The 108,671-nt window shown below is 41.6% G+C and overlaps 2 protein-coding genes across 4 annotated transcripts; one reads left to right on the forward strand and one right to left on the reverse strand.

Annotated features, from left to right (window-relative positions):
- Window positions 1-23,428: 23,428 nt before the first annotated feature.
- Window positions 23,429-81,270, reverse strand: LOC122727469 (sodium/glucose cotransporter 1). Of its 3 annotated transcripts, none has more exons than XM_043965028.1 (15): window positions 81,136-81,270; window positions 76,344-76,415; window positions 63,073-63,177; window positions 62,120-62,179; window positions 61,561-61,665; window positions 46,438-46,543; window positions 43,536-43,616; window positions 42,311-42,531; window positions 40,552-40,687; window positions 38,873-38,980; window positions 36,467-36,617; window positions 34,054-34,222; window positions 32,726-32,941; window positions 27,689-27,794; window positions 23,429-23,655 (listed from the first exon to the last, which is right to left on the reverse strand). In XM_043965028.1, the coding sequence occupies exons 1-15, from the start codon at window positions 81,268-81,270 to the stop codon at window positions 23,429-23,431; spliced, it is 1,998 nt and encodes a 665-aa protein (XP_043820963.1). The 3 variants fall into 3 exon arrangements, with proteins under 3 accessions (XP_043820963.1, XP_043820956.1, XP_043820972.1); XM_043965021.1 differs by having other exon boundaries at window positions 23,429-23,646; window positions 27,686-27,794; XM_043965037.1 differs by having other exon boundaries at window positions 23,429-23,632; window positions 27,669-27,794.
- Window positions 81,271-107,735: 26,465 nt separating this feature from the next.
- Window positions 107,736-108,125, forward strand: LOC122744265 (mitochondrial pyruvate carrier 1-like). Its single transcript, XM_043989709.1, has one exon. It carries the CDS (start codon window positions 107,736-107,738, stop codon window positions 108,123-108,125), a length of 390 nt encoding a protein of 129 aa, XP_043845644.1.
- The last annotated feature ends 546 nt before the right edge of the window (window positions 108,126-108,671 follow it).

Raw genomic sequence — 108,671 nt, forward strand, 5'->3', positions numbered from 1 at the left:
TGTTTTTTTTTCTCTTTCTGTTATAATATACACCATCTGTAACATGTATTCTCTGCAGAGGCCCTCCCTTTGCAAGACTAATGTCAAAGCGTCGGTTCATGAGGACAAAAAAAAAAAAAATCGCCCCTCTGAACAAAACTTTCCTCTCTTCCTTTTCTATATTGTTGTTCACATATTATTAGTTAGCAATAGTTATTATATTCTTTTTACTGTTCCGTCAAGGAAACATTTTGTTTCTTGAGGAACAACAGGGGGGACTGTAACGATTGGAATAATGCCACCTGCTGGATACTTACTGTAGAAGAGTTCTGCCCATGAAGGGAAGGTCTTTGAGGGCAAGACCAGGAGTCTTTTCTTCAGGAGTCAGGAAGTGACGCGGACTAGTGGGAGGAGGAAGGAAGAGACTGGCGCTCAGTCTCGCGCTCTTTCCTTTGGACTCTGGTGGAGAGCGGAGCTAGAAATGTGCTCTCCCTTTAATAGATAGGAATCTAGGCCTTTCTCTCTCTCTTTACCAAATTCTTATTCTCCTTAATAAATGCTTAAAAGTCTAACTCTTGCTAAAGCTTGTAATTGATTGGCGACCACTCATTAGATATTTTAGACAGTTTAGCTAGAATTTTAACCCTTAACACAAAAATGCCTGAAAATCAGCCTGGCCTCAAACACTTCTTAGTCCAGCAAACATCCTGTCCTTTGTACATTCTGTAAAAACCATCTCTGCCCTTCAAGGCTCAATTTGAACCTCACTTCTTCCATGAAAGTTCCTGGATTCTGCAGATAGTAATCACCTTGGGGAGATAAGATAGATTGCTCCGCTTGAGCTTTGGACTCCTTTGATATTCCAATACGTTGTGTGCCTATTTGTGTACATATCTTATAACTTTTATTGCATTCAAAAGTCCAGGAGGCCAGAGATACATATCTAATTCACTTCTGTATCCACTGAATCTGAATCCATCAGTTAGCAAGCCCTCATGAATAACAGCTAGATCATGCACAGAGTATTAGATATGAATCAAGAAGACCAAAGTTCAATTCAGCCTCCTACACATGCTAAATGTGGATCAGGGTTATTAACTGTTCGGTGTGAGCATTTATATCTGAGAAATTGGCAAATGTTACAAGTCAGAGCTAGATTTAATGTTTTGTGGATTGTCTCAACCTAAGAAAATGATGGGGGCAGTTAGGTGGCGCAGTGGATAGAGCACCGGCCCTGGAGTCAGGAGGACCTGAGTTCAAATCCGGTCTCAGATATTTGACACTTATTAGCTGTGTGACCCTAGGCAAGTCACTTAACCCCAACTGCCTCACACACAAAAAAAGAGAAAATGATGTAGAAAATGTTAAGAATAAAGATTAAATTGTAAAATGTCATAATAAATTTTTTCAGAGAGCCAATTGTTAAACATTTGCCTACCTTTGTGTTTTCCTGTGACCTTAAGCAACTTAACTAACCTCAACCTGCCTCAGCTTCTTCATCTTTAAGAGGAAGATGATAAGGGGATTTCCCCTCATGTTTGTCGTGAGGATAGAAGAAAATGAGATTTGTGAAGTACTTTGCAAACTTCAGAGTTCTGTATAAATGCTAGCTACTGCAACTCCAACTTCAACTCCTCCTCCTACTTCTCCTACTCCTACACCAACTTCTACTCTGCTCTTCCTCCATCTCTTCCTCCTCTATCTCTTCCTCTTCCATCTCTTCCTCCTCTATCTCTTCCTCCTACCCCGTCTCCTCCTCTTCAACTACTACTACTATTGGAAAAATTATGTCAGAATTTGGTTGCCTATCATTATGGTGTGTCAATTTTATGATAGTCTGCTTGCCTGGATTCTGGCTAATGGACAATGCTCTCCCACTTACCCAGTCACCATTGGAGTAAAGCAAGATTGTGTGCTTGTTCCCATGCTTTTTAGCATGATTTTTTCAACAATGCTGTCAGAAGCCTTCAACAAAGATGAAAATCTCTAGGTCAGCGACCAAAGTGATGTTAAATTGTTTAACTTGAAAAAGCTACAAGCCAAAACTAATGTGCAGAATTGGTGTGTGACTTTTTGTTTACCGATGACTGGGCACTCAATGTAGCCTCTAAAGCTGAGATGCAACAAAGTATGGATGGATTCTCGGCTGTTTATGCTCATTTTGGCCTAACAATCAACACCAAGAAAACACATGTTGGGGCGGAGCCAAGATGGCGGAGGAAAGACATTAAGCTCATGGGGCTCCTGATACAATCACCCCAAAAATAGCAATAAAAGAACCCTTGGGGAAGAAAAACACACAAAAATACAGGCCGAGAGTTTTCTCCAGCTATAGATAGATTTCAGGGGGCCGTGCTGGGCCACAAATAAAGCCTATCCCCCCAATCAGGCCGACACACCAGACACCCGCCAGAGGAATTTGCCCCAGTGCCTCTGAATCGGCTGCAGCACCGGCATCTTCTGGAACCGAGGGCGCAGTCGGACTGAACAGCTGGCCTGGGGGGGAGGGGGGTAAGTTCAGGGGTACCAGTTGATTGGAGGCAAGGATTCAACTGTCCCACCCCAGGGGGCAACCAGGAAGAAATCCTGAGTGTTGGGAGACCCAGGTAGGGGAGGAGAGCAGGGGAGCAGTCTCATCGGAAGTTGAGAACCATACCACAGAAAGCTTTGCTGGTTGGTTTCTTAGTAAATAGGCCTGAGGTTATCTCCGGACCTGAGAACAGGTCAGATGAGATTAAAGTCTGCCCCACCCCCAACCCAAAACACCTGGGACCCTCTGAAGCTGAGAACAGGAGTAGAGAAAAGAAGCAGCCCCCCCCCACCCCCCACCCCCACACACACACCCCGCAGTGGAGAGTTTAAAATCAAATGAAAGCGAGGCCAGGCAGGCTGAGAAGAAGCCCAACCATCCCCCTAGGCCACGCTGTAGCTTGAACAGTGTGTCCTGGAAGCAGCGCCACACTTAAAGAAGGAGCTAAAAGACAAGAAATAGTAAGCCAGGATGAGCAGGCAGAGAAAGCAGAAGACCATCGAAAACTTCTTTGGGGGTAAGGTAGACCACAATACAACCTCAGAAGAAGAAGATAATAACAGGGTCAAAGCTCCAACATCCAAAGCTTCCAAGAAAATATGAACTGGTCTCAGGCCATGGAAGCTCTCAAAAGGGACTTTGAAGAGAAAGTAGGAGAAATAGAAAGAAGATGTAGAGAAAAGGAGGAAAGAATGGAAATGGAAATGAGAGCAATGCAGGAGAGTCATGAGAAAAAAAGTCAACAGTTTGAAAAGCCAAATGGGAAAGGAGATTAAAAAACTGTCTGATGAAAATAACTGCCTAAGAATTAAGATTGAACAAATGGAAGCTAGTGACTTTATGAGAAACCAAGACACAGTAAAGCAAATCCAATTGAATGAAAAAATAGAGGGCAATGTGAAATATCTCCTTGGAAAAACAGCTGACCTAGAAAATAAATCTAGGAGAGATAATTTGAAAATCACCAGACTACCTGAAAACCATGACCAAAACAAAAGCTTAGACACCATCCTCCAAGAGAGTGTGAGGGAAAATTGCCCTGATATTCTAGAAGTAGAAGCTAAAATAGAAATTGAAAGAATCCACCGATCACCTCCTGAAAGAGATCCCAAAAGGAAAACCTCCAGGAATATTATAGCCAAATTCCAGAACTCCCAGGTCAAGGAGAAAATACTGCAAGCAGCTAAAAAAAAGGAATTCAAATACTGTGGAGCTCCAATAAGGATAAAGCAAGATCTAGCAGCTTCTACATTAAAGGACTGAAGGGCATGGAATATGATATTCCAGAGGGCAAAGGAACTGGGACTTCAGCCAAAAATCACATACCCAGCAAAACTAAGTATAATTTTTCAGAGGCAAAAATGGGATTTCAATGAGAAAGAGGTTTTTCAAGTATTTGTGATGAAAAGACCTGAACTGAATAGAAAATTTGACTTTCAAATACAAGATCCTGGAGAAGCATAAAAAGGTAAACAGGAAAAAGAATTCATGAGGGATATTAAAAGATCAAACTCTTTACATTCCTACATGGGAAAATAATACTTTGAAATCATAAGAACTATCTCAGTAAGAAATTCAGGGGCAGCTGGGTGGTGCAGTGGATGGAGCGCCGGCCTTGGACTCAAGAGAACCTGGGTTCAGGTGTGACCTTGGACACTTGACAGTCGATGGCTGTGTGACCCTGGGCAAGTCACTTGGCCCTGGTTGCCTCACCAAAAAACAAAACAAAACAAAACAAAAATTCTTCACAAGAAATTCACAGAAGATAGGGCTGAACTGAATATGAAGGGATAATATTTGTAAAGCATTTATGTTTTGTTCTATGTAGGGCAGACAGGGAGGGGTATCTTATGCCTGGGGCTGGATTTGGGCTTGGGGGGCCTCCTGGGTCCAGGACTGGTGCTTTGTCCACTGTGCCACCTAGCTAATCCATGACGACATCATTAAAATAGGGTTGAGGTGTAGGGGGAATAAACTGGGAGAGGGAGAAGGGGAGAGATGGTCTGGGGAGAGGTATTTCACATGAAGGAAATAAGAAGAAAGCTTATGGAGAAGAGTAGAAGGGGGGAAGGAGTTGGGGAGTGAGTGAACCTTAGTATCATCAGAATTGGCTCAAAGAAGGACTAACATACATACTCAAGTAGGTATAATAATATATTTTTGCCCTGAGGGAGGGGAGGGAGAAAAGGGGAGGGGGGAACAAGGGAAGGAGGAAAGGGAAGATTGGGGAGAGAGAGCAGTAAAAAGCAAAACACTTTCAAGGAAGATGAAGATGTTCTGCATTACTGCACCAGTATGACATACTGAATTGCTTGATCCCATAGGGAGGGTTGAGGAGGGAGGGAGGAAGAAAAATTTAGAACACAGAATTAGCTCAGGGACCCTGATCTCATTGGAGTGGGCTCATGGAGAGAATAGCTTTCGTACCCAATTGGGAGGAGCAATCTATTTAACCCTGCAGGAAAATAGGAGGGGAAGAGGAGAAGGAAGGAAGGGTGAAAAAAAGGGAGTGCAGAGCGAGGGAGAGGATAATCAGAAGTAAGGCACCTCTGAGGAGGAATGGGTAAAAAGAAGATAGAGTAAATGTCATGGGAAGGGAGTGGGATGGAGGGAAATAGTTATGATGATTGATTATAATGGCAAAATGTATGGTACCTACTTTGCTGGGCTTTTGTGAAGAAGATTCTCTGTCAAGCTTAAGGTACTATATAGAGGTTGTGATGAACAGGATCCTATCGGGAAAACCTGGAGAGACCTACATGAGCTGAAGCAGAGTGAAATGTACTGTATACAAAATAGCAGCAATAGTAGGGGATGATCTGCTGGGAAGCATGTGGTTGCTTTCAGCAAGGCAATGATCCAATGTAATCCTGAGGGACTCATGAAGATTGCAGCCCATCTGCAGAGAAAGAACTGATAGTATCTAAAAACAGATGGAAACACATTTTTAAAATTTTTTTTTCATTTCCTCTTTGACAATTCTTTAATCTGAAGTTTTGGGGTTTTTGACTGTTTTCTCTCACAACTAGCTAATATGGGAATTTTTCCATGACTACTCATGTATAACTTATTTTGAATTGATTGAGCTCTTGTGGGTGGGGGGTAGAAATGGAGGGGGGAAAAGAAGTTGGAAAACAAAGTTTTTTTAAAAATTGATGTTAAAATTTTGTTTTTACATATATTGTGGAAAATAAAATTCTATTCAGAATAAAAAAAAACACATGTTCTTCACCAGCCAGTACCATACCATCCATACATGAAACCAACAGTTACAGCAAATGGAGAAATATTGAATGTTGTGGATAAGTTCACTTCCCTTAGCAGTATACATTCCAGGGATGTACACATTGAAAATGAGGTTGATACATGAATTGCCAGAGCCTGCTGAGCATTTGGGAGACTCAGAAGGAAAGTGTAGGAAACAAGAGGTATTAAATGGCTTACCAAACTGAAGGTCTGCAGAGCTGTTGTGTTGACCTCATTGTTGTATGCCTGTGAAAGCTAGATATTTGCTAGTGCCATGCCAGGAAACTGAATCACTTCTATTTGAATTGTCGTAGGAAGATTTTGAATACCACATGACAAAATAGGGTACCAGACACTGAGATCCTCTGTCAAGCTAAACTGCCAAGCATTCAAGCTCTACTGCAAAGAGTGCAACTCTGGTTGGCTGGCCATTCAAATGCCAAATGTACTTTTTTTTTCACTGCTCTTTTTTTTCTGATAAAAGTATTTTATTTTTTTCCAGTTACATGTAAAGATAGTTCTCAACATTTGTTTCTACAAGTTTTCCAATTTCAGATTTTTCTCCCTCCCTCCCCCCTCCCCTAGACAGCAGGTAATCTGATATAGGTTTTATATACATATACATATACATATACAATATAATAACATTAAACATATTTCTGCATTAGTCCCAAATGTACTTTTGCCCAAAAGACTATTTTACAGAGAACTCACACAAGGCAGGTACTCAGAAGAAGTGATACAAGAACACTCTCAAGGTCACTCTAAAGAATTTTGGAATCAATTGTGAGAAATGAGAAAAATTAGCAAAGGGCTGCCAATCAAAGAAAGCACTATGCTCTCTGAGTAAAGCAGAATTGCAGTAGCTCAAAAGAAACATGAGATGCACAAACTTAAGGACATCTCCAATCCAAATGTTCATGTGAATTATTTGTACCTGACCTGTGGTAGAGCCTTGTGAGTTCATATTGGTCTGATAAACCACAATTTGGTATGTTATATTTTGACCCCAAAACAGTGATTTCATTTGGTCCTCTTTAAGAACATAGGACAACGGGGCAGCTAGATGGCTCAGTGGATAAAGCACCAGCCCTGGATTCAGGAGGACCTGAGTTCAAATCTGGCCTCAAACACTTGACACTTACTAGCTATATTACTCTGGGCAAGTCAGTTAACCCTTATTGCCCCCCACACACACACACACACATACACAAAAAGAACAAAGGACAACAACCTGCTGCTACTGCTGCTGCTTCTGCTACTACTACTACTACTACTATCACCACCACCACCACCATTACTACTACTACTACTACCACTAATACTACTATATAACTGGTGCTATACTAAGAATTGGAGATACAAAAGACATTAGAATCCCATTGCTATTATGATGGGTAAAAACAAATACATGTGGTTATGCTCTGCTGTTGAGAATGATGCCATGAAAACCAAAAAATAACATTTCTAGCAAAGATGGAGCTGTGAAAGTTTACAGTCATGCAGAGTTCCCCCAAGACTTTCCCCATAAAACCCAACAAAGGGCTCCAACTGAAACAATGAGAACTCCTCGGATCCAACCTATGCCTCAACAAGTACTCCTAGAACAAGCCCAACAAATGATAATCTAATCTGTTTCCCTGTGGGCTATATTGGGCATATGGTGGCACAATGGATAGAGCACTGGTCCTTCGAGAAGACCTGAAATCAAATCTGGCCTCAAACACTTCCCAGCTTTGTGACCCTGAGTAAGTCATTTACCTTGTCCAAGCCGCAGTTTTTTCATCTATAAAATACATGTGATAAGAGCATTTCCCTCTCAGGGCTGTTGTGTGGAATGCCTAAGCACAATGCTGGCACACAGTAGATGACCTATGAAATCTCATCTTATTCAGATTGACCCATTGTCTGAGCCTGACAAGATCCTTGATTTCTGGATCCTGACTCTAACATCAAGAAGCATTTATTACGCACCCATTGCCAGACTTTAAGCCACCTCTCCAGTGTACTAGCTCTCTCTCCTAGCCTTACACTATCTATAACTTGGATAAATAGTTCTACCCTTCTCTCTTTAGCTTCTCTGTAACCTAAATCCCTACAGATATGCTGTTCTAGGCCCAGAGTGAGTTATATCTTAAACCTTCGAGACCTTTTAGGTGCCTGCAGGAGTGGGCTCAGGGGACAAAGTGAGTCCAAGACACAGGTAATGGCTCAGTCACTCCTAGATCTTTCCATTTCATTTAAACTCCATTTTAAATGTTTCTGCTCTAGAACCAGAAGGACATTGTACACAGTATCATCAACATTAAGTGTTGACCTACTGTGATGGACTATATTCTTCTCACCAATGCAATGGTACAGAAGAGTTCCAGGGAACTCATGATAGAAGAGGATCTCCAAATCCAAGAAAAAAAAAAGAACTGTGGAGTATAGATGCTGATTGAACCATACTATTTCTTATGTTTTGGGTGCTGTTTTGTTGGGTTTTTTTTTTTGAGGTTTTGTATCACTGCTCTGATTTTTTCTCTTGTAACAGGATTAATGCAAAAATAGGATTAATGTTATTATGTGTATATATATATGTGTGTGTGTATATATGTATATAGATATAGATATATAGATATAACCTATATCAGATTGCCTGCTGTCTAGGGGAGGGGGGAGGGAGGGGAGGGAGGGAGAAAAATCTGAAATTGTAAAGCTTGTATAAACGAAAGTTGAGAACTATCTTTACATGTAACGGAAAAATAAAATACTTTATATGAAAAGAAAAAAAATGTTTCTGCTCTGTCTCTGTCTGCCTCTCTATCTCTCTCCATCTCTCTTCTCCTCCCTCCTTTGTTTCTTCCCACTCCCCCATCCTCCATCCTGCAGTAGCTCCTTCCTGAGCATCCTGCACAGCATCCTGTGCAGTCCAGGTACCTCTCCAAGGAGTCTATCTGATGCCAGGGAAATCTGCATGATCCATTTGAGGTCTGTTATGGGAAAAGCCATGTTCTAATTGGTATCTATGCATAGAGAAGGAGATGGTGATGGAACTGAGACCAGCACCCATGACGGGCCACCAGGAGTTGGAGGCAGAAGCCAGGAATTGAGATAGAGGGTGGGTCAGAGGGCTGTCCCAACTTCACAGCCAGTGTCCTCTCCTAGGCTAAGGCTATGAAAGAGTGCAGAGGAGAAGTCTGGTAACCAGTCATACCATTCAGAACTGTGGCAGGGCAGACTGGACAGAACATGACCAGAGTTTAGCTGCTGCATCCAAGATTGTGAGAGGGGACAGAGCCTACCCCTGGCACAAAGTTCAAATTCAGGAACTGAGATTGAAGACATATGTAAATAGGAAATAAAACTCCCCATGCAATGAAAAAATACTATGAGTCTAGAGAAATACAAGAAGAAAACTCAGATGGAAAAAAATGACTAGAATTTCAAAAAATTAAGAAATGGTTTAGGTGCAAGAATTCCAAGAGTGATGGTTTAGAAAATGTAGCAAGAAATAAAAAGGATATCGTATTTATCAAGGAAAAATGGAAAGAAAATAAGTGGCCTAAAACCAAAAGTAGAGGATAAGATCCAAGTATTTGAATCCCTGAAAATCAAAATGGAGCAAACAGAATTCATTCAAGAAGACAAACAAGAAAAGTCAAAAGACTGAAACAATTTAAGTCAAAAGACTGAATGAAGTCAAAAGACTAAAAAAAACATATGAAGTATCTACTATCAATATCAACTGACCTAGAAAACAAGAGAGATCATTTTAAACCATTAGATAATCTAAAAACCATGATGAAGTGAAAAACATAAATAGTATGTTTCAAGAAAATCTAAAATAAAACTCCCCAGAACTGTTAGAACTAGAGGACTCAGGAAACAATAGAAAAGATTTACTCATCACCTTTTGAATAAAATTGCAAATTTTAAAATACCCCTAAGTGTGATAATCAAAATCCAGAACTTCAACGTAAAAAACCAAACTACAAGCAGCCCAGAAGGAAGAATTCAAGTCCTAGGGATCCACAGTTAGGATGAGCAAAAATGTTGGAATATGATATTCCAAAATGATAAAGATGAAAGTTTATAGCTGAATAGCAAGAATTCATTAGCACTTCTTCTGTTCCAGGCACTCTTCTAAATACTGAGGATACAAGCAGAAGCAAAAAGAAAGACATCTCTGTCCTCAAGGAGCTTACATTTCAATAGGCAACACATGAAAGGGAGATTAAGGGGTTAGGAAGGAAAATTAAGAAGGGTTATGGTGCTGAAGTTTTGGAGAGTCATAGCTAGAGGAGGAATGAAGCATGGGTGACCTGAGCTTGTCCTCCAAGTAGAAACCTCAGCAGTAACTAAGAAAGGTAAACTCCAGGGTGAGAAGGTCCCAGAAGTTGAGAGAAGGTCAGAAGGCAGTCATTCCAAATCATGACAGCAAAATCCAAGAGAGTCAATATAATCAATAATACTTGACCTGAAAAACTAAGATTAAGCTATAGGAATAAAAATGAACCTTTGGGGCGGCTAGGTGGCGCAGTGGATAAAGCACCGGCCCTGGATTCAGGAGTACCTGAGTTCAAATCCGGCCTCAGACACTTGACACTTACTAGCTGTGTGACCCTGGGCAAGTCACTTAACCCCAATTGCCTCACAAAAAAAAATGAACCTTTAATAAAGTAAAGAACTTTCAAACATACCTAATGAAAACATCATAGCTAAGTATAAATGTTAAAATTCAAACACAGGAGTCCAGAAAAACCTGGAAAGGTAAACACATTTAAGCAATTGGAAGACAGTGATGACTAAATGATGACATTCTATTTGGGAAGAGGATACAAATGTTCCCTCAGAACCTTACTATCTCCAGTGATCATAGAATAAGTAAAGAAAAATAAAGACAGGGCATAGATGTTGTTTTGTGCTATTTTGTTGATTTGGATAAGAAAGGAAAGGGAGGGAAAGAAAGGAACAGAGGAGGAAGAAGAGAGAGGAACTTACTATTTCTCATAATTGGAGTGTGGCAGATGAAGAGAATACAAACATGAACCTCATTCTAACATTAACCAGTAAAATAAATGTTGAACATATATACATACACTAACTCACTCAAAGAGCTCTGAGTAGAAATACATTAAATTAAACAGGAAACTGGGAATGGGGAGAGAGGAGAGAGAAGTTTAAGAGGAAGAGTAGAATTAGGAAGGGAATAAGCAAAATAAACTCTAGCTATGGCCCAGAAATAAGAAGGGAGATATATTAAAAGGAGATTAAAAAACAGGTCAGAAAGTCATCCAGGCCTAGGTTAAGTGAAGAAAGAAGGCACAGGAGGTATAAGATTAGACCACTACGGTTACACAATAGTAATGTTGATTTCATTTCCTTTCATGCATTATGTTCTTTTCTTTTGTAAAGACAGTGCAAAGGGCAAAGAAAGGAACAATTATAAGAGGATGTGATAGGGGCAGCTAGATGGCGCAGTGGTTAAGGTACCGGCCCTGGATTCAGGAGTACTTGAGTTCAAATCCAGCCTCAGACACTTGACACTTGCTAGCTGTGTGACCCTGGGCAAGTCACTTAACCCCCATTGCCTGCAAAAAAAAAAACCCAAAAAAAAAATAATAAGAGGATGTGATGGAATGAAAAACACAAGTAATAATTATAACCATGGATGTGAATGGTATGAACTCCCCCACAAAATGGAGGGTAGCAAAAATTATTTGAAAGCAGATTCCAACAATTTTTTTTTACAAGAAATTCTCATCTCAGATAAGGCAACAGTAAAAATGAATATGGTTAAAATGCATTAGAAGGGAAGCTACATCATGCTAAAACATACTGTAGAAGAAAAAATAATTTCACTTATTTATTTGCTGAATGGTGTAACATCTGAGTTTCGTGGGTTGCAATTTTTAAAAAAGTCATCTCCAAGTGTCTGCTCACTAGGGATGGTCCTTTCTATAAGTATCCAGATTGATCCTTGGAAAACGGATCCAATCCTTTTCCAGGGCCATACTCGAAGTTTTTCCAGTCTAGCAACACCTTTCAGACCTTATATTCACTAGTACAGAACCTAAAATCACCTCTACACCATGATGATTCATTAGTATAGGACTAAATATTTAAAGCAAAAGCTAATCAAACTACAGAAAGAAATGAACCACAAAATTATAATAGTTATGAACCTCAATGTTTCTAGACAAATCTAACAAAAGATATGGATGAAAGAAGAATCTGGATAAAATTTTAGGCATATTGGATATGACTGAACTTTGGTTATATATAACTGAATGGGAATAAAAATAATATACAATTTCTGAGATTTACATAGAATCTTTTTTTTTTGGTGGGGCAATGAGGGTTAAGTGACTTGCCCAGGTTCACACAGCTAGTAAGTGTCAAGGGTCTGAGGCCGGATTTGAACTCAGGTCCTCCTGAATCCAGGGCCGGTGCTTTATCCACTGTGCCATCTAGCTGCCCCCCATAGAATCTTTTTTAAAAACATACCAGATGCTAGGGCATAAAAATTCACAAATATTGGGGCAGCTAGGTGGCACAGTGGATAAAGTACCAGCCCTGAATTCAGTAGGACCTGAGTTCAAATCTGGCCTCAAACACTTGACACTTACTAGCTGTGTGACCCTGGCCAAGTCACATAACCCTCATTGCCCTGCAAAACAAACAAACAAAAAATTCACAAATATTATTAAATATAAAATGTATAAATATTAGTAAACAGCTTTCATTTATCACAAGCCAACAAAAATTATAATCCATAAGGGGAATTTGAACAAAGGATTCCAACTTAAATGGAGACTAAAAAATATAATATTTTTTTAAAAAACATAAAAGTATTTATTATTTTCCAGTTACATGGATAGTTGTCAACATTTGTTTTCATAAGACTTTTAGTTCCAAATTTTTCTCTCTCCCTCTCCTGACTCCCTCCTCCCCAAAACAGCAAGCAATCTGATATAGGTTATATATGTACAATCACATTAAACATATTTCTGCATTAGTCATGTTGTGGAAGAAGAATCAGAAAAAAAAAGGGAAAAACCTCAAAAAACAAAAACAAAAAAAGTAGAAATAGTAAGGATCAATCTGCATTCAGAATCCATAGTTCCTTTTTCTGGATGTGGAGAACATTTTCAATCATGAGTTCTTTGGAATTGTCTTGGATCATTGTATTTCTGAGAACAACTAAGTCTATCACAGTTGATCATCATAAAATGTTTCTGTTACTGTATACAATATTCTCCTGGTTCTGCTCACTTCAATTAGCATCAGTCCACTTAAGTCTTTCCAGGTTTTTCTGAAATCTGCCTACTCATCATTTCTTACAGCACAATAGTATTCCATTACATTCATATACCACAACTTGTTCAGCCATTCCCCAATTGATGGGCATTCCCTTGATTTCAAATTTATGAGAAAATAATAAGTTTTGGAATGCCCAAAGGCCCCAGATGGAGGGAATTGATTGGATTAAGATTGATTGGATTGGGGGCAGCTAGGTGGTAGAGTGGATAAAGCACCGGCCCTGGATTCAGGAGTACGTGAGCTCAAATCCAGCCTCAGACACTTGACACTTACTAGCCGTGTGACCCTGGGCAAGTCACTTAACCCTCACTGCCCCGCAAAAAAAAAAAAAAAAAAAAAAAAAAGATTGATTGGATTGACTTTGCTGATTGCCTCACTTGAAGTTGACTTGATTGAAACCACACCCACCTGAGATGCTGGCTCTCAGGTTGTGGGTTCTCTGACTTTGGCACATTCTGCTCAACGATCACCCTCAAGTCTAGTGAGCCAATGGATTTGGGTGATGCTAGCCAATTAGCTTGAAGCAGTGTGTAAGTACCACCTCTCATCTAGATGCAGAGAGAGCTTCCACTCTCAGTTTGTCTCTCGGACATGCTCATGGTGGAGGACTTGGAGGAAGAATCAGGCCAGGCTGGAGCTCTAGGATAGATAGGCCTTTTCTTAACTTCCTGACCCAGGTGCTCTCCTTTTACTGATATTTTATATTTTTTAATAAATGCTTAATGCCCCCAAACTGGTGCTAAAGCTTCTAAATTATAAGTAACAAATATATCAGAAACCCCAGCTAATTTTCCCCAAACTTGGGACAGAAATAAGGTGACCACACATATAGTTTTACATGTCACAAATTCCTTGCCATAACAAAGAGAGAAGCTATAAATATTTTTGTGCATATGAGTCCTTTCCCCTTTTTATGATCTCTTTGGTATAAAAACATAATAGTGATATTGCTGGGTCAAAGGGTATACACAGTTTTATAGCCCTTTGGGCATAATTCCAAATTGCTCTCCATAATGTTTGGATCAGTTCACAGCTTCTCCAACATGTATTATTTTCCTTTTTTGTCATATTAGCCAATCTGATAAATGTGGGGTGGTGCTTCACAGTTGTTTTAATTTGCATTTCTCTAATCAATAGTGACAAAGCATTTTTTCATATGGCAATAGATAGCTTTGATTTCTTCATCTGAAAACTACCTGTTCATAGCCTTTGACCATTTCTCAATCTGGGAATGACTTGCATTCTTATAAATTTGATTTAGTTCCCTATATATTTGAGAAATTAGGCCTTTATCAAAAATACTGGCTGTAAAAATTATTTCCCAGCTTTCTGCTTCCTTCTAATTTTGGCTGCATTGCTTCTGTTTGTATAAAACCTTTTAATTTAATGTAATCAAAATCATCCATTTTGCATTTCATAATATTCTTTATCTCATTTGGTCATAAATTTTCCTCTCCATAGATTGAAGAAGGAAACTATTCCTCCCTCTCCTAATTTACCTATGGTATATCACCCTTTCAGTCTAAATCAAGTACCCAATTTGACCTTATTTTAGTATATTGTGTAAGATGTTGGTCTATGCCTAGTTTCTGCCATACTATCTTCCAGTTTTCCCAGCAGTTTTCCTCAAATACTGAGTTCCTATTCCAGAAGCTGGAGTCTTTGGGTTTATCAAACAATAATTTACTATAACCAGTTATAACCGTGTCTCCTGTGCCTAACCTATTCCATTGATCCACCACTCTATTTCTTAGCCAGTACCAAATAGTTTTGATGACTGCTGCTTTATAGTATAGCTTCAGATTTGGTATGGCTAGCCCACCTTCCTGTGCAATTTTTTTTTCATTAGATCCCTTGATATTCTTGACTTTTTGTTCTTCCAGATGAATTTTGTTATTGTTTTTTCTAGCTCTATAAAGTAATTTTTAGGTAGTCTGATTGGTATGGCACTGAATAAGTAAATTAATTTAGATAGAATTGTAATTTTTATTATATTAGTTTGGCCTATCCATGAGTAATTTATATTTTTCCAGTTACTTAGATCTGATTTTATTTCTGTGAAAAGTGTTTTGTAGTTGTCCTTATAGAGTTCCTGAGTTTGTCTTGGCAGGTAGACTCCCAAGTATTTTATATTATCTACAGTTACTTTAAATGGAATTTCTCTTTCTATATCTTGCTGCTGAGCTTTGTTGGTCATGTAAGGATATGTGGATTCTTTTTTTTTTTTTTTTTGTGGAGCAATGAGGGTTAAGTGCCTTGCCCAGAGTCACACAGCTAGTGAGTGTCAAGTGTCTAAGGTCAGATTTGAACTCAGGTCTTCCTGAATCCAGAGCCAGTGCTTTATCCACTACACCACCTAGCTGCCCTCAATTTTTAAATAATATAATCTTAAGGAATTATTAATATCACAATTGTTTTCTTAATTTATTCCCCACATGAGGATTTACAGTAATATTAACTTTTTAAAAAAAGAATTCAATTTTTGTTTTTGTTATATCTCTAAAAGATTCTGAATTTCCTTAGACATGTTTTTGAGAACTCTCATTGTTTTATTTGGTTATTGACAAAGTTATTTAAAGTTGTGTTAAGATCAATTTTGTAGGAAACTCTCCAGCTGAGACTTTCTAGTTGATCATCAGTATCTAAAGCACCTGAGAGACTTTTTTTTTACAACCACACCTGAGACCATGCCCAGGATCCAGAGCCAGAATCCAGAGCTACACCCAGAGGACATCCCTAGAATCATCTGAGAAAAGACTTCCAAAGACTTAAATGGACATTTTCCTGTTTTCCTTTTCCCATTGTATGCACTATTTGTAATGTCCACCTACTAAAAGGGAGTGATCCCTTTGGTTTTTGTCAATGCGTCACTCAATTTCTTTCTTCTTTTTTTATTCCCTTTACATTGTTAGTTATAAGTATATGTAATGCTATTGCTTCATTTAAGGAAACTCTGTTTCTTAATGAAGCATGGTGGGAGTGTGAGAATATTATTAATATTACAGGGGCCCCCTGATGTGTGAGCATGTGACCACCCTCAACCAGCTTGAAGCAATGTGTAGGTCAGTTGGTTTTGGGAGTTGGTGGTTGGAACCTTGTGTGGTTGGCAGCTGGAACCAGGAGCGATTGAGGTGGTTAGAGTTTTGCTATTCTTCTGTTCTTTCAGAGACACATGTTCTCTCTTTGTTAACCTCTAATATATTTTAATAAATGTTTAATACCCAAACTGTTAAATTGTTGTCCTAGTTAGCTTTCCCCACAAGGGGACAGATAGGGTAACCACACATATTTAGTTTTATCTGTCACATAACCAAAGACCGAATCATAGAAACAACAAATAATGTTAGAAAAGAAAATTACAACAATGAGACAACCAATAAAAAACTTTTTGGATTATGCTAAAGCAATCCTTAGGGGGACTTTTATTTCTATGAAAACTTTCATCAACAAAAAGAGAAGGAACAATTTAGTGATATGAGATATCCAGAGAGGTGGTAGATTCCTCCTCCTTGAAGGGCTTCAAGCAGAAGTTGGACAACCACTTGTCAAATATGATGTAGTGGTGATTCTATTCATGTATGGGTTGGAAAAAACAGCCCTTGCAAGTCTCAAAATCTGTTATTCTGTGAACTAAAAAACTAATAAAGGCAACAAATTAAAACATCTCAACTACATGTGAAAATGGAAATCCCTTCCTCTTTTCCTCCCTCCATCTCCACCACAAAAGAAACAGGCAAAGTAGAATTTCTTCACAAGAGCTGGGCCCTTTCTCCACAGCTGGCTTTCTTCTTATTCTCTCTAAGCATTTCTGTACCACAATTCTCTATCTGTCTCTCTCTAGTCATACCAGGTAAATGGCTTCCAAATCAATGTACCCAGCCTACATCTCTCCCACATCATTAACTCCCTGCTGAGCATCTCAACTTGGCCATCCCAACAATACCTCAAACTCAACATGTCCAAAATAGAATTCATTATCTTTTCCCCAAAACCTACACCTCTTCCTAATTTCCCTGTTTCTGTTCAGAGTATCACCAACCTCCCAGTCACCTAGGTTCCCAAGCTAAGAGTCATCCTCAACTCTTCCTTCTCCCCTCCCATATTTAATCAATAAAGTTCTACTTCATGATGAAGGAAGCTGACAAGGCAATAAAATTCACGTGGAGATTACCCTGTGCCCTTTACTTTTTATATCACAATGCTTAAGATGTTATCATTTCCTTAAATGGTCTTTGAACATGTCAGGAATAACAGTAAACTGAGAAGAATAGCCAGGGAAGTGGAATATCAGTGCTTAGAAGGACTTAGAGCAGACATTGACTTTGTGTTAATTGGAAACAGTGAGTTGTCTAGAAGTTTGAGATTTCAGAACTGACTAGGAGCAGTGGACTATCAACTACTTAGGATTTGTAATTTACATTTTTATCTTACACTTTTTTTCTTTCATTAAGTCAAACTTACTCCAATATACTATAAGGGTGAGATAAATTGTGTATATCAATCCAGCTACTCCAGCCCAGTTAAAATAAGTGATTTATGTCCTGATACCTCACCAGGTAAGAATAAATCTCAATCAAACACATTACATTAATTTTGAAAAGTCATAGAAATCAGAATGACTTTTCAGTTTAGTTCCAGAAGACACTGGCACTGCAGTTGATTCAGAGACTCTGGGGAGTCTCTTTCTCTGGCAAGGCCTTCCTGGGACTGGATCTGTGTCAGCATGACTGTTGGGTTGGGCTCCACTCCTGTCTCAGCACAGCAGCTCCCTCCTTCCAACCTTCCAAGCTGTCCTTTGTTGGAAAATCCAGAATGACATTTCACAGGAACCATGTCACACTCTCGGGGTCTACTGTAAAAAAAATCATGTCAATTAAAATCCAGCATTATTCTAGAGATTATAACAATTATGGCATTCCAGTAAAACCCCAGGGAGGAATCATTCAGGGGGTGTGAAGAAAGGAAAAGCCTTGGCTTTGGCTCTAGCTTAGGTCTCCTTCTCCATTCTCTTTGGCTAGAGAAAGATTGTCTGAACTTCAAGGGATCCAGAAAATTTGAGATGTCCTACCAGCTTCATGTTATCATCCCCTTAGAACAACAGCACTTTGATGTGATTCAGACAGACATGTCCACAGCTCCACACAGAGTGCAGGAAAGGAGTTATACCAGGACTGAGGGAACTTTCTTGAACACCCCTATAAAAAAGAGAAAAATGCTCTTAGCGACCAGGAACTATGAGTTATGTTTCTTCCACATGTGTTCTCTAAGCTTGAGCCCACTTCCTCTTGGACTCTGTATGTACAGATGGGAGAGTTCATCACAGAATTAGCAAAAGGAAGCATCTTGTGATAATTCCTAGTAGTGTACCAACAATATTCCTCTCTAAATGCTACTTTAAACTAGCATGGATGTTACATAATCACTCAAGACTGATGATAAAGAACAAGGGAAGAATTAGTAGAAAACTTAAATCATTTGCAACTAATAATTTTGAAAAGAAGTATACCAATGGGGAGTTGTGAGCCATAGTGATGCAGGAATTGATCATGAGGTGTCCCCAAAGAATTACATGACTTAGTGACTCTGTTTTAAGTTTTTTAAAAAAAAAAAAAGACTGCATGGCCACAGGAAGAACATCAAGGTGAATGGTGTCTTGATTAGAGAGATAGAAATGTTTATATTTATGCTGAAAAATATGGGTTATTTCCTCATTATCTTGGTCTCCTCTTTGTGGGAGATTCATATCCTATTTTGGAATTCTTACTGATAACTACAAAATTAACTGAGAACTGATTCCCCACCCACTCCCCCTTCCCAGGCAAATGAATTGCCTGGAGCTGACGAGTCTTTGTCAGTTCCAGACTCTTGATTGACTTATGGATCTCCCCCAAGAAAAGTATCCCCTCCCAATGATTCCCCATCTGGACTTTGTTATTATGTAAAAGGATCCACCTACATTTAGTAGTTTCTATGTAGACTTAGTAGTGTCTATACTTAACTCAGGAGCAGTTCTATTGTTTCTTTTGTTAAAGGTTCATTTACATCAAGTAGTTATACCTGACTCTGGAGCAATCTTTTGGTTCCCTTTGTTCTGTTACCCTATAAAAACCCTGTCCTCAGTTCCCATCTTTGGGTATTCCTAGCTTTGGCTTTGTGATACCTTGAGCTATAGTTCCTCTGCCCCAGTTAAAGACCTTATTTCTCCTATATTGATTGTTTCCTTAATTTCCAGGTTAACATGGAGGTGCTAAGACATCCCTCAAGGTGGGTGCCTTTTACACTAGGGGTATGTTTTAGGAGTCTAAACATTATAAGGTGAACTTGACACATTTTGTCCTTCTGTACATGTTCCTAAAACATGTTTAAACTTGTTGGACCCCAAGGGTCTCTCTTTTGAGGTTATCTCTTTGTCTTAAGGTCTGGTTTCTATGTATAGTTTCTGTTTCCTATCATCCAGGAATATTAATGGATATTAATGGTTAATGGTTCCTGGTTACCCTTTCTTTAGACTTCTGTTGATATTGTTTATTGATAAGAATTAGAACCCTCCAGTTATCATTGATAAGAACTCAGGTCTTTGTAACTGTTAACCTTTCTGGCCACCTCCATGAATAGTACTAGAAAGAAACCCTCCCTAACCTTCTAGGTCTACCCCTTGTGAGAAATAATTATTAATAATCCATATCTTGGGTGGACCCAGTGATCTCCCCTTCTTTCTTAGTCTTTTCTCTCCCTCCTCTCCACACCAAGATCTAATTAGTTCTCCATGAAAGCAGGATTCCTCTGGGTCAAACCCAGCCCAAGCCTACAAAGATTCTTGGGTGGAGACAGATCCTTTTGTCTAGATAGCTGGTGAGACTGCATGAACCATACCTAGGTTGAAACTATTTTGCCTTGATCAGCTTGAGTTGGGAAGGGGGGCACTACATTTTTTTCTCTGATGTCATATTACCAAGAGTTCAGTGACCTGAGTCATGAATCCCCAGATTTCATTTTAATATAATAAATCTCCAAATCATGTCAACCAATTAGACTTGATTCCTATGTGATGGACCTCCTACAGTTGGAAGGCTGTATGAACCGAAACCCCACCAACCATTAGGGGTCTTTGGTCTGAGGAAGGAAGCAATTAGACCTCCTTTTATTAATAACCTGCCAGCCTATTAATAAAATGATTGGATTTTAGAGACGTAGAGAAACTATATTTCTCATATTTGTAATTGTCATACCCTAGAACCCTGAGAAAACATAGTAGACATACTCTAGAAACTTACCTCAGTAAGACAAGTAGGAATTGTGATCAGTGCTTCATAGTATAGATTCTTTCATAGACTATTTACAAAGTTTTCTGATCCGCCAGAAATTGGGAGAGAAATAAGACTATAAAATAAGATGGGGGTGAGCCGCGGTGATGGATTACGAATGGCTATTGGGAATCTTCATATCCTTAAACTAGAGAAGTTAAAATCTGGGCTGAAGCACTGAGGACTGCAGAACCCAGGCAAGTCCTATCTGTATGAACAAAACTAAAAGGGGAACTCAGGATTGAGAATATTCTATCTCCTTTGCAGATGTAAAAACTGAACTGAAAGGAACTGAAGTAACCGAAGCTGTAAGCACCATCTGGTGGCATACCCAGATGTTGCAACCTGAGTTTCTTTTCCAGCCCTGCCCCCTTAGGAAAGAGGGGGAAGAAGCCATGGCTTGCAACCACACCTCCACTACCACCACCGCCTTACCTGTGAGCTCACTCCTCTTGTTAATGTAAAGCAAGTTCTGTGAAAAGGAACACCCCTGTCATACACATACAAGTCAAAACTGAATGCTATATATGGAAGAAAATTCACAAAATGAACCTAAGGAATTGGTTGGAAAATACTAATTACACTATCCTGTGAGAATTAGGAAGTGATTCAATAAATATTTTCCTGGTCCCAAACACAAATATACCTCATTATATGGAAATTCAAATTTTAAAACTTGCAGGCAAATATACCAAAATATTTAGAATTTTGATAAATGTTCATGAATGACTTGAATGTGATTCTACCCTTTGTCTAATGGATTCGCCAGTCACTGTGAAGAATGTGTTCCTTTCTCATTTTTCCTAATGTAGCCACCATTACTCCATTGTGCAAACTCCCCATTTCATCATTCTTCAAGCTAAGCCAGCCCAGGTCTATAGGAAGATCTGAGTTCAAAGCCATCACTGAATATGCCTCATTTAAGGAACTGATGGCCTATTGAAAGATTATCCTGGGAAAATACCTAAGGATCCCTGGAATTCTGTTCTTCTCTTGCTACCCCTCCTAAAGCCTTCAATGAGCTGTGACTTGGAATGAATACTAACTAAGGTGACCCAAAAAGCCTTTGTTTCTTCATGTTGTGGGGAAAAGGATGATTTCAAAGGGAATCACTGCTCCAGGTTAATGAAATGAGGATACTACCCTGGACTACGTGTCAGGGAGATCCTATAGCTGAAGTTGGCCTTCACTAATAGAAGGTGGGCCAAAATCATGAATATTTAATAACTCCTTTATTTTTTGTTTTTAATGTACAGGACCATAGCATCATATACAACATATACAGGAAATGAATTTACACTGTGTGTGAAAAATCAAGTTTCATAAATGGTGAAAAAGAAAGAAAAAATAACTTCAAAACAAAAAGTTATTAAAACATCAGACCCCTTTGTGACTTTTGGCCTACCCTGTACATACTATAATTGACCTGCCCTCCATCCTACATATAAGCATGAGGGGTATTATTATCCCCACTTTAGAGAGGAGAAAACTGACATTCATTAAGGTTGAGTGATTTGCTTATGGTTATACAGTTACTAAGTGTCAGAGGCAGAATTAAAACATGAGTCTGCCTGACAAACTAAGTGTTGCAACACTTAACCCCTCTTCTTCTCTCAGAAGGGATTCCCGTGAGTAAAGGCTCAAGTTCCCTTACATATTTTGCTGATGCACTCAGTAACCAGGCTCAAAAGTGGTCAAAAAACCTTTTATTTGATGAGCAACAGATATACAATCTTTCCAGTCACTGAACACAAGGCAAGGATAAAAGGGGGGTTCATGACAAATAAAAACAAACAGCAAGAAAGGAGGGTCATATAGCCAGGCAGTGGGAGAGGTGAGATACAAGTCCAGGTCACTCCTGCTCTTTCCTTTGTACCAGACTGTCTCTTGTATTCAAAATGTAAGGAACCTTGAGGTCAGCTAGGTGGTGCAGTGGATAAAGCACCAGCCCTGGATTCAGGAGATCCTGAGTTCAAATCCAGCCTCAGATACTTGACACTTACTAGCTGTGTGACCCTGGGCAAGTCACTTAACCATCATTGCTCCACCCCCCAAATAATGGAAGGAACCTTCAGAGACCATCCAGTCAAAGAATCAGAGAATTTGAAAGGCAGATGATGCCTCATTGGCCACCCAGTCCAACCTACATGGGAAAGGGATCTTCATAATATGACTAATGATAATAATAATAATATGACTAATGAGAGGTTGTCACCACCTTGCTAGAATATCTCCAAGGAGAAGGAACTGACTACTTCTCAAGGTAGCCCATTCCTCTTAGGGACAGTTCTAATTGTTAGCGCTGTCCTTGGAAAGACACTAGTCCAATGCCCTAATTTTACATATGGGAAAATTAAGGCCCAGAGAGAAGGAACTTGCTTGGAATAACCCAGAAAGTTGCTGGCAGAACCTGGACTCCAACCTATGCATCTAGATTCTGAGTCTCAGAATCACCAATTATCCCAACTCTTCTGATAGTTATCACAGTTGCTTTCTCTGATTGCTCGTGCCTAAATTAAAGAATAGGATAACATGAGTACACCTCCAGGGGAAAGAAATCACCAGCTAGGATGACCATCACAATGCCACTGACTTCATTCTTCCAAATCTGGGTTTCCACAATGGAACTACATGAAGCCAACATGAAAGCAATCCTATGGGAACAATAGTCTCTAGGTCTGCATGTCCTCAGGGACTGTTTTGTCTTGATCTTCACCTTCCCAGCACCTAGCAGAATTGATAAATGTTGGTTCCAATAAAATGAATTGGATTGAATCCCCAGGAAAACTAAAGTGGCTTTTCCCTCTTGCTTTAGGGGGCTTTAGTATATACACCTTTCTTCATTTTGTTTCAAACATAATTTAACAATGGGAAAATTCTTTTCATTTGTTTAGGTTCTAATTACAAATATGTACACTCATATTCTTAGTTATCATTTACAACTGTATTCCTCTCCTACACCTCTCCCATGACAATGGGAGCAGCATGGAATCCAGTGGTTGGAGAATGGATGAGAGGCTGGTCTTCAGGAACCTGATCTGCAACAGAAGGCCAACTGAATCTATGCAAAGTAAGCATGGCAGAAGACAGCCACAGTAAGGAGAATGATCCCATTGATGTTGACAATATTCCTCCACAAGGGTTTCTCTGATGTGTCTGTGAGCTTCATCTTGAGGGCAGCCTCCTCCTCCTTGGTCAGCTTGGGCCCCTTCTGCTGGTCCAGTCCACAGAATAAGTCATAGGCCTTCCTGAAGCAACTCTTATCCTCTTGAGGGGTTTCTGTGTCAAAGAATCACAAGAGAATTATAGGACATGGGGGTGGGGAAAGCTGAAAATAGCAAAGAGATAGTAAATCTCCTATTAAGAAGGCCACTTCCTCTTTGGTCACCAGCTATCCCAAGATTGGCTTTCTCCACGCTTGTTTACAGAAATGGAAATGATATAAAATGTTTTCAGGAATGTGTCCAACTTGTCACAGTGAGGTCACCAAAGAGGAATGGAAAGAGCATGAGTCTTTGGGCCAGGATCCTTGGGCTCCAGTATGGGTAATGATACTTACACTTGTCATGAGAAAATGGAATAATAATAATGAGAGCCAACACTTCTTTAGAGATTTAGGGCTTTTGAACTGCTTTTTATGTCTTTCACTCTGTGCTAACAGTAACCCTATAAAGTGGCTACTATTATCCCCATTTTGCAAATGAGGAAACTGAGGCTCAACATACCCATAATGACACAGCAAATAAAATTGAGAGGCAGTATTTGAACCAGGTCTCTTGACTCTAATTCAAGCACTCATGTGATAAGGTATTTTGCAGCCACAAAGAATTTTGTAAATGTTATGGGCTTTTTCTGTTTGTTTCCAGAAGTGTGATTTCATTTATGTAGTGAACCCCAAGTGAGGAAATGCCGTCTACCAATGAAGACTAGCAACTTGTCCTGCAACTTGTGGTCTTAGGGAATTGCCCAGGGCACTGAGATGTTAAGTGACTCATCAAGGGTCATATCGCCAGCATGAGACAGAGTCAATGCTTGAACCTAGATTGTCCTGGTGCCAAGAAGAAGGAACTTACTACTTCCCAAGGTAGCCCATTCCCCTTGGGGACAGCTCTAATTGTTAGGGTGGCCCTTTATGCCCTACGCTATTACCAATTTTCCTATAGTAGTGCTAAAGACTTCTTTATTCCTCCAATAATGTCTTAATCCTGTAGCACATTGGGACTTGGAGGTGACCCTGGGCTCTCAAAGGCTATTATAATGGAGTATAAGCTCTGAAAGTTCCTTCCAAGCTGGAGAGGATGAGGGTGGCAAGCTTTGGAGAGATTCCCCAAAACCAGAGGGTCCCAAAGGAGCCTTTCAACACTAAAACCCGAGAGCCTCAGATGCCTTCAGTTATTTTGTGAAATGTTGGTAAAATTGGCTATAACTGCTGGAGAGTGCTTGAAAGAGAGTGCTGTCCGTGGTTCTGAAACCATACCACTGGTCTCCCAGAGAAGGCCAGGTGTACAAGGGCCTCAGGGTGATGGATTTATAACAAGTGAAAAGTTTGGGGCGGGGGGGGGGGGGCCCTTTTACACTTTTCTAAAATACATGTATATGCTCACTTGTGATATTAATCACTCTTCTCTGGCTCCTTCATTTAGACTGTGTTTATATTATTAGCTGTGTAACCCTGGGCAAGTCACTTAATGTCTCTCAGCCTCAGCTTCCTTGTGTATTAAAATAAGGATAATCACAGTACCTATCTCACAGTTCTTTTGTGAGCAGTAAATTAGATAGTACGTATAAATATTAGCTATTTTTGTTATTATTCCCCCATGCACAGAAGCTCCTTCAGGACAGGAACTGTTTTCTTTGTCCCTTTGTAAAACTTCTGGTGCCTGACACAGGGTAGGCACTTAATAAATTCCTGTTGAAGGGATGGATGCATGCACACGTGGATGGATTGTCTGCAAATGCCAAAACTGACAGCCTCTCCAAGTCACCTGATCATAATTCAGACAGATGTTTCTGATAAATGTACTGGGATACAAAGTATTCATCTATAGGCACAGCTACAGGAATGTCTGCTATTCAACTTTGGGCCTGATCTTCCAGTGATAGCTCATTGAGACAGTGGGGTGTTTCAAGGTCTGGCCTTGTCCCAAATCAATAGACTTGATCTTGCCACCTCAGGAACTAGATTCTCTCCTCTAGGCCTCCTTATCCACCCTCTGCTTTTTCAGAGAGGATGTGGGGAGAGCCAAGCCCACAAAACTGAGTCAGTCCTGCAGTAAGAATCAGGAGACTAGGGTTCTACTCTCTAATCTCTCACTAATAAACTGGACAAACTTGGGCAAACTTCTCCCCCTCTCTGGGCCTTCTTTTTCTCATTTGGAAAATAAGCAGTATACCCATTTTCCCACCTACCTCACAGGACAATTGTAAAGATCACATAAATGAATGTGTATGGAAGTACTTTCATAAAGTATAAAAAATGTGATGAATTTAAGGGCTTAATATCAGAAATATCTAGTACTATCATATCATTCTGAATTATAATGTTAAAGAGTCATGTCCCTCCTTCCACCAGAGGCTCTGATAGTATGGTAGAATCAGAGCTGGATTTTGATTCAGAGAGCCTGAGTACAAATCCCGACTCTACTATTTACTTACTTTCTGTGTGACACTAGCCAAGTCCTTTTTCCAATCTATTTCCCAACTCTAAAATATATGATTGTTCTGAGATTCATGAGAGTGTTAAACTAAAAGATGTTAAAGATCCCTTCTGGGATCAAAAACCCTATTAAAATTCAATAATTATCCAAAAGAGATAAAAATAAAAGTACCTATATGTGCAAAAATATTTATAGCAGCTCTTTTTGTGGTGGCAAAGAATTGGAAACTGAGGGGATGCCCATAAATTGGGGAAAGGCTGAACAAGTTGTGGTATATGAACATCATAAAATACTATTGTGTTATAAGAAATGATGAGCCAGATGCTCTCAGAAAAACCTGGAAAGACTTAAATGAACTGATGCAAAGTGAAGTGAACAGAACCCAGAAGAATATCATACACGGTAACCGCAATAATGTACAATGATCAACAGTGAATGACTTAGCTAGTCTCAACAATACAATGATCCAGAACAATTCCTAAGGACTTATAATGAAAAAGCTATCTACACCCAGAGAAAGAATGGATGGAGTCTGATTACAGATCAAAGCATCCTTTTTTATACTTTTTTCTTGAAGTTTTCTTGGTCTTTTTTTCACAATATTACTAATATGGAAGTGCGCTTTGCATGACTACACATGTATAACCTATTTCAAATTGCTTGCTTTCTCAATGAGGGAGAAAAGGAGGGAGGGAGGCAGAGAAAGAATTTGGAACTCAAAAGTTTACATGTAATTGGGAGGAAATAAAATATTAAATATCAAAAAAAATCACAATGGATTAAAATGTACTAATTATAAATGGTAATAACTCATTGTTTATTCATTTGTTTTATATATGGCACAGGAATGGGTAGCTAATATCTCTAAGAAGGTGTAGGGACAGGAGCCTTACATAATTCCATGCTTTAATATAACTGGGTCTAATCACACCAGTGATTTTCATTCCTCCCCTCCATTCTGAGTATATTTGCCAATAGCCATGTTAGCAAGCAGAGTAGCTGATGGGCCCCTTTATTACTAAGACAGAATTGCTGAAGGCTTCTATATACATTAGCAGGCTCTAGAGAACCAGAAGTCTGGTTCCAGGACTGTGGACAGGTCCTGAATACATTCTAGAGCACCTCAGCATTCGTAGCCTTTTTAAAAGTTTTACAAGGGAAAGGCTATAGGCTCATAGGTTTCACTATCTATTCCGCCCCCCCAAAAAAAAATTTTTTTTTACAGAGGAAGAAGTTGAGGCCCAGAGAGATGAAGTCACAAAAGAAATAAGTTCAAATCCAGTCCTCCAACTCCAAGTCCAGGTTCTTTCTACTAGGCTAAAAGACTATATTGTGCAAACTCATTTTACAGAGGAAAATACTGAGACCCAGGGAGAAGAAACAACTTTACCAGGATTATACAATAAGTCAATGGCAGAGCTGGAGCTAGACTCCGGATCCCTCTTCTTAACTAACAAAATATGTAAGGGGAGTGGGAAGGGTTATGACTGCATAGCTAAGCAGCATGTTTCTGATTCTACCTCTGCTCTGATTCTGGCCCTACACGCCAATCCAGGCTGAACCACACAGGAAAAATGGATTTGATTCAAGTGGCCTTACTCTCACTGTAGGAGGAAATAATTGGGGGAGTGTAAAAAGAAAGGCCTGGGGTCCTAACTCACCTATTTCCAAGTTGTCTTCAGGATCTTCTGGGTCTTCCTTCTCATCAAGTGTATCCAGGTCAATCCGCTCTTCCTTGCTGTTCCTCAAAGTCCAACACAGGCGATAAAGCTGAGGGGATGTGGAAAAAAGAAGCAGATTAGCAAAGAAAAACAAACAGTACCGCTTACCACACAGTTTAGGACATGGCTGTTGGATCATCTACCATTCGCAGAAGGGATATATCATATCCCAGTGAAGGAGAGATCTTTCTGGGGGCAGGATTTAGTGCTAACGAGACTGTGGGAAATCAGGCATATTGATTCACTGCTGACTGGGAATTGATCCAGCTATTTTTAGATGGCAATGTGTAAAAGCAACATAACATAATGGGAAGAGAGAAGACCTCAGGAAGACTCAGTTTCAAATCCTGTCTCTGACTCACACTAGCAATGTGACCATGGGAAGTTGTTTAACTGCTCAGGAGCTATAAGTTACTCTCTAAGACTACAATTTACAGGACAGGTGTTACTCTGCATTGGTCAGTGGAGTTTCCTCACAGAATGTTCCCTACACCAAGGAACAAGTACAATTAAAAGGGGGAAATGGCATTATAAAAAAAAGTTACAAAATTGTGCTTACACTTTGATGCAGGAATCCCATTGCTAGTTTTATACTTCTGAGGAAATTAGTGACAGGAAGGAAATACTAATCTGTACAAAAATATTCAGAATAGGTAAGTAGTGCAGTGTGTAGAGTGCTGGGCCTGAAGTCAGGAAGACTCATGTTCCTGAATTCAAATCTGACCCAGTCACTTACTAGCTGTGTGACTCTGGGCAAGTCACCTCACCTTGTTTGCCTCAGTTCTTCACTTTAGAATGAGCTGGAGAAGGAAATGGCAAAACACTCCACTATCTTTGCCAAAAAAAAAACCCAAATGGGGTCATGAAGAATCAGACACAATTGAAAACAACTGAACAACAGCACTATAGAAATATTGCAGCATTAACTTTAATGGCAAAAAGTTAGGAACAAACAATATTCCCAACAACTGAGGAATGTCTGAGTCAACTTTGTTGTGTGAATAAAATGGATCATTATTGCATCATAATGAAGAGCACATATTAAGAATTCAGGAAAATATCACGTGTTGTAGGAAGTGATATAGAGTGAAAAAATTAGATATACTGTCTACAGTAAACAAATTTACCATTACCATGTAAACAAAGACAATTTTAAACAGCAAGAAAACTCAGCCTCAGTTTCCTCAGCTGTAAAATGTAGATAATATGATCATCTATCTCACAAGGCCATTGTGAACTTCAAATGAGATCATTTATGCATGTGCATGTATATACATACATATATGTGTGGATACCTTTGTCTGTATATTGCTTTGCAAATCTTAAAGTGCTATACTAATATTAGCTATTGGTACTATCAGACTACACTTAAAAATGTGTGACTAGGGGGCAGCTAGGTGGTGCAGTGGATAAAGCACTGGCCCTGGATTCAGGAGGACCTGAGTTCAAATTCGGCCTCAGACACTTGACACTTACTAGCTATGTGACCCTGGGCAAGTCACATAACCCTCATTGCCCTGAAAAACAAAACAAAACAAAACAAAACAAAACAAAAAGGGTATGACTTTCCTTCTAAAAGAATGTAGTTAAATGAAGCATCATCCCCAATCACTGTTCAGGGTTGTTGTTGTTGTTTTCAGGGAATATATATATATATATATATATATATATATATATATATATATATATATATATATATATATATACATATACACACACCTACGCATACACCTACATATACATATACATATATATATGCATATACATATACATATACATATAGTGATTTGATTGTGTTTTTGCTTTCTTATCTTCTTGGTTTTTTAAATTGTCATTTAAAAGAAGAGGGAGAATTTTCCATTCATATCATGCAAGTGTCTATTGGTCACAAACTGTGAGACCAAGTAATATCACAGAAAAAAAAAAAACACCCTGAGTTTGGAGTCAAAAAGACCTGGGTTCAAGTCCCACCTCTAACATTAACTAACCACCTAGTTGTGTCACTAAAGATTGATCAATTCATCACTCTGAGCCTCAGTTTGCTCATCTGTAAAATGAGAAGAAGAATGCCTGGGGCATCTAACTCACAGTGTGGATATGAGGCTTAAATGAAATATTTTTCAAAGTGTAAAGCACCATAAAATGTTCCTTACTATATGAGTACTAACCACAGCTGTCCCCTTTTGGAAAGCTCTCATAAGTAGTTATGTCATAACAGGGATCTTTTGTGTGGAGAAGCTTTGATGGACATAGTATAAGTGATCTCTCAGAAACCTTGGAGGAGCTGAGGACTTGTAGATTCCTGGAGGTATCTCAGAGAACAGCTGCACAAACCCACTGAAGCTTGGAACAGTGTGCCCTCAACCCTGGAAGCAGTGCCTCACTTTAACAAAGAGTTAAGAGTCAAGAAATAGGATGGGAAAGTGAGCAAACAGGAAAAAAAAAATGCTGACTCTAGAAAGTTTCCATGGTGACAAGGAGGATCAAAATACACCCTCAAAAGAAGGTAACAAAGTCAAAACTCCTACATCCAAAGCTTCCAGGAAAAATATGAATTGATCTCAGGCCATAGAAGTGTTCAAAAAGGACTTAGGAAATAAAGTAAGAGGTAGAGGGGGAAATGGAAAGAGAAATGAGAATGATGTAAGAAAATCATGAAAAAAGTCAACAGCTTGAAAAGTCAAATTGGCTACCTATATCCATATGAAAAAAAAATGTTCTAACTCACTATTTTTCATTTACTTTTTTTGCAGGACAATGAGGGCTAAGTGACTTGCCCAGGGTCACACAGCTAGTAAATGTCAAGTGTCTGAGTCCAGATTTGAATTTAGGTCCTCCTAAATCCAGGGTTGGTGCTTTATCCACTGCACCACCTAGCTGCCCCCTCTAAATCACTATTGATTGGAAAGATGCAGGTCAAAACAATTCTGGAGTACTACCTCATACCTATTGGATTGGATAATAGGACAGCAGAGGAAAATGACAAATGTAGGGCATATGGGGGAAATAAGACATTGATGCACTCTTGGTGAAGTTGTAAATTGATTCAAACATTCTGTAGAGCAATTTGGAACTATAGCCAAAGGGCTATAAAACTATGCATGTTCTTTGACCTAGTAATACCACTACTGGATTGGTATTAAAAAAAAGTTGAATTCTAAATTGAGGAGATGCCCATAAATTGGAGAATGGCTAAACAAATTGTGGGATGAGATTATGATTTGCTATAAGAAATGATGAGCAGGATGCTATCAGAAAAACTTGGAAAGTCTTACATGAGCTGATGCAAAGTGAAATGTATTGTACACAAAGTAACAGCAATATTTTCAACAATACAATGATCTAAGACAACTCTGAAGGACTTATGAAAAATGCAATCCATCTCCAGGGAAAGAACTGATGGTGTCTGAATACAGATTGAAGCATGATTTTTAGTTCCTTTTTCTTAAGTTTTTTTGTCTGTTTTCTTTCACAACCTGACTAATGTGGAAATGTTTTGCATGACTACACATGTAAACCTTATATTGAATTGCTTACGATCTTAAGGAGGGTGGGGAGGGAGGGAGGAAGAGAACTTGGAACACAAAGTTATAAAAATCGATGTTAAAATTGTTTTTATATGTTATTTGGGAAATTTGGAGAAGAAAAAATAGAATGTTGTCCTTGGTACACAAGGGGTCAGCACCATGGCTAGGGAAGACAGCTGCTGGCTTAGGTACTACAAAGACTGGGAATACTTCAAGGATTACAAAGTGCTTGATTATCTCACTTGATCCTCACAAGGATCCTGGGAGGTAGGTGCCATTATTATCCCCATTTTACAGATGAGAAAACTGAGGCTAAAAGAGGTTAAATTATTTTTCCAGGGTCATATAGTTAGGAAAGGTCTGACTCCAAATCAATAACTCTATCTACTACAATTCCTCAATGACCCACTAGAATGCCCCTGGGTGGCCTAGGGTCAGAGTTGATTTTTTGTGAAGGGATGAATCTGTGATGAGATTTTTCAGAGACATGTCCAACTGCATTGCTTGAGGCGAGACTCTCTCCAATTAATCTAACAGTGGTCAGGGGAGTCTAGATGTTTTGTTAATGCTTCCCTCTCCTCCAATTACCTTTACTTTACTGAGCTGTATACATATGTTATCTCCCCTGCAGAATGTGAAGCCTTTGAGAACAAAGACTGTTTAGTTTTTGTCTCTACATCCCCAGTGCCTAGGGCAGCACCTTGCACCAAAGATAGATTTCATCATTAGTTGGTGAATTGAATGGAATTAAACCAGAGTGAAGACTCGGACTAAGTGTGTTCCCAGCCCTGCTCCAAGTCTCCAATAGTTATGGGATCTCACCATGTAGGTACTCCTTCCAATGATGAAGGCCCTAAGTCACCCATGCCTGCTCATTTCTTTAAAATCTGAGTAGATCAAAAATTAATGTTGTCAAATTAAAAAGAACAAGAGAGATGAGAAAACATTCCCTACTCCTTTGCAGAAATGTGGGGTACATGAGAGCACAACACTGCATATGTTATCAGATTTCCCAAAGTATTCATTGGTTTGGTTGTTTTTTCTCTTCTTCCTCTTTCTTTTTTTTAATTCTTGGATATATTGAATGGCTCTCTGTGAGGGGAGGAGGAGTGGTGATGGGGTGGAAATTTAGGTGATGTAAAAAGGAAAAGATAGAAATAAAATATATTTTTCAAAATCAAGCAGAACTGAGCTGGCCCAGGATCATGACTGATGAGATCAGCCACTGGCACTATAAGTGTAGTTCAAGTTTTCCAGTCAGGAAGTTGATGCTATGATTATTCATCAATAACTTTAAGGAATTAACAGTAAGGTTAGGAATTCCTTGGGCATCTGACAGGAAGATTGTGGGTTTCTTATGGATTCCATAGATCTTTATTGAGTAGAAAAAAAAACAAGAAAAAAAAGAGAGAAAGTAACAATGAAAGACTTTGGCAAAAAAGCTAATACTTACATGCACATCTGAGATGGGCTTGGTAAAGAAGGAGATGATTAAAATGGTGATGACAGATATGACAAACAGGATAATGGCAAAGTAGAGGTAATGAATACCACAAATGATCGTTGGACAGTTACTGGGCTCCACACAGCTGCCTGTTCCATAGGCAAACTCTGCAATCATTCGAGACAGTCCAATCAGGAGTCCAAGAACCATCCCCCAAAAGGCACCCTGCAAAAGAAGGACAGAGAAGCCATGTTTACTGTGAAGGTAGACACTTTTTCTGGGCAGCCATGTTTCAAAGATTGAGGAGGTGGCTTAATGTCATGGGTAGAGCACTAGATTTGAAGTCAAAGGATTGAGATTTGAATTCTGGCTTCAGGTGAGTCATGGAACCACTCTGGACCTCAGTTTCCTCGTCTGTAAAATAGAAGTAGTGACAATCAAATATCTACTTCACTTTAGTAGAATGTATGTTAAAGTCTTGTCTACTTAAAGAACTGGAAAACTCCTAGGGAGAAAGGTGTGGTGGTGATCTTGGATGAAGAAGACGTAGTCTCAAGTACTTACTCTGAAACTAACTAGCCAGGTGATCCTGGACACATGACTCAACCTCCCTAAGTTTCTAGTTTTCTCATTTGTATGTGATTTGTCATCACAAAATCTCAAAGCTGGAGGAATCTAGCTGAGCATGAGTCCCTCCTGACACATCCCTGTCTACCCTTTGCTTGAAACACTCTCCCAGTGCCTAACATGGGGTGGAGGCATAACAGATGCTCACTCAACACTTCTTTGCTCCAAGTCCCAGGTGAGGTCATTCTGGTGCCCCCTTTATTGGACTTTCATAGATATTAGAAACTGGCTCTTACAAGATCACTAAGGGATCTGAGGCCATGAAAAGTCGTTTCAGGGTATTTGCGGAGTGCAGGGCACTCAGTATTGGGTGGGAAAACAGAAAGGACTCATAGGATCCTACAATTTTAGAAGTGAAGGAGACCTCAAGGACTATCTAGTTCAACCACCTGATTTTTCAGATGAGGAAACTGAGGCCAAGAGAGAAGTGACTTTGGCCAAGATCACAGAGCTATTAAATAATAGAGCCCAAACAGAATCAGGTCTGTGAGTCTTTCTTTACACAATGTCCTGTCCCTGATTGTAGTTGGCTTCACTTACAGTCTCTAAGAGTGCTTCTTCTTAATCCTTCACTACAGCCTATAACTAAGAATTCTGGGGATGGTCACAACTTTGACAAATGCCCCACTAGCACAGGGAGAGATTCAGGTTCAGGGGAAAAGGTCCAAAATTTCTGAGTAAAATGACATTTCTCCAAGGTTTGTACACACCGGCTCATTGACTCTCTTGCAGAAAATGGCAAGCAGGAAAACGGCACCGATGGGTGGCCCCAGGTAACTGGTGATCGACTGGATATAGTCAAAGAGCTGCCCACTCTGAGCTGACTGCACGATAGGCACCCAGGCAATGCTGATAGCAATTAGTACCAGCATGAACAACCTGCAAATGAAACCAGTACTCGAAAGTCAGAAGATGTAATCCACTTGGAGCAATCAAAACATGCTCAAGTATGCAAGGATACAGAGGTACTTAATATGGGGAATAGATAAAAATAATGAGCAAGTCTATTAGTGAGCAGCCTGCTTTCCTGACTTCTCAAGACTAATCGTTTGTTTTCTTTTTTGGTTTTGGGTTTGGTTTTTTTTTGGTTGGTTGGTTTGGGTTTTTTGGGTTTTTTGTGGGGCACTGGGGGTTAAGTGACTTGCCCAGGGTCACACAGCTAGTAAATGTCAAGTGTCTGAGGCCGGATTTGAACTCAGGTCCTCCTGAATTCAGGGCCGGTGCTTTATCCACTGCGCCACCTAGCTGCCCCCTAATCACCTGTTTTTAATGGAATGTTCGACCTCTTTAGAAGTTATCTGTGCTTTTAGTAAATGAACCTGTGTTTGACTTTCCCCAATAACCATATTTTCTTGCAGGAATCCAGACTCAGTGATTGCTGGCTGGTGCAGCCAAGGCACAGAATATTAAGCTAACTAACTACTAACCTTCACAGAGGGAGTTCTTTGCCTCATGCCTTTCTACCTCTACTGATATCATCTGGTACAACTCTCTCATTTTACAGATGGAGAAACTGAGACACAGAAAGTGGAAGTGGCAGGGATCCCACAATCAAACAGAAAGATAGGTCCCATGCATGTGGATATATCCATAGCAGCACTTTCTGTGACAATAAAGAACTGGGGGGGGGGGAAGGATATGCCCATTCATTTGGGAAAGACCAAACAAATTTGAATGCATGAATATATTCCACCATAAGAAATGCTGGATATTAAAAATACACAGAAGCATAAGAAGACTTATAAGACTCTTAGTAGAATGAGGACAGTAATCTATACAATGAGTAGAAAATGGGGAAAGTAGGAAATGGGACTTTGGGGGAAGAATCTGGAACTGAAAGATATGTGATTATAATGACCATGTTTGGTCCTGTAAAAGAAATGAGAAAATGTATCTCCTCTCTACTTTGCAGGTGGGACATTATGAGTGTTGAACATTGCATATACCATCAGTGCTGGTTAATGTTTGGATTTGGCTTTGCTGAAATGGAATTTTTCTCTCTAGTCTTATTTTTAGGGACAGCTCTTTGGGGAAGGGAAGGACAGAGGACATAATCAGAAATGAAGAAAGCAATACAACTTTTTTTAAGTCATAAAAGGAATGGACTGCCTCAGGAGGTAAGCTAGAAGGGTTCTGAAAACAAACCAAAAAAATGCCAAAACATGGAGGACTTTCATGCCTAAAAATGTAGAGTGAGCTGGAAGAAACCTTATTCAAAAACTGAAGTTATTATCTTTTCCCCCAAACCCTTTCCATTTCCAAACTTCCCTATTACTACCAAGGGCTCCCAACCTAGGAGTCATCATCTCAGGCTCCTCACTTTCCCTCACGCCCCACCCCCCACATAGCCATGCTGCTTCCCAGGCCCATCCATTTCATTTTTGTGACATCTCTCAGATAAGCTCCCATCTCTGTTCTGACACTGCCCCCACCCTGGTGCAGACCCTCATCACCTCACCCCTGGGCTATTTCAATAGCATGAAAGTCCTCCATGTTTTGGCATTTTTTTGGTTTGTTTTCAGAACCCTTCTAGCTCACACCTTCAATGTTCTAAGGTCCTTCCCTGTTCCAACATTCTACAGTCCATCCAGGTCCTGACCTAGTCTTTTGTTTTTTGTTTTTTTAATTTTTGCAGGGCAGTTAGGGTTAAGTGACTTGGCCAGGGTCACACAGCTAGTTAAGTGTCAAGTGTCTGATGCTGGATTTGAACTCGGGTACTCCTGAATCCAAGGCCAGTGCTTTATCCACTGCACCACCTAGCTGCCCCCCGACCTAGTCTTGTTCTAAGATCCTTCCCAGCTTTGACAATTCATATTCTAAGCCCTCTCCCAACTCTAACATTCTATGTTCTAAGGTTCCTCTCAGTTCTGATCATTGTGACATTTTATGTCCTAAACCATTCCCCATCACCTCTCCCCTCAACCACCACCCCCCCCAGCTCTGACATTCCCTGTTCCAAAGCTCCTCCAACTTCTGACATTCCATTTTCTAAGGCTCCCAGCTCAGACATTCTGTTCTAAGGTCCTTCCCATCTCAGTCCATTTGGGTTCCAAGGGTCCCCCTGGCTCTGACACTATGACCTGTTAGATTTATGACTCAGGCAAGAAGAGCAGACAGTCTCACCTTCCAGCTATCATAAGCTCCTTCTCAGATGCCTTCTTCCGGATTTTGGTGTAGATGTCCATGGTGAACAGAGTGCTGGAACTATTGAAGATGGAGGTGAGGGAGCCCATGAGAGAGGCCAGCATGACAGACAGCATCAGGCCACGAAGACCTAGAACACAAAGTAGGCTCCTGAGGTTGGGTCTGGGAGAAGCTGCTGTCAGAGGCTGGTCACACAGCTGGGAAGGGTCCAGCTCATCCCTTCCCCCCCCATCACCCTACCCCCTTCTTTTCCTCATTCCCCCACCCCACCATGCTGACTGATGTTCCTGTAGTGGCCCAATGGTACCACCTTGAGATCTCTGTGCCCTCAGCTGGAGGAGGCCCCGGGCTTTGAGATACCAGAAGCCCACCTGCATTGTTCTCTAACCACATCACCACTGCAAGTACCCAAGATATGGGCTTCCAGTCCTGCCTTGGCTACTACTTCACTGAATAATAAGTAAGTAAATTGTTATTGACTGACTGGTTTTAAGAAAAACACTTCCCCTGTCTGGGCCTCAGTTTCTTCATGTGTATAATCATACCATCTGATCCCTAAAGTCCCTTCTATATACCTTCTGTGTTCTGTGGTCCAATATCTATCCCAGCATTGGCATTCTATTATCTAATTTCCCTCTAAGGTCCCTCCCAGATCTCACAATCCATGTTCATCCTCTCCCATCCTTGAGGCTCATCCCAGCTCTGTCATCCCCTGTTCTAAAGCCTTTCCTGGCTCAAAGATTCTCTGTTCTGAGGGCAATATCACCTTTGGCATTCTGTGTTCTAAGGACCCTCCCAACTCTGTTAATACAGCATGGTCCCTCCCGCAGTGAGCTTACAGTCTAATGGGGATAAATTTACCTATGTAAACCTTGTCCCCCCAGCTAGGCTGTAAGCACCCTGAAGGCAAAGCCTCTGTATCCCATACAGCATTCCCCAGCACAGTAGCTACTCAACAGGCTTTCTGATGAGCAGTATCCCACCCAGGAGGGGGTCCTTAAGGGTGACCTCATCCAAGGAATCACAGCCAGGTTGGGCAGAAATATGCCCAGACTGGGGGACCAGGAGACCCAGAGGAAAGCTAGGACTCTGCCCCTGTGTAAGTGGTCTGGAGAGGGCAATGACTTCTCTAAGGTCACACGGGGAGTACAGCTCTAACCACTATACTACACAACCAGTCCTCCTTACTCCCAGATCTATGGCTTTCCCACTGCCCCACGGCATATGCTGACCAATGGCTAGTTTTACTTGAAGTCTTAGTTCCTAAGGTGGCTTCCCAAAGAAGCTCCTTTCACTTTGTGCCTCACTTTCCTCATCTGTAAAATGGAGATGGTAAACCTTGCCCTGTGCAACTTAGGAAAATATGATGAGGTTAAAAATCAGGTCATGACATTTCCAAAGGACTCGTGATGTAAAATGCTCTCTACATCCAGAAAAAAAGAACTGTGGAGTCTGGATGCAAATTGAACCACACTATTTCTCCTTTGGGGGCCAGATCTCAGGGATCACAAGTTTTTCCTGACATCACTGGATGCAAATTGAACCACACTATTTCTCCTTTGGGGGCCAGATCTCAGGGATCACAAGTTTTTCCTGACATCAAGCCATCAAGGCAATTGCCTTCTGGGCCATTTCCTGACTCTGCCCTCTGTGGCCAAAAACAACATATGAAATCCCTGCTCCACATGAAGCCCTTCAGTGCTTGTACCAAGCTTCCATATCTCCCCTGAGTCTTTTCTTCTCCAACCTAAACACTCCCACTTCTTTCAGATCCTTCTAGAATATGGTCTCAAGGCCCTTCCCCAGCCTGACTTATGCACATCTTTTAACTGTGTCACTCAGAGCTGAAGCAAAGACTTCAGACAAGCTCTGAACAGAGCAGAGGACATTGGGGCTGTCACCTCTCTATTCCTAGAAACTTGGCTTCTCTGAATAAAAACCAGCATCCCATTATTTTTTTCTCTTCTGGTCTCTGCATCACTCTACTGATTCATATTGAACTTGCAGTCTCCTAAGACCCTGAGATCATCTTCAGACATACTGCTATTTAATCATGCCTCTCCCATTTTGTGCTTGTTTGTACTGAAGCAAGGATCAGGACAGGGGAAAGAATTTGCTCAAGGTAATATTGGGAATTATTGGCTTTACACACTGGCCTGACACACTCTGCCTGGGATAAGGAGGGAAGAATGTGGAGTTTTCCCCATAGATGTCCCTTTGATGTCCAGACTCTATAGCTTTTTGGCCCTGTTGACCCCAACCAAATGCAAACACCCCCATGGAAAATCCCTGGGTACACAATCCCTCCAACAGCCCTTCTTTCCCAAGATTCCACTGCCACCTGCTCTCCCAGAACTAGCCCTCCCAGCCAAACCAAGTCCTTACCATCTGGCATGAGTTCCATCACCAGGGTTGGGTAGGCAATGTTGGTACAGCCTACTTTGGTCCCACAATAGGCTTCGCATTCTGAGGGGACGACACAGGCCACCTTATCTGAAAAGAGAAGCAGCATGGCAGGGATGGGTACTTGTACCGGGGACTCCTGCCCCACTGGGACCTCTTCAGATCACTCATTCCCCTACTCAGAAACCTGCCTTGGGTCCCCACCCCAAGGTCCAACCAACCCCTGTGTCTGGAATCATTGGGCCCCCACAATCTCCCTACATCTTCCTCAAAGATCCAGTCACCCCTATGCCCATCCCAAACCCTGGATGAGAGCAAATTTAGCTCCTGGGCAGGGGCAGAGGGACAGAAAGGATTGAAGGTGGAATTGGGGAGGTGTCCTACACCTCTTTGCTGTGGGGACAATTGTCTCATTTCTCCTGAGAATTGCAATCCAGAAAATTAATTCAACAAACATTGCTACATACAAAGGACAAGAGATGCAAAGATGAGCAATGACAAAGGCCCTGGCCTCAAGGACATTCTATCCCCTGAAGTGCCCATCCCACCCCTGTCACTTCCACCTGTTGAAGTCCCCTCTCTTCTTCAAAATCCTCCACAATCTAGCTCCCACCTGTCTTCCTAATCTTATCTCCTTTTATTCCTCTTCATTCGTTCTCTCTGTCCCTGTCCACTTGGCTGGCTGCCTATTTCCTATACAGAACGTGTTCATCTTCTGCCTCTGTGACTTTGCACAGTATTTTCTCCACTCCTAGAGTGCCATCACTTCCACTTCACAAAATCCTTGGCTTCCACACAAATGTCACCTCCTACACTACAGGAACCTTCCCTCCTCTGTCTGAGTGCTAACAGGTGTTAGCACTCTCTCCTCCTTAAAACTTTTTTGTATTGATCTTGTGTATATGCATCTGACTACATTCTGTAGCCCCCAGTAGAATACGTGTCTTGAAAGCCAGGATTGACTCATCCATGTCCTTGTATCCCCAGTGCCAACAACAATCCCTGGCACAAAGCAGGTGATTAATGTCAATTAATTGGTGGGTCTAATCTAGTCTTCCCTTGAGGACAGAGACTGATTCATCTTTTGTCTTTGTATCTCAAGACCTTGCATACATAAGAATAAACATGTCCTCTTAAAGGATGGTGAAGGAATCTAATGGAAAATTCAATTTGTGGCACATTTAATTTGCTATGAAAACAAAGGAGAACAAAAGGTATTTTCAAAACCACGTGTTTGTTGACTACAGGTACATTGCATTGGCTTACAGACCCCCACATATGGGGGTCCCTCTGAGCAGACAGACTTCTTCTTTGACCCCTTCCCTTCCACTTCCAAGTGATCACTCCCTCCTGGAACATCTCAGAGAACTTTGACTTTCTTCCTTCTCCCTGGCCTCCCATCAAATCTCCTTCTGCATCAGACTTATCTCAGGCATGGATCACCTCTCCCTATAAGAAGGTCAAGTTTTATGGGGACCAAATGATGAGTAGGAGAGAGGAGACAGGAACAGTTCTGGGCTCCTGCCAAGCAGAGTGTCCAAGTGTGGAGCTAGCCAGACTCACTTTGGAGCCAAGTCAAGAAAGAAGGAGGTCAAGGAAAAGCAGAGTAGAAGGGGCCAAGATTCCTTGCAGGTGGACCTGTTGCTAGAGGGGCTAGGTACCTGTGTAGAGTATCCGACTGACCATGCCAGTCATCACGATAAGGAACATGGGCAGGAGCTTCAGATAGCCACACATTATGCATCCGGCCTTCGCATGGGACATGTTCTTGGCTGAGAGGCACCGCTGCACAATGACCTGCCAGGAAAGACCAGAGAATGAGGAGCACACACCAGGGACCACACACCCCTAACCACCACTCCTGCCACCTTCACAGCTGGAGCCCTTGGGGACCTCCATGGAGAGGAAGGTCACCCAATGGCTTCTCAGCAGCAGAGGGAAAATGACTGCACTCAACCCAAAGAATAATTAGTTTGTGTAGGACCACCAGATGCTGCTTCCATCTTCCCACAGCTGCTCATCACCCCTACAGTTCAGGCCACTAGACCCACAAGCAAACACTGTTAATCATCCTGGAACCATCTTGTGAATCCCTACATCTGTACTTGTCTCTCCCATTCAGAATGTAAGCTTCATTGTTGGTGGAGTTGTGAACTGATCCAACCATTCTAGACAGCAATTTGGAATTGTGCCCCAAGGGCTATGGGACTGTGCATATTCTTTGACCCAGTAATACCACTACTCGGTCTCTATCTCAAAGAGATCATAAAAAAGGAAAAGGACCCACACGTACAAAAATATAATACCTTTTTTGTGGCAGCAAATAATTGAAAATTGAGGGGATTCCCATCAATTTGGGAATGACTGAACAAGTTGTGGTATATGAATGTAATGGAATACTATTTTGCTATAAGAAATGATGAGCAGGCAGATTTCAGAAAAACCTGGAAAGACTTAAGTGAACTGATGCTGAGTGAAGTGAGCAGAACCTGGAGAACATTGTACACAGAAACAGCAACATTGCACAATGATCTACTGTGATGGACTTAGCTTTTCTCAGCAATAAAATGATCCAAGACAATTCCAAAGGACTCATGATGGAAAATGCTCCCCACATCCAGAAAACAGAATTGTAGAATATTAATGCAGATTGAACCATACTATTTCTACTTTTCCTTCTGTTTTTTTTCTTACTTGAGGTTTTTCCCTTTTGTTCTGATTCTTTTTTCACAACATGACTAATTCAGAAATATGATTAATGTGATTGTACATATATAACCTTTATCAGATTGCTTTCTGTTTTGGGGAGGGTGGAGGGAAGGGAGGGAAGGAGAAAATTTTGGACCTCAAAATCTTATAAAAACGAATGTTGAAAAATATGTTGAGGGCAGCTAGGTGGTGCAGTGGATAAAGCACTAGCCCTGGATTCAGGTGCATTTTAGTAGAAGGAGAACAATGGTGAGAGGCAACATAACATGAGGGAGATCCAGCCTGTCAGGAAGACCTGGGTTCAAATCCCACCTCAGACATTTGCTATGTGACCCTGAGCAAATCAGAAAACCCCACTCAGCCTCAGTTTCCTCATTTGTAAAATGAGGGGGTTCGACTCAATGACCTTGATATCCCTTTCTAGACTTAAACCCTGTGGTCCTACTATTGTCCACCATGGAAAGAAATGAGGATGGAGACACTGAATTTCCTTCATACTGATCTGGGCCATTGCAGGAGTCTTGGGAGAGGACCCAGAATGCAGCCTGCTAAGAGATCCCCAACCAAGCCATTGGCTGGGCAGCATTGAAACACACACACACACACACACACACACACACACACACGCATGCATGCATATTCACACACAGACATGCACAAGTACACACTCAATCACACTTTCACACACACTCACTCACTGGAGCCTCTTACCTGATCAGTGCACCAATACCACAGGGCTAGGATGCTCAAACCGAAGATAAGACCTGGCCAGGGGATGTCCCCAGTTATGGGATCACGAAAGATGTGAAAGGAGTCTGCCCTTGGGGTGTAGCACTTGGAGCTGATGGTGATGTTGTCTCCAGAAATTTTGCTTGGAATAGCCTTCATATACTTCTCCACAAAGGCATTATAGCCCCCAACTTCATTAAAGGCTTTAAAAAATCACAAAATGATGGTGAGCAGTCAAAACACACACACACACACACACACACACACACCCCAATCCATTAACATCCAAGGAATCCTGAAGGGGAAAGGGAACCTGAGCAGAAGACAGATAACAGGGAAAATGATAGGAAACCTCAGCTCCAGTACTGAATGGGCAAGTCCTCTGCCCTCACTTAGGCCTCAGTTTCCCTATCTGTAAAATGAAGATTCTCTTTTAGGCCCCCTTTCAGCACTGGCATTCAAAGTTCTGTAGGTCCTGATGACCCAAACTTCAACCATGAGAAAAGGTGTCTCTGTTTCTATAAGACTAATTATTCATTCAGGTTTGTATATAAAAGATGAGGTCATCTTCCTTCTTGGCATTAAAAGGGATGTGTACTTCTGAAGTTTCTTTGTGTTGTTTTTTCTGAGAAGGGAACACTGAACCATCCCATTCCCTCATCTCACTCTTTGTGTCCCTGGGAGACAAGTAGCCTGCCCAGGGATCTGGTAAGGGCTAAAATTCTAGCTAGTCTGTCTAAAATCTAATGAGTGGTCGCCAATAAATTATAAGCTTTAGCAAGAGTTAGACTTTTAAGCGTTTATTAAGGAGAATAAGAATTTGGTAAAGAGAGAAGAAAGGCCTAGATTCCTCTATCTATTAAAGGGAGAGCGCATTTCTAGCTGCCTTCTCCACCAGCATCCCCAGGAAAGAGTCCCCGTCTCTTCCTTCTTCCTCCCACACGCAGATGTCATTTCCTGACACCAAAGAAAAGACTCCTGGTCTTGCCCTCAAAGACCTTCGCTTCATGGGCTGAACTCTTCTACAGTAAGTCTCCAGCAGGTGGTGTCATTCCAATAGTTACAGTTCATACCCACAAGATCATGAGTCCCACAGCCCATCTTGCCCTACTATATCTTGTCTGTCCCCACATACAAATCCCAATTCAGAGGTGGCCAGTGTGTTCAGGATTTCCCTCCCCCTGAAACCTTCTCCAACCTCACTTACCAAAGGCTGTCAGGATTATGGACCCCACCAGCATGATCCCAGTCTGTAAGGTGTCTGTATAGATCACAGCAGCCAGGCCCCCTGGTGAGCAGAAGGAAACAAAATTAGACCCCATCAGAGGACTTTTTTCTAGGGCCCTGGGCTTGGAGTCAGGACAACCTCCACAAATCATATCAAAGCCAGCTGTGTAACCCTGGTTTTCACCTCAGTCTCTTCATCTCTAAAATGGAGAGAATAATAGCACCTACTTCACAGGGTTGTTCTGAGGATCAAATCAGTGTCCCCTTGGCTATTAGGGACAAGTTTGGAGACAATGGAAATGAACAAATAAGTAGAGTCAGGGAAGAAGTAGGAGGAGAAGGAGAAGAGGAGGAGGAGGAAGAAGGAGAAGAAGGAGAAGAAGAAGAAGAAGAAGAAGAAGAAGAAGAAGAAGAAGAAGAAGAAGGAGAGGAGGAAGAAGAAGATGAAGAAGAAGGAGAAGAAGAAGAAGAAGAGGAAGAAGGAGGAGGAGGAGTTACTGTGTGCCAGGCACTTAACAAATATTATCTCATTTGATCTTCACAACAACACTGGGAGGTTGGTGTTATTGATATATCTATTTTACAAATGAGATAAAGTAGAGAAAACACTTAGCAAACCTTAAAGGGCCACATAAATTAAAGTCATAATTATGGTAGCATAACAGCCAGAGAGGCAGCTGCAGAATCTGTCTGGCACATGCTAGGTAGCTAGGTGGCGCAGTGGATAGAGCATTCAGTATGGAGTCAGGAAGACCTAAGTTCAAATCCAGCCTCAGACACTAGCTGTGTGATCCTGGACAAGTTACTTAACTGCTATTGGCCTCAGTTTCCTCAAATGTAAAATATGGAAAATAATAGCACCTCCCTTCCAGGGTTGTGGTGAATTCAAATGAGATAATAATTGTAAAGCAGTTAGCACAGAGTTAGGCACCTAGCAAGTGCAATGTTAGCTGTCATTATTGTTATTAGCTGTGTGACTGTAGGCAACTCACTTAATCTGTCAGTGCCCAAGGCAACTCTTTAATGGTGCAAGGTACAAACCAGTCTGACCTGTAGCTGCTTTGGTGATGGAAGTTTCCATCCATATTGGGAATCGCCCACATCAATTAAATCATAGATCAGGACTCTCCCCCCACCCAAATATGTGTGTGTGTGTGTGTGTGTGTGTGTGTGTGTGTGTGTGTATACACCTGACTAAACACTGATGGAGAAACCTGGAAGCAATGAGGCACAATGGAAACAGCCCTTACTGTAGTCAGAGGACCTGGGTTCAAATTATAATTGTGCCATGTTCTACCCAGTGACCTAGAGTGATTCACTTATCCTCTCGATGCCTCAATTCCTCATTTCATCTCTGACATTACCTGTGTGACCTTGGGTGAGTCCCTTCCCTTCCACCTCAGTTTCTTCCTTTGTAAAGTTTGTGGGCTGGACTAGATGGCTTCTGTCTTTGATTAATTCGCTATCCTTCTAACCCCTCAGCTTCTGCTTGTTTAGGGGGAAGATCTTCATTCTTCCCTTTAAAAAGGCTCCAAGACCACTGGTGGGGGGTGGGGAGAACAAGGAAATTGGATCTATTCTAGAGGACCCTTCCTCAGCTCTCCTTCACCACCACCACCACCATGCTTGTCTCCAGGTCTGTATTAAATACTTGGCCACAAGAGGGAGCTCATGTGTCAACAAAGTGATAAGATTAGTCCGTTGATCATGGACCATTTTCATTCTATGGGATCAAAGGGCTCATACAGGAGCATAGCTCTTATGCCTAGAGGGACCTTAAAGGCTTTTCTGACCCAACCCCACATTTGTCAAATGAAGAAAGTGAGGTCCAGAAAGGTTGAGTGACTTGCCCAGGGTCACACGACTACTAAGAGTCAAAGGCACAATTTGGACCTAATTCCTCTGACTCTGAATCCAGCATTCTTTTCACTCAGTCTCATTTTACAGATGGGTAAACTAAGGATATGACTAAATGCTGAATAGGTTGCTTAGAATGTAGTGAATCTCCCTTCCCTTCCCCCCAACAGAAATTCTTTAAGCAGTTGTTGTTGTTATTATTATTAGTTGTTGTTGTTGTTGTTGTTGTTTAACCATGTCAGTCATGTCCACCTCTTCCTGGCCCTATTTGGGGTCTTCAAGGCAAAGACAGTGGAGGTTTGCCATTTTCTTCTCCAGCTCATTTTATAAGATGAGGAAACTCAGAGTATAACTAAATGCTGAACAGGTTGCCTTAGAATTTAGTGAATCTCCCTTCCCCTTCCCCCTAACAAGGGTTAGATGGCATAGAGGGGATCCAATTCAAGTCTGGATTAGACTCAGTGGCCACTGAGGTCCCTTCCACTGCTCCTTGTCTATCTCCTTTGCTGAATCTTCATCTAGGTTATTCCCACTAACAGTGGGAGCCCCCAAGGCTGTATTCTGGACAATCTAATTCTCCTTCTATATGATCTCCTTTGGTCATCAGTTTCCATGAGTTCAATATTATCTCTGTGCCAATGCTTTCCAAATCTATAAATCCAGCTCTAACCTTTCTCGTGAGTGCCACATCACCAACTGTCTATTACACATCTCAAATTGGGTGTCCCACAGTCATCTCAAACTCAACATGTCCCAAACTGAATCTATTCTCTTTCCTCCAAACCCAAACTTCCTTATTACTAACAAGGACAAGCTCCATTCTCCTAGTGACCAAGGCTCACAACCTCAAATGAGGCCTTGTCTTATATCAGGGCCCAATGCCTTTTTAGATGTAAGCCTTGTATTTCCAACCAACCCTTGCTCCTTGAGAGAAGAAAGTGTGTCTCCCACTCCAAAGTGCCTGGCATGGAGCTGGCCACACACAGCCAACTCCTAGGCTGCAACTCCCCCTCCCCATGTCTCACCTGTGATGGTATAAAGGCCCGTGATGACCAGGAGGAGAAAGATGGCCAGGTACAAGTCGAGCCCTAAGGCCAAATTAATGAATATGGCTCCTGAGAAAATATCAGCCTGAAAAAAAGAGAAAGGACCATTACAGTGGACATATACACAAGATAACTCCCAGTATTTTGGCACCATTCCAACACCAGACTCATCCATTTCACTTGATGGAGCTGCCATTTTCCCAGGCGCCCACGCTCACCCCCTCAGGGTTCTCCTGGGATCTTCCTTCTCTGTTGTCACCCAGTCTGTCATCAAGCTTTTTTGGCTCCCCCTCCACACCATCTCTCCCATCCTCACCATTCTCTCTGCTCACACTGCCTCCAACTGAGGTTAGATAGCTTGGGTACATCCTCCCACCTGCACAGCGCCTCTCTCAACTCCCCCAGGTAATCACCTCCATTTTGTATATGAGAAACAATGTTGGGTAGCAGCCAGGAAGACCTGGCTTTGAGTCCTCCTTTGACATCCTGACTGTGTGACCCTGGGTAAATCACTTATCTTTCAGGATAATAGCCAATTCGGGGGCAGCTAGGTAGCAAAGTGGATAAAGCACCAGCCCTGGATTCAAGGGGACCTGAGTTCAAATCTGGCCTCAGATACTTGACACTTACTAGCTGTATGACTTTGGGCAAGTCACTTAACCTTCATTGCCCTGGGGAAAAAAAAACAAACAAAAAAGAATAATAGCTAATTCTCTTCTCTTATAAGTTGCAGAGGAGGCACTGACTTGCATTGGTACAGTTTCCTCATCCAGGAGGTCTCTCAGCCAATGAAATCATTGATCCAGTCTATATTCTTTTCCTTATACTTAGGAACAAGTTGGAATATACAAGTTATACACCTCAGCATAAAGTGAGTATTCTGAGGGCGGGAACTATTTTATCTTGTCTTTATGTCCTTAGCATATAGAGCAGTACAAGGCTCATCACAGGTCCTTTTTAAATGCTTGTTGAAAAGATGACTCTCATTCCTGGGACCCAGCTGTTGCCAGGAATCGTGTAAGTGCATCTGTGGAACTGGAATGATTAATTATAGAGCCCCCTAAGATTTCAGGTCATTTATTCTCTACCCCCAAAAAAATCAACAATGCCCCCCAACCTGCTCCTTAGCTAAGACGTCATGATTAGATATGTCTTCACAAAATTATCACCTAGCAGAGCTGGAAGCTGCCTTGGGTCATCAAGTCCAATTTTTTGCCTGATACTAGAATCTAGATCATGGGAAGCATGTGCTTGAAGAGCCCAGTGATAGGGAACTCACTACCTTCTAAGCCAGCTCATTCTACTATAGACAACTCTCATTGCTGAGAAGTAGTCCCCAATAACTAGCTGAAATCCATGTCTTTGCAACATCCTTCCAATGGTCCTGACTCTGCCCTCTGGGGCCAAACAGAAGACCTTTATTGCTTCCATGAGGTAACCCTCCAAATGCTTGAAAGCAGCTCTCATGCAACGCCCCCCCCCCAGTCCTCTCTTCTCCGAACTAAACATCTTTATTATGGCTTAGATGTCAGGCCCTTCCCCATCCTCCTCCTCCTCTCTACCTTCTCCGGCTCAATGTCCACCTGCAAAAATAAGACGATCCAGTTCCGATCAAAGCCCCTTGTTTTTCAGATTAAAAAAGTAAAACCCAGAGAGAGGAAGACACTTGTGTGATGAAATGCAATAAGCATTTTAAGTGCCTCCTATGTTCCAGGCACTGTGCTACACATTTTTTACAAATCCTATCTCTTTAATAATGTTATAATTTGTATAAATGTTATCTCTTTAATAATACCTATTGTTGAGGAAGAGAAGTTAGAACGCAAAGTTTTTAAAAATTGATGTCAAAATTTGTTTTCACATATATTTTGGAAAATAAAATTCTATTCTGAGAAAAAATACCTATTGTTTCTAAATATATATTATAAATACATATTTATGTATATTTATAAATATACATAATATTTCTAAATAGTTGATCTTCACAATAACCCTTCGAGGTAGGTGCTATTATATCCCTATTTCACACTTTAGGAAACTGAGGCAAATAGGAAACAAAGTGATGTGCCCAGTATCACACTGCTGATAGTAAGTGTTTAAGGACAGATTTTATCTCTGGTTGAAATTTAACTCTTGGTTCAGAAATTCATCCACTTGGGGGCAACTAGGTGGCTCAGTGGATAAAGCACTAGCCCTGGATTCAGAAGGACCTGAGTTCAAATCTGGCCTCAGACACTTGATACTTACTAGCTGTGTGACCCTGGGCAAGTCACTTAACCCCCATCACCCTGCAAAAAAAAAAAACAAAAAAAAAAACCAGAAATTCATCCACTGCTCCATCAGCCACCTCTTCCTTGTGGAAGGTTACCCAGCTAGTGGGTTGTGATTCTGCTACAGGTCAGTTGTGTAGCCTTGGCCAAACCTCTTCTCTCTCTAGACCTCAGTTTCCACATCTGTAAACTGAGGGTAGAGAAAAAAGATGGCAGGCGAAGGGCCTTTCCACCTCTGGCATTTGCCTCCAGGGTTCTGAGTGGTAGGAGGAGCAGGGTGGGAAGCTCAAGGAGAACCCTGCCTCAGCTGGAATCTGACAGGGCCCACACTGACCCAATTGCATTGGGGAGAGCCCTCAATTTGACTACTGAGATGAGAATTACTGACTCTATTCCTTCATGTGTTATGGAGACCAACCTGCCTTCATATATTCTGTGTATGCCTTGTATGTTCCTAAGTATTTATTTATATATTATCTCCTGAGTTCCTTGAGAACAGGGGTTGATTTTTGGTTTTTTGCTTTTTTGTATCCCTAGCACTTAGCACAATGCCTATGCTTAATAAATACTTTTTGACTGACTGACTAGCCATCTGCCCTGCTGCTGCCTCCTAAGGTCCTCTAGACCTTACCATCATCCCCAGCTCTGTCTGGAATCCGGTCAGTACTGTCACATGATCTCCAAACAACTGACAGATGTTTATTAAGAACCTACTATGTGCCAAGCAATGGGGATATGAGTATCCAGAATAAAACAATCCCTGCTCTCCAGGAGATTTCATTCCAATGGGGGATACAAGGATTATAGATTAGATAGATAGATAGATAGATAGATAGATAGATAGATAGATAGATAGATAGATAGATAGATAGATAGATAGAGGACAAATGCAAGGTAGTTTGGGAGGGAGAGCACAAGAAGTTGGGGGAATTCATATAGAAGGTGGCACTGGAACTGTATATTAAAATAAGTTAAGAAGTCTATGAGGCAGAGATAAGGAGGTAGTGCATTGCAGGCATGGGTTGGGGGACGGTGGCCTCTACAATGGTGTGGAGAGAAGCCAGTCTGGTTGGATGGGGGGGGGGTAAGATAATACAAAGAAGACTGTGAATATAGGCTGGGGCTGAGGAAAAATGTCTGAGTTGTGTCCCAGAGGCAACAGGAAGCCTCTGGAATTTACAAGGTGGGGGAGTCATCTAGAAAGATCAGAATTTCCAGTTAAGGATGCTATATCACTAAGAAGCCCTGGACCTTACCATCTGCAAGGCTGGGCCTTTCCATCCACTCTATACCTGAGCCATCTTTATATGTTGTCTGTGAAAACACAAACTAGCTTCCTGTGATGATTTTTACCCCCAGCACTTAGCACAGTGTTTGGCACATAGTAAGCACCTGATAAATTCATTCATTCATTCATTCATTTTCTTTTGTTGAAATCCTTCTTTTTAATCAAGACCCCAGCTCAGTTACCACTCCCTCCAAGAAATAACTCTGTCTCTCTGTCTCTGTCTCTCTGTCTCTGTCTCTCTCTCCTCTCTCCCTCTCTCCTCACTCCTCTCTTCTCTCTCTCACTCTCACTCCTGCTGTCTTTCTCAATTGTCCTAAAGGACTTTGTCAGACTTTCTCCTTTGTACCTTTTATTGTTCAGTCATTTTTAGATATGTCTGATGCTTCATGACCTCATTTGGGGTTTTCTTGGCAAAGATACTGGAGTGTTTGCCATTTCCTTCTCCAGCTCATTTGACAAATGAGAAAACTGAGGCAAACACGATTAAGTGACTTGCCCAGGGTCACATAGAGAGAAAGTGTCTGAGCCAGATTTCAACACAGGAAGAGGAGTCTTCCTGACTCGGGCCAGCACTCTATGCACTATGGTGCCATCTAGCTGCCCTATGTTTTACCATATTTATCTGTGTATGAGTCACAGATCAATCACCAGCATTTATTAAGCACCAACCATGTACCAGGCCTTGTGCTAGGCACTGGAGAAACAAAAGCAAATGTGGGATAGTCTCTGCCCTCAGGGAGCTTACATTCTATCAAGGGAAAGAAAGTGTCCACAGATAAATACCCACAATAGCTAGAAATCCCCTGGGCATGCTCTGGAGGGTGGCTCTTCTCATATCAACTATGATGATTCATTTAATTGATTGCTTTATCTGTAGACATTAACATTCAATCCCTGCCTCTCCTTCTCTCTGGCCTTCAGACATATGGACGATGACTTTTTGAGTTCCAGAATGGGTGTGGGGAAGATACCCTGCCCTCCCCTAGGCTGGCCCGTGAGCCCATGGCCTCCCAGCCAAGCCAGTGCCTGGGGTGCAGCAGCCTCTTGTTTGTGCCTCCTTTCCTTTAGCAGAAGACTTTATGAGATCTTGAAAGGTAACTGGCATCTTCCCCCTTCCCAGGTCCACAAGCCGTAGGGTATGGGTTATCAAAGCAGTTGTAACAGGCAGAGGCAGCAGCATCAGTCTGAACACTAGGGTAAAAGAGTCACCAACAAAGGGAAAACCCACCAGAAAGTAGAGGTCACTTGGCATTTATCAACTGAATTCACTGAAGGTGAAATACAAAAGGGTTAGTGAGCACTCCATTGCAAGGAACCAAGCAAGGCTTCTGAACTGCCTCTCAATGGATGATGATTCTTTAATATTTAGCATCCCCTCTCTGTGTGGGAATAAAACTGCCCCTTGAGGCACTGTCTGACCCCTGATGTTCCTTCTAGCTTGAAATTGACAATCCTAGGACCCTACTGCGTTGTGGTTCGTTTTGCCTCCCGGGGGTTGAATATGAGGTGTAATGAATAGTAAATGTCTGTTGAATTGGCATGGAGTAGACTAAATATCTCCACTCACTGCAGTGAACTGGAAAGAAGAGATTCCATCTTCTCTCTTTCACCCTTGGATTGCTGAGGACCATTTCTTCTAGACTCTGCCCCCAAAGTGCAGTGATCCCAGTTTTTTGTAGCATAACACACACACCTACAACTCCCCATAAATCTGTTCAAATTCAAGAGTGAATGGGAGGGGCAGCTAGGTGGCACAGTGGATAGAGCACCAACCCTGGAGTCAGGAGTACCTGAGTTCAAATCTGGCCTCAGACACTTGACACTTACTAGCTGTGTGACCCTGGGCAAGTCACTTAACCCCAATTGCCTCACTTAAAAAAAAAAAAGAGTGGATAGGGATGAGTATTGGGCAATGGAATGTCATTAATTGATTTTGTTGTTGATTTCCTACATTACTCAATAATGGAAACATCAGTTTAAAACAACAACAGAGCTACTACACCAGAGTGCTGAGCAGCTCGTTGCCAAGTTTTTAACTGTTAAAGTTTTATGAGGACTGTGTATCTCTAGCTTGGGCTCTCCCATTCGTTTTTTTTCCCAAGTCGATAATCACCAGCAGGTGCCTCCCAGCTCTTATAAATACCCATGCAGGGAGTGGGAGCCTCAGAGACAAGCTGTCTTCAGAAGGTTCTATTTTTGCTGATAGAGGCAATAATCTGTTCTAAGAAGCACCTCTCCCTCTTGTAATTTGGGGAACCCAGGAACAAATTCTTCCTTTCTTGACTCACACTGAGCTCCAAGGACAATATCTGACCTTAGACTTCCCAGTATTTGAGCTACACAGAGGGTAATGAGTGGGGTTGAGAAACCATTCCAGTAAGAGTTGGAAGGGAATTAAAAGGTGAAGTCCAGGCTCCTGACTTTGTATAATTGATTTTCCAACCCCTTCCCTCTTCATTTTTGTTTTGTTTTGGTTTGGTTTTTGGTGAGGCAATTGGGGTTAAGTGACGTGCCCAGGGTCACACAGCTAGTAAGTGTTAAGTGTCTGAGGCTGGATTTGAACTCAGGTACTCCTGAATCCAGGGCCAGTGCTCTATCCACTGCACCACCTAGCTGCCCCGCCCTCTTCATTTTAATAGGGGAAGAAATTGAGTCCAAAGGAAGGGAAAAGACTTGTCCAAAGTCACGCAGAGAGGAGGTAGATGAACCAGAATTCAAACCCAGAGCCTCTAAGTCCATGAGCAAAGATATTTCCACCACATTGCTATTTTCACCACCACCACTGCTATCACCCATGCAGACAGAGATTATTCTCCTTAAGAATCCTAGCCAAGATATGTCATCATGCCATGAGGGAACTGGATATTCCAGAAAGAACAGTTTTCCACATATCTTTTAGCCTCTGATTGCCACCTGTTTCTCAACTAAGTCATTTCTTAATTCAATGATAAATTTTGCAACATGTTGACTGGAGGTATACTCATTTCACAGAATCACAGAATCTCAGAAATAAAAGTTGACTTGGAGACCAACTAGTTCAACCACCCCACATCCAAACCACCCAATCCAAACAAAAACTTCGTCTACAATATCCCTGGAAAGCAGTCAGCAGCCATGATGTAAAGGTCTAAGTTTGGGGAAGCTCACAATCACTACCCCAAACCTTTACACTGGGGCAGCCCATTTCTCTTTTGGACAACTCTGCTAAAAAGTTTTTCTTGACATGAAGATGGAGCCTACCTCTACAATGCCTCCCCCAATTGGTCCTGATTCTGCCCTTTGGGACCAAACAGACCAAGTCCAATCCATCTTTCCCCATAGCAGCCCTTCAAATACAACTGTGGTATTCCAACCCACCCCCGCCTTCTCTTCTCTTCTCTTCTCTTCTCTTCTCTTCTCTTCTCTTCTCTTCTCTTCTCTTCTCTTCTCTTCTCCAGGATAAACATTACCAGTTCTTTCAACCGATCATTATGAAGTATGATTTCTTCCCATGACACAGTAGAATCATAGTATTTCAGGACTGAGAAAGAACTCAAGGAGCATCTAGTTTGATGTCCCACCCATATCCGTCGGTCATTTACTCTGCTCCTAAACAGCTCTAGTGACCAAGAGATCCCCAAAGAACCTCATGGTGGACAGCTCCAATTTTTAAAATTCTTCCTTCTATAAATCCCCTCTCCACCATCCCTAACAAATGGCCATCCAGTCTCTGATTGAAGACTTTCAGTGACAGGGAGCTCACTATCCCTCCAAGGCAGTTCACTGTACTTTCAGATACCTCAAAATGTTACTGTTTTCTAATATCAAGCCTAAATTTCTCTCTTTGAGACTTTTTCCAAAGCTCCCAATTCTGCCCTTCAAGGTCAGAGATTACAAGCCTAATCCCTCTTCTATATGAAAGTCTATCAAGTGTCTTTCAGGACACTTAGTGTGTCTGAGTCTCTCCAAGCATGATCCTAAGCTCCTTCACTCCCCCAGCTGCCCTCCTGTGGACCCTTTCTGGTCTATCAATGTCCTTCCTGAAATATGTCATCCAGAATAAACACAGCCCTCCAAATACATTCTGATGAGGATAGAATACTGGGTAAGTACACTCTGCCTCTCTTAATAAAACCTACAGTCATGTTAGCTTTTTTGGGCAGCCAGATCACTATTAACTTAAATTTCACTTATGGTCTACTCATATCCCCAGATCCTTTTTCAGATAAATTGCTATTCAGCCATAGCTCTCCCATCGTACTTGGGAAATTGAGTTGTGGAATCCAAAGCTGTCATTCCTACAGTCATCCCTTTAGCCCAGGCAGAGGATGAATGAATAGCTTAAGAGTCAAAGCTCACATATGTGACCTGAGGACTCAAAGTGATCACTATGGTCACTGTAAAAGTTTATAGTGGCGCATTGGATAGAGCACCGGCCCTGGATTCAGGAGGACCTGAGTTCAAATCCAGCCTCAGACACTTGACACTTACTAGCTGTGTGACCTTGGGCAAGTCACTTAACCCCAATTGCCTCACCAAAAAAAAAAGTTTATAGTGGCTGTGATTGCTGATAACAGTTGTAGGAGGCATCAATAGTGCCATTTGGACATCACATGCAATTGATTAAATTATAGGCTCATTGATCATTGGCCTGTGCCCCCAGGTCCATGGAAAGAACCCACTCATGTGGATGCTCCCTGGGAAAGCTGGGACAATTCAGGGATTCAGTCAATAAGTCATTCAATAGACATGTATTAAGCTTCTGTTATGTGCCAGGTGCTATGCTAAGCATATTGTTCCTGCCATACTTCCCAGGGGCAAAGAAAGCAATATGTTTAAGAACATTCCAGACATAATATCAAGACTTCAAAAAATAGGGATGTCTGCATCCTGGGCAGCCACACCCAGGAGGCAGTGTGCTATAGTGGACAGAGGGCCAGACCTGGAATCAAGAAGACCTGCATTCCAATCCTGCCTCTGACACTTACTAGCTGTGTGACCCTAGACAAGTCCCTTGTCATCTCTGAGCCTCAGTCTTTCATCTGTAAAAAAGTAGTAGTAGTAGTAGTAGTAGTAGTAGTAGTAGTAGTAGTAGTAGTAGTAGTAGTAGTAGTAGTAATAATATCATAAGGTTGATGTGGGCAGCTAGGTGATGCTATGGATACAGTGCTGGAGTCAGGAAGACTCATCTTCCTGAGTTCAAATCTGGCCTCAGACATTTTCTAGCTGTGTGACCTTAGGGAAGTCACATAACCCTGTTTACCCCAGTTCTCTGTCATATGTAAAATGAGCAGGAGAATGAAATGACTGAATGACTGAACAACAGTCCTGTTAATGTGAGACTTAAGTGAGGTAATGTCAGAACAGTATTTTGAAGACCTTGGAAAGCTAGGTAGATGTCTTTTGTTATTCTTATCTGGGCCTTCTGTCTGTGACTCCCTTCCTTTCACCAGAAAACCAAGTCCCCAACTCTCTCACTAGGCAGACACTGCCTGAAATGACATCTCTTCCAATAAATCTTCCCAAATGGACCACAGATTCACAAAATTGGAGAGTTGGAAGAGACCTCAGTGGCTGTGAAGTCTGACCCATCCATGAAAGGAGAAAAGAAGAAAAAGGAAGCAGAGAAAGCCTGTTGCCTTGCTCATTCTTCACCTCAGGTGCACACACTTCCTTGACTCCCCTGTCCTAAAAACACTCAGCTTTCACCTGGCCAGGATGTAAGTACCTTATTTTCTTGATTCACTCATGTTATTCTTCTGATGGAAGACATCCTAAGACAGAAAGGACTTCCTAAGGAGGTAATGATCTCTCCATTGTTGCATGTGTTTCAAAAACAACAAGATGGCCACTTGAAGAGATGCTATAGAGGGGACTCCTCTTCAGATATGGGTTGTTTGATGCCCCTTGTAGAATCTCAGGGGCCCACCAGATCTCAGACTCCATCTAGTCCAATCCGGGCCTGAACAGAAAAAATCCCTTCTACAATTTCCCAGACAAGTGGGCATCCAACATGCTCTGGAAATCCTCCCATAACCTCCTGAGGCAGCCCATGCTAGGGCTGATTATCTAGAAGTTTCCCTTTTTGGGATCTCTTTCTGGAGGTGATCAGTGGATTCTTTCAATTTCTATTTTAGCTTCTTCTTCTAGAATTTCAGGGCAATTTTCCCTGAGGATATCTTGGAAGATGGTGTCTAAGCTCTTTCCTTGATCATGGTTTTCAGGTAGACCAATAATTTTCTAATTATCTCTCCTGGACCTATTTTCCAGGTCAGCAGGTTTTCCCAGAAGATATTTCACATTGCCCTCTATTTTTTTATTCATTTGGATTTGCTTTATTGTGTCTTGGTTTCTCATAAAGTCACTGGCTTCCATTTGTTCAATCCTCATTCTTAGGCAATTATTTTCATCAGAGAGCTTTTGTACCTCCTTTTCCATTTGGCCAGTTTGACTTTTCAAGCTGTTGACTTTTTTCTCATGCCTTTCCTGCATCACCCTCATTTCTCTTTCCATTTTTTCCTCTACCTCTCTAACTTTATCTTCAAAGTCCTTTTTGAGCATCTCTATGGCCTGAGACCAATTCGTATTTTTCTTGGAAGCTTTAGATATAGCGGCCCTGATGTTGACATCTTCCTCTGAGGGTACCCCTTGGTCTTCCTTGTTACTGAAGAAACTTTCTATGGTCCTCACCTTTCTCTGTCAGCTCATCTTGCCTTTCTTTTACTAGATTTTTAGCTCCTTAAAGTGGGGCACTGTTTCCAGGCTGCAGTATCCCAAGCTTAAGAAGTCCCAGGTGGTATGATTTAAGGAGAATCAGGTTCTTCCCTCGCCCGGCCTGTTTCCTGGTCCTAGATGACCCCAGACCAACTTGCCAATCAACCAGCTTTGTGTGTTGTGGTTGTTAGCTCCTACGAGCCTGTGCCCCTCCCCCACCTGGGCCACTTCTACTCGAACCTACCACCTGGTTCTCAGTAGAGGTGTAGAATCCAAGTTCTGCCTTAGCACCAGCATAGACCCCTGTAGTCTCTCCCCTGCCCAGGGCTCAGCCCACTCACCAGACTGTGAGCTTAGTTCCAGACGACACTGGTGCTTCAGCTGATTCAGAGGCTCTGGGGGTCTCCTTCTCTGGTGAGGACTTCCTGAGACTGGATCTGTGTCAGGGTGACTGTGGGGTTGGGCCCGACTCCTGTATCAGCACAGAAGCTCCCTCCTTCTGACCTTCCAAGCCATTCTTGGTTAGAAGATGATTTCAGCACATTCTTCTGTGAGTTTTGCTGCTCCGGGCATTGTCCTATGGTGTTATTTGGATGTTTTTTGGAGCAATCGTGTCATGAGTTGGGGAGCTCACTGCCTTTGAAGTTTCCCTTTCCATCAAGCCTAAATCTGCCTCCCTAATTCTTACTCTATTCCTACCTCTGCCCCCAGGGGCCAAGCAGCAACAGTTTAATCCCTCTTGGATCTGACAGGCCTTCAAATACTTAGAGGCAGCTTTCCTGTACCTGTCCTGAGTCTTTTTCAGACTGAATATGTCCAGTTCCTTTCAATGATCATCATCTGATATGATGCTAAGCCCCTCCATCATCTTGGCTGCCTTCCTCTGTAGCCTCACCAGCTTATCCATGTCCACCCTAAAACGTGTCTCCTAGAACTGAACCCAGCTCTCCAGATCAGGACAGAGGACAGCAGGACTATTACCTCCCTCATGCCAGAAACTATGGCTTTCCCAATGCAGCCTTTGAAATGCTGTGAACCTAGGAAGTCATCAAAATTCACCTTTGGGGGACATCAGCCTTCTCTTTCTGTGTCCTTGTCCCCTAACTTCCCCACTCCTTTGGGGAGCCAGGGTCTTTCTCCTCATTTTCTCATTCTCTGTCACTGTCTCTATCCAATTTCTCTCTACCCTCTCCTCTTACTCTCTTTTCTCTCTCCTTTTACTTCTACTTCCTCATCATCTTCTTTCTCTTTCTCCTCTTCTTCATCATCATTATGATCATTATCTTCTTTTTCTCCTTCTTTCTTTTTTTTTTGTTTTTTTTTTAGTGAGGCAATTGGGGTTAAGTGACTTGCCCAGGGTCACACAGCTAGTAAGTATTAAGTGTCTGAGGCCAGATTTGAACTCAGGTACTCCTGACTCTAGGGCCGGTGCTCTATCCACTGTGCCACCTAGCTGCCCCTTTCTCCTTCTTTCTTCTCTCTCCTCTCTCCTCTTTCCTCCCTTCCTTACTCCCCTTCTCTCCTACTGCTTGTTGAAACAGTGATTTACACTGGGGTCATCATTGAAATTTTCCTCATCTATAAATGGAGGTTTGCATCTTCCCCTACACGCTCTAAAACTTTCTGCCTTCTTGAGCACTCTCTCTCTCCTTTTTAGCTGGAACACTGATGGTGATCTAGGGTCATTGAGCCATAGAATTCAGAACTGACTCTTCCTCCACTCTCTATAGAGGTGGGGAACTATAGGTATAGAGCACAGCATACAGTGTCAGGCACACTTGACAGCTTGATTGGTTTTATTCATGCACTTTCTCTTTACTCTTTATTCTTTTTTATAAGGGATGGTTCTCTGGGTGGGAGAAGAGATATATTGGAAAATAAATGGATTCTATTTTAAAATAATCAATAAAAATAAGATTTTAAAAAGAACTTAGAGACAAAGGAGGGCCCCAAGGATTGATTCCAACTTTTTCATCTTACAGAGAAGGGAAACTGAGGCCCATAAAGAAAAAGTAATGTCCAGAACTCTAGCCCTGTCAATGAAATTTCAGGTTCTGATAGTAATCATAGAAGGGTTGCTTTTGTGGATGCCAAGGAGGGGGATGGGAAGATTCCTGGATCCCATGAAGAGGAGCTAGAGGAGTGCAAGCAGAATAGTGAAGGATATTGAGTCCAAGCCATGAGGACTGATTGAAGAAGGTGATGGTGATAAGCTTGAAAAAGTGAAGACTCTGGCATGGGCAGAAATGGTAGCTCCTTCAAGCACTTAAAGGCCTATCTTGTGAAAGAGAAACTAGCTTTGTTCTACTCAGCTACAGAGAGCCAAACCAAGATCAAAGAAGGAAGAAGGATAGGCTGGGCAGCTAGGGGGTTCCAGAGTGCACCGAGTACTGGGTATTGAGGCAGGAAGACACATGTTCCTGAGTTCAAATCTGGCCTCAGACACTTACTTGCTGTGTGACCCTGAGCAAGTCACTTCAGTCCATTTTCCTCAGCTTCCTTATGAGCTGAGAATGAGCTAGATAAGGAAATGGCAAACCCTTTAAATAGCTTTGCCAAGAAAACCCCAAATGGGGTCAAAGAGTGTCAGACACTAGTGAGACTGGACAAAAAAAACAGGATAGGCTTCCTGGCTATAAGAACTATCTAAAAGTGGCTGCCCTGGACATATATAACTTATATAAAATCACTTGCCATTTTTAAAAAAGGAGAGGGGATAGAGGGAGGAAAATTTGGAACGCAAAATCTTGTAGAAATTAATGCTAAAAATTGTCTTTATGTTTAATTGGAGAGAAATAGAATACTATTTTAAAAAACATGTCTACCCTGGGAGGCAGCAAGGGCTGGTGATCAGTTATTAGGAGCATGGCATAGGGGATTATTAATTAGGTATCGGTTGGACTAGATGCTTCTGAAGGTCCTCACAACTCCGAGAATGTGACATTTTGTGAAATCCATTTGCATCCAAGTCCTAGTCAAACCCAGAGGATGAACCTATGTGCATCCAGATAGTCTCTGCCAACATCCAAGTCTGGGCTAGCCTGACAGGTGGTTCGAGGTACTCCAGGGTGAGGTCAGCTTAATCAGTAACCAGAGGAAAGGGCTTGGAGGGAGGTGAGAAAGACTAATACTTTTAGGTTAATTTCTATTCTTATCCCAAGCACAGGCTCTGAGGGAAAAGAATGATCTGCCATGGCAACTGTGACTCACAGCCCCTCATCACCAGCTGAACTGTGGACTTGGTGGTTTCAGAGAAGAGCTGAGCCCAGCTGCCCTCCTACAACGGTCTTGTTACACACGCATCAGTAAGCAGATCAAACCAGGGCCATTCTCGTGCTACCTCATAGAAGGTCTGTGCTGGAAGGGATCTCCAAGCCCATTGAATCCAACTCTTTCATTTTAAAGGTAGGGACACTGAGCCCCAGAGAGGGGAAGCAACTTGGCTAAGGCCACACAGTGCAGAGATCTGAACCCTAATCCTCTGAGTCCAGATCTAGTTTCTGTATTGATTATCATGTTTCCATATATGAATATTGTCTCTTCCATTAGACTGGAACTCTTGGAGAACAGGGGCTGCTTTTTTGTCCTTTTTATAGCCCTAATTCTTAGCCCAGTGCTTGGCACATAGTAGGACCTTAATAAATATTTGTTAACTATTGACTGACTTTTAGATGTGTCATCCTATAATTAGTGCCCATATTAGAATTTGATTGGATAAGATTGAATTGAATTGAGCTTGTTCAAAGGCCAAAGCAGAAGTAGAAGAAGCAGGTGAAAAAGAGGGTGAAATGTCAAGGCTTCAGTCTCTAGCCCCAAAAGGAAAATCTCTCAACTGTTTTCATAGTCCCCAGGCTAATGCTGCCTTGCTCCCTCTTTGGTCAACCTAGATCAACAATAAGGGACAGGGAACTCCATGGTCTTGGATTCAAATCCTGCCTCTCCTATCTACTGGTTAGGTGATTTCAAGCAAGCCAATTCTATTGCTCTGGGCTTCCATTTTCTCATCTGAAAAATAAGAGGCTTGAACTAGAAGATTTCCAAGGGCCCTCTGAACTCTGAGACTGAGAGGGGCTGGTTTCTGAATCACTGAAGAAAGCCCTCACATCCATAAAGTCACAGACCTGTTCAAATTCTGAAGGAGAACAGATCCTATATCTATGCATTTGTGGAAATCCTTTACATCTCCATTTATATTTTTAGCCTATACCATTCCAAGGAGAGAATGAATGAATGAATGATAAATTCTATCTCTAGACTCCTCTCCTTATGAGGCAGAATTTTACACTTTTATCTTGCTGAGTCCAAGTTCATAGAAATGTGCAAAATTCTTTCTTTTCCCTTCCTTAGGGGAGAGGTATATGGTATAGTAGGAGTCAGGTCACCTGGGTTGGAGGCCCAGATCCCACAATCATTCTTGAGTAATTGGTGCTTATGGTCCACTTGAAGAAATGTATTTAGCTATGTGACCATAGGGAAGTCATGACACCTGCATCTCAGTTTTTGCAACAGTAAGATAAGCACAATAATTCTTGCATTATGGGGTTGTTAAGGGAGAAAGCACCTTGTAAACTTTACTGTGTTCTAAAAATGAAAGTTATTAAGGAAGGGGGATGGGAATGAGAGGAAGGAAAAGAAGGGGAGTGGAGGAAAAGGCAATATTACAAGATTGTAGTATCATAGATGATCCTAGGACTAACCCCAGGTCAAAAGAATTCTATGGGTCTGCTCTCCTAAACTGTTTAGCTCATGAGCCCCCACCAGTGTGTGGCTTAACTCTCATAAACCAGGGGATACAATTCACCTAAGACAAAGACATTCACTGAATGGCATAGTCAGAGAATAGGAACTCACCGAGATCTTGGTAAAAATATAAATTAACAAAGAAAGGACAGACAGATAGATTTGTATCCGCTTCCCACCAAATCGCTTCCTCAGGTATTCTGGCATTGTCACCACCTGTAATGCATGCAGGATATAAGATCAGTACAAGATAAGGTCACATAGAAGTCAAAAAGACAGAAAAATTCCCTTGTGGAAGGTGACATTAATCCATAATTCCGAGTTCCCAAGACATAGTTTAGACATGGCTGGGAGAGTTCTGAGTTCTTTGAGACTGAGCCTTCCCAGTGGCCTGCTTCCCCAACATTGGAAGCAGAGACCAGATGAACATTCCCCAGGTGTGATGTAGAAGGAATTTTCATCCAGATATAAGTTGGACTGGATGGCTTTTTCTATCCTTTCCATCAGTGAAATCCTGTAGTTCTGTGCCAGTCAATACCTTGGGAACTCAGGGCCAAAGACCAGAAGCTAAGCTTTCTCTCCCTCCTTGGGGAGAGAAGTCAAAAGTGTTTCCCAGGATTCTATCAGTCCACCTTCAATATTTACAGGTAGGTAACCAAGTAATACTCACTTCGGCTTTGACATATATTGGTACAAACACCCAGCCCAGGACAACCACAAATAGCAGGGCCTGAAACCAAAAAGAAATCTTTTAGAAAATGGCACTATCAGGGCAGCTAGGTGCCGCAGTGGATAGAGCACCAGCCCTGGAGTCAGGAGTACCTGAGTTCAAATCCGGCCTCAGACACTTAACACTTACTAGCAGTGTGACCCTGGGCAAGTCACTTAACCCCAATTGCCTCACTAAAAAAAGAGAAAAAAGGAGAAAAAAGAAAATGGCACAATCTGACTCCCCTTCTGACCTATGCATTACCTGCAAGTCCAATGACCTCAAAAGGTTTTGACTAATGACACAGATGACCCAGAGATGTCCTTTGTCATCCAGTACAACATAATTCAGCCTTTTCTACCCTTTGACCATAAAGAACCTTAGGGATAGAATTTCTTGGACAGCACAAATAGGCTGGAGGGCTCCCCACTCAATGGTCCCAGTCCGGAAATTATTTGGAAGGCTATGCAGGACTCAGAGGATTCCACATTCTCAGTAGAGACCCAAGGCTAGCAACATCTCTCCACCATCCTCTGACCTCTCCATGAGGCTACATCCTTGCCTTTGAAAGATAATCTAATGAAAAATTTTAATGTGGGAAGTGCCATATCACTGATGAGAACTGACAGGGTGGGTTTGTGGGGTCAAAAGGAAGAAAGAAGGAGCAGTGATATTACTGCAAATTTGCAATATGACAAAGGCCAGGTCATTTCTCTCTGTGCCTTAATTTCCTCCTTGTAAAATGAGGAGCTTGGCCTGGATAAGTTCCCTTCCCCACTCTGACTTTCTCTGTTGTAAAGTCCCTCCCAGCTCTGATATATCCTGTTCTAAGGCCCTCCCAGCTCTGACATTCTCTATTCTCTATTGGAGATGTTCCTCCTAACTCCAGTGTTCCATGTCTTTGTTTTACTTACATTCCATTCAAAGCCTCCCATGGCAATGCCTGATGCTGCTCCACTCCCAGCCAGCCCCACAAAGTGATCACTTCCAATGTTACTGGCAAAGAGAGAGGCACCAATCTGGAAGCAAAAGATAAGCCAAGGTCAGAATCCCTCATGTTGGACTCTTGGAGATTATCTCATAAAAGATTCATTCACTGGAACTCTGGTCACCATCAGGAAACATGAAAGAAAGTGAGGACCTGGTCAAGGCAGGGTTCAATCTGGACCCTAGGTCCTAACCTGGATGGGGAGAAGTCTCAGACAATGCTGCTGTGAGCTATGAACAGGACTGAGAAAAGGGAAGGGGGAGGAACTGGACAGAAGACAATCCATTGGAAAATATGTGATTTGTTGATGCTGCCACTGTGTCCAGCCCCAGGCTCAGAGAGGTGGCAGCAGAAGCCCACAAGGATGTCACTGTATAGTTGAGGGGAAAAGGCATATGTGTATGAGACAGAGTACAGAATAAGGTTGTTTTGTTTTAAGTGAAAAACTGCATGATCAGTAGATAACCCTAGAACACCAGGTTCTAGGTTCTACTCTGCCACAACTTTATTGTATGACCTTGGGTTCCCCTCTCTGAGTATCACCTCCCTCTTCTATAAAATGAGGGAATTGTTTGGGGGCAGCTAGGTGGCGCAGTGGATTCAGGAGTACCTGAGCAAATCTGGCCTCAGACACTTGACACTTACTAGCTGTGTGACCCTGGGCAAGTCACTTAACCCCCATTGCCCTGCAAAAAATAAAATAAAATAAAATAAAATAAAATGAGGGAGTCGGATGAGATGGTGTCTGAGTATGGCCACCAGTTCATGAGAGCTCCCTGCCTCCCCAGACCATGGGGCTCACTCCTGCTACCTTCCTTCGAGCTACACCAGATTATCATTAGCCAAAATGACCTTCTCTCTATTCTTTATACACAATACTCTATCTCCTCCATACCTTTGCACAGGTCCAACCCTGAAATTAACTCTCTCTTAACCACCTCATAGAATCTCTCTCATCTTTCAGCTTTTCCTGATCTCCACATGTGCTGGTATCTTTTCTCCCAACTACCTTGCCACTAACTACTTTGTGTATACCTATAATTACTCTCTTCCTAGTTATTCTGAATATACTTCTCTCTAGCCTGCTTGTCTACCCTGTTAGAATGTAGTATCCATTTGGGTAGAGCTTGTCTTAATTATCATCTATGTAACTCCCAGCCTAGACTATGCTTAAGCATAGTAAGTGCTAATAAATTCCTATTGATTTCTTAATACTCAGCTGTCATTAGTTCAGAAGACTTTTCATATCAATATTTTTTTCATATCAGTATTGCATCCATCTCCAGCAATTATCTTTCCACTATCACCTTTACCTTTGGAATAATTATTAATCCTAATGCTAGATCATTAAGGGTGCAATTGCCAGCAATGATTTAACTGTTCCTGGTTAATCCCTAAATCTCATGATTCTGTCTCTTCAGTTTGGGCTCTGGGGTCTGATGGGCACCCTGAACCAGCTCAAATGGGAAAAGTCCTTGAGATTTTCCCTCCTCCCCAGCTACGCACGATGATGACAGCTCTGGATTTTTCAGGGCTTGCTCTAAAAGGTTTATGGGTTGGTGGTTCTCTCCTGCCTCTCATATGATGTCATGGAAAGAGCTCAGAGTTTGAGTGGAAAGACCTGAGTTTGAATTCTAACAGCCCTGTATGTGCTGTATCTGTTCTCTGTGTGTTTTGTGTATAATATAATATATATGTATATGTTATACATATATATAATATGTATTCATATCTATATGTTTACGTGGTGTCTCTTTCCCCCTCAGCACCCTCAGCACCAAGGACAGTGCCCAGCCCATGGGAGATGCTAAAAATACATGGATTGGTGGATTGCTTGGTTGTATACCCTCAGGTAAGTTACTTCCCCTCTCTGGGGCTCAGTTTTCTGTAAAATAAGGAAGCTGCCTTCAATGATCTCTGAACTCCTTTCCAGCTCCCATTACTTATGATTCTGTGATAATTTTTCTCAGTTTTCTTATAAGAAGTAATAGAGATCACAGGAAACCTGGATTCAAATCCTACCTTGGGCAAATCCTAGTTTGGGGATCAGAAGCTTGTCACATTACCTATTGGAACTTCAGTTTCCTCATCTATAGAATGGGAATAATCATGCTTGTACTACCAACATCACAGGATTATTGGAAGGAAAGGAATTTGGAAGCTTTAAAGCCTGGCCCTAAATAAGAGATTTTTTTTAATGTATTTCTCTTCCTTCTTTTGCAGAGGTGGAGGACTATGGGTGTGGAACACTGAATATACTGTCAGATTAAGCTGGTGCATTGGTTAGTTTCAATGAGCAGCTTTGTTTCTTTTTTCTCTTTCATTCTTTGTTGTAAGGAATATATCTCTGGGGGGGGGGTGAATGGGTGAGAGATACATTAACTATATTCCTTATATATACTTAATATATTATTAAAGCTTAAAACTGGGCCTAGAGGCAGAAACACTTGTGTTCAAATTCAGCCTCGGGCACTTACTGTGTGATCCTGGGCAAATCACTTAACTTCTATATGACTCAGTTTCCTTAACTGTAAACAATGATATAATAATAATAGCACCCACCTTGCATGATTGTAGTGAGGATCAAATAAGATAAAATTTGTAAAAAGCATTTAGCATATCATAGGTACTCTATAAATGCCTATTTCCTTTCCACTTTCCTTAAATCCTTAATAAATTAAAACTATACTAAGACTTTTGGTACACCTTGAATTTGGAAATTAAGGTAATTAAAAAACAAATACTATCAAAAATTAATTAAAAACAAAATGGAAAACCTTAACTCACTATACACATAAGGGTTTTGCTAGCATTATATTATGTTTTTCTCAGGCTTAGAACCATGGAATCACTCTCAGTTCTTCTCTCTCTTCTTTTCCTCCCCCAAGGCCAGAAGACCTTTTCTTCACTATAGCCCTCATTTTTATTCCTATTCATTTCCCTTCTCATCCCCAACCCCCAGATCAGACAGCCATTCCTACTTGCCTAGTTATTGCAACAGCCTCTGAAATTAATCTCCTTGCCTCCATGTCTCTCCCCTTCCAATCCATCCTGAGTTGACTGAATTTGAGTTGGGAGGGACCTTAGAGGTACCCAAGCCAACCCATACTCAAAATATTTTCCTTTATCATGCCCCTGATGAGTGGTCATTCAGCCTTAGTTTGAAGACTTCCAAAGATGGGGAGTTCACTCCCTCCCAGCCAGTCCACACCACTTTGGAACAACTCTAGTGGTTAAGGAAGTTTTACCTGATTTCCAGCCTAAGTCTTCCTCTTTGCATTTTCCACCAATTACTTCTAGTCCAGCTTTCTGGATTCAGATGGAGAAGGTCTCACATAACTGCCTTTCACATACTTAAGTCAGATGTCATGGTGCCCCTGAGTCTCCTTTTCTCTGGGCTAAATATTTGCAGCTCCTTTAACTGAACCTCTTAGGCTATGATCTGCAGGCCCTTTATCAACCCTAGCTGCCTTCTTCTAGACTCTTGCCAGCTTATCAACATCCTTCCTAAACTGTGACACCCAGAATGAAGCACAATCCTCCCAACATGATTGATTCAGGGCAGAGGATGATGGAACTCTCCCCTCCTTAGCTTAATAGCAAATTCACTTTCCTTGCAGCTACATCATCCTGCTAACTCAGACTGGTGCTGTCCACTAAGGCCTCAGACTCTTCCCCAGATGAGCTGCTGTCATACCCTTTCCATCTGCTCTTTCTAAAGTAGATTTTTTGCACCCAAGGGCAAGACCTTATATTCATCCCTATTAGTCAAGTCAGCAAGAATTTATTAAAGGCACTGTACTAAGTGCTTGGAAACAAAGAAAGATAAAAGATAGTCACTGACCTCAAGAAGCTCATGGTCTAATGGTTAGGGGGAACAACATGCAAACAACAATGTGCAAACAGAATAGACAGGATGAATTGGAGATAACCTGAATACAAATTAGATTTTGGCTTGTTCTAGTCACCCCTTCCGCCTTGAAAACCTTCCAGGTATATCTTTCTACATCCAGTTCTGATTACATCATTCCTTGCTCCAAACCATCCAATAGCTCCCCTTTTCAGTCATTTTTTCAGTAATATCTGACTTTTGTGACCCCCATTTGAGATTTTCTTGGCAGAAATTCTGCAGCAATTTGCCATTTCCTTCTATAGTTCTTTTACAGAGGAGGAAACTGAGACCAACATAGTTAAGTGACTTGCCCAAGGTCACACAGCTGCAAAGTGTCTGAAGCCAGATTTTAACTCAGGGTGATGAATCAAGACTTCCTGACTCCATTACTGGCACTCTATCCACTGCAGTGCCACCTAGTGGCCACTCAAGATCTCCTTTTAGTCTCTTACATACAAGTTCATGTTTCTCAGCCTGGTGGAAATCAGTGCTGGATTAGAAGCCACAATGCCAAGATTCTAAGATTTGCTGTCCCCACCAACTAGCTGTGTACCCATATAAAAGTCACTTCCTCCATCTGAGACACAGTTTCCTCTTCCGTAAAATTCAAGTGTTTGTAGAAGGGAACTTAAAGGACACCTAATCCAACCACCTCATGAGGAAACTGGGGCCCAGAGAGGTTAAGTGAATTGTCCAAGGTCCCATAGTAAGAAGTAGAAGAGATGGAACTTGAACCATATGGTCGAGCAGAACCATTGCTAGACAATAGTATCTCTAAAAACAATTCCATCCCTGCCATCTTATGATTCAAGGCAACAGAGAGGATATGGGATGTCACTGGAACTCCTGTACAACTGTATGCTACTTAACTAGAAACTTTTACCATCCAGCCAAAAATTTAAAGATACCTGTTTGTGTCTGGGACATGCCACGAAGGTCTTGGGGAGCCTAAGGGTTCTCTTCCCTTGGCTCTCAACCTTGACTGCCCAGAATTCAACCAAGTGCTTTCTGAAGTATCACAGCTTTAGGACCCCTAACCCCCATGTTAGTTATGTAAATCCTTTGGTGCCCTGGCTAACAACTCTGGTCTTCATAGCTCCTCTCTTTAGTTTAGACATTAGACCTTCACTGGACTTCAGGGAACTCTCTTGAAATGTTAGTGTTTTGGGGGCTGAGCCAAGGTGGAGGAAAGTTAGTGACTTTCCTGTGTTCTCCCCAAGAGCCCTCCAGATACCTTCAAATACTGCCATTGGACAGTTCCTGGAACAGCAGAACCCACAAAAGGAGAGTATGAAATAATTTTCCAGCCAAAGACAACTTAGAAGGTTGGCAGGAAAGGTCTGTTGTAATGGGATAGAGTGGAATGCAGCCCAACCCAGGCCGTGCCAGCACAGATCCAACCCCAGGGCAGACCCAACCCCAGCAAAACAGGAGGAAGCTTTGGGAGCCTCTGAATCAGCAGAAGTAGCAACTGCTTCTGGAACTCAGCCCACAGATCATAAGGGGGTCAAACAATTGGCCAGAAGGAGACAACACGGGTCTCTTTGCTATCATTGAGGAAAGACTCTGTTGTTTCACCCATACTCAGATCCAGGTCACAGTCTTGGGTGGTGATCTCAGCCAGGGAAGGAGCACAAACACCAGAGCTTAGGGCCACAGTAGAACAAGACTCTTTTCATACTTCCAGAGCAAAAAAGCAGGCCTGTGGTTGCTTGTAGACAAGAGCACAGACCAGAAGAGCAGTAAACATACCTCTCCTTAAATCATAACACCTTAGAAAAATAACTTACAAATTCCTAGAAGTAGCCCTGAAAACACCTACACAATCCCCCTGAAGCTTGGGTCAGTGTGCCCTCCACCCTGGAAGCAGTGCCTCACTTTAACAAAGAGTTAAAAGTCAAGAAATAGGCTGGGAAAGTGAGCAAACAGAAAAAAATGCTGACTCTAGAAAGTTTCTATGGTGACAAGGAAGATCAAAATACACCCTCAGAAGAAGATAACAAAGTCAAAACTCCTACATCCAAAGCATCCAAGAGAAATATGAATTGGTCTCAGGCCATAGAAGTACTCAAAAAGGACTTTGAAAATAAAGTAAAAGAGGTAGAGGAAAAAATAGAAAGAGAAATGAGAGTGATACAACAAATTCATGAAAAAAAGTCAACAGCTTGGTAAAGGAGATGCAGAAAATACTGAAGAAATTAAGGACTGGGCCAAATTATAAAAGAAGTACAAAAAACCAATGAGGAAAAGAATGCCTTGAAAAGCTGAATTAGCCAAATGGAAAGGGAGGCGCAAAAGCTCTCTGAAGAAAATAATTCTTTAAAAATTAAGATTGAGTAAATTGGAGCTAATGACTTTATGAGAAATCAAAAAATAATAAAGCAAAACCAAAAGAATGAAAAAATAGAAGGCAATGTGAAATATCTCATTGGAAAAACAAATGACTTGAAAAATAGATCCAGGAGAGATCATTTGAAAATTATTGGACTACCTGAAAGCCATGATCAAAAATAAGAGCCTAGACGTCATCTTCCAAGAAATTAACAGGGAAAATTGCCCTGATATTCTTTTATTATTATTATTATTATTATTTTTAGTGAGGCAATTGGGGTTAAGTGACTTGCCCAGGGTCACACAGCTAGTAAGTAGTAAGTGTTAAGTGTCTGAGGCCGGATTTGAACTCAGGTATTCCTGAATCCAGGGCGGTGCTCTATCCACTGTGCCACCTAGCTGCCCCCTGCCCTGATATTCTAGAAGCAGAAGGTAAAATAGAAATCAAAAGAACCCACTGACCACCTCCTGAAAGAAATCCCAAAATGAAAACTTCCAGAAATATTTTAGCCAAATTCCAGAGCTCTCAGGTCAAGGAGAAAATATTACAAGCAGCCATAAAGAAATGATTCAAGTACTGTGGAGCCACAGTCAGAATAGCACAAGATCTAGCAGCTTCTACATTAAAGGATGGGAGGGCATAGAATATGATATTCCAGAGGGCAAAGGAATTGGGATCACAACCAAGAATCACCTACCCAGCAAAACTGAATATAATCTTTCAGGGGAGAAATGGGAATTCAACGAAAGGGAGAACTTTCAGGCATTCTTGATGAAAAGACCTGAGCTGAATAAAAAATTTGACTTTCAAATACAAAAACCTAGAGAAGCATAAAAATGTAAACAGTAGAAAGAAATTACAAGTGATATTAAAAGGTTAAACTGTTTACATTCCTACATGGGAAGATGATACTTGTAACTCATAAGAATTTTCTCATTATTAGGGCAGCTGGATGGAGTATATTTAGACAGAGGGAAAAGGTGTGAGTTGAACATGAAGGTATGATATCTTTTTTTTAAATTTAATTAAGGGGTGAAAGGAATGCACTGGGAGATAGGGAAAGGGAGAGGTGGAATTGGGTAGAGTATCTCACACAAAAGAAACAAGAAAAAGCTTATACGGTGGAGGGGAATATGGAAGAGGTGCTAGGTAGTGAGTGAATCTTACTCATCAGAACTGGATCAAAGAGGGAATAGCATAAATATTCAATTGGGTATAGTAATCTATCTTACTCTGCAGTAAAGTAGGAGGAGAAAGGGATAGTGGGGGGGGTGATAGAAGGGAGGTTTGATTGGGGCAGGGGACAGTCAGAAGCAAAACACCTTTGAGGGGGGACAGGGCGAATGAAGATAGAAAACAGTAAATGTCATGGGGAGGGAATAGGACGGAGATAAATAGCAATAGTAACTGTGAAAAAAATTGAAGCGAGTTTCTCTGACAGGCCTCATTTCTCAAACACATAGAGAACTGAGTCAAATTTGTTAAAATAAGAGCCAATCCCCAAATGATAGATGATCAAAAGATATGAGGTTTTCAAATGGAATAATCAAAGCTACCTATAGCCATATGAAAAAAATTCTCTCACTATTGATTGGAGAGATGCAGGTCAAAACAATTCTGGGGTACTACCTCATACCTGTTGGATTGGATAATAGTACAGCAGAGGAAAATGACAAATGTTGTAGGGGTTATGGGGAAAATGTGACATTAATGCACTCTTGGTGAAGTTGTAAACTGATTCAAACATTCCATAGAGCAATTTGGAACCATGGCCACAGGGCTATAAAACCATGCATACTCTTTGACCTAGCAATACCACTACTAGGTCAGTATCCAAAAAGAGATAAAAACGAAAAGTTGAATTTGAAATTGAAGAGATGCCCATCAATTGGGGAATGACTGAGCAAATTATGGGATGAGATTATGATGGAACACTATTGTGCTTTAAGAAATGATGAGCAGGATGCTATCAGAAAAACCTCAAAGACTTACATGAGCTGATGCAAAGTGAAATATAGAAAGTAACAGCAATATTGTAAGATGATCATCTGTGAATGACTTAGCTATTTTCAGCAATACAATTTTCCAAGACAACTCTAAAGGACTTATGAAAAATGCAATCCATCTCCAGAGAAAGAACTGATGGTGTCTGAGTACAGAATGAAACATAATTTTTAAGTTCCATTTTCTTAAGTGTTTTTGTATGTTTTCTTTCATAATCTGGCTAATGTGGAAATGTTTTGCATGACTACACATGTATAACATATTGAATTGCTTGTGTTCTTAAGGGTGGGTGGGGAGGGAGGAAGGAAGAGAATTTGGAACACAAAGTTTTTAAATGGATAGTAAAAGTTGTTTTTACATATAATTTGGGGAAAATAAAATTCTAAATAAATAATAAATTTTTTTAAATGTTAGAGTTTTAAAGAATCCTAGAACTGGAAGGATCCTCAGTGATCATACACTTCAGCCTCCTCACTCTAGAGGAGGACATTGAAGCCCAGAGAGATTTTTCCTACAGGATTAAATAGATAGTAAATGAGTAAAGTGGGCAATAAGGATAGTTGGATTGATGGGCTTAGAAAGTCCCTTCCCACTTTGAATTTCTAGGTTTCTAGGATTCTAACTTCCCGATCCCAAAACCTGGCTGCTGCTTCTTGTTGGCTAGCCAGCCTTTAAAGGCCAAGTCAAACAACATCCAGGATCCAAGGATCCGGGTCACCTTCCATGAACCCTGGTAGGAAATAATGACCTCTTTCTGCCTCAGTTTCATCACCTATAAAATGGAGATTGTACAGTACCTAGTGAAGGGTTCTTGTGAGGATCAAATGAGGTATTTGCAAAAATACTTATATAAATGCTTATTTCCCTCAGGTTTGAAACCAAGTGTCCAGACTCCAGATTCAGTGGGTTTTTTCTTGCCAATATTGTGCTTATTTTATACATAGGCTCACAGAAGTCAAGTGACAGGCCCAGAGTTACACAGTAAATATGAATTTGAACTCGGGTTCCCTGGCAACAAGTCCAGGAGGTTTTATACATACCATGATACCTTCCTCAGACTCTTCCTTTCCCCTTCCACAGGCCAGGCCCAGATATAACCCTGACCTCAAGCCCTAGGCTAACTCCCTATCTCCAGCTGCCACCCCAGCCCTCATCCCAGCTACTGACTGACACTTGCTAGCTAGTTGTGGGTCACAAACCACAGGGAAGAAAAGGCCTCTGTGGCTGTAAGTCAGCTCTTCTCTTCAGTGGTTCATGCTGGGCTAGACTTCTCCCACCAACCAGGTCTAGGACTTCCCCAATTCCAAGAGGCACCTAAGTATTTCAATAAGCCCTGGGTACCCCCCAAAGGGTCCAGATCCCAGATTTAATCTAGAAGGACTCACTTCCCATGCGTAGGGAGGCCCTGAAGTCCAAGTGGTTTCAACAAATATTAACCAAGCTTCAACTATATACAGAATACTGTGGGGACCACAAAAACAATATGATCTCTGCCCCCTACATTATATGGCATGGACATCACAAGCGTGAAGAAAGTGCTTTGTAAATATGAAAACCCTAGAGGAATGTTGGTTGGTTGATTCATTGGTTTGGGGTGGGGGGTGAGTATACCCATAATTTCATTGATGTAAGGAACACTTAGTGTGGTAATCCAACCGATGAATTCAGACAGATCACTAACTTCTCTGGACCTTACTTTTAGAAAGTTTCCTGAGGCCTTGAGTGGTTAGGTGACTGCCCAACAAGTAGGTGATAGAGGCAGGATTGGAACCCAGGTCTTCCTGCTTCTAAAGACAGCTCCCTGCCCATTATGATAAACTGATTTTCATTATAAGATGATGATGATGAAGAAGATATATAGATACATAGATAGAACTATCTTTTGTCTTTCTTTGTATCCCCACAGTGTCTGGCACATAGTAGGCACTTAAATGCTAATTGAATGAATAAATGAATGTAAATTTCTTGAGAATAGTAACTGTGATTTTGTCTTTTGCATGCAAATTTTTATTGTTGTTGTTGTTGTTGTTATAAGTTTGCAAAGCACTTTACAAATATCATTCAATATGTAATAAATCCTTGTCAGATTGGGCTGATATAAATTTGAGCAGTTCTGAAAAATAATTCATTTCTGTTCTTGGCCAAGTCACTCAAGAACATGGGCTCAAAAGAGCAAAGTTTAAATCATTCTTCCTTGTGTGATCTCGGATGATCACTTGACCTATGTGGGCCTTAGTTCCCTCTTCTTTCGAATGAGGGGTATGGACCAATGGTCCAGCCCCTTGGAGCTCTAAATATGTGATGCTATGATCCTGGGATCATTAGGGCAACTAGGTAGCACAGTGGATAGAGTGCTGGGCCTGGAGTCAAGAGGCCATGAGTTCAAATCCAGCCTCAGACACTTACTAGGTGGGTGATCCTGGGCAATCACTTAACCATGTTTGTCTCAGTTTCCTCATCTATAAAAATGAATTGGAGAAGGAAATGGCAAACCACTCTAGTACCTCTGACAAGAAAACCCCAAATACAGTCATGAAGAGTCAGACACAACTGAACATAAGCATGTTGAGCCCCCAGGGATGGTCTAGTTTTTATATTGATATTCCCAGTACTTAGCACATAGTAAGAGATAGATGATTTTTTCATTCATTCATTCAATGAATCAAACCAATATGTTGACTGTATCTGACAATGTATACCTAACTCAACATCTATGGTCTTCCAACACTTTGATGAGAGTCTGTATAAATGCTTTAAACCCCTAGGTTTTATGGTCATCTCTATGTTGATGATTCCTATATCAAGATAGCCACCCCAGCCTCTCCCCTGACCTTCAATTACACATCATCACTGCCTAAACTCAACATGTCCAAAAAAGAACTCATCACCCAGGCCCTTCTCCAGATCTTTTCTTCTTCCAAACATCCCTATTTATGTCAAAGACAATGCCATCTTTCCATTCTCCCAAGGCCATAATATCAGCATTATTCTGCATGTCTCCTACCTGGAGTGCCACCCCAGAGAGCCCTCTCTTCTCCCTTCAACCACTACTGCCCCCCTTCCCCAACTTCTTTGTCTTTAATTATTTTGAATTTATTTGCATTTTTCTTTATAATTATTCTACCCCTCACACTCCTACTCTCACCAGCTCCCACAGTTCATTCCCGTTTCTATAGCCCAGTTACAAAGTGTGGGGGGGGGGGGGGTCCACAGCACTACTACTGAAGTAGTCAGTCCAAGAATAATTACCTCCATTTTACAGATCAGAAAACTGAAGTCCAAATGGAAGAAGGATCTTGGCCAGAGTCCCACAGTTAAATCTCAAGCTCTTAGCCTACCTTGCCTTCTTTCTTCCAGTCAGCTGGCTTTTATTATATTTATTAAGCATCTAATATTGGCCAAGCACTGATGATACAAAGGCAGCTACAGAGAAATTATGTTACAGTGGAAAGTGTCCAGAATGACTGGAGATGGCCCCAGTTGGTTAAGGTAATTGGGGTTAAGTTAAAAAGTCTTAGACAACTCGAAATCCTAAGGTCCTAACAACATATAGAAATAGTTAATGTTGGAGAGGCTGTGGAAAGACAGGTACACTAATATGCTGTTGGTGAAATCATTAATTAGTTCACCCATTCTAAATAGCAGTTGTAAATTATGCCCCCACAAAAGCGACTGAAATCTTCAAATTCTTTGCCCCAGAGATCCTACTGTAAGAGTATAGCCCCAAGTGGTTAAAAAAAAAAACAAAACAGAAAGAAATGTCACATGTACTGCCCAAATCCTGACAGAGAGGAGGTGGACCCAAGGTGCAGAATGAGAAATACATGTTGGACATGGCTGATACATGGACCATTTTTTTATATTGCTTATTGGTTTCAATGATTGTACTTTTCTCTTTTTCACAAAGGGTAAGGGATTTAGTGGAAAGGAGAAGTAACAATACTATCATCCTTGGAGAAGAAAAGTAGTCATTGGAAGATATTTTTAAATGCACATAAGAGAACAGAAGGACATTCAGAAGGAAACAAAGGTAAGCAGGACAGATTGGAAAGTAACATGTTGAATTTATTATATATATACACACACACACACACACACACACACACACACATAAGCAAGATGTATATAATAGTGATTTGTGGTTTCATATATAATTCTCTTTTTGTTCTACTTTGTACACAGAAATGTTTACTATTTGGGGGTATTTTGTTCAGTTTGAATTATTTTTAATTTTTTTAAAGGCCCCACATATACCAAAATGTTCATCCAAGCACTTTTATGGTATCCAAGAGCTGGAAACACATTGTATCCCCCTTGATTGGGAAATAGCTAAACGAGCCACGAATGGAATGAAATATTACCCAGCTGGAAGAATAGTGAATATGAGGAGTAGAGAGAATAATAGAAGACTTGCATGAACTGATGCAGAGCAAAAGTAAACAGAACCAAGAAAGAATTTTCTATGGTGAACGCAACAAGGTGGACAAGAAGACAAAACTGAATGCTGTGAATTGGTCTTGGAGAAGATATGAAAAAATGTAGTTCATCCTTTTGTTGGAGAGGTGGGGGTGATGGGAGGTTATGGATGTGGGAGGTTGCTGTTAAATGTGTCTGTTGATTTTGCTGACCCATGTTTTTTTTTTCTTTTTATTGTTTTTGTTACAAAGGAAAGCTCTCTGGCTGGAGAGGAGGAAGGGATTCAGAAATTAAAAGATACAAAAAACATAAGGCATCCACAAAATGTTTATAATGATAATAATAAGTCCTATGGTCCTGAGATCACTTATGAATAGGGAAGGTGCCCACATGCTGAGATTCAGAGGTACCCAATGGAGCCAGGCCTGAAAGGTGGGAAGGCATCAGTGCCCACAAAGCCAAGAAGCATATGGATTCCTTAGAAGAAAACAGCAAGTTGAGACACAACCCAGTTCCCAGAAGGGGACTAAGGACCATCTCTGGTAACACTCACCGGCCACCACACCATGCTTCGGCCTGCCAAGTAGAAGCCTCCAACAGTCCCACGATTGGTTGACAGCATGGCCTAGAAGGATAAGATCAGAAGCTCAATAGGTACCCAGGAGATGTGATCCTCAGGAAGAACACCCCCTTGCCATTCCATACCATACCCCACCTCACTCCACAAAATCTTGCTCTGATGCCTCGTGGTGGTGTGGAGGTGACTGTGGACCTTCAAAGGTTACACCAATGCAGTAAGAATCCTAACAGGTCCTGCCAAGCCAGAAAGGCTTAAGGTACAGGGCTGGCAATAGACAACTGTGTCTGCTGTCCAGCAACCAGAAGAGGAAGGAAAAGGGGGGAAATGAATTGTTTGGCCACAGTAAACCATGGAACAAAGGAAAATACAAGCTGGCCTTTGACTCTACTGGAGAACCCTTCTGTGTGTGCACGGACTGTGGTGAATGATAGAACAAGAGCTGAGCTACTGACACCCTAAATTAGAGATCCACTTGTCCAATAATCCTCTGGGATTAAGTTATGAGTCAGTGGGGAGGAGTCAAGACAAAATGAACAGGTATGGATGGGCTGCAAAAATGGAAGTATGGCCACATTGGTGAGATCCCAGACTCCAAAACATCTTTGTAGCTCTCTCTATCTCTCACTTGAGCTTCACAACAACCTCTGTGAGAGGAGTGGGAAGAATATTGTTCTCCCCAGTTCTCAGATGAAACAGAGAATGGAATTGACCAACCCTAAGACCATACAGCTGGTTATTGAGAAAACTGAAAGAAGGAACTAAGATCTCCTGATTCATGTAAGGCTCTCTCCCCATCACACTACCCTGCCCTTGTCCCTCCCCATGGCTCTTAAAATCCCATCTCCTACAGGAAGTCTATTCCAATCCCTCTTAATTCTAGTGCCTTGCCTGTACTGATTATCCCCAATTTATCCTGTCTATGGCTTTTTGTACGTGGTTGTTTGAATGTTTAGCACACAGACAGACAGAAGGACACACAGACTGGCTGTAATGTCTCCCCTGGCCTGCCTTTCTCCTTGCTATTTCCCTACTCACAGACTCTCTCTCTGCCTAGACCCTGGTCTTTCCCTCAAGCTCCCCAGACCAGCATCTCCTACTGGCTCTTGTCACTGCACCCAGTCTGTGCATCAAGATGAAGCTTCCAAGCCAACTGGCCCCCCCACTCTCCTCCCTCCAATTCCACCTTCTTACACGGCCATCTTCCTAACACACAAGGTGCCATGGTTTGAATCCTGGGTCTGCTGCTTATTCCCTAGGTAACCTTGGCTCATATCCTGGGCCTCAATTTTCTTCATCTGTGAAATGGAGAGATTGGACTCAGTGACTCTAAGATCCCTCCCAGTCCTAAATGTTTGATCCTCAGCATCACCCCTGGGGGAGGCTTACTGCCTAGATGACCTTCAACAAGGAAGCCATGTAATCTCCCTCATCTCTGTCCTCCCCTGTAAAATGTTTGTTGGAGGGAATGGAATGATCTCTGAGGTCCTATGGTTGTAACATCTGAAGACTCAAACTCTTAGCACTCTATGATTCTAAGAGAGAGATGACTAGGTGGTTGAATGGTTAGAGCACTAGGCTTGGAGTCAGGAAGGACTGAGTTCAAATCCAGCCTCAGACACCAGCTGTGTAACCTTGGGCAAGTTGCTTAACCTCTGCCTACCTCAGTTTCTTCAATTGTAAAGTGGAAATAATAATGGCAACTCTCTCCCAGGGTTGTTGTGAGGGTAAAATGAGAAATGATTTAGAAAGTGCTTAGCACAATGTCAGGCACATAGTAAGCACTTTACAAATGTTTGTTTCCTTTCCTAATATGTGATAACTCTAGGACATTCATACCATCAAAAGAGATGGAGAAGCAGTATTAGATTGAAAGTTAGAGGGGCAGCTAGGTGGCACAGTGGATAGAGCACCAGCCCTGGAGTCAGGAGGACCTGAGTTCAAATCCAGCCTCAGATGCTTGACAGTTACTAGCTGTGTGACCCTGAGCTAGTCACTTAACCCCAATTGCCTCACCAAAAACAAACAAAACAAAAAAAAAAGAAGATTGAAAGGTAGACTATCTGGGCTCAAACCCCACCTCACTTTGCACTGTGACCATAGGTAAGTCACTTCCCCTAAGCTCTCAGGAGCCTGGACCTGGAGCTATAAAGGACCCTAGGGCCATCTAGTCCAGCCTGCTCATTTTACAGATGAAAAGAGTAATCCCACAGAGTGACCTGCCCTGGGTAAGATTTGAACCAAGACCTTCTCTGACTCACTAAGCCCTCCAGCCCTTTATCCAATGCTCCATACTGCCTCTCTGTCCTCCATTTCCTTCCTTGTAAGATGTGGGGAATGGGGAGGGACCAGGTGGCCTTGAAGGTAACTCCCAGCTTTCAATCTCCCATCTAAAAAAAAGAAAGAAAGAAAGAGGGGAAGGAAGGAAGAAAGAAAAGAAAAGAAAATTTTTTAAATCTCCCATCTACACAATATGCTGCTGCCAGGAAGGCTGGGGGAGGTTTGTCAAATCGATACAAAGGGCTAAAGAAGAGGACACGGGCAGTGTGGGAACAAACAGACCCAGGTGCTAAGGTGCCATTATCTATGTGACAGTGAATGAGAGAAGGCCCAGAAAGAAGGGCTGGGGGCTGAAGGCCCTGGGGAGAGGCCAGGAGGGGGCAGTCCTGGGTCCTCCTTGGAGAGGGAGGGAGATAGCACCTCTCACGGGGGATGTTCCTTCTCAGGACTCTCCAAGCAAAAAGAATGGGAACTGGAGGCTATTGGGGGCCATAAAGTGAGGCAGCAGGCTCTAGAGAACCCGGTTTATGAGCAGGAATAAAAGCTGAAATGGTCATCATTGGATGAAATGACCACTAATGAGGCATGAACATTGGGAAGGTGTAAACACCTCAGGGGCAGGAGAGAGCAGATGAGCTGAGGAGAGATTAGCAGAATGCATCCGGGAGGAGTTGGCCCTTGGGAAAACACCAGCAGGGCTGGGTTCGAAGGGCCGTGGGGCGAGAACAGAAGATGGGGTCCCATCAGTGTACAACCTGGCTCCGACCCTGCCCTGGCCTAGGAATGGCTCCATGGAGCTCCACTAGCCAGAGCCCAGAGCCGGGAACCAAGAAATCTAGGTTCTCTGCTCCTGGGTCTGCTGCTAACTCCCTAGGTAGCCTCCAGTTCTGCATCTCAGTTTGCTCCACTTTAAATGGAGAAAAGCACAAGGGAATGGCATGATTCAGAGGAAAGCAGGCTAGGAGTCCAGTGATATACTGTGGGATCTCCCTGTGCCTTGGTTTCCCCATCTGTAAAGAGAGGGAGTTAGACTTGCTGACTCCTGAGGTCTCTTCTCCCATCAATGAGCCTGGGATGATCCCAGGGGCCAGCTGGGTTAGAGCCACAGCCCTGTCTGGTTTGGACAATTTCTGAGTAATCAATTCAGTACTGTCACTGACTCCTGGGGGAGTTGGGAGGGGGGAATCCTCAGTGATTCCTGAAGAGTTAATTCTCAATGCCCTCATCTTCTGAGCCACCCACAGTTAAGCAAGAGAACCACACTCACCCCTGCCTCCTCACTCAGCCACCTTTGCAACCAGCGAACACACTTGGGAAGTTTGCTGGCTAAGCCACCCCCCTTCCCTGTCCCCTGGGTGTGCCCTGAGAACAAGTTTCTCTGGTTAGGTGCCATGTCCCAGTAGTGCCTCTCTTGAAAGAAAGGCTTCTCTCATAACCTGGGAAGAGTTGTGAGTGTCTGTCTGCAGCCCCAGGCCCCTAGGCATACTGGCCCTCCTCACTGGGATCCACAGGACACTGGAAGGCTTGGCAGCCCAAGCGGACTCCTCTCCATTCCCAGACATGGAACATCGGGTAGCCTCTGGGCTGAATTTGGGGGTTGCCAAAAGCTTGACAACAGTAAAAGGTTGTGTAGACCTATTTTCTATACCTACATATCCGGGGCTGTAGAAACATTTCTCAGGGGAAGAGGTCACAGTGGAAAAGGTAGAAAAAAACCCGTTCTAGCCTTCTCTAAGTTCCCCCTCCTTCTTTTGGATTCTATGCCCGCTTTCTGCTTAACTGAGAAACTCTACCTTCCCTTTTCCCACTACGATTCCCGGACCCTCCCATGATGCCTGGTAGGTGGCCCGTTCTCCAAGTCCCTTCCCTGACTTCTCACCCCCGAACTCCCAGCCCCTTGAGCCTATCGTTAGCCTGGCCTCCTTGGGTCCCCTCTACTGTAGACTCAGTCCCTGCCTCCCCCCACCTTCCCATCCCCTGCTGCCTCGGTCGTTCCTAGTCCCTCAAACTATCCTCGCCTTCCTGAGTTTCAGAACTCTACCGAGAGGCCAGAAACTCCCCCTCACTTTCCTTCTCTCTCCTCCCCCAGTCCCTCTTCCTTGGCGCACCAGGGTGCTGCCTCAGCCTGGGCTTTCCGGCTGCCTGGCTCCCCTGCTCCCTCCCTGCGCCCGCCTTCCCGTGCTCCAATTCTCTCCAAGTCTAGGCTCATAAACTCGCCAGCTGGAAGGATCTTTAAAGTTTAGCGGCCAAGTTGGGAGGGTTCTAAGAACCTGAATGTCTGTCCGAGCTGGGACGACACTTAGAACAGACTGGCAGAGCTGAAAGGGCCCTTGGAGAATGTCATCTCTGGGAGAGTAGCTCACTGGCGCAGTCCCCCTAGTTTTAGGCTCAGGAGGGTGAATGACTTATCCTAGGTCTTACAGTCACCCCTTTAGCTCCTGCGGTCCATGATCTCCTGCCCTTCCCCTGGCCCTGGACCCCCACATACCCACAGCCCCACAGCCATGACCACGACGAAGTAGATGACAATGACTGAGATGTCAGCAGCACTCTTAATGCGGTCCGTCGCGAGGATAGGCGCGGGGGACCCGGCAGAGACGCTGGGGGTAACGGTGATGTCCATGGTGGCAGGTCCGTCCCGACCGACAGAGAGAACGTCCTGTGGAGTCCCGCTCCCACTGCCTGGCTCCTTATAGAGCCTGTGTGGGGGCTCCGAGTTAATGATCAGTCCCAGCCGTGGAGGGCAGGGCAGAGGAGATGGTGGAGAATAGGGTAGGGCAGGGGAGTGGCTGGAAAGGTGAGAGAGGGAGGCGCCCGCTGGGTCTGGGGGATGAGCAGCGGGTCCTTCCTGAGCAGACGTTCCCTGAGCACGAATGTGGGGGAGGACCTGAGAGGAGTGAAGTTCCGGGTTCCTGGGATCCCAAGAAAGGTGGAGGCTGAGCTGGGCCAGGGCAGGGGCAAGGGCAGGGCAGGTATGGAGCGGGGGTGAGGGGAGGAGCCCGGGCCGCCTGCGAGCATGCCGGCCTGGCCTTAGGGATCGTGAGCCCAAGAACAATATAGCCTCTCCTCACTCTGGCATCCTGCCCAGGCCAACCCTAAGGGCCCTTGACAGCTCTTCTGCAACATACTGAGTGGCCTGGGCATGCCGATGACCCTCTTTGGGCCTTAGTTTCCACAACTGTAAAAATCTATAGAATAGTCTAGTGGAAAGAAAACTTGATTGGGAACTTAGGGACCTAAGTTGGAATAAGGACTCTGTCACTTGCTCCCTGTATGACTCTGGGTAAGCCCCCTCACCATGGGGAAAATGGGCACAATCCTGTAAAGGAGAGAGCACCAGGTTCAATATGAATGCTCCTGGATACCTGTGTGGCCTCCTCCAGTCACTGGCACCATTTATTTCAAGAAGCTCTTGTGAGAAAATCCATTCAATCTGAGGGAGTGTGGCCCAGTGGAAATAGACCCAACTTAAGCATCAAAACATAGGGAGTTGATCTCCAAATACAAAACTCAAGAGAAAAATGTTAAAAGGTTAGAAAGAAAGAAAGAAAAACTACAAAATTCAATTAGGTTAAACTGCTTAGTTCAATAGTATAAGATAATATTTGTAAGTCTTAGCAACTTGATTATAAGACAATTAGAAGGAGTATATGTAGAGAGAGGATGTGGTCATAAGGTGATATTGAAGGGATAATTATATTTGTAAGACTTAACAACTTTATTATAAGAATAATTGGAAGGGGCAGCTAGGTGACGCAGTGGATAAAGCACCAGCCCTGGATTCAGGAGGACCTGGGTTCAAAACTGACCTCAGACACTTGACACTTACTAGCTGTGTGACCCTGGGCAAGTCACTTAACCCTCATTGCCCCGAAAAAACAAACAAACCAAAAAAAAAACCCAATAATAATTGGAAGTAGTATATGTAGACAGAGGGTATAGTTATAAGGCCACATTGATGGGAAGACACCCCCCTCAAAAGAAAGCAAAATAAAGGGCTGAGAAAGAAATTGCATAGAAGAAGGAGGGGGAAATTGAATGGGGTAAATTGTCACACACACACACACACACACACACACACACAGGAATGAAAGAACTATCATAAAGGAGGGGAAGATGGGGTGGGAGAGGTGAGGGGGAGGGTGGCCAAAGATTAAACCTTACCCTCATCAAAGTTGGCTCAAACAGAATAACAAACATACTCGGTTGAATATAGAAATCTATCTTAACCTAAAAGGAAGTTAAAAAGAGATGGGGATAATAGAAGGTGTAGGGGAGACTAATACAAGGGATGGGATATTGGGGGAGGCAGTGATCATAAGTAAAACACTTGTGAGGAGAGAAAGGGTGGGGAATAAGCGTGGGGTGGATAAACAGGTGAAAATAGCATGTAAAGAAATAAACAGTTAGTCATCATAACTACAAATGTGAATGGGATGAACTCACCCATTAAATGGAAGCAGATAGCAGAATGGATTAAAAACAAAAATCCTACCATATGCTGTTTACAAGAAACACATTTAAAAGAGAGAGATATACACAGAATCTATTATGCTTCAGCTGAAGCAAAGAAAGCAGGGGTAGCAACTATGATCTCAGAGCCAAAACAAAAAGAGATCTAGTTAAAAGAGATTAAGAAGGAAAGTATATCTTTCTGAAAGGTACCATAGACAATGTCATTTCAATACTTAACATATATGCACCAAATGGTATAACATCTAAATTTTTGGAGAAGTTGAATGAGTTACAGGAGGAAATAGATAATATAACTATCCTAGTGGGGGACCTTAACCTTCCCCTCTCAGAACTGGATAAATCTAACCAAAAAGTAAACAAGAAAGAAGTTAAAGAATGAATAAAATTCTTGAAAAATTCGACATGATAGATCTCTGGAGAAAATTGAATGGGAATAGAAAGAAACATACCTTTTTCTCAGTAGTACATGAGACCTACACAAAATTGGCCATGTATTAAGGCATCAAAAAACCTTATAACCAGATGTAGAAAAGCAGAAATAGTAAACACATCCTTTTTCAGATCACAATTCAATAAAAATTACATTCAATAATGGACAATTGAAAAAGAGATTTTTAAAAATTAAATTAAATTAAAATTTTTTAAAAGAGATGAAAAATCAATTGAAAATTAAATAATCTGATCCTAAAAAACAAGTGGGTCAAAGAACAAATCATAGAAACAATCAATGATTTCATTAAAGAAAATTATAATGATGAGACAACATATCGAAATTTATGGGATGCAGCCAAAGCATTACTTAGGGGAAAATATATATCCCTAACTGCTTACATCAATAAAATAGAGAAAAAGCAGATCAATGAATGGGGCATACAACTAAAAACAACTAGAAAAAGAACAAATCTTAAATCCTCAACTAAACACCAAATTGGAAATTCTGAAAATCAAAGGAGAGATTAATAAAATTGAAAGTAAGAAAACCATTGAATTAATAAATAAAATCAGAAGCTAGTTTTATGGGGAAAAAACAATAAAATAGATAAACCATTGGTTCATTTGATCAAAAAAAGGAAAGAAGAAAACCAAATTACTAGTATCAAAAATGAAAGGGGTGAACTCACCACCAATGAAGAGGAAATTAAGACAATTATTACAAACTATTTTGCCCAATTATATGCCAATAAATTTGACAATCTAAGTGAAATATGCATATGAATATCTACAAAACATAAGTTACTTAGATTAACAGCAGAAGAATTAAAATATTTAAATAACCTAATTTTACAAAAGAAATCAAATGAGTCATCAGTGAACTTCCTAAGAAAAAATCCCAGGGGCAGCTAGGTGGTGCAGTGGATAGAGTACCAGCCCTGCAGTCAGGAGTAACTGAGTTCTAATCCAGCCTCAGACACTTAACACTTAATAGCTGTGTGACCCTGGGCAAGTCACTTAACCCCAATTGCCTCACTGAAAAAAAGAAAAGAAAAGAAAAGAAAAAATCCCTAGGACCAGGTGGATTCACAAGTGAATTCTACAAAACATTTAAAGAACAATTAATCCCAATAGTATATAAATTAAGAAAATAAGTGAAGGAGTCCTAGACCAATCTCCTTAATGAATATTGATGCAAAAATTTTAAATAAAATACTAGCAAAAATGTTACAGTAATACATAACAAGTATCATACACTATAACCAGGTGGGATTTATATCAGGAATGCAGGGCTGGTTCAATATTAGGAAAACTATCAGCATAATTGACCATATCAATAACAAAAGCAACAGAAATCATATTATCATCTCAATAGACAGAGAAAAAGCCTTTGACAAAATACAGCACCCATTCCTATTAAAAATACTAGAGGGGGGCAGCTAGGTGGCGCAGTGGATAGAGCACCGGCCCTGGAGTTGGGAGTACCCAAGTTCAAATCTGGCCTCAGACACTTAACACTAGCTAGCTGTGTGACCCTGGGCAAGTCACTTAACCCCAATTGCCTCACTAAAAAAAAAAAAAATACTAGAGGGGCAGCTAGGTGGCTCAGTAGATAGAGCACAGGCCCTGGAGTCAGGAGTACCTGGGTTCAAATCCGGCCTCAGACACTTAATACATACTAGCTGTGTGATCCTGAGCAAGTCACTTAACCCCGATTGCCTCACTAAAAAAAAATAATAAAAATAGTAAAAATACTAGAGAGCATAGGAATAAAAGGAGCCTACCTTAAAATGATAAGTAATATTTATCTAAAACCATCAGCAAGCATTATCTATAATGGGGATAAGCTAGAAGCCTTCCCAATACAATCAGGGGTGAAGCAAGGATGCCCATTATCACCTCTTTTATTTAATATTGTACTAGAGATTTTAGCTATAGCAACAAGAAAAGAAACAAAAATTAAAGGAATTAGAATAGGTAATGAGGAAACAAAACTATCACTCTTTGCAGATGATATGATGTTATACTTAGATAATCCTAGAGAATCAACTCTGGTTAACAACTTTAACAAAGTTGCATAATACAAAATAAACCCATATAAATCATCAGCATTTCTATATATTACCAACAACGTCCAGCAACAACAGATAGAAAGAGAAATTCCATTTAAAATAACTGTGGCCAATATAAAATTCTTGGAAGTCTACCTGCCAAGACAAACACAGGAACTATATGACCAAAACTACAAAACACTTTTCACAGAAATAGATCTAAATAATTGGAAAAATATTAATTGCTCATGGGTAGGATGAGCCAGTATAATAAAAATGACAATCCTAAGTTAATTTATTTACTTAGTGCTATTTCAATCAAACTATCAAAAAATATTTTATAGATCTAGAAAAAATAATAACAAGGTTCATCTCAAAAAACAAAAGTTCAAGGGTATCGTGGGAATCAAGAAAAATACAAAAGAAGGTGGTCTGGCAGTACCAGATCTCAAACTATATTATAAAGCAGTTATTATCAAAACAATCTGGTACTGGCTAAGAAATAGAGAGGTGGATCAGTGGACTAGAATAGGTACAAATTGCACTATATTAAATTACTATAGTAACCTAGCATATGATAAACCCAAGATCCAAGCTTTTGGAACAAAAACTCATTATTTGACAAAAACTGCTGGGAAAATTGGAAAACTATATGTCAGAAACTAGATATAGACCAACATTTCACACCATATACTAAAATATGGTCAAAATGGGTACATGATTTACACATAAAGGGTGATTCCATAAGCAAATTAAGAGAGCATGGAATCCTTTATCTCGATTTATGGGCAGAAGAAAAATTTAGGACCAAAGAAGATAGAGAGAGGAAAACAAAATGTAAACTAGATTTTTTTGATTCTATAAAATTAAAAGAGTTTTGCACAAACAAAACTAATGTAACCAAGATTATAAGGGAAGCAGAAAACTGGGGGAAAATTTTTGAAACAAACATCTCTGATAAAGGCCGATTTCTCAATTATAACAAAGAACTGAGTCAAATTTATAAAAATACAAGTCTTTCCCCAATAGATAAATGGTCAAAGGATATAAACAGGAAGTTTTCAGACATATGAAAAAATGCTCTAGATCACTACTGATCAGAGAAATGCAAATTAAAACAACTCTGAGGTATCACCTCACACCTATCAGAGTGGCAAATATAATAAAAATGGAAAACATTGGATGCTGGAGGGCATGTGGGAAAGCTGGGATGCTAACCCACTGATGGTGGAGTTGTGAAAAGATCCAACCATTCTGGAGAGCAATTTGGAACTATGCCCAAAGGGCTATAAAACTGTGCATAACCTTTGACCCAGCAATACCACTGCTAGGTTTATATACCAAAGACAACCCAAAAAGAGAAAAAGTCTATTTGTACAAAAACATTTATAGCAGCTCTTTTTGTGGTGGCTAAGAACTGGAAATCAAAGGAATGCCCATCGATTGGGGAATGGCCAAACAAGCTGTGGTATATGATGGTGATGGAATATTATTGTGCTATAAGAAATGACAAGCAGGGTGATTTCAGAAAGGCCTGGAAAGACTTGTGTGAACTGATGTATAGTGAAGTGAGCAGAACCAAGAGAACGTTGTGCATGGAGACAGCAATATTGTTTGATGAAGAACTGTGAATGACTTAACTATTCTCAGCAATACAATGATCTAAGACAATCCCGAAGGATTAATGATGAAACATACTATCTACCTCCAAAGAAAGAACTGATATTGATGGAAAACAGACTGAAGAATGTCATTTTTCACTTTCTTTCATTTTCTTTATCTTATTGAACTTTTCTTCTACAAAATGACTAATATGGTAGTGTTTTACATAATTGTATATGTATAACCCATATCTGATTGCCACCTCAGGGAGGAGTGAGAGGAGGGAGGAAAGAAGGGATAAAAATTGGAACGTAAAACTATAAACAAAAATGTTTATTACTTTTAAGAAAATAGAGAGTACTAGCTTCTGAATCAAGATGACAAGATGACAAGAGTTCAAATTCAGATTCAGTTATATAATAGATTCTGTTCCAGCCCCTTACATTTACCCTGTGTGTATCTCTCTGCTTCAAATGTGTTTCTTGTAAACAGCATATGGTAGGATTTTTGTTTTTAATCCATTCTGCAATTTGCTTCCATTTAATGGGCGAGTTCATCCCATTCACATTTATAGTTATGATGACTAACTCTTTATTTCTTTACATGCTATTTGTCACCTGTTTATCCACCACACTCTTTTTTTTTTTTTTTTTTTGGTGAGGCAATTGGGGTTAAGTGACTTACCTAGGGTCCCACAGCTAGTAAGTGTTAAGTGTCTGAGGCCGGATTTGAACTCAGGTATTCCTGACTCCAGGGCCGGTGCTTTATCCACTGACCCACCTAGCTGCCCCCTTTCTTTTCTTTTTTTTTTTATCCACCACACTCTTACTCCCCACCCTTTTTCTCCTCACAAGTGTTTTACTTATGATCACTGCCTTCCCCAATATCCCATCCCTTGTATTAGTCTCCCCTAGCCCTTCTATTATCCCCATCCCTTTTTAACTTCCTTTTAGGTTAAAAATAGATTTCTTTATCCAACTGAGTATGTTTATTATTCCCTATTTGAACCAACTTTGATGAGAATAAGGTTTAATCTTTGCCCGCCAGCACACTGTTTTCCCCTCCATTATGATAGTTCTTTCATGCCTCTCTTTTTTGTGCATGAGACAATTTAACCCATTCAATTTCCCCCTCCTTCTTCTTCTACACAATTTATTTCTTACCCCTTTATTTTGTTTTTGGGGGTGTCATCCTTTCAATGTCACCTTAGAACCACACGCCCTCTGTCTACATATAATTCTAATTATTCTGGTAATAAAGTTGTTAAGACACAAATATTATCATCCCTTCAATGTCACCTTATGATCACATCCTCTCTCTACATATATTCTTTCTAATTCCCCTTATAATAAAGTTGTCAAGACTTACAAATATTATTATATCATATTGAACTATAAACACTTTAACCTTATTGAATTTTTTAGTTTTTCTTTCTTGTTTCTTTTCTACCTTTTTATGTTTCTCTTGAATCTTGTATTTTAAAGTCAAATTTTTTATTCAGCTCTAGCCTTTTAATCAGAAATGTGTGAAAATTCTCTATTTCATTAAATATTCATTTTTCCCCTAAAAGAGTATATTCACTTTTGCTTAATAGGTGATTCTTGATTGTAAACCTAATTCCTTTGGTATATTATATTACAAGCCCTGCTATTCTTTAATAGGGAAGCTGCCAAATCCTGTGTAATTCTGACTGTAGCTCCATGGTATTTGAATTGCTTCTTTTTGGCTGCTTGCAATCCTTTCTCCTTGATATTTGAGCTTTGAAATTTGGCTATGATGTTCCAGGGAGTTTTCATTTTGGGATCTCTTTCAGGTGGTGATTGGTGGATTCTTTCAATTTCTATTTTGCCCTCTGGTTCTAATATATCAGGGCAGTTTTCTTTGATAATTTCTTGAAAGATACTGCCCATGCTTTTCTTATTGTGGCTTTCAGGTAGTCCAATAATTCTTATATTATCTCTTCTGGATCTATTTTCTAAGTCAGTTATTTTTCCAATGAGAAATTACACATTTCCTTCTGGATTTTTTTACTGTTTTGATTTTGTTTATTGTATCTTGATGTTTCATAGTCATTAGTTTCCATTTGTTCAATTCTAATTTTTAAAGAATTCATTTCTTCAGTAACCTATTGCACTTCCTTTTTATTTGGCTAAATCTGTTTTTTTAGAGAATTATTTTCCTCAGTAAATTTTTGTATTTCTTTTTCATGGTTCTCTTGCATTACTTTTATTTCTTTCCCCAGTTTTTCTTCTAGCTTTCTAATTTGCTTGTTTTTGTTTGCTTGTTTTTTGGCAGAACAATGAGGGTTAAGTGACTTGCCCAGGGTCACACAGCTAGTAAGTGTCAAGTTTCTGAGGTCAGATCAGAACTCAGGTCCTCCTGAATCCAGGGCCTGAGACTTCTCCACTGTGCCACCTAGTTGCCCCCTCTAATTTGCTTCTTTTTTTTTTTTTAGCGAGGCAATTGGGGTTAAGTGACTTGCCCAGGGTCACACAGCTAGTAAGTATTAAGTGTCTGAGGCCAGATTTGAACTCAGGTACTCCTGACTCCAGGGCCGGTGCTCTATCCACTGTGCCACCTAGCTGCCCCTCTAATTTGCTTTTTAAAGTCCTTCTTAAGCTCTTCCAGGAATTCTTTTTGGGCCTGAAACCAATTTACATTTTTCTTTGAAGCTTCCCTTGTAGCTATTTTATTACTACTATCTTCCTCTATGTTTATGCCTTGATTTTTCCCTATCACCAGAGTAACTGTCAATAGTCATGGGGTTGGGTTTTTTGGGGTTTTTTGCTCACTTGTGTGCCTTTTTTTGTGCCTTGATGTTTTTATGAGAGAGTTGGGCTCTGTTCCTGCACTGTCCCAAGTTTTTGTGCTGAAGCTCTGGGTCTTACTGATGATTTTCACAGGGCTTCAGGGCTTAGCTGTTTGCTTTCTCTGTAGAATAAGCTTCCCTTCTGATTGGTATTGGGGGGTTAGTCCTTCCTTTCGACCTCCCCTGGGTGTGAGCTGGCCTTCTCCAGGGGTGGTGGTGTCTTGGTGCTGGGTTGCAAAAGTTAATAAAGTCTTTCTGGTGGCTGGCCCTGGAAGAGTGACAGTCTGTCCCAGGGGTAGTGCCCTGTTACTAGGTTGCTCTGTTAGCAGGGCCTCTCTGTTAGCAGATCCTGGAAGGGTAATTTTGTTGCAGATATGCTGAGGGTTGGAGCACCCTGCTGCTGGTTTGCCACAGAAATAGTCACTCTGCTGTGAGATTCCAGGGGTGGGACCTTACTGTTGACTAGTCTTGAGCAGGGCTTCTCTGCTGGTCAGTAGTGGGGTCAAGGCCTCCCTGGGGTCTGCCTAGCTGTGGGGTGACTGGTTAGGATCCCCACTATGCTGCCCAGACTGCTCACTTGCCTAGATGGCTGCTGGTTTTGCAGGAGGCCAGAGCCTCACTGGTGATTTGCCCCAGTCTCAGAGCCCTGATTCTGGCTCCATGATGTGATCCTAGAAGCTGCTGTTGCTGTGCTTGGACTTCATTTCCCTCCCATCCAGGTGTGACAGATCTTTCCTGCTGGACTGGTAGGCTGCTGCCCTGTTCGTGGAACAATTCAGAGGCAGATTTCTATTGGTTTGTAGGGAAAATTGGGGAGAGCTCCAGAGGGTTCCTTCCTCACTCCACCATCTTGACACCAGAAGTCCTCTGTGAGTGAGATTTTCCCCAATCCTTAGAGTTAAGTGATTCAACTTCAAACAATCAGTTCTTTAACTAAAAGAATGTGATTTAATGTGCTTTAGCTATTTCTTTATTAGCTGAAGTTAATAGTAATGCAACAAATAGGAATAGATATTATGTAATATGTTCTTATGTATTGTGAATTTGTTCCTTGACTATCATATCTAGTCTATTTGGAATGTGATTAGATGGTCAACGAGGTACTAAAAATAGTATCTTCTAAGATGAAAGAACCAATCAGCATTAGAGATTTCTTGACCTTGAGAATTTGGTGAAGATCATGACTAACCCTCTAAATCGGCGAGCCATCAGACAATTTTGATGGTGGATACATGACTTGTTTGATGGTGACCATGTCCCAATGTTTCATATCTGTACCACTGGAATCATGTTCTGTACCATTTAGAAATATGTTCAGAAGATACAATGAGAGGATTCTATGGGGTATAAATACCATCTCCTGGCTCTGCTCTGGTGGCTTCAGTCCTAGACCTGAGACTGGACTTATTATGAGATAGGCTCCTCTCTCAATAAACCTATTTTCTATGGCTTGGAGACTTCACTGTTTCTTTTTCTGCATTAGACAAAGAAATTTTAGTGACACCTCCCCCTACCATTCTAATCTCTTTCTTCACCTTTTCCAGGAATTCTTTTTTTGTGTGAGGCAATTGGGGTTAAGTGACTTGCCCAGGGTCACACAGCTAGTAAGTGTCAAGTGTCTGAGGCCGGATTTGAACTCAGTTCCTCCTGAATCCAGGGCTGGTACTCTATCCACTGCACCACCTATCTGCTCCTCTTCTAGGAATTCTTTTTGGGCTTGGGCCCAATTAGCATGTTTCTTTGAGGCTCTGGTTATAGCTGTTTTTACATTGTTGTCTTCTTCTAAGTTTATGTCTTGGTCTTCCCTGCCACCATAGTAGCTTTTAATGGTTAAGTTGTTGTTATTGTTTGCTCATCTTTCCAGCCTATTCCTTGACTTTGAACTTAATGTTAAAGTTGCACTCTGCTCACTCAAGGATGAAGAGGCACTCCTACAAGCTTCAGGCTTTTTCAGGCTTCTGTTTTCAGAGCTAATTCTGGGGGTCTGCAAGGTTTTAGTGCTTCCAAGTTAGTTTGATCCTGGGAGAGATGTGGTCACTGTACTTCTGGTCTAAACTCAGGTCTTTACCCAGGAAGAGCCCCTGATCCCCTGAAACCACAAGTACTGCTGTTCTTCTCTGCTTTGGAACTGAGACCAGGGTCCCTGCTCCCTTGTGACCAAACACAAGAACTCTTCTCTGCCCTGGAAGTGCAACCCAGAACTGCTTATGAGGAAGAGAGCTGCCAATCAGTGCCAGCAAAGGGTTCTCTGTAATCTCTTCCTGACCAGTTGTCCAACCCCCTCACTGTCTCTGGGTTGAGAGCTCCTGAAGCTGCTGCTGCTGCAGTACACCTTTGTCCTCCAGATATAGCTGAAACACGTGTACATGAAGCCTTTCCTGATCCCCCAAATATCTTGTGTTTCTTTTATATATGCCCATGGATATTTACATTATCTTTCTGACTAGAATGTAAGCCCCTGGAAGGTATAGGCTGTTCACCTTTGCCTTTGTGTCCCCAGGACATAACCCAGGGGGTGACTGGCTCCTGATGTGGTGACTGACCCAGGATACATTACCCTTCTGAGCCACTGGCAAGTGAATTATAGAGTTGGCCCTTCAGCATCTGCCTAGGGTGGAGAGGGAATCAACTTGGTACAGCAGGCAGTGCTGGATTGGGCATCAGAGGAGTTGGGTTCAATTTATTAGTCCGGAAAAGTATACTTCCTCATCTGTAAAATGGAGAAGTTGGATTTGATTTGGGTCCAAAATACTCCTGTCAAATCTATATAATCCATGATACCACTCCCAGTGAAATCAGAGGTCTTGATGCAGTGATAGAAAGTGCCCATCTGATGTGAGTTATTAACTTTATATCTTTTTATATGAACCTGGCCTCCAACCTACTTGTGCAGCCATATAAATATATATATATATATATATATATATATATATATATATATACACACACATATATGCGTATGCATATATACATATGTACATATGTATATACATATGTACATATACATATGAAACCAGCCTGTGGGGAAGGGCATGACTTCAGCCTCCCCAGACAATCACCTTTGACAATCACAAAGTAGTTGGGATTCTCAGGCAATCACCATGAAGATAAGTCAGATTAATAATTAAAGATGTGTAATAAATATATAAATATATATTAGATGTATAATAAAACTATTAGATGTTATATATAATGAGTGCATTATATATAAAATATGGACATTATAGATTTTCTTTTATACATATTTGCAATGGCTTATCTGTATTCATGTTCCCCACCCCACCCTCAGTAGAAGGAACGTGAGTCCTTTGAAGGCCTTCATTTTGTCTTTGGGTCCAACACCCAGGACAGGATAGTGAGTAATTTATAAATGTTTGTTGGGTCTTCTTGAAGCACCAAAGACAAAACCAGAAAAGTCCCTGCCCTCAAGGAAGCTACATTCTATTAGAGGAAACAACATGGACACAGAGAAGTCCAGACAAAGTATGCAGGGAGTTAAAACAACATGAGTTGGAGGGGGAGGGGAACAAGAGTAAGTGCTAGAACCAGGACTGGAACCCCCAGTGGGCAGGTAGTCATTAAGCTGGAACCACCGGGCAGGCATGGAAGAGGAGGCGGCAGAGGGCAAGACAGAAGAGGGGTCCCACAGGGTTTAGGGGGTGAGGAGCAGATCCTTCCTGAACAGGATGTTAAATTGTGGTGGGTCCAAAAGGAGTAGAGTATAGGCTCCCAGACTCCCAGGCTCCAGAGAAAGGCATAGACTGGGTCAGGGTAGGGCAGACTTTGTTTCAACAGGTGAAGATGGGAGGAATGGAATGGGGCGCATACAAGGGAAGTCTTTCCTGGCTCAGGTTTGGCAAGTCTCACACTTTGGCAGGAGCCTTGAGAACCTATTGGATGGTAAGCTACCTGAGGGCAGCTAAATATTGTACTTCCCCAGTACAGAGCACAGGATTCTGTTTATTATAGTTTAGTTATCCATCAGTAATTATTTGCTAAATATTTATTAAACTTCTGCTGTATGTCAGGCACTGTGCCTGTGACCCCCACCAGAACAGGGACTGTCTTTTGTCTTTGTAGCCCCAGCACTTAGCACAATGCCTGGCACATCACAGGTACCTAATGTTCATTGACTCTGGGCTGAGGATACAGCTAAGAACAAAAACATGAGTCCCTCTGTTGTATGAGCCTGGAGGGGTAGAGCAGAAGCAGTCCTCAGAAGGCCTTGAATGCCAGACAAAGGGATGTTTAGCCTAGAGGAGTTGGAGGTGAGGTAGGGAAATGAAGTATATGTCAACATGTATCTGAAGAGCTGTTGTCTGGCAAAAGCATTAAACATATGTTGTTTGGTCCCAGGGGGCAGAACTAACAGAAATATGAAGAGCTGTACAAATGGGGATACCTTGGGAGGAAAGCTATTCAAATACTTGCCCAGGAAGTTGTAGAGGGGTTCAGTGTGGATGGGGATCAATTTCTTTAAGTTCTAAGATTCTGTGAATTCCCATCTTCGTGGGTAAGGGGAAGCTCAGTGAGAGACCATTTGAGTAGGACTTATATAAACTCAAGTTTGGATGAAGAGAGAAATTACTGAGACAAACTGGGGGAGTGGCCCAATGCATTCCAATTAGATTTGGAATCTTGAGTGATAAGGTAAAATCCTGTGTGACCTTGGGCAAGTCATATAACCTCTCTGAGTCTGTTTCCTCACCTGAAAAATAGGGCAGATAATAATAGCACCTATTTTAGGATCAAATGAGGCCATGTTTGAAATATTCAAGTAAAATAAGCCAGAGTCTTGAGTTGGGGGGGGGGTGTGAAAAGATGTCTACAGGGGCAGCTAGGTGGTCCAGTAGATAAAGCATCAGCCCTGGATGCAGAAGGACCTGAGCTCAAATCTGGCCTCAGACACTTGACACTTACTAGCTGTATGACTGTGAGCAAGTCACTTAACCCTCATTACCCTGCCAAAAAAAAAAAAAAAGATGTTTACATTCAGTGGACTAAGCTGGTGTGGATGTGTAGAATGGATTGGAAGGGAGAAGCTAGTACAGATGAAAGGTGAGGAGCTCCTGAAGTGAATGACAGGACTGACTATGGAGGCCAAGAGAAGGGGCTATAGAGGATATAGAAGACAATGGAAACATTTGGTGAATGGTTGAATGAGGGGTGAGGAGTGAGAAGTCTAGTCCCCTCCCTGCCAAACTACCTTATATTTCACTTTGAATTTATCTGGATTTATTCTCCTTGTGTTCATTTCCATGTGTGGTTTGTTGGGTGTTTTTTGGTTGTTTTTTTTTTTACTTTCCCATTAGAGCATGAAGTCCTTATAAGCAGGGATCATTGTAATCCCAACATCTAGTCCACAGCATCATATGCATTTAATAAGTGCTTGTTTATTGATTGGTTGACATGTCAAGACTAAGATAAAAGTGTGGCATCCGGATAGAATCTACAATTCTAAAAGATTGCCCAATGGCTCTTACCTCACTTAAATCCAATTCCTGCTCAAGTCAAGACATCATCCTTGTGGTATCATTGGTGCCCCTTGAGAATGAAGGACTTGAAGAATAGCAGCAACAACAACAGAATGGAAGCAGGGAGAGGCTACTGAAGTGTTAGATAATGTGGGCACAAAAATGGGAAAGAAGCAGGTGTGAGATAGGGCTGGAGTTTTCTAAATATTTGTTTAATTGGATTTATTTTTCAGTTGTTTGATGTATGTCCATAGAATAGGGAACATCAGAGCTGGGAGGGGCCTCACAACAGGGAATGTCAGAGCTGGGAGGGCCAGTTGGAGTCTTTCCTTGGTCCAAGCAATGTAACGGAGAACTAGGGTTCATGATGACAGCAGCTAGGTGGCACAGTGGGTAGAACACTGAGCCTACAGACATAAAGACCTGAGTTCAGATCTGCCCCAGATACTAGCTTTGTGGCCCTTGGCAAGTCACTTAACCTGTCTCAATTTCCTTATAAGGAAAATGGAAATAATAATAGCACCTACTTTCCAGGGTTGTGATGAGGATAAAATGAGATGACGTTTGTAAAGAGCTTAGCAGACTTTAAAGTGTTCTGTGAATGCCATCCTGGAGTTATTATTATTGCATCTATGTGAAGAATTCAAATAAATGGGGAGGGGGAAGGCAGAGAAAAGGAAAAAGAAAAGCAACTGCAAACCTCAGGCCAGGGAGCTTGCCTCTCAATCCTGAGCCAGTTCTAGAGCAGATCATTCAAAGTAATCGGAAGCAAAGTTTGCAAAGAGCCAACATGGCCAGTCTGATATCATCTCCTTTTGCTGAAAATGAGCAGGCTTCGAGGGGAATATTATAGATTTAGCATATTCTACTGGTGGAGAAGGTGGTGATGTATAGAGCAGACCAGGGCTTCTTAAACTTTTTCCACTCAAGACCCCTTTTCACACAAGAGACCCTGGGTATATAGGTTTATTAAATAGGTATACATAACCTTTTATTATTGCCAAATTTTTTGCAACCCCCACATTTGGTTACTCAACCCCTTTGGGAGTCACAAGCCACAGTTTCAGAAGCTACGGAGTATACAATAAGACAATGGAGGTGGGGTTCTGGCCTGGTGGTCTGGCCAAACTCAAAGGAGGGTGGTTAATGTCTCCGCCCAAATGGTAAAAGGTCTTGATGGGGTGCCCCAGGGCTCTCCAACAAAGGTGTAAAAGTAGGATGATTGGATTCTCAGGTCCCACATAACAAGGCAGAGTCAGAACTCCAAAAGACCTTGAGGGACAAGAGGAGGTTCAGAGGAGCTCAGGGTAATGTCTCATACTTGAGTACACAGAATCAGTTCCATCAGTGCCAAATGAGGAGGCTTGGAGAGACAGCAGCAGTTCTGAAGGGGATATGGGCATTTAAGTGGACTCCACAGGAATCAGCAGGGCCACTAGATGTGCTAATGAAGGGGATCCTGGGTTGTCCAGGAGGTGAGAGTCCCTGGGTACTCTTTTTTTTCTTTTTTTCTTTTTTTTGCGGGGCAATGGGGGTTAAGTGACTTGCCCAGGGTCACACAGCTAGTAAGTGTCAAGTGTCTGAGGCTGGATTTGAACTCAGGTACTCCTGAATCCAAGGCCGATGCTTTATCCACTGCGCCACCTAGCTGCCCCCCTGGGTACTCTTTAAACCTCACCCAGAGCATTGTATTCTCTTCAGAGTACCATGGTTTACCATGCAGCTAGGTGGTGAAGTGCACAGAGCACTGAGCTTGGATTCAGGAAGGCTCATCTTCTGAGTTCAAATCTGGGATCACTGGATGGCCACCATTTTGGAAAGTGTTGGTTTAGGTGTGGGTTGGACTGGGTGGCCTCTGGCATCCCTGATTCTGTGGTTCTGAGAGTATGGTTCTGATGTGTTGCTCTGGTCAAATGCCATCTGGAGGATCATGATTGATTCCGAGGGACACATTTTAGGAAGTCCATAGACAAGCTGGGAAGCAACCAGGATGATGAAGAAACCTCAAATCAATGCCACATGAAGATCAACTGAAGGAATGGGGGTGGTTAATATGAAGAAAAGATAATTCAGGGAAATATTATAGAATCATTCTGCTTGTACTTTTTTATAGCAGCAAAGAATCAGAAACAAAGTTCATGCCTATAGATTGGGAAATGGCTAAACCAATTTCAAGATCCAAATGTATTGGAATATTATTGCACCCTAAGAAACTATGAGTGTGGGGGCAGCTAAGTGGCACAGTGGATAAAGCACCAGCCCTGAATTCAGGAGGACCTGAGTTCAAATCCGGCCTCAGACACTTGACACTTACTAGTTGTGTGACCTTGGGCAAGTCACTTAACCCTCATTGCCCCGAAAAAGAAACTATGAATGTGAAAAATCTAGAGAAGCCTGGGTAGACATATATGAACTTATGCAGAATGAAGTAAGCAGAACCAAGAAAACAATAGAAATAATAATAATAATTAACATTTATATGCTACTTCCTATGTTCCAAGTGCTATGCTAAACCCTTTACAATTATTATCTCATTTGATCCTCACAACTATCCTAGAATGTAGGTGCTATTATTATCCCCATTTTATAGTTGAGAAAACTGAGGCAAACAGACATTAAGTGATTTGTTCAGGTCACAGGGCTAAGAAGTGTAATCAGCTAAATTTGAACTCAGGCTTTCCTGACTCAGATTTCTTAGGTCAAACAGGAGCCTCATAATTTAGAAGAAAAAATGCTCCAAAGTGCTGGGCCTGGAGCCTGGAAGACTCATTTTCCTGAGTTCACATCCAACCTCAGACACTTAATAGCTGTGTGACCCTGGGCAAGTCATCTGACCTCTTTTAGCCTTAGTTTCCCCATCTGAAAAGTGGGGATAATACAAGCATCTACCTCCCTTGGTTGTTGTGAAGATGAAATGAGGTATTTGTAAAGTGCTTTGCAAACATTTCAACACTACAGGGATGACATCATTATTATACCAACAAACTCAGTGGGTGTGTTGCTTGATTTTACTGAACTGCCTTTTATTCTCTTTTCTTTTTTAGTCTTTTTACAAAGAATAGATAACTAAACTGGGAGGAAGGGAGGGATATATTTGGGAATGAAGACAATGTAAAAACAAAAGACACCACTCCATATGAATTTATTTTTAATGATTTAAATTCTATTGATGTCTTGTTTTTCATCACCTCCATTCCCAAAGCTATTAATACAAATTAATTTTTGGAATGAATCATTGAGGGGCAGCTATGTGGCACAGTGGATAGAGCACCGGCCCTGGATTCAGGAGGACCTGAGTTCAAATCCGGTCTCAGACACTTGACACTTACTAGCTGTATGACTGTGGGCAAGTCACTTAACCCTCACTGCCTCACACACACAAAAAAATTTAGAATGAATCATTGTCCTTGGCCTCAGAAGGCAGAAACAAGAGCAATGGGTGGCTTACAGCAAGGCAGATTTAGGCTGGATGTCAAGAGAAATTTCTGTATAATTGAAGCTATCCCATGGCCTTTCATGGGTTGCATCTTGCTGAAGGTCTCCAAGCCAAGAGGGGCTGAATGTTTGTCCTGGATGCTATAGAGGGGATTGCTTTTGAGAAAGGGGATTGACTAACACACAAAGGAGATCCCTTGAAGCTCTGAGATACTTTAAGCCTGTGATTGACTTATGAGACCAAGGTGATGAGCATTTGCTTTAGTCAGATGCCCTGGGAGTGAATCTCCCATAAGGAGGATTCCTCTTCCCTATCTCCTCTGTCCTCACCACAGCTCCCCAGATTTCTTATCTCAGTCTTTTGCTGAGGCTAGTCACCTTCCCTGAAAGTCCAAGTTAGTAAAGTGAGAATGCAACCCACCTCACTTCTCCTTGGATCAAGAAAAGGCCCCAACTGGCCCTGCCAGGTCTTATTGCCAGGGTCTTCCAAGATCTGACATTACCTGTTCTGAGGTCCATCCAAGTCCTGATTTTCCCTGTTCTAAGATCCCTCCTAGTTCTGACATTCCACATTCTAAGGTGGACAAAGTGGGGATAAAGGATGTGTGAGCAACCCCTAGACTCAGGGACCCTTGGCAATATTCTGTTTGCACATAGACTTCTAGTCCGCCTCCCTGTGGGTTAGGTTGGGAGGAAAGTAGGCATTATTGGCCCTGAAGTCAAGAATTCCTGAAATCCAACCTGTCCTCAGACACTTCTTAGTCCAGCAAACATCCTGTCCTTTGTACATTCTGTAAAGGTCATCTCTATTCTTCAAGGCCCAATTCGAATCTCATTTTCTCCATAAAAGTTCCTGGATTCTGCTGAAAGTGATCGCCTTGGGGAGATAAGGCAGATTGCTCTGCTTGAGCTTTGGACTCCTTTGATATTTTAATATGTCTTGTGCTTATTTGTGTACAGGTCTTATATCTTTTACTACATTTGAAAGTCCAGGAGGCCAAAGATAGTATCTAATTCAATTCTGTATCCACTGAATCTGAGTCCATCAATCAGCAAGCCCTCATGAATGGCAGCTAGGTTGAACACAGAGTGTGGATCAGGTTTTCAAATGTTCAATGTGAGCATTTACATCTGAGAAACTGGCAAATGCTACAAGTCAGAGCTAGATTTATTGCTTTGTGGATTGTCTCAACTTAAGAAAATAACATAGAAAATTATTAAAACTACTCGGAAAACTGAAAAATAGTATGGCAGAAACTAGGCATAGACCAACATCTTACACCATACACCAAAGTAAAGTGAAAATGGGTACAAGATCTAAACATAAAGGGTGATACCATAGGCAAATTAGAAAAGGAAGGAATAGTTTACATGTCAGAACTGTGGAGAGGAGAAGAATTTATGACCAAAGATGAGATAGAGAACATTATTAAATGCAGAGTGGATCATTTTAACTATATTAAAGTTAAGAGATTTTGCACAAATAAAAACAATGTGAAATGATTGGAATGACACCACCTGCTGGAGACTTACTGTAGAAGAGTTCCGCCCATGAAGCAAAGGTCTTTGAGGGCAAGACCAGGAGTCTTTTCTTTGGCATCAGGAAGTGACGTTGGGTAGTGGGAGGAAGAAGGAAGAGACTAGCGCTTTGTCTCTGGCTTTCCTGAGGACTCCGGTGGAGAAGGGGGCTAGAAATGCGCTCTCCCTTTAATAGATAGGAATCTAGGCCTTTCTCTCTCTCTTTACTAAATTCTTATTCTCCTTAATAAATGCTTAATAGTCTAACTCTTGTTAAAGCTTATAATTTATTGGCGACCACTCATTAGATATTTTAGACAGTTTAGCTAGAATTTTAGCCCTTAACAAATGCAAACAAAATTAGAAAAGGGGAAATCTGGGAAACAAATTTTACAGACAGTATTTCTGATAAATGTCTCATATCTAAAATATATGAAGAACTGAATCAAATATACCAGAATACAAGTCATTCTCCAATTGAGAAATGGTCAAAGTATATGAACATGCAGGTTTCACATGATGAAATTAAAACTATCTACAGCCATATGAAAAATGTTCTCAATCACTACTCATTAGAAAAATGCAAATTAAAACTACTCTGAACTAGCTGTGTGACCCTGGGCAAGTCACTTAACCTTCATTGCCTTGCCAAAAAAAAAACCATTCTGAGATACCACCTCACACCTATCCAATTGGCTAATATGACAAAAAAGGAAAATGATAAATACTGGATATATGGGGAAATTATAACCCTACCACACTGTTGGTGGAGCCGTGAATTGATCCAAGCATTCTGGAGAGCAATTTGGAACCATACCCAAAAAGCTTTAAAACTGTGCATACCTTTTGACCCAGCAATACCACTACTAGGTCTATATCCCAAAGAGATCATAAAAAAGGGAAAAGGGCCCACATGTGCAAAAATATTCATAGCTGCTCTTTTTGTAGTAGCAAAGAATTGGAAATTCTAGGGATGCCCATCAACTGGGGAATGGCTAAACAAGTATATGAATGTAATGGAATGCTATTGTGCTGTAAGAAATTATAAGCAGCTGGATTTCAGAGAAACCTGGAAAGACTTACATGAATTGATGCTGAGTGAAATAAGCCGAACCAAGAGAACATTGTATGCAGTATCAACAACATTGTGTGATGATCAACTGTGATAGACTTAACTCTTCTCAGCAATACAATGATCCAAAACAGTGCCAGAAGACTTATGGTGGAAAATGCTCTCTATGTTCAGAAAAAGAACTATGGAGTCTGAATGCAGACTGAATCATGCTATTTTCACTTGTGTTGTTGCTTTTTTGTTATTGTTCTTCTTTATTCTTTCTTCAGTTTTTGTTCCTTTTGTTCTGATTAATGTGGAAATGTGTTCAACATGATTGTAATATATAACCTATATCAGATTGCTTGCTGGCCTCAGGAGAAGGGGAGGCAAGGGAGGGTAGGAGAAAAATTTGGAACTCAAAAAATATCTTTACATGTAACTGAGAAAAATAAAAAATAATCTTTTCTTTCTTTTTTTTTTTAGTGAGGCAATTGGGGTTAAGTGACTTGCCCAGGGTCACACAGCTAGTAAGTGTCTGAGGCCGGATTTGAACTCAGGTACTCCTTACTCCACGGCCAGTGCTCTATCCACTGCACCACCTAGCTGCCCCAAAAAATAATCTTTTAAGTAAAAAAGAAAGATTAAATTGTAAAATGTGTCATAATAAATTTTTTTCAGAGCCAGTTGTTAAACATTTACCTGCCTATCTGTTTCCATGTGACTTGAAGCAAATAAACCAACCTCAATCTGCCCCTGCTTCCTCATAGGGAGGTTGAGAAGGGGATTTCCCTCCCAAGGTTGTTGTGAGAATAAAATAAAATAATATTTGTAAAGTACTTTGCAAACCTCAAAGTGCTATGTTAATGCTAGCTACTGTAACTCCAACTCCAACTCCTACTCCTCCTACTTTTACTACTGGAAATTTTTTGTCAAAATGATCATTGCCAATCATTATTGTGTGCCCAGGTTCTGGATAATGGACAATGCTCTTGAACTTTCCCAGTAACCAGTGGAGTAAAGCAACACTGTGTCCTTGTTCCCATGCTTTTTACCATGATGTTTTCAGCAATGTTGTCAGAAGTCTTCAACAAAGCTGAAAATATCATCAAGGTCAGCTACCAAACTTGTGCTAAATTATTTGACTTGAAAAGGCTACTAGCCAAGACTAAAGTGGAAGCAGAATTGCTGCATGATTTTTTTTTTTTGGTTTGCAGATGATTGGGCACTCAATACAGCCTCTAAAGCTGAGATGCAACAAAGTATGTATTGATTCTCTGCTGCTTATGATAATTTTGGCCTAACAATTAACCCCAAGAAAACACAGGTTCTTCACCAGCCAGCACCACACCATCCATATGTGGAACCATCAGTTATAGCAAATGGAGAAATACTGAATGTTGTGGGTAAGTTCGCTTCCCTTGGTAGTATACCTTCCAGGGATGTACACATTGATAATGAGGTTGATACCTGCATTGCCAGAGCTAGCTGAGTTCATATTTATCTGATCAGCCACAATCTGACACACTGTATCTTGACCCCAAAACAGTGATGTCATTTTGGTACTCTTTGAGAACAAAAGACAACAACCTGCTGCTGCTGCTGCTGGTGCTGCTGCTGCTGGTGCTGCTGCTGCTGCTATTGCTGCTGCTGCTGCTACTACTACTACTACTACTGTGATTTAAAATCTAAATGTGTGATTGCCTTATCTGCCCTCTCAATGTGGGGGGGGGGGGGTAGAACTAGCTAAGTTTACACAATTTAGGCTCTTAAGTATTTATTAAAGTATATTAGGGGTTAGCCAAGAAATAGAGAGAAAGTCATTTTCACATAGCAATCCATGCTTCTAAAGAGAACACATGAAGTTCTGAAAGGTAGGAGATCTGTCTACCCTACCTACTTCTCTCACCACAGGCAGGTTCCCAAACAAAAAAGGCCAATCATCCATGTGTTCCAGTGGAAGCTTCCTGTGGGACCAAAAGAGGGGCAGTCCCCACACACAGCTCCAAGTTAATTGGCTGGTAGCATTGATTGACATGACTTACAGGCATTTCTATGAATAGATGTAACTTCTGGACACTAGTCACATGCTTTCTTCTCAGGGGGGTGTTGCCCTGGTTCTCACAATGTCTTTCTCAGCAAGGGGGTGGCACCCTGATCCGCACACTACCACTACCACTGCCACTATGGCTGTTGCTTTACCAAGAATTAAAGATACAAAAGACCTTAGAATCCCATTGCTATTATGATGGGTAAAAAATAGCACATGTGGTTATTCTCTGCTGATGAGAATGACTCCACTGAAAACCAAAAAAGAACATCTCTAGCAAAGACTGAGCTGTGAAACTTTTCATCCAGGCCCACCTCCCCCAAGATACTCCCCATCAAACACAACAAAGGACACCAAGTGAAACAATGATAACTCCTCTGGTCCAACCTATGCCTAAACAAGAACTCTTAGAACAAGCCCAACAAATGATAATCTAACATCTGTTTCCATGTGGGCTATATTGGGCAGCTGGTGGCACCATGGATAGAGCACTGGTCCTGAATTCAAGAAGACCTGAAATCAAACCTGGCCTCAGACATTTCCCAGCTGTGTGACCCTGAGTAAATCATTTAACTTTTCCAAGCCTCAATTTCCTTATCTATAAAATAGATTGATAATAGCACTTCCCTCTCAAGACCATTGTCCAGAATGCTTAGCACAGTGCTGACACACAGTAGATGCATCCTCAGAAGAGGATAGCAATGTCAGGGCTCCTACATTGAAAGCTTCCAAGAAAAATATGAATTGGTCTCAAGCCATAGAGGTGCTCAAAAAGGACTTTAAAGATAAAGTAAGAGAGGTAGAGGAAAAAATGAGAGTGCTGCAAGAAAGTCATGAGAAAAAAAGTCAACAGCTTGAAAAGACAAATGGGAAAGGTCTCTAATGAAAATAATTGCCTAAGAATTAGGATTGAACAAATGGAAATTAGTGACTTTATGAGAAACCAAGACACAATAAAGCAAACCCAAATGAGTAAAAAAAAAAAAAATAGAAGGCAATGTGAAATATCTTCTTGGAAAAACAACTGACCTGGAAAATAGATCCAGGAGAGATAATTTGAAAATTATTGGACTACCCAAAAACCATGATTTTAAAAAGAGCTTAGACATCATCTTCCAAGAAATTGTCAGGGGAAATTTCCCTGATATTCTAGAAACAGAAGGTAAAATAGAAATTGAAAGAATACACCAATCACCTCCTGAAAGAGATACCAAAAATGAAGACCTCCAGCAATATTATAACCAAATTCCAGAGCTCCCAGGTCAAGGAGAAAATATTGCAAGCAGCCAGAAAGAAACAATTCAAGTACTATGGAGCCACAGTCAGGATAGCACAAGATCTAGCAGCTTCTACATTAAAGGATGGGAGGGCATAGAATATGATATTCCAGAGGACAAAGGAATTGGGATTAAAACCAAGAATCACCTACCCAGCAAAACTGAGTATAATCTCTCAGGGGGAAAAATGAAACTTCAAAATAAAAGAGGACTTTCAGGTATTCATGATGAAAAAACTTGAACTGAATACAAAATTTGACTTTCAAATGCAAGACCCTAGAGAAGAATAAAAAGGTAAACAGAAAAAAGAAATTAAGAAGGATGTTAAAAGGTTAAACCATTTACATTCCTACATGGGAAGATGATATGATTAATTCATAAGACTTTTCTTGGAATTAGGGCAGATGATAGAAATACATTTAGGCAGAGGGCACAGGTAGGAATTTATTATGAAGGGATGATATCTGTAAAGCATTTATTTTTTGTTTATCTCTTTTGTGGGGTGGTTGGAGTTGGGTGACATGCTTGGGGTCACACAGTGGGTGAGTGTCTTGTGTCTGAGGCCAGATTTGAGCTTAGGTCCTCCTGGGTCTAGGGTGGGTGCTTTGCCCACTGTGTCACCTAGCTTCCCCATGATGACATAATTAGGGTAAAATTGAGGGGTGAGAGGATTGCACTTGGGGAGAAGGAAGGGGAGAGGTAGAATGGGGTGAAATCCCACATGAAAGAAACAGGAAGGGGGCAGCTAGGTGTCACAGTGGATAGAGCACTGGCCCTGGATTCAGAAAGACCTGAGTTCAAATCCAGTCTCAAACACTTGACACTTACTAGCTGTGTGACCTTAGGCAAGTCACTTAACCGTCATTGCCCCTCCCTCCCCCCCCAAAAAAAAAAAGAAAAGAAAAGAAAGAAACAGGAAATGACTTATGGGTTGCAGGTAGAGATGGGGGAGGAGCAGAGCAGTGAATGAGCCTTACACTCAGCAGAATTGATTCAAAGACCTTAATCTCATCAGAGTTATCTCAAGGTGGGAATAATTATACACACTCAATTAGGTGGAGTAATCTATCTAACCCTACAGGAAAGTAGGAGAGGAAGGGGATAAGGAGGGAGGGGTGAAAGAAGGGAAGGCAGATTGGAGAGGGAGAAGTCAGAAGCAAATCACTTTTGAGGAGGGATAGGGTGAAAGAAGATAGAAAATAGAGGAAATATCATGGGGAAGGGAATAGGATGGAGGTAAACAGTTAACGATAGTAACTGGAAAAATTTTTGAAGCAGGGGCAAGAGGAAAGTAAGATGATGATGATTGATTGATGATTGGATGAAGATGGGGATTGATTGATGGCAACAGGATGGATTGATGATGATGAGAATTGATTGATGATGATGATAAAATGTATGGTACTTACTTTGCTGGGCTATTTTGAAGAAAATTCTTTGTCAGGTATAAGGTACTATATAAATGTTATCTATTACTGTTGTTGCAAGAATCAATCTCAGGACTTCCGGGGCAGAGCCAAGGACTTCTGGGGTGGAGCAAAGATGGCAGTGGAAAGGCAGTGAACTCCCGAACTCATGACACGATCGCTCCAAAAAACATCCAAATAAGGTCATAGGAAAATGCCCAGGGCAGCAAAACTCATAGAAGAATATGCTGAAATCATCTTCTAAAAAAGAACAACTTGGAAGGTCAGAAGGAGGGAGCTGCTGTGCTGATACAGAAGTTGGGCCCAACCCCACAGTCACCCTGACACAGATCCAGTCTCAGGAAGTCCTCACCAGAGAAGGAGACCCCCAGAGCCTCTGAATCAGCTGAAGCACCAGTGTCATCTGGAACTAAGCTCACAGTCTGGTGAGTGGGCTGAGCCCTGGGCAGGGGAGAGACTACAGGGGTCTATGCTGGTGCTAAGGCAGAACTTAGATTTTACACCCCTGCTGAGAACCAGGAGGTAGGTTCGAGTAGAAGTGGCCCAGGTTGGGGAGGGGCACAGGCTAACAACCACAACACACAAAGCTGGTTGATTGGCAAATTGGTCTGGGGTCATCTAGGACCAGGAAACAGGCCAGGCGGGTGAGGGAAGAACCTGATTCTCCTTAAATCATACCACCTGGGACTTCTTAAGCTTGGGATACTGCAGCCTGGAAACAGTGCCCCACTTTAAGGTGCTAAAAGTCTAGTAAAAGAAAGGCAAGATGAGCCGACAGAGAAGGGTGAAGACCATAGAAAGTTTCTTCAGTAACAAGGAAGATCGAGCTCCACCCTCAGAGGAAGATGTCAACATCAGGGCCCCTATATCTAAAGCTTCCAAGAAAAATACGAATTGGTCTCAGGCCATATAGGCTCTCAAAAAGGACTTTGAAGATAAAATTAGAGAGGTAGAGGAAAAATGGAAAGAGAAATGAGGGTGATGCAGGAAAGGCATGAGAAAAAAGTCAACAGCTTGAAAAGTCAAATGGAAAAGGAGGTACAAAAGCTCTCTGATGAAAATAATTGCCTAAGAATGAGGATTGAACAAATGGAAGCCAGTGACTTTATGAGAAACCAAGACACAATAAAGCAAATCCAAATAAATAAAAAAATAGAGGGCAATGTGAAATATCTTCTGGTAAAAACTGCTGACCTGGAAAATAGGTCCAGGAGAGATAATTTGAAAATTATTGGTCTACCTGAAAACCATGATCAAGGAAAGAGCTTAGACACCATCTTCCAAGATATTCTCAGGGGAAATTGCCCTGAAATCAGACACATAAAGACAGAAAAAGAATCAAGAGCCAGAAACTGAGCTAGGTCAGAGTACTTTGTTGAATAAGAAAAAGAATTTTGAGAATAAGAAAAAGAGAGAGGGCTGCCCACCAGGGATGGGTTGGCTGGGTTGTCATTGAGATTGAGCTGAAGTAGTGGCAGCAGCAGCCATGTCCAGGGCGCTAGTGCAGAAAGTGGCCAACTATGTTCGGAGCAAGCATTTCCAGGACTACTTGATGAGTACACACTTTTGGGGGCCAATAGCCAAGTGGGAGCTCCCAATTGCAGCCATCAATGAGATGAAGAAATCTCCAGAGATCATTAGTGGCAGAATAATGACATTTGCCCTTTGTTGTTATTCTTTGACATTCATGAGATTCTCCTACAAGGTGCAACCTTGGAACTGGCTCCTCTTTGCATGCCATGCCATGGATGAAGTAGCCCAGCTCATCCAGGGTGGAGGCCTCTTCAAACACCAGATGACTAAAAAGCCTCTGTGTAACAATGGGATGGGGGCTGTTCCCTGGTTCAGGGACAGAATTTCCAGCTACAGCTCCTGAGACACAGATTCCATCATATATGGTCTTGCTAATGAAGACATACAGCCTCTTTTCATTAGCCAGACTTATTTTTTCCAGACTTATTTCTTTAGAAAGAGCTGAGAGTCCCTAAAATAACTCTTTGCTGCCTTACAAACACTTAACATATTTTCTCTTTTTAAAGAGTAGTTCAAATTATGCAACTGATTTTTTTTTTTGCGGGGCAATAGGGGTTAAGTGACTTGCCCAGGGTCACACAGCTAGTAAGTGTCTGAGGCCGGATTTGAACTCAGGTCCTCCTGAATCCAGGGCCGGTGCTTTATCCACTGTGCTATCTAGCCACCCCTTATGCAACTAATTTAATGGTCTCGATGATGGTTTTAATCTGAAATAATCTGTATATTATCTCTTGATCATGGAATTTATCTTATGAAAAACTGAAGAGAACAAAGCTTGCAACTTTGAGCACTTAGGTACACAGAAAATTTGGTTTGCTCTGTAATAGTCACAAATCAACTAGTGGTCATTGGCTGTACACAAAAATTTTATTTCCAGTGAAGTAATTGT

Source organism: Dromiciops gliroides, chromosome 1, assembly GCF_019393635.1.
Source record: "Dromiciops gliroides isolate mDroGli1 chromosome 1, mDroGli1.pri, whole genome shotgun sequence".
NCBI classification, from domain to species: domain Eukaryota; kingdom Metazoa; phylum Chordata; class Mammalia; order Microbiotheria; family Microbiotheriidae; genus Dromiciops; species Dromiciops gliroides.

What these genes read in the sequence shown, in the direction of transcription:
- LOC122727469 (XM_043965028.1), bottom strand. Translation starts at nt 81,270, where the DNA reads ATGGACATCACCGTTACCCCCAGCGTCTCTGCCGGGTCCCCCGCGCCT. An exon ending in TGGGAGGCTTTGAATGGAAT is followed by an intron (nt 62,180 to 63,072) that starts GTAAGTAAAACA and finishes TTTTGGTTTCAG; the next exon opens with GCCCTGCTATTTGTGGTTGT. An exon ending in CAATATATGTCAAAGCCGAA is followed by an intron (nt 61,666 to 62,119) that starts GTGAGTATTACT and finishes CATGCATTACAG; the next exon opens with GTGGTGACAATGCCAGAATA.
- LOC122744265 (XM_043989709.1), top strand. Translation starts at nt 107,736, where the DNA reads ATGTCCAGGGCGCTAGTGCAGAAAGTGGCCAACTATGTTCGGAGCAAG.